Raw genomic sequence first — 144,179 nt, forward strand, 5'->3', positions numbered from 1 at the left:
AAACCAACTCCCATAACTGGAGAAGAAGGGAAACCGCCCTCTTAAGAAGCTTCTAGAATTTTATCATCTAACCGAAATTTGTGGACTAGAGAACTATGACTTCAAGAGAATAAGTGAGGATTGAGCTGTTAATTGGTGAGTTTTGTTGACTTGAAAACATACGGCTGGCCTTGCTGACTTCTATCAACTCCTTTGCTCAATAACTCTTTTGTCTTATATGGATTCAGTTTCCGAAAATTTTACCCAATTCTAACTCCTTTATGGAGGTTCGGGGAGAAAAGAGAAGTGTGTCATTATGGAAAAGTTCTTTCCCACCTCAAAGTGAAGGCAGCCAGGAAATGGTGTTCCTGTTCCTTCCCAGGGTTGGTGCCATCAACAACCATACCACAGACCCAAGGGCACAGGCTTCTGTTCACAATTCCTTATTCATCCTCCTGGGTACCAACCGCCTCCAAGCTACTTGAGAGCCAGGCAAGGGAAAGAAGGGGAGAGTCTACACTGGCCTTGCCTCAGAATGAAGGCTGTAGTTCACTGTGCATGCATGTGTGTGTGCATGTGTGTGTACACGTGTGTGTGAAGATAGGGAGTTAATTTTTTTAAAACACAAGACATTCTAAAATTTGAAGAGCAGAATTTCATACAAATATTTTCTCTGTACTAAAAAACTCCTACTAAGCAATCCCCTTCTCTTTCTTTCACTGGAATAACTTTCTAGATAGAAACCCAGGGGTTTTGTTTACTCTTTAACCCGTAAAGAAATGCGATTCTCCCAGAAACTAGAGCAGGGTTGCGGCGTTCTAGCCCTCTTCCTACCACAGAGAATTCAAGACTCTTCTAGTCTCTTTGGAGGAGACGTTTAAGGGCTGACACACCACTCCAATAAAGGAGCAAGTTATGCTGTGCATGGCGTGAATAACTGACTGCATTTGAGTTTGGGGTTTTAGGGCACTGTTGACTTAAGCAAAGTAAGCCTGCAGTCCAGCCGCAGCTTGAGTTTTCTTGCTATACTCTATCCAATACTGTCTGTCTCATCTAACAGTGGCCCTTTTCAGACCTTTCCAGGTACAAAACCTTGACCAAATCTTCAAGCTCCGTTCGGCACACACGACTTGAACACATTTGGCTGATCTGGGCTTCTCCTTCAGTGAAGATCTTCCACTGGCCTAAAAGGCAAACACAAAGTGGCCCAGAGACGTGAGAGGAGGGCAGAGCCAATGAGGTGTAGAACCGATATACCCCACCCTTCCCCACGCACTCACGGACCTGCCAGGGGAGCTGGAAGATGAGCATCACGTGATTTCAGCAAAACAGCCCCTGAAACACTTTTCTGGTGACAGATACGGCAAATGGGCCAGGGAGTCTTCATTTCAACACACAGCGTTTGTAAGAATCCCAAGAATAATACAGAACTGCCTCCTCAGGAGTAAAACCTGAGTATTGGGTTGGCCAAAAAGTTTGTTCGGGTTTTCATAAGATGTTACGGAAAAACCCAAACAAACTTTTTCGATGACCCAGTATGGTTCTTGGGATTTTTACAGTTTACTTAGCATTTGCGAATTGCTCCGCTATCACGTCGTTAGCTATTAGGTGGCTCACTTGGCAGCAGGTCAGATAAGGCACTTTGGAGACCAGTACTTGGTGCATTACTGGGGCTTTGCTTACTCTTTGAGGCCCGAATACTAGTTTGGGTTGCTTGATTATTTACTGCTCTTTTCTCCATTCCTGCCGCCCTCTGTTAAAAACTGCTCCCCTCTGCTTTGTCTTATGCCCACACGCTGGCCTCACACCACCTTCAGCAGCCCTTCCAGCCTCCTATGGCTCCGCAGAGAGTTCCAGCCTCACATCCGCCACGTGATCCCTCCCTGCTCTGGGTGAACACGGCCGCATCCTTTCCGTTCCTTGCCATCCCTGCTCCTGTCCCCCTCCACTCCCTGTTGTCTCTTCCCCCACCCCCTGGAACTGTCCATACTTCCAGCGTGTCCTCACCAACTTCTCTATTCCCCCTCCTGCCATGCTAACTGAGCAAGCGCTTTTGACTGCACACCCGTGCTGAGCACTGGAAACCACCCGATGTCTCTGGACCATCCCTTTCTAACTTTCCTGGTCCCTCAGTGGTAAGATCTTCCTTCCCCTGCTATCATCTTGCTCTGTCGAATAGCGTTCCTAACAAAATGTCTACCCCGGATGCCCTCTTCAGCCTTTTCAATCCTGTGCTCATGGTGTTGCAACCTGGAGAATTCCACGAGTCCAAGGTCGGCAAGCACCTCTTAATCCAGAACCGTTGTTGAAACTCTTTTCTTTCTCTCGCCACAGGAGACCATGCCCCACTTCCTTACGGCCTCCATTTCTCTGCTCCTTTCTCCCTGGGATTCTTCACTTTTCCCTATTCTCTCGGATTCGATGGGAAAGGAGAGATGGGTCAGGCAAGGAAGCAGCTTCTACCAAAGCCCTACGGTGTGCCAGGATCTGACAGGCACACTATATACAGGAGTCAGGCTTGCTCTGCTCTGTCCCCAGGTGACCCTGCGGGATCATCTCATTACCTACATCCTTCAGAGGCACACATCATCTACCTCCATTATGCACCCTAAATCCTAACTGTGACGGGAAGACTTTGTTTAAATCATCTTTCAAGTGCCCCAATGCCTAGCACAGTGCCTGGCCCACAGTATGAACAAAAATATGTTCTTTGAAATTAATTGGTAATTTCAAAAGTCATATTATTGATCCTATAGACTCTGCCTCTTTATTCCTTACAAGAACTCCCAGCTCCTCCATTTGAATTCTCCTACTGTCCAGTTGTCTACCTGTCTCCTGCAGAATGAACAATTGACCTCATCGACCCTATGTCCAGCTGCCTATTGGATAATGCTGCTCATATGGACTTCAAGCATCTTAATCTAAACGTGCTTCAAGTAAAACTCATTTTTGTCACCAATGCCTGCTCATTCTCCAGAGTTTCCCACTGGTGAATGGTGTAACTATTCACCCAGTCCATAAAGTTGTTAATATTGGAGTCATTCTAAACTCATTTCTCTCTTTGATCCTGATCTTGATGGTTTAACCTCAGCCCCTCACAGGGACCCCTCCTCCCCTGTCTAACCGACTTAATACAGTCTAACAGCTTCCTACAGACTACCACCAGCTCTCTCACTAAAAGCCCACCTGCCACTCCATTCAGCAAGTACCACTTTCTAAAAAACAGATCTGAATGCATCGTTCGCTTGCTTAAAACCCCCCACTGGGGCTCTCTGGTCTGGAGACCGAGTTCAACTTCTCAGCATGGCATACTGGGCTCTTTAGAGTATGGCTTCTCAAAGTAGGTACTTAATAAATGCATCTGACAGCCGAGAGACATCTTTCCAAAGCCCCATTTTGACACCACTACACTGTGTGTAAGTTTGCAGCAAGCACCCACGCTCCTTCCAGGCTCTCTAACTACTTCCTACCTCCAGCTCTTCTCAGCTTTCTGTGCACCCTATGTGGCCTTTGTAATTCTTCCTCGCCCACACCCACCCACCCACCTCCACATTTCTTGTTTGCTCCTGTCAGAGTCTTCTCTTAGGTTGCACCTTCTCCCTAGACTGATTTCCTGACCTGTTGCCCAGTCACACCCTTCTCTTTCAAAACCCACCTCCTCCCTGAAGCCTTCCCGACTAAGCCCACCTGGCTCTCATCTCATTGTTCTTTGCAGATTCCCCTGAGCACTTAGGTATTTAACTCTTTAGAAGTATACTAATTCATAATGAAGGCATTTTCATGTTCTGTCTCGCCCATTAGAATTCCCTGTGGATAGAAATTCTGTGGCTTTTATTCCTTCAGAAGTGCTCCCCCCCAGCCCCTCCCCACGCAGTGCCTAGCAGGATCTAGTCCCAGGCTCCATCTAGCGTAGAAAGTGGGAGAGCTGCAAGTATGCTTGAGTGTCTGAGTGCTTTGAAAGAAACACGACCAACCGGGGCAGTTCCAAACAGTCAAACAGAGCTTTGATACAACACAAGAATCGATATGCAGGCATCTTCTCTCTTTCTCTCTCGTCCCCACCACTGAGGACATAGCCTTCCAGATGTGAAGTCTCCACAGATAGACCAGACCTCCCACCCTCCTGAGACTCTGGGTTTAGTCACCCACAGGAGAGGGAGACAATATCCTCTGATGCTGACATGGACCATGGCTCCTGTTCAGTGAGAGCACTGAAAACTAGATGTGTTTTCCAGGGAGGAGTAAAGAGAGTCACAACTTACTCAGGGTTGTCCTGGTCACCAGCTTGAAGTGATGGAGCTCCTCAAACATCCTCTTGGAGATCTTCTCAATATGGAAGTGCTGGAGGATGCCTGGGGCCAAGCACAAAGTGGGGCAGGTGGTCAGGCGCTCTCTATCTGGAACCACCAACCCCTTTTTCTGCTTGGGCTGAGCATATCATCTCACTACTGGGGCTTAGGAGTCTCGAGCGGGGCTGTGTGGTCTGCTTAACCAGGAACTTGCACGGCTCGAGGGTTATAATTGACTCCATTGGTTTCATTGGCTCACTGACCCTTCCCCTGGTTCTCCAGAGGACAGAGATAAGGGAGACAGAGCTGCTGACCGTGGGACCCACTCCTGGGGAAAGCCACAGAGAATCAAGCATGGATGGTGGATGGAGTTTCTGCAGCCAAAGGCAGTATTAGACATTCTGCCCTTGCCCCTGGTCTGGGTAGACTATGTCCCTGCCAAGCCACCGGGCTACCCTCCTGGCTTGGCAGCAAGAACCAGCAGTGGGTCTTGCAGACAGGTTGTTTGTGTAAATGCAGAAGGCATCCTTATTCCTGAACTCACTAGAAAGCATATATTCCTTTGGGGAACAGTCACAGCTCCTTTCACTTTCCCTTATAAAAACGGGCAGAGCGAGAATAAGGGGGCTCCCACAGTCTCAACCTTGCCTGAATAGCTTTTATCAGAATAACACGTGAACAACTGAAAACTGCCTTGCAGTTAAGGAGCAATGTTACCAGCCCACTTAAATAATCCTCAAGAGGTCTACAGGGAGCAACGGACATGGAGCCTGGGTTTTCCTCTGTCCACTATGCACAGATCTTGATTACCCAGTGCTGAGAACAAGAGCTTATTTAGATGCGACACCAGCAAGTTGAAAAGCATCCATGCATTTCTGTGAGGCGAGAGATGTGGGGCGATGGATGCATAGTGAGGTCATCGCTAGGGAAGCCAACAGAACAGTGCTTAGTCCTGGTGACCAGTTACAGAGGAGTTAGGGAGTTAAGAGATGGCAAATCAACATTCCTGGGTCTAGAGCAAAAATAAACAGGGATGGGCTTCCCTGGTGGCGCAGTGGTTGAGAGTCTGCCTGCTGATGCAGGGGACATGGGTTCGTGCCCCAGTCCAGGAAGATCCCACATGCCACAGAGCGGCTAGGTCCGGGAAGATCCCACATGCCGCGGAGCGGCTAGGCCCGTGAGCCATGGCCACTGCGCCTGTGCGTCCAGAGCCTGTGCTCCGCAACGGGAGAGGCCACAACAGTGAGAGGCTCGCGTACCTCAAAAATAAATAAATAAATAAATAAATAAATAAATAAATAAATAAACAGGGATGAGCCTTATATGTGTGTTGTAGCATATTTTTAAAGGAGTAGAGAGAAACTTGTTCTTTTGAAAAAGAAAGAAGGGAGAGAAAAAAGGCCCACAAAAACTAGAGCAGTTGTTTCTCAAAGGATGGGTCCAAGTGCCACTTGTATCAGCATCACCTGGCTATTTGTCCCTACTGGGGGCTGACTGAATTCGCACTTCTTGGACGGGGCCAGGTAACTGTTTTTTTTTTTTAAATAAATTTATTTATTTATCTTGGTTGTGTTGGATCTTCACTGCTGTGCACGGGCTTTCTCTAGTTGCGGTGAGCGGGGGCTACTCTTTGTTGCAGTGTGCGGGCTTCTCATTGTGGTGGCTTCTCTTGTTGCGGAGCATGGGCTCCAGGCATGTGGGCTTCAGTAGTTGTGGCACAGCGGGCTCTAGAGCACAGGTTCAGTAGTTGTGGCGCATGGGCTTAGTTGCTCCATGGCATGTGGGTTCCTCCCAGACCAGGGATCAAACCCACGTCCCCTGCACTGGCAGGCGGATTCTTAACCACTGTGCCACCAGGGAAGTCCCGGTAACTGTGTTTTAAACCAGCTCCTTGTGTGATGCTGAAACTTATTCAAGTTCGAGCACTCTGGAGCCTTATGCGGGAGCCAACTGAAAAAGGATGTGCGTTATTTCCCAATTGAAATCTCACCTCTACACTCGGATTCCTAGAAAACTTGACCAGACTAGATCATCCCTAGTCTCATAGCTATGGGATGGTTTGAATAGCTGCAGGGATGATGTTTTAAATTTGTCTTACTGCAGAGTCCCCAGCATGGTTCGAGAGACTCAGCTGTGCACTGAATGACTGCATTTTCATGCTTGTTGAGCTTCCTCTGGGAAACAATGGTAGACTACAGTTTGGGAGTTTAAAACCCTGGCTGTACATCAGAATCACCTGCGGAGCTTGCAGAACAAATCCTTAAGCCAACCCTTAACCCTTAACCCCACTTGGCCAATTAGTCAGACTCTCTGCAGGTAGGCTCAGGGATTTGGTATTTAAAAACCTTTGCAGATGATTCTGATGTGCAGCCAGGGTTAAGCAGCACTCCTCCAGCCTTGGTTGTGTGAGAAAGACAACAAAACCCAAGAGTCAATACTTACTTTTTAGCCCAGGTCCTGGTTAAAGCTAAAGGCCACAACAGCAATGGTGGGAGTCATATGTTAGTTTCTAAACAATCGGGAAATCTTCTGACCCAGAGGAACAGGTTGAAGCAAAATGAAGGTGAGTCTTCCATTCCTTCCCTGTGTCCCCTTTACAAAAATAGTGCCAAGAAATTAATGTCGTCTGGCTCACCCTTTCGAATGGTCCAAACGTGGACCTCTACCTGAGGCGGTCTCTCTGTCTCCAGTGCAATTTTTCTGGTGGTCTCCCCATCTTCCATGAACACAGACTCATACACGGGCATGGTTTCTTCTCCACAAAAGTAGCCTTTGCTGTCAAAGCTTTGGCCAGGAAGTTCTTCTGGAATCAGGAGGCAAGTAGAGATTTGTCATGGTTTTCCAAAACTAGGAGCAAACCTCTGTATTTATGCATCTCTTTGTTCATAGCACCACACAAGCATCAAAAGTGGACAATCTACAAGAACATTCCTACAGAGATAGAAATCCCACCCATATTTCACTGGCTCAGCTGTGGCTGCCCCTGTAACAGCCACGAAATCACAAAGAAGCACGTGACTTTCAAGTCCACGTGATGACAGAACACTGGCCCCAAAGCTACACTGGATCCACCACCACCGCATGAGAAGTGGATCTTCGCAAAGAGGAAGAATGTGACGAGGTACAAACCTGCTGGGCACTTAAGGGAACACAGGATTTTCAATGCTGGGTCAGGATCATGGTTGGGCTAGCTCAGTGTTGCCAACAGAGACCCAAGGAAGGGCTGACAGAAGGCCTCGGTTAGCTTCCCTGACATCAATTAGGTATACTTAGAAAACATTTATGACACTCATTTATGTGCATATACTTGCCCAAAGGATCTATCCAAATTGGCTTGACATTTCTGGACGCTCTTTTGATTTGTTTGTAAGCGGAATGCTAATACCGGATCAACACCAGTGCCAAAACCTAGATGTCAGATTAGTCATATGTATGCTATGCCAAATAAACGGTTGGAAGACACAAAAAAAATTGGTCAAATCCCTCAACTATGGATCATTTAAAGTATAAACTAACTTGTTGGATTTCAGCTTCCAGGCATAAAGGTAGCAGCCCCCTCTTACTCCCCACTCTGCTCCACCCTCCTCTTTCCTCAGCCCGCTACTGAAAGAAGTTTCCCTTGGTTGGTTATCCGTGACTTAACTTGCTTTGCTGGCCTTGTAATCAGCACCCTCTTCAGCTGTGTACTTAAAGTGTAACGCTCAAATCGGGAACAACGAAGACAAGCTGAGGACACCCTGAAAATTTTTGAATATGTGCAGAAGCCATCTGTAAGCACATCTGATGAAAGCGTTGGGTGTTGAGTGCTTTGGGCCCATGACTCTAATTAGGGGGACTCATTGTTAGCCAATCAGAGGCACTCGGACTAGAGGTTGTAATCAAATTGCTATTGCATGTCTCTTGCTGACCTGATTAGCTCTCCCATCCCCACCATTTTGGCACTGTAAGGACAAAATCCTAGTCTTCTCTGGATGATTCCAGTTTGGATTACTCAATTTGTAGATTATCCTAGAGTCAAGCTCTCTTTCTCCTTTTGGCTTTCTTTTTAGTTATTTAATTACTCGGTGGGCTGGTCTTTGTTGGCGATGCATTAGGTGATGAAGGGACGTGCACTAGCGTTTTCCAGTAGGTGGAGGGGGGAGGAGGTCATGGAGTATACAGGAACCTCTATGTATTTAATTACCACCTTTAGAATGAGAGCCGGGTTCCTGTGTTAAATCTTGCTCACCAGCTTAATACTAGCTATAGCTATCACAGCCATATGAAATCCATGATGGCACTGGAAGTACCTATCATACACTACAAGTTCTCCCAGTGTCCTGAAGGGTTATCCTGCCCCACCATCCCCCCTCCAAGAACTTAATTTACTCACCAGAAGGGATCTATAAACAACAAAATCCATTAGTGACTCAACCCTGGCTGGCACATGAAAATATTAAGAGTAAACAGAGCGTGTCTTTCAAACTACCTACTCGGCAACCTCTTCATTCCACATCGTCCACTTCAAGGTGCTTCCTGATCACTGCACGTGAACCTACTTTCATTTCCTTCTGGGGAAGTATGCCATGCCTGAAGTAATTTCTGGGCATTCCCACTTCCCACGAGAATGCTCCTGTCCTGAGCCCTCCAGAACTAAGAAATTGAGAAACCACTCCGTATGGAAGTGGGGATGACTGATGCAGGAGATGTAATATCCCAGCCCAGGAAACAAACTTGAAGTCTTACCAGGGGCTTTTTATGCTGTAACCCAAAAGGAGTGTGTCATTATGGGAATTCCAGGTATATTGGGGTGGTATGGTGGGGTAGAGAGGTGAGTTGGGGAACCTTCAGGGAGTAGAAGTCCTACACAACCCTGCAGGTGGCCACTGACACATGAAGCAAGGCCAGCCTCTACCAGAGCAAAGACGAGAGAGAGGTGAAACTCACATCCTTTATTTTGGCCTTAGTTTGTTACTGGAGGGGCCTGCAATCATTTGTTCTAATGAAACTTTTGGTTGGATCATCAGTGAATTTTATTTGTCTCTTTTCCCTTCTCAATGTGAATGACTGAATTTACCATTCTTTTTGCTGTCGATCTTCTCCTCTCACTCCTTTATTCCTTTTCCTCTGTGTCCTGTGTCATTTTCTAAGAGGCTGAGGATGTCATGATCTTCCCTTTCTCACCCCTTCACATCACTCAGAACTCTACTCAAACATCGTTCTTCAGAGAAGCCAACCCTGACCAGCCTTTTGAAAGCACTTCACCCTGACTGTGCCGTTCACTATCACCTGATCCTGTCTGTTTTTTTCTTCCCAGTACTCATCACCACTGAACATTACCTTATCAGTTTGTGTTCATTGCCTTTCTTCTCCCACTAGAATGTAAAGAGCATTACTGGCAAGTAGCCTGAGTCTGTCTGCTTTATCTCCCTATTCTCAACACCTACAACAGTGTCTTGCACACAGAAGGCACATAATATGTGTTTCCAGATTGCATGCTGCGTGAACAAGTGCATGCCCCTTGAGGATCTGAAGTTGCTGAGTACCCGGGCCTCTGTGGATAGTGACTCGTGCAGGGCAACGTGACTATTGGGAGACTTTCAATTTGCAGACATCCATGTGTGGCTTGCTGAGGGCAGGTGACAGAATGGGACAGACACTCTCTCCTTCCATGTTGCCCAGTAAGTCCTCTATCTCTACACGTCTGAGCAGCACGGGAAAGTGGGAAAAGCCACTCTTCCAGAGAAACACATTGTCAATGAGGCTCTTCAATATACTGCCAATTGGGTTTCTGAGGGCAGTGTTTTAAATAATAGCCTCTATTACTTTTTCTAATTACAAAAGTCATACACGTTTATTGTTGAAAATTTAGAAAATACAGATAAACAAAAAGAAGAAAATAAGAACTACCCATCATTCAGTCACCCAAAGATGGCCACTGTTACATTTTGCCATATGCCCTTCCAGTCTTTTTTTTTTGGCTAAGCATATTATCAATGCTTTCTCTATTAAAGAGAAGAAAACTGAGGTGTATAAAGTGAAGTGACTTGCCCAGAGTCACAGAAATAGATAATAAAACCAAGGTTTGAAACCCAGATCACTTCCAGCCCATTGTTTTTTTCCAGGCCAGCAGAAAATGTTGACTGATAAAAAAAAAAAGGCAAATCAGTTACTTAAGTGTTGGTTTTGACAACGAGCTTGAGAAAAATACAGTCTGTAGTATTGGGGTGACAGAGTACTGGATTGATGATCAAGCATTCTAGCCCTGGCTCCACCACTGGTTTTCTGTGTGACCTAGATCATAATACATATTGTTTTCTAGCTTGCAGATTTTGTACTTAACAGATATATTGCAAATATGTTTCTGTGCCATTGAATCTTGTTCTATAGTGATTTTTAATGGCTATATAATATGCCACAGTACAGATATACCATAATTTATTTAACCATTTCCATACTGGTGGACTTTCAGTTTGTTTCCAATAATTCGCTATTATAAACAGCACTGCAGCAAAAATCCTTGTTTGTACATCTCTGTACGTCTCTGATCACTTTCTTTGGATTTCTAGGAGTAGAACTGCTTAGCCAAAGAGTATGAACATAAAGGTTTTAATAAATGCCACCACCTGAAAGGCAACGCCTGTCCTGTGTACTGTGCTCACACCTTTTTGATTCCTTCACTCTTATTTGAATCACGTACAGCAATACAATCCTAACCACACAAAGAAATGGGATGTGGTCTGAAGGTGTGAGATTCAAATTGGAATATTATATAGTGGAAGGGTTTATCTTACCTGGGTAGTTTAGGTAACTATTAGTTTGTGTATGAAATTATCTTGTTGTATTACTTTTATGATGATAGGCATTAGACCCTTGACAGGAGAGAAAACTGTGCTGGTAGAACTACTTCCAAGTGACACTAAAAGGCCTGGGGATCCAGTGAGGTGGCAGACTTGGAAGTTACAATAGGTCATCATGGCTGGGTGGCTGCTATGTTCATATCCTCAGAATGTGCTCTCTCCGTGCCCCTAGTGAGTACATTTCCTCAACAATTTTAATGCCCCAATTCTCCACTCCGTATCAGATAGCTCCTGTCCTTCCTACCCACACTCTGCCCCTACTCTGGAAGATGAAGCTTGTGACATTAAGAAAGATTTTGTTTGTGCCATAAATCAGTGCTTCTCAAACTTTAATGTGCATTGCAATCACCTGGGGGACCTTGTTAAAATGCAGATTCTGATGCAGCAGGTCTGGGGTGGGACCTGAGAGTCTGGTTTTCTCACTAGCTCCCAGGTGCTGCTGGTCCATAAACCACACTTTGATTAGCAAAACCATAAACTACCCTGGGCCTACAGCAGTGGTTCCCAAACTTGTCTGCAAATTAATATTGTGTGGGGATCTTCTAAAATTCCAAACCCCAGGCCACAACTCAAATCAATTAAATCATAATCTCTGGGGATGAGACAGGTATTTTTTGTTTTTTTTAGTTTTAAGAGTTTATTTGAGCAAAAATTGGTTCAAATTGGGTAGCATCTAGTCTAACAGAAAGCAGCTCCAAGGAGCTGTACAAAATGAAAGACTTTTACAGGCAGAAGGGAACAGGAACAAGGAAGTTATATTTGGGAAAAAAAGCGGATTGGTTATTGCCAGGGCACTTTCCTTTAAGGGAAGGCATGGGTCTATCAGGCAGGCGACCTCACTAGTGTTGATCATGTGACTCCTGATTGATTGGTGTAGGATTTCATTTCTGGGAGAGTGAAAATTGATTGTCTCGATTTGGTGACATGGGGCTTAGCAAAATTGACTCCATGTTGGGCCTGTTGTCTTGTTTTTAGCAGAAGAGACCACCTGGTCCTAGCTTCCGTCCTCTGTCCATCCTGGCATCCTTCCACACTGCCCTCTGGTCCTTGGTGGTCCTGCCACACTGACGGCCTACTCATCCCCGGGCCTGTCTAGTCCTCAGTTGTTGGTCCAAGAGACACAGGTATTTTTAGAAGCTCTCTGGGGGATTCCAATGTGCAGAGAAGTTTGGGAACCATTGGCCTACATGAAGATGCTCAAAATACATATATACTGAATACACTGACAAAGTTCATGTCTGTCTGCTACTCATGAGGAATTGCCTAAACTGAATAAATGACTTAGCTCTCTGCCTACACTTAAAAACATTTGCTTTTTAAAAAAATATTTATTTATTTATTTGGCTGTGCCGGGTCTTAGATGTGGCACGTGGGATCTAGTTCCCTGACCAGGGATTGAACCTGGGGCCCCTGCCTTGGGAGCGTGGAGTCTTAACCACTGGACCACCAGGGCAGTCCCTAAAAACATTAGGTTTTTCATCTGTGTTTACAACAGTGCTTTGCAGGTAGATATAAGAAATGATAAACTCATGTGCCTGGAAGTGATTAATTCATTCAGTCCTAGAATGTTAGAGCTGGAAAGACCCTAAGAAATCTACTCTAACCCTCTCGTTTTGCAGAGGAGGAAACTGAGGCTCAGAGAGGTGAAGTGACTTGTTCTAGGTCACACAGGAAACCAGTGGCAGAGCCAGGGCTAGAATGCTTGATCATCAGTCCAGTACTCTGTCACCACAATACTACGGACCGTATTTTTCTCTAGCTCGTGTGTCAAAACCAACATTTAAGTAACTGATTTGCCTTTTTTTTTTTTAATCAGTCAACATTTTCTGCTGGCCTGGAAAAAACAATGGGCTGGAAGTGACCTGGGTTCCAAACCTTGGTTTTATTATCTATTTCTGTGACTCTGGGCAAGTCACTTCACTTTATACACCTCCGTTTTCTTGTCTTTAATAGAGAAATGATAATATCATTATAGCATTTTAGAATTGGAAGGAAGCTTAGATATCAACTATTCCAAACTTTTCATTGTATAGATGAGGATGATGCAGCCTAGAGAAGATCTGGCACATTTCCAAGGTCACCCAGCAAGTTAGTTATTAGGACCAGAACCCACTCTCCTTCCACTATGCCTTTCTCTGAAAGGGAAAATGAAGGTGATTGTGCTTTGATGAGTTAAACGGTGATATAAACAAAGGGTGCTATTGTCCTTCCTAATAACCACGATAACCTAATTTCTCTACTATTTAGAAAAGCAAGGCTTAAGTTCGGCCCTTAGGGCTACGTGGGACCAAAGGTGTGGTAGACACAAGCAAATCCCCAGCCTGTTTCTGAGAAGTCACTTTCTTCCAAGCAACCATCTTATCAGCCCTTCAAGAGAGGAGAGAACGTAGCTTGTTGTCAGTTATTAGTAGAACTATTACCATTACAATTATATGGCAGGTTGTGGTTATGTTTCTGATACTCAAAGAACATTGAGAATGACTATGTGGGGATCTCAGTCAACCAAAGGCAGGGCTTCCAACCAACGCACCTTTTGCCTTTTTACCTGGACACACCTTGCAGCACTTTCCATCTATTTTTTGAGGATACTTGCAGGGGTATCGACTGGGGCAGTGGATTTTCTTGCACTCTTGCTTGGTGATATTACAGGTGCACAGCACACACTCCACAATGCCAAATGCCCGGAGGTTTGGGTGCCAGGACTCGCCGTGGGAATAGGTCTTTCCATTGGAAACACACACTGGAAGAGAACACAGGACTGGAAATTAAAGGCTAGGGAGCTGAAATGGGCCTTGGTGCTCAGAGCCCAAGACCTGAACCCCTTAAGACATCAAGCATCCTTTGTTCTTGTTGTGCCCGTGGAGATGTGTTTACAGAGCAGCCTCTTGTAACCAAAATACAGCTTGTGTCTTGCTCTCCTGTCAGCAACTATTCAGGATCTTCAACAGAGGCCTCTGGATGCCCACAAGGGCCTGACACATAGTAGGCCTTCAAATAGTATGTTTTAAATGGAGGAATGAATGGATGCATGAAAGCAGAGTTCTAGCTGTCCAGGGTGTCTGATAAGGAACCTCTGCTAGAATGTAGTGTTCAGACCTGTAGTTCCATAGAGGATTGGGATGGCCCAAGTGGATGTGCTTCTAGGCATGAAAATCTCCCAGGAAGGTTTGCTGTCCAGGGAGACTAGATGCAAAAACTACTGGTCTTCTCAAAGGGCCAAGTCTTTCCAGACCCTGAAGCAAATCCATTCAGAATGTCAAATGCTATGAGAATCTGATCTACTAACACAGATGGGTACGGAGCTCAGTGGTGCTGACTTACTCTCTGGAGTGGGAAGGAAGGTGCTGAGACAAGACTGAGAAGGAAAGGACCCACCCCTCCCGGGTAAGTGGTGAAAGGTAGCCTTTTACGCCTCTAATCTTCTGGCAATGTCCTGTATCCTCATAGTAGCTGCAGAGATTTGGCTACAGCGAATCACTGACTTCTCTAGAGATACCCTTTGGTGGTCTCACATTTGCTGAGTGGAAGAGAAGTCACCAGCTCCATGTTTTCGGTGGGGGGGACGGTTTGCAAGAGCAAGCATCTGGGCTGCAGGCTGAGGGGCCTATGAAGGGAAGGAGTCACAGGAACATCCTTCAGTGCAAACCAACCAAAACATATCCGGCTTTGACTGTAAGGCACGGAGCTAAGCTCCAATATAAGACCTGCACAGAGCCGCAAATAGGGAGGTCTGAGAATGAGTTCTCTCTTTTTTGAAAGTGCTGAGACATTCTGGAGATTTCCAGCCATGACGGGGACTGGGTGTGTTTCTCATTATTCCCATCACCTCATCATGCCCAGGGAGACCTGTCGGTATCCCAATCAACAACATCTCTAGGGTGGGTTGTATCACTTAAGGTGGGGCGAGGGTGGGAAAAGTAGCTCCACTTGGGGCGTTTCTTAGGAACTGACTGATTTGGCTGCAAGACAATGGCCTCAGAAGGATGAATCATTGGGCTATTTCTCTCATCAAATCCACTGGGTCACATTAGGAAATATGGACGATGTCGGCTGCCTTTTCCTGCCCTCTGCAAGAGCTGCTAGAGTACTAGGCGCTCTAACAGGTCAATCCATGTAAAGATTTCCAAGAACCTAAGCCAGAGAAACTCCTAATCGTACAGTGAGATAGAATAGGGGCTTGAAATCTAAACTGTTGATGGAATCACAGGACAAGATGGACCAGATGTGTTGTTCTCTCTCCCGCCAACCCCTCTTCTCTCTCCTCCCCAGACAGTGACACACCCTTCTAGACAACGAGATCATGTGGGTGCAGACTCCGCTTTGAGAAAGTTTAGGCTGGACTCTAGTTAAGAATGGTGGGGTCCTACTGCTTCTCCTCTTGAACTCTAGCAAGGGACAAAATAGATGTGTCTCAGAGGAACACATTGTTAGCAGGAGGGCTAAGGAGCGGGGCAGGCAGGACCCCCAAGGTTATATAGCCAGGTCCCCTCTCCCCTGAACATCTGGACTAAGGGAGTAATCCAGACTGGGTAAGAGCCTACACATCAACTCTCTGGGGGGAAACACAGCCTTCTCCCCACGAACAAATTCTCAAGATGATTTCAATCATCCAGCTGGGGCGCTGGGAGTCGGAGATAGGGACAAGTGACTCTCCAATGAACTATAATAGAGAAAGGTCAGGAGAGAACAGCTGCATCCAAATCAATGGGGTCAATGAATAAATGTAAACCAGCTGGGGCCTTTGTAGGACATGGAGAAATCAAGGGATGAGCCTCTGCCCTGAAAATGAAGAGGCCTGTGGAAATTATGGGATTTAGGATTTTCAGACCATTTCCCCACACGTTTTTTAAGGCTTTAAAATACTTTCAGAGCAAATGGAATCTATTGAAGGCAATTTAGGATTGAAAATCAAACTGCATCTTTACCTAACTCCTCCTCCTCATTTCATAAATTCATATCAGAATGCCTTGGAATTTAAAAATAATAAATTTCAAATCAAACCCAGATCAATAGTAAATATTTCCAATTCTTCTAATACCTCACCATTTTTTATTAAGAGTTTTATTTTGAATGTTCTTTTTTTAAGCCTGTTAGTTTCAAAAGCAATTTAATTTTTTTATCTGTAATCTGAAATTTACATCTAACTAGTAACAGATGTGATCAACTGGCTTTGGCCTGACCAGCTTTGTTGAGATTTATAGTAGGAGTTCTTTGTAACGGATTGTTTTTCACCCATGTTATTCAATCATTTGGCTTAATAATTTATTACTTTTAACCCATTCAGAGAGCTGCCTTTGATTTGTTTTTCCTTTAAAGGAAACAAAACATGTTTGTGGTTTCATAAAAAGGAACCAGCTGAGCTTTTGCTCTGAAGAGCTGGTTGACAGGATGCCTAAAGGAGTAAGAAGCAGTCAATTGTTTGATCGAATTTCTCCTCCCCCACCCCCAGACCCCCGCTACTGGCCGGGAGGCGGCGGGGGTGGGGTGCACGCAGTGGCTGGAGAACTCTGTGCAGGAAGGAACGGTCCGTGGATGTGTGTGCTTGGCCGAGTGGGTGCTCAGCCAGGAGGTTTCTGGATTTCTCACTGGGTTACTCACTTCTAAGCATAATCTCCTCCTATGAATTAGAATCTCTGAGTGGGGAGCCAGGAATAAGTGTCTTTAACAAGAGCGCCAGGAGAAGCTGGGGCAATGAGGGGTGAGAATTGCTATCTCTATGGTTCAGATGAGAGCTTTAGAGGCGTTTAGAGCCGACTACCTCTGAATATTGGGTGTCCTGCTGGAAAACAAACCGCCTTTCATTCTGTTAAAGCCCCAGCAAACTTTCCCAAATGACCTTCAACCCACAGAGGCAACGGAGAAAATGCTGGAGGGTGCATCAGGTTCACTGCTTTCTCACCTTTGGTCCTTAATAAGGACAGATACTCCTGAAATATAAACTATGGTATTTGGACTGTATTTAGGAAAGTCCTAACAGTCCTCTGGAGTCACTTGTCCACACTCGCTTGGTAGACCGGATGGTGAGTGATCCACATGAGAATGTCTGATATGTATAGGAGAAAGGGTCCTTTCCCAGCTCTGCAAAGACCAGGGCTGCTGAAGCCCCGACAGGGTGCAGTACCAAAGAAGCACGTCCCTTACCCTGGCCATGCTTGTGTTTGTTATTGATGACGATCTGCACGATGGTTCCTGACGCTTGCTGCGAATCCATGAGTGCTCCCCGGTGACTTCTGGCCACGGGAAAGCGGGGCAGACCTCCAGCCTGTCGGCTTGGTGGGGGATCATAGTGCGAGCGGTGGTAAGAATGTCTCTGTGAAATGACAAAGGACAAATTCAGCCCCCCGAATCTACCAATGAGAAGACTGAGATGGACTTAGCTACCTTAGAAGCTGTTTGATCGTTTTTAGTGATGAGCTCTGATCTTAACTGCATGTCCACCGAAACCAACAGAGAAATTGGGATGTGGCGGAAGAACAGCGCTGGCAGCATGCTGAGATTTCTCTCTCTTCTGGCAGGAGACTGGACTAGATTCACAGACAAGCTCCTGAGGGAGAAAAATAGCCCAAAAGGGTAAAGTATCTTTCCTGCTCCCAAGAATCTCACCTTCAGGTTTAGGAATTTACATAGTCACCTGCAAGGCAAGGCAGAGTGTGACAGAGGCCACAGAAGAAGGATAAAATGCTGTGCAAATTAGGACGAGACAGAGAGCTTCTAGTTGCGGAGGGTTTGTGACCTGGGCCATGAAGCATGAGTAGACTTTTTACAGGCAGACTTGGTGAGGAATACTCCAGGCAGAGATTTCCAAGTTGAGAAGGTGTAGCAGAGAACATAGAGTCCATAAAAGGGAACAGCCGAAGGATAACATTCCAAAAGTGGGTTAGAGCCAGATCATGGAGGACTTGCAATGACAGGCTAAGGGGCGAGGACTTTATTTGGTAGGCAATAGAGGTGAGGGTGTAGAAGCCTTTCAGGGATTTATTTTTTTTAAGTACATAAAAAAATCAGAACTGTGTTTCAAAAGCATTGAGCCCTGACAATGTGTACGGTGAACTGGATAGGAGGAAGAGGTGGGAGGCGAGTCTGGTCTGGATAACAGATACAGAGACTCCAAACGCAGGCAGCGGCATGAGGGCACAGATCAGGGCACAGATACCCCAGACGTTTTATAGACAGAAGAATGGACTGTGCAGGATGGCACTAGAATGTCAGCTCCACAGAGGTGAGGGCTTTTGTTGTGTTCACTGCTGTATCTGCAGTGCCTAGAACAGTGTCCAGCATCTAGAAGGTGCTCATCAAAGCCTTGTTGAATGGACGAAGGAAAGCTGCGGTCCCTCATGAAAGTTTAGAGTCTTGTAGTACAGACAACCCCATCATTGCTCTTTCAGCAAGGGTTCAAGACACAGGATGAGCCAACTATTCTGCTACCCACCCCTCGCCCAGGAGATGAAGTAGAATGGGGTTATAGGAGGATGGAATGGATGACGAATAGAACCTTAAGGCTTGAAGCCCAATAACACTGGGTTTTAGGGGTAATTGTCAGGGGTAAGGGAAGGGGGTGGGTCCCACGAAAGAAGCTTTTTCAGGCAATTACAAAGGAATATCCTTATATTCAGTGATAGAAATAGCAAGGAACATTGAGAAGGTAGTTATGGGACCCCCTGACCCCACCATCCCCCAAAACATTTATTTTAGTTATGTTCCATAGACACACATGTTGCAAACTTAGCTTTCGGAATTATTATTGCTCTTCTGGTTAGGGGGTGGGGGGGCATGGGTGAAAGAAGGCGAGAGCAAACAGGAGCTGGAGTAAGAGAAAGAGAACATTATCCTATATCTAAGAAGAGCCCATGCTGGTGCGTTGCTATAAAAACTCACACAAATAAGAGTTTGCACCAATTTATTATCATGCGCACAGACAGGATTCTCAGTGCGAATATTTTTCATTCCCACAATGGCTCATATGTCTCTTTCTGCCACAATCACTCACATTCCACAAAGGCCATTACAGATTGTTCTGTCCTTTCTGGAGTTTGGCAAAGTTTTCCCAAAGGAACACAGAGAGGACAGTTTGGCTGGTGGGTGTCCTACTGATGCTGAAAGGAGGGGGTTCGACGGGGCTAGAATTTGAAAGGGAAGGTCGCTGACCCAGGATAAGCTGCGAGTACAAGGAGTTCTCTGATTCATGAGGGTGAACACGAATTGAAAAGCTATTCTTCGGTACCGGGGACTCTGATCCTGGACATATGATAAGGGGAGAAAAATGATTCAAGACACACAAAAAAGGAACACAGGGCTTTTGATCAGAGGCCAACCCAGCCCTCCCCAAACCTCATCTAAGTCTTTTATTTTACAGACAGAGAAACTGAGGCCAAGAAGAGGGGTTTTATTTGGGGTTAGAGTGATAGTTGAGCTTTTGGAGATGGCAAGAGAGTGGGAGAGCGGGAAAGGAGAAAGGAAGAAGAAGAGGAGGAGGATGTGGGAGAGATCACATCTGCTTAAGCTCAGGGATCCCCAAACATTTGCTTAAAAGCTGCTCCAAAGAAAATTCTCTCCCATATAGAAGTCTGCTACAGTGTTCACAATCACACATGCCACTGGTCGCCATCTCGGCTGCACACAGAATCACCTGGGGAGTCGTAAAAACACTAATCCCACCCACAGGGATTCCGATGGAATTGGTCTGGGGTAAGGCCTGGGCATCAGGATTTTTATATACTCCTCAGGGGACCCTAATTTGAAGCCAAGGTTGAGAATAACTGACATAAAGGATCTTCTGTTTCGGCCCCGGGGTTGGGGTGGTGATGTGTGATTTTGATTTAGGAGTAATGGCTCTTTCAGAGTCGCTCCCCTGAACAAATGAAAGAGGCTTACCAGGGGCCGCTCTGACCTTGGAACTTATAGCAAAGGAGAAAAAGGCATTAACGCCTTGGAGTTGTAGTGAAATTGGAGGTTATCTTTAAAACCAGCTGTGAATAAGCTGTTTGAGAGAGCAGGTCAAAACTAGTTAGGTAGAAGCGATCACACGTCTAGGCTTTGTTTTCTTCTGCTCAATATTTTGGTATTATTTGATTTACTGACTTGAAGGACTGACAAATATCTTGGGCTTCTGAGATGGCTGTTACACAGTTCTTTCCTGGTGTTAGAAAATCTCCGCCATTGAAGAAGTTACCCAGGAGTTTCTTCTTTACTTGTTCTAAGGTCTAAGATACAAGGGTTTTATCGGCAGAAACAGGAAAACATGAAAGTTTAGAAATGGCCTCAGAAGTGCCTTCCTAGTTCTGATCCTGTGCTACAGTTTTGCAAGATGTTACCATTGGGGGAAACTGGGTAAAGGGTACACGCCATCTCTCTGTGTTCTCTCTTACAATTGCAAGTGAATCTACATTTACTCACAAAATTAAAAGTTTAATTTAAAAAATGTCCTCAGAATTCATTATAATCCACACAGCCATGAGCACATTACACCTGAGTCATGAGTAACCTAGGACTATCCCTGTCTGGGAGACACTTAGGCCAGTTTCCTATCCAGAGCATTGTTCTGAAAATGTGAATTAGACATGGATTTTTATGTGTTTCATATTGTTTCTATGCCAAATTCTTTCACTTTTCTAATGGTAAATCTCTGAGTAATCTACTGGGGGCAAAATCGGAGTTTGGCCGTTGTCCAAAACAAAATTATGCTTGCTTTCATGTTTTGGCTTTCCACCCTGTGCCTATTTCTCTCTCCTCACATTCCTCCCTCCCCGCCCCCCCCCACACACACTTCCCCCGATGGTACAGGGACCAGTTCATACGAAGTTATGATCTGGAGATCAAACAGAAACCATTTCAGGTTTTTACAAAGTAGTCATCATTAAACCACTGGTTCTCCTTTTTGTGCACTTCGTAAAACTTGGTTAAAATGATGGTTTTGAGCCCACTTGGCAAAATAAACCAATCAGCTTTGTTTCTGTTGACCCGAGGTTGTGATGGTTCCCTAGGAATAGGAACAGTCTACTAAAAGGGACACTCTACTGAATCAGAAATGTGTTTTTTTCTCCCATGTGGAAAGTTGGGCCTGCAAATGCTATTCAGAAGGGATTCTCCTACCTTCTAATAAGTTTGAAGAATTTCTCTCTGGTTTGGGACAAAGTCCTATGCATTAACATTAAGGAAAAGCCCCCCCGCCCCCTGCCTTTGCAACACACACACATACACATACATTTCTCTCTACCTTCCACGCCCATTCATTCACCACATATTTATTGGGTGCCAACTATGTGCCAGGTACATACTTTTCTGTTACTACAGATGCTATTTATTATTTAAATCATATCCCGCAATATCTATCCCTTGTAGAACAAAGGAAAATATTTATTTATAATAAAGTGGAACCATCTGGACATTTTGGCCTACCAGGCGCAAATGTTCATTTCTAAAGATAAGTCTTGAACTCCTTTGAAAATCTATAACTCTTTCAAGGCCCTGCCTTCTATATCTGACCTCTTTTGCTATGGGAAGTATCAGATTAAGTCCAGCCCTATGACCAGCAGTTTAGGAAGAACAATGAGGCTGAAAGACAATGATGGAGGTGGGGGCAGCATGAGACAAAGTCAAGAAGACTAATTAATGGCATTACCAGCAAGACCACTGAGGGGGCCATAGTGCTTAGTGTTGGGGGCTAAGGCGCCCAGCTTAAGGTGACTGAGACCTAACTTTGGCTTAGAATGGCATCTGGTTGACAGCTACTAATTTAGCCACTCTCGACTTCCTACCATGATTAAAAAAAAAATGGGGGCTGAGGAAAAGAGGAAATTCACAACACAGAACAGGGAGACTGACATCATCTCCCATCAGGATCTGGAAGGAATCTCACTTAGTATAAGGCAGATACACTGCTGGATGGAGAAAGTCTTTCCTTGGGGTCTATGTTAACCCACAAACTGGGAAGCCCACGCTCTCTTGCAGGAGTGCTGCTTTTTTGAGATATCCAGAGTATTATTCTCCACTCCATTCACAAATCCTTCTCCATTCATTTGGAAACAAGAATGTCTAGAAAAGAATATGACTAGACAATAAAACAAATACAGATCCTTTCATCTCCTTGCTGAGGGTGTTGGCGATCTGGGGGCATGCAGGTCAGAAGTGGCACATGTGATGGCCTTAGCCACACTGTGATGTAGGTACTGATCATTTTATTAGGTCCTGGATCAACACCTTCTTCCATACCCTCATGATTCTTGGGCCTGACCTATAATTCCATAGACTCTTGCCCTAATATCCAATGTTTGTTGAGAACTAATTTCCAAGGTTTTAAAAATCATTTAAATTTGATTTATTACAAAACTAATACATGCTCATTGAAAAATATCAAATAATACATAAGATACAAAATAAAAAAATCAAACGTTACCTTTCCTCCTGCCCACTTGCACCCCTCTGAGAGTATCACAATTAATATATTGGTATGTGACCTTCTAGATCTTTTCATATGCATTTACTCACATGCATACACAATTTTTACATAAGGAAATGATAGTATAAATTGTATCCTGCACCTTGTTTTGTTTACATACTATATCTTGGCGATTCCTCCACTTTACTACATTTTGACGTACCACATTCTTTTTAACAAATGTATGGTGTCCTATAGATTGGGTGTGTTTAACCAAACCCCTATAGATAGCATTTAGGTTGTCTCCATTTGTCTTGCTTTTATGAAAATAATTCTACGTTGAATGCTCTGTATACTTCTTTTGTATGAGGGTATGATGAATACCCATTTATTTGCAACGAATGCCTTGGTACATTTTGTACTTTTTGTACACTTTTTTTATTGGATGAAAGATTCTTTAAATTCTATAGTGTTTTACCATGATTTCATACAATCCCATATGGACTCATATAAAGTCCTTTAATGTGATAGATCCTTTGAACCGGAACATCTTTTCTGATTTTTAGAGGTTTGAAGTGTTGCTCTACTTAGACATATATTTCTTGGAGGGATTCTCTTTTGTTAATTATTTCAAAATAAAAAGGAATAAGAGACGCTACTACTATGCACAAAGAGATGCCCACTCCTAAGGCTTATTCTGAGATTAGCACCAAGAATAGAAATGAGAAGATGTTGCAGGTTGAGAAGGGGAATCTGGCTGCTACCCTTCCTTTCTTCCAGCTGTATGACTGAGAGCCTAAGGCCTAGGGGAGGTTTCTATGGACATGTCCAAGGTACCTGTGCCCAAAGGATGGGCTGACCTACCTTACGATCCCACAGAAGGTCCTCACTGTTGAGGCTGGGGGTGGTGACTTGCCTTCCTTACAGAAGACAAAGATTTGGCAAGTCATCCCGAAAGGGTACCAACTTCTAATCTAGATGAAGGGTGCCTAAGGGCTGGGCTATGATTTCTTCATGTTCATGTCCTGGCCCCAGTTACCAATTATACAATGCACTTAAATGGTTCCAGGTTGGTGATGATGGCATTCACACTTCTGAGGAAAGGGAAGAAAAACGGTGTTAGAGATGGGCCCTTTTATGGCATTGCTGGGACAGTACCCATGGAGGGAGGGAAGTCTGGCCTGATGCTGTGAAGTATTGAATTATTTGAGCTATTCACACTTACTGCTTCTCTGTTGGCAGGCTGCCTGAAGATATCACCATCAGAATGTTCCCACGACAATTCTCCATCCCCTGTTTATTAAAAAGAAATAAAGAATTATACATACATAGAAGGGGAAAATATTAACCTGTGACCCAGTAATATTTTCGGTTCTATGATCCCGAGGTTCTTTACACATTTTAGCTGTTGTGGCTGTCCTTCAAACAGCAATGTTGAAAGATTTCTCCCTGGGTGTGCCTCATTTTTCAAGACAACTCCGAAGAAAGTTGCCACTTTCTAAAACAGACCATCCAGCAATCTTACACAGAATTTGGAAAATAAAAGGGAAAATAATCACTTTCCACTGTAATATAGCCATCATTGTCACATTTGCTTATTTTATTCTGAAGATAGTTAAGTCTTTTACAGGTCATATTCAACTTGTGTTTAAACTACCCTTCAAAAGTGAGAGTTTTGAGGATTTGGTCTGTCATAGTTTGTTAAATTCACCATTATGCCTCTGAGGAGTTATGACTTGATCTGAAAGTTAAGGTAAAACTTGCTGTGGTTAGAGTGTTTACATAACCCATATCTTCTATCTTTGCCTGAGACACCTTTCTCTGGGTCTCCACAACCCACTTTTTGAACAGCAAATCCTTATCATTGCTGTCTTCCAGACTAACTGCTTTTAGGGGGAAGATTTTACTTTCAGCCTTGAGAAAAGCAAACTCACAACAGATATGGATATTCCTCAGCTGATTAAAGATAAAAAAATAAGAGGATAATCTCCAAAAATACTGCCTTGTATTATCTATGACCAAACAAGCAGATGGGAAGAGCTCGGTCTTAGAGATATTTGTACCACTCTAAATGAGTACTATTTGTGTGTGTGTGTGTGTGTGTGTGTGTGTGTGTGTACCTGGTTGAGGATAATCCAATATCTATTCAACCATATATTTCATGGGATAACACGGAATACAAAAAATGTATAAACATTAAGAATTTTCTATTCTAATTCATCTCCCAAGCTTTCAAAACCTAACTCTAACTAGTAATGTGTTACTGGTTCAAGTACTGTTACTGGTTTAGGGCTGGAAAAAGACCTCAAGATTAATTTGATACCAATATTATCATCGGGTAGCGACATAAAACATAGCATGGCTTAAACCTCCATGATTCAAAGATCATCTTATGGAAAAAATTATGAATTTTGAAGATTTAACTATGATTGCTACATTCATCTTCCTAAAACATCACTTTGATTATATAATCATATCATTTCCTGATCAAAAAAACCCTCAGTGGGTCCCCATCTAAGACTCTCTATTATCAGCCCCCACCTCATCTTTACTGAGCACCTACCTCTGACCCAACTATCTTAGCTACTCTACAATGGGAACCCTTTGACCTCTTTACTCTTCACTGAAACTGTGGCCCCCATTCTTGGTTCCATGTTTTTGCTCATATTATTTTTCTTCTGAAATTACTTTCCCGGCTCCCACACTCCGTAGCTCCTGTATGACTATAAAAACCATGAAGGTTTTCCTCCTCGACAAAGTCTTCCTCAAGTTCTCTCACATATTTCTGATTGCCTAAAGGACTTAGCATTCTGTAGCCTTAGAGATGTACAGGACTTCAGGCCTAATTTTGTCCAACTGTTCCATGTAACAGGTGGAGAAACCAAGGCTCAGAGAGAGCAAGGAGCCATTTACTCACATAGCAAGTTGATGAGAGCTTACAACCCAAATCTCAGATTTCCTGGCTCCCAAATAAGTATGTCTATTCTATAAGAGCAGGGTTTATTAATTTGTGTTATTAATGGCTGTATCACCATGATCTATAACGGTGCCTGAAACATAATAGTCACTCAATAAATACTCATCAAGTGATAGAATTGGGAGGCCTTCTCTTATCACCTATCTAAAATTTCAAATCCCCTCTGATACTTCTTATCCCCCCTCTTTGCTTTTTGATCTTAGGACTCAACAGTATCTTACAGTTTATATATTTTATTTGGTGTCTGCTTTCTCCCACTAGAATTCTCCTATGAGATGCTGATGAGACAAGGATCCTGTCTTGTCTCCCTAAAGAGACTGTAAATCCCTTGAAACCAAAGACCATGTCTTAGACCTCCCTCTGTGTCACCTACATCACTGGTTCTCAAAGTGCGGTCTCCGGACCAGCAACATCAGCATAAATTGGGGACTTGTTAGAAATTCAAAATTTTGGACCCCACCCCATACCTAGTAAGTCAGAAACTCTGGGGTGGGGGGTCAGTGATCTGGGTACACATCAGGTGCTCAGTATATGTACTGAGTTGAACTTCAGTAAAAAAATACAGAATTAAGTACTTAGCCAATAGCATACTTGCCTCTTCCTGGTTATTCCATGTCTGAGTAAAGATGGTAGACAAAGATTACACTCAGACTATCTGGAAACCCTGACTAACTTTGTAAGAGTGAAGATGCTTTCACCTTTGTTTATGTCAAAAAATAATGCCCAAGTCATAATGGCCATCATTAAAAAGTCCACAAATCCTAAATGTTGGAGACGGTGTGGAGAAAAGGGAACCCTTTTACACTGTTGATGGGGAATGTAAATTGGTGTAGCCACTATGGAGAACAGTATGGAGGTTCCTCAAAAAGCTAAAAATAGAGTTGCCATATGATCCAGCAATCCCACTTCTGGGTATATACCCAGACATCACTATAATTCAAAAAGACACATGCACCCCAATGTTCACAGCAGGACTATTTACAATAGCCAAGATATGGAAACAAACTAAATGTCCATCAACAGATGAATGGATAAAGAAGATGTGGTACATATATACAATGGAATATTACTCAGCCATAAAAAAGAAGGAAATTTGCAGCAACATGGATGGACCTAGAGATTATCATACTAAGTGAAGTAAGTCAGAAAGAGAAGTCTAGACAAATACCATATGATATCACTTATATGTGGAACCTAAAATACAACACGAAATAGAAACAGACTCACAGACATAGAGAACAGACTTGTGGTTGCCAAGAGGGAGGTGAGGTGGGGGAGGGAAAGATTGGGAGTTTGGGATTAGCAGATGCAAAACAGTATACACAGGATGGATAAACAACAAGGTCCTACTGTATAGCACAGGGAACCATATTCAATATCCTGTGATAAACCATAATGGAAAGGAGTATGAAAAAGAATATATATATATATATATATATATATATATATATATATATATATATAACTGAATTGCTTTGCTGCACAGCAGAAATTAACACAACATTGTAAATCAACTATACTTCAATAAAATTTTTTAAAAAGAAAATAATAACACCCAAACGTCAGTTAACATACATTGAACACTTCTTGGGTGGAAAACCTGATACTAAGGCAGAAGGAGAAGAGAAATCAGGGCTGGACCCTTGCCCTCAAGACATTTACAACCTGTCTGGAGGTGACAGGAAATCAATATAGAAAAGAGCCTAAAAACACACAGAGTAGCAACTGGAAACACAAATGGAATATACATGCTTAGGAGATATTGAATGTGTGGAGTGAGCAGTCAGATGTAATCGTGGAAAGCATCCCCAAAGAATTGTTAAGTCATGTTTTTAGAAGTAGATACTGCAGGGTATAAACAGTCCTATGGGCAGAAGGTATCACCAACTGGAGGGAACGGCATTTGCAAAGGACCAGAGCTTTGGAAATAGCAAGTCACATAGTGGACACAGCAAGCAAGGTGTGGCTTGAGTGGAAACTTCAGAAGTGAAACAAGAGAAAGGGGGCTGGTGGAGAGATAGAAAGGAAAGGAAGGAGGGTGGGAGGGAGGAAGGGAGGGGGATGGGTTGTTGAGATAACAGGGTGGTAAATAATTCCTGTATGGACTTCAAAAAGAGACTGAAGAATTCATATTTGATTCCGTTACCAATTTTTAGCTAGAGGTGCCTATGGTATAAATGATATTTGTGGAAGCTTATCCCGGGAAGGGAGTGCTGACTGGTTGGGGAGTAATTGGAATCAGGGAGGCCAATCAGGAAGCTATTGTAGTAACATGTGATAGGCCATGAGAATCTAGATGGAGAAGAAGGGGTGAATCACACTACTGCAGATAACAAGAAAATGATAAGACCCTGATGGAATATTTGATAAAGGAGGAGGAAGGCAAAGGAGAAAGTATAAAATGACTCTAGGTTTGCAATCTGGAGAGCTGGGGAATGGCGCTGCCCTCGACAGTGACTGAGTGGGTATGGACTTGGATTTACTTGCTCCATTTTAGCTGGCAGTGGTGGGTCTAAGCTATGTCCTGAGCCAAATGAAAATATGGGACCAGAGAGAAGATTTGAAACCAGAAAAGATTTGCCAGCAAAATGGCAAAACAAAATGTAAACGCTATAGTGTGTGGTTTCAAGCCTAATCGAAGTAGCCGAAAGAGAACGAATAACAAAAGAAAAATGAGAGAATAGCTCTCCTCATCAAATGCCCTTTTTAAATGTAGATTTAATGATTGGTATTGACATGAAATGTTTATTCAGCATGACCTTCTAAGAAGCTCAATTTATTGCATTTAGACCCTAGAGTCTTAAAAGGGCTTTTAAAGAGTATCTTTAAATACTTAATAGTCCAGACAGAATCTTAAAGCAATATAGAATCATACAGTCCCTGTTAAATAAGCAGAGAGGCAAGATAGCAAAGCAACGAGGCAAGTCAGTTACCACACAGACTATTAAATACCCTGTAATACAAGTTCAGATGAATGTGTCATAACCACCTAAGCATTTGCAGACAGTTATGTGTACCTAAATTTGAACTATTTCACTTCATCAAAAACTACTGGAGCCATTACTTCCGTGTGTGTGTGTGTGTGTGTGTGTATTCTCAAGTAGCATTGCCTTTGAGCTTTCGAAGTCTTCAAAATGGCATTCTCTAAGCTTGCACGTTCTATAAGTAGCCACTAAAGGTTTCAACATTTTAGTTATTTTATACATGAACCATAGTTAAACTTGAATTATCTTCTTAGATGTTCACATTAGTGGTTCTTTAGACTGGGGCGGCGTCTATCTGGAGAGCTGAAAATAGGTTTGTCCATTTACAATCTTATACCTTATACCTTAGATATTATAACTTAGATATACATACATAAAGTACATAAAAGAAAAAAGTAGGCACCAAAGCCCTAGAAAAAAACCTGTTTCTGTGCTTTTTTTCCTGATTCACTGGACAAATTATCTTGAGTGAGAGGAAGCCTCTTTTTTCAGCCAAGTCATTAAAAGAAAAAAAAAGAAAAACAATGATTCTAATGGAGACAGATGGATTCTAGCGAATTCCGAGAAGCAACAAGATGTAATTTTAACCAATTTTTAAAACCAAAATGAAAAACAACTCTAGTGTACTGTATGTCAAACAATATTCATTTAACCTTAAAAGCCACATGTGTTGTTTATTCAAACCTCAATTATACTCTGAGTGGTACCCTATGGAGATGGAATGGCTTGGCTTTCTGGTAATGGGAGAAATGGAGAACAAGTATTTGAAAAATGGTCAAGAGCTAGGCTAAAATTCAGACTGTTTATAACTCCCATTGCTCCCATTAATCTCTGGTTGGCCGGAGCAGGTCACAGAAGTAAACCCTGTACTCTCAAAAGGACTAAGTGTACAGAGATTATGAGATACCATGAAGATAAACCTCAGACAGCAAAACTACGCCAGCATGTGGCCACTTCTGAACCATACACAACATCATAAATAGGGTGTCCATAGGTCCTGATTTATCTGGGACAGCCCAGTTTTATGCCTGTTTCTCTGACAGGCATAATTATTAAGATTGCCTCTCTCACTTTCAAAAGTGTCTCGGTTTGGATGATAAATTATATGGTTACTCTAATCATAAGGCAGATAGAAATTTTAAATGAATCCCCAAGACAGGGGGAAGTGATCTCCATGACAAGGGAAACTGATCTCTGTATTTTCAGAGGAACAAGTTGATATCAGCAGAATCAAGGCAAATGGTTAAGGTTTTTTTTGAGGAAAAGTGGGAGAGTGCAGAGAGGAAGAAACTGATGGTGAAGTCTCCACCTACTACGTGCCAGGTTCCTTGGTGGGCCACTTTACAGCTAGTACTCAATACCCAAGCTGGAGGCGAAAGAGGGAATGGAAGCAGATGGCTCTGCGGAGGCTTCCATCAAATATCTACTTCTACAAATTCTGTGGAGAGGGAGCAAGCATGCTGAAATTTGAGGGAAGCTTTAAAGAACACTGGTATAAGGATTCGCCATTGGTAGATATGTGAGCTCCCAATAATGATATATAGTATTGAAGATGCCCTCCAGTGTCTCATAAAGTGGACAGTCATTTTTTTTTAGAAAAAATCCTTGTTGTCAAATAAAGCACTTTATTGCCTGGGCTGCCAATACAAGCTCTTAGCATTTTAAACAAAATATCTGCTTGAGAAATACTAAGACACAGACAAGGGAGGTGGGGGGACTCCTGCCCACAGTGGCAAGCCAAATCCAAAGAAGAGTACTAAAGTATCTAGAAAAATCAGAAATGTGTTTCTGTAAAAGTGCATTGTGAGAGTGCATATGTTTGAAGGAAGGCATCATGGGAGAGGGAATAAAGAAACTTAGACAGTGCCCATGACCTACATTCTGCTCTTTCAATGGAGATGTGGTTAAACAGATCCAAGTTCATGGTTAGAAATGGGGTCTTTGTGTCCCAGAGTGGTCCCAATGAATCTGCTGGAAGTGTTAGCATATCTGGCCCCTGCGAGCACAGTCATCACAAAGTCTGCTCCTCCCGGTAGCCTCAGCGTTAAGAGTGCCGGAGGTTGCTTCACATCCCCAAGCTGAGAGGCATCATAGTAATAACGGCAAAGAAAACAGCCTGGAGCCAGACTGCGTGGGTCCAAATCCTGGCTCTGCCCCTTCTCACCTGTGTGACTCTGGGCAAGTGAATGAACCTCTCTGTGCCTCAGTTGATAAAATGGAGACAATAATACCTATCCCATAGGGTTGTGAAGATAAAGTGAATTAGTATATGCAAAGAGCTTAGAACAGCTCCTGGCACACTGTTATGTCAGTGTTAGATATTATTCCCCCTCCCTCTTCTTCCCATCCTTTCCCTCCACTTCTTCATTCTTCTCAAGAGTAGCTTACATAGGGGAAAACCCAACTTAAGGGACCCTCACAAGGGTACTATGCATTTAACAAAGGAAAGCGTCTGTATTAAACAAACAAGTGAAGCCTAGCAGAAAGAGAAAATTTATGCCCACACCTAGAAAAGGAATAATATCATTTCTAAAGTCAGGGTCCTGGAGATACCCCCAAAATTAAAATGGCTGCAGAGATTCCTTCAGCTCATTCCTTCTAATGATTAGACTTCTCATCATTATGCTAGTCCTCTCCTCCTTTTTATCTTTATTTAGAAAAGGAGTTTGCGTTTTAATTAAACCTCTTTTTCTCTCTTGGCTTAAAGTAATGCTTGAGAGGACAGATATCTGCTTCTTTGGGAGGCAGTGCAATTTACATACTCATAAAGTGGAGTGGTAAAACTCCAAGTACCCAAATAAAGTACAGTCCTGTGCTACCACATTCATAAATGGAAAATAGCAAGCAGGATGGAAAAGGGAAACTCAGTGATCCACCAATGTTTACTGTCTTGTCAACCTGGAAATGAAAAGCAGTCAGTTTAAGGTCCTTCTTCTTTCCATTTTGGCTTCCTGGCCCCATCCAAAGAGGACTGGACTACTTGGTGGGAGAAGGAGACGTGGGTCTGGTTTTAATAGCCAAAGCTAAGGGAAAAGTGGATGTAGCTATTCCAGCAATTTGCTTAAACCAACTGGATAGTTATATCAATTTTCCACTTTGCCTGCACCATGGAGACCTGGACTTTGTAAGTTCTTACAGTTATAATGTAGATAATATTCAAATATGATTCCTCTGCCTGACATCACTCTTCTTTCTCATGTTTCTTTTTCCTCTGTTTATACTGTCAGTCAAGAAATCAGATTAATTTCCATAAATGTTGAAGTCTAATTTCATGAAAACTATTCTAATAAGAGTAATGGGCATACCCAGCGGTGTGTTTCTGGGCAGTCATGGCATCCCTTGAAGTAGTTAGAAGGACAAGGCTGAAAGAAGAGTGGCTTTAACCACCCGTGAAGAAATAATTGCTCTGAAATGCTTCACTGGGAATTTCTTATTTTTATTGTAGAGCCAGACTCATATACACATGAAAAACCCTCCAACCCAGCAACAGGATGGGGCATTATTGACCTTGACAGGATATCCCAGATGGCCAGTTAAGAATCATCACTCTTAATTTGTTAAACTCAGTATGAAAGTCAATGCTGTCCCATCCACCGTCTGAGGGGTTTTCTGTCCAAGAAGAAACATTCTAGACATAAAAGACATGCCAAGAAGGAACATGATGACCTCAGAGGGGTGGGAGTCCTGTGATAGTCAGCAAGCACGTGGAGGTGAATTCTGAGTACACAGGATGGAAAGAGAACAAAAACCACCTGAAAGTTTCTATAGAAGGAGAAAGCTTCCAGTTGGGGTTTAGAAGAAGAGGAGAGGTAGACAAGGATAGAAAATCCCTAAGATGGTCCCTAAGATGAACATGAATGATTCACTTTTGAAAAGGAATTACTAGTGGTAGTCAGACTCTTCTATAGCTATAAAAAGATTGGAGTGTTTCAATACATTTTGAAGTTTAGGTGACACATACAAAGTAGTGTTTCTCATTAGCAATGTTTCCTTCCTATCATTATGACCAGGAGATGGTAGTGTTTCTGTAGAAAATGTGGGCAAAAACAAAAAGAGCTCTAGACTGATATGTGAGGATCTATATTTGGAGTGTTATTTTCTCTAGTTTCCTGTGATTTTGAAAACTTTGAAAAATTTGGTAGATTTTTGTGATGTTAAAAAAATAAAATATCTCACATACCACTTCCCTCGAGATCTCTGGGTTCCAGCCAAGATGGCGTCTGAGGTGTAATTTTGCTGCTTTTTGGAAAGAGAAATCAAGAGTCTTACGTAAAATGGCAGTTGTCTTGAACACTGACAAATTGCTTTTAAACAATTGCTTCCAGTTTCAGTCACCTTGAAGGAGTTAGCAAAAATATCTCAATTTCATAAAAAGAGATTCAATTTTCATGCTGGGCTCACTGGAGATGTTTTGGATAAATGGGCTTGGGATGAGTAAATTGTGCGGTCAGTTATTTCTCCTGTCTCCATCCCTAGCCAGGACTGCACTTGGAGTGCTTGTCAAAAGCTTTTCATAACTGTGGCTCTCTTTCCTTTTAACAAATCCATCACAAACTATATACTTAATGCTATGCTAGGGGAAACAGAGGAAGAAGATGGTCCTTTCCTTATAGAGTTTCCCAGTTGAGGAGCCAAGATCCATAAAACAGTGAACAGTACAAGAAATATTTTTAAATGCTGTATTCTACAATCAGACCAAGCCCTGAAAGTGGTCAAACAAGGAGACCAATGAGGACTAGAGTGATCAGGTAAGGCTATTTAGAAGAGGTGCAATGTCAGCTGGGGTCTTGAAAGATGGGTAGGATCCTAATTGGTAGAAGAGAGGTGGGAAACTATTCCAAGCTTGTTGGGAGTAAGAGTCAAGAGAGGCACATAACAGGACGTAGGATCAAGATGGCAGCATAAGAAGATCCTGAACTCACCTCCCATGGGCATACCAAAATTACAGCTACTTACAGAGCAACCATCTCTGAGAGTGACCTGAAGACTAGCAGAAAAGATTTTCCACAACTAAAGATATAAAGAAGGAACCACAACGAGACAGGTAAGGGGGTGGAGATGCTGTCCAGTTGGGACCCACGCTCCTGGCAAGGTGACCCATAAGTGGGAGGGATATAAACACAAATGTCCTACCCAAGGAGTGAGGGCTCCACATTGGACTCCCCAGCCCAGGGTTCCCACACCAGGAAGACAAGCACTCAAAACATCTGGTTTTGAAAACCAGTGGGGCTTACATTTAGGAGAGCTGGAGGGCTGAAGGAAACTGAGACTCTGCTCTTAAAGGGTGTGTGCAAAAATTCATTCACTCCAAGTACCAGAACAGAGGCAGCAATTTGAAAGGCACCTGGGTCAGACCAACTTGCTGATCTTGGAGAGCCTCCCAGAGAAGCAAGAGGCAACTGGGACTCCCCTGGAGACAGAGATGCTGGTGGCAGCCCTTACTGTAAGCTCATTCTACTGTGCTGATACTGGCACTGGCAGATACCATTTTGGAATCCTCTCTTTAGCCTCTTAGTGCTGGGGACCACCCAACCCACCAGTGCACCCATAGCAGTCGTGAGCCGCCAGGTTGCACAACCAGCCATGCCTGAGGCCTGCCCTACCCACCAGTGTACCTTCAGCATTAAACACCAGATTGCACAGCCAGCCAGGCCAGGGGCCAACCATGCCTACCAGCGCACCAGTAGCAGTTAGCCTTGCCACAACTGCATGTAGCCCATACAGGGGACACCCGTGGATCATCTGGCTCTGGAGACCAGAGAGAACCATGTTGTTGGGTCTCATAAGACATCTTTTACATAAGGCCATTTCTCCAAGATCAGGAGACATAAAGTCCCTACCTAATACATAGAAATAAACACAGATAATTAGGCAAAATAAGGAGACAAAGGAATATGCTTCAAACAAAAGAACAAGACAAAAACTCAGAAAAAGAGTTAAATAAAATAGAGATAAACAATCTACCTGATAAAGATTTCAAGGTAATAATCATAAAGATGTGCACTGAACTCGGGAAAAGAATGGAAGAACACAGTGAGAACTTCAACAAAGAGTTATAAAATATTAAAAAAAAAAAACAATCAGAGCTCAAAAATACAATAACTGAAATGAAAAATATGCTAGAGGAAATCAAGGGTAAATTAGATGATACAAAAGGATCAGTGACCTGGAAGAAAGAGCAGTGGTAATCAACCTAGCAAAACAGAAAAAGAAAAAACAATTTTTAAAAATGAGGATAGTTTAAGGGACCTTTGTTACAGCTTTAAGTGTACTAAAATTCACATTAGAGGGGTCCCAGAAGGAGAAGAGAGTGAGAAAGGGGCAGAAAACTTATTTGAAGACATAATGGCTGAAAACTTCCCTAACATGGGGAAGGAAACAGATATCCCGGTCCAGGAATCACGGAGAATCCCAAAAAAGATGAATCCAAAGAGATCTACACCAAGACATATCATAATTAAAATGGAAAAAGTTAAAGAGAAAATTTTAAAGGTAGCAAAAGAAAAACAACTAGTCACATACAAGGGAAAGTTATCAGCTGAATTTTTAGCAAAATTGGCAACCCAGAAGTGGGTGGCAAGATATATTTAAAGTGCTGAAAGGAAAAACTTTACCACCAAGAATACTCTTCCTGGCAAGGTTATCATTCAGAATTGAGAGATAAAGCATTTCCCAGACAAGCAAAAACTAAGAGTTCATCATCACTAAACTGGATTTACAAGAAATGTTAATGAGTCTTCTTTAAGTGGAAAAGAAAAGGCCACAACTAGAAATAAGAAAATACATAAAAGAAAAAAAATCTCACTGGTAAAAGCAAATATATAGTAAAGACAGTGGATCAGCCACTTAGAAAGCTAGTATGAAGGTTAAAAGACAAAAGTCAACTATAACTAAAAAAAGTAGTTAATGGATACACAAAGTAAAAAGATGTAAAATATGACATCAAGAACATAAAACATGGGGTGGGGGGATAGTAAAAATGTATTGCTTTTAGAATGCATTGAAACTTAAGTGCCTATCAGCTTAAAACAATCTGCTATATATCTAGATCAACATATAAACCTCATAGTAATGACAAACCAAAAACCTACAAGAGATACACAAAAAATAAAGAAAAAGGAACCCAAACACCACACTAAAGAAAATCATCAAAGCAAAAGGGAAGAGATTAAAAGAAGAAAGGAACAGAGATAACTACAAAAACAACCAAAAAACAATTAACAAAATGGCAATTAAGTACATACCTATCGATAATTCTTTTAAATGTAAATGGTTTAAATGCTCCAATCAAAATACATAGGGTGGCTGAATGGATGAGAAAATAGAACTCATCTATATGCTTCGTATAAGAGACTCACTTCAAACCTAAAAACACATAGGCTGAAAATGAAAGAATGGAAAAAAGATATTCCATCCAAATGGAAACAAAAAGAAAGCTGGGGTAGCAATACTCATGTAAGATAAAATACCCTTTAAAATCAAGACTGTAAGAAAAGACAGAAAAGGCATTACATATTGATAAAGGGGTCAATCCAACAAAAGGATATAACAACCCACCAATATTTATGCTCCCAACACAGGAGCATCTGAAAAGGTAAAACAAATATTAACAGACAAAAAAAGGAGAAATTGACAGTAATACAATAATAGTAGAGGACTTTAACACCCAACTTACATCAATGGATAGATCATCCAGACGGAAAATCAATAATGAAACACTAGTCTTAAATAACACTTTAGTCCAGATGCACCTAATAGATATATACAGAACATTTTATCCCACACCAGCAGAATACACGTTATTTTCAAATGCACATGGAACATTCTCCAAGAGTGATCACATGCTAGGTCACAAAACAAGTCTCAATAAATTTAAGAAGACTGAAATCATACCAAGCATCTTTTCTGACTAAGTGGTATGAAACTAGAAATCAATTAGACAAAGAAAAGTGGAAAAAAACACGAACATGTCGAGTCTAGACAACATGCTACTAAACAAAGAAAATCAAAGAGGAAATTTAAAAATACCTTGAGACAAATGAAATTGACAACACAACTTTCCAAAATCTATGGGACACTTCAAAAGAAATTCTAATAGGGAACTTTATAGTGATACAGGCCTACCTCAAGAAACAAGAAAAAATGTCGAATAAACAATCTAACCTTACACCTAAAGGAACCAGAAAAAGAGGAACAAAGCCCAAAATTAGTAGAAGGAATGAATAAAGATCAGAGTGGAAATAAATGAAATAGAGACTCAAAAAATAATAGAAAAGACCAATGAAACTAAGAGCTGGGTCCTTGAAAAGATAAACAAAATTAATAAATCTTCAGCCAGACTCATCAAGGAAAAAAAAGAGAGGGCCCAAATAAACAAAATAAGAAAGAAAGAGGCAAAGTTACAATTGACACCACAGAAATACAAAAGATCGTAAGAGATTACTACGATCCAATTTGTCCAGCAAATTGGACAACCTGGAAAAAATGGATAAATTCCTAGAGACACAAATCTCCCAAGACTGAATCCGGAAGAAACGGAAAATCTGAACAGACCAATCACTAGCAGTGAAACTGAATCAGTAATCAAAAAACTCCCAACAAACAAAAGTCCAGGACCAGACAGTTTCACAGATGAATTCTACCAAACATGTAAAGAAGACTTAATACCTATCTTCCTCAAACTATTCCAAAAAACAGAAGAGGAAGGAACACTCCTAAATTCATTCTATGAGGCTAGCATTAACCTGACACCAAAACCAGACAAAGACACCACAAAAAAAGAAAATTACAGGTCAATATCCCTGAAGAGCATAGATACAAAAATCCTCAACAACATACAAAATGCCCACTCTTGCCACTTTTATTCAACATAGTAATGGAAGTCCTAACCACAGCAATAAGACAAGGAAGGGAGACTAAAAACATCCAAATTGGAAGGGAAGAAGTAAAACCATCACTATTTCCAGATGACATGATACTATAAATAGAAAACCTTAAAGACTCCACCCAGAAACTCTTAGCACTATGGCATTTTTCACCGAACTAGAAAAAATAATCCTAAAACTTGTATGGAACCACGAAAGACCCAGTATAACCAAAGCAATCTTGAGAAAGAACAAAGCTGGAGGCACCACACTCCCAGACTTGAGACTATACTACAAAGCTATAAGTAATCAAAATAGTATGGTACTGGCACAAAAACAGACACATAGATCAATGGAAAAAATAAAGAGTGCAGAAATAAACCCACACTTATTTGGGCAATTAGTTTATGACAAAGGAGCCAAGAATATACAGTGGGGAAAGACAGTCTCTTCAATAAATGATGTTGGGAAAACTGGACAGCTACATGCATGAGAATGAAACTGGACCACTTTCTTACACCATATACAAAAGTAAACTCAAAATATATTAAAGACTTAAATGTAAGACCTGATACCATAAAACTCTTAGAAGAAAACATAGGCAGTATGCTCTTTGACATCAGTCTTAGCAATACTTTTTGGATCAGTCTCATCAGGCAAGGGCAACAAAAGCAAAAATAAACAAATGGGACTACACCAAACTAAAAAGCTTTTGCATAGAGAAGGGAACCATAAACAAAAAGAAAAGGCAGCCTACTGAATGGGAGAAGATATTTGCAAATGATATATCTGATATGGGTTTAATATCCAAAATATATAAAGAACTCACATATCTCAATATCAAAAAAATAATCTGATTAAGAAATGAGCAAGGGACCTGAACAGGCATTTTTCCAAGGAAGACATACAGAAGGCCAACAGACACAGGAAAAGATGCTCAATATCACTAATCATCAGGGAGATGCAAATCAAACCACAATGAGATATTACCTGACACCTGTCAGAATGACTATTATCAAGAAGACAAGAAACAGTATGTGTCGGTGAGGATGTGGAGAAAAGGAAACCCTTGTGCACTGTTGGTGGGAACGTAAATTGGTGCAGCCACTATGGAAAACATACAGAGGTTCCTCAAAAAATTAAAAATAGTACTACCATACAATCCTGCAATTCCACTTGTGGATATTTATCAGAAGAAAACGAAAACACTAATTAGAAAAGATGCATGCCCCCTTATGTTCATTGCAGCATTATTTACAATAGCTAAGATATGGAAACAACTCAAATGTCCATCGACAGGTGAAGAGATAATGAAAACATGATACACACACACACACACACTGGAATATTATTCAGCCATAAAAAGAATGAAATCTTGCCATTTGTGACAACACAGATGGACCTTGAGGGCATTATGCCAAGTGAAACAAGCCAGACAGAGAAAGACAAATGCCGTATGATCTCTTCTATGTGGAATCTAAAACACAAAACAAACAAAACAAAACAAAACAGAAGCTGACCCATAGATACAGAGAACAAAATAGTGGTCACCAGAGTGGAGGGGGGGTGGGGTATGGGTGAAATGGATGAAAGGGGTGAAGGGGTACAAACTTCCAGTTATAAAATAAATAAGTCACGGAGATATAATATACAACATAGGGGATATAATCAATAATATTGTAATAACTTTGTATGGTGATAGATGGTTACTGAACTTATTGTGGTGATCATAAGGTACATAAATGTTGAATCACTATGTTGTACACTTGAAACGTATAATACTGCATGTGAAAAAAAAGAGAGGCACATAACAGGGCTGAAGGTGGGGAGGAACATGGCATATTATAAAAAGAGAAGTGTCAGCCTAGTGGAGAAGGTGTGTGTGTTGGTGTCAGAGAAATGAGGATGGGTAGTGGGTTAAGGAAGGGTCCAATTGTTTGACAGAGGGCCTTTAAAAACAAGCTGCAGAACTGAGATTGGATAATATGGTAAGAAATGGTAGACACTGGCCAACATGATCAAGTAGTTCCTTAAGAAGCGAAGTATGAACTTGAGTATATGCAGCGGGTACAGTGCAGGAAGGACAGTATAGATACTCCTACAACATAGAGTAGCTGGTTTCATGGTGGGATCAGAAGTCAAGGATCCTGGGAGGATAGGACTGCCACCAGTTATCCCCCCAACTTTTGAGTCAATCCTCCCACACCCTGCGATGCAGAGAGCAAAGAGGAATATGGTGTGAGTTGAGGCCGGAGAGATGGTCTTTAGAGTCTTCCTTCACCTCTCTGAGTAGATCGACCCCTGTCCATTACTGGGTTTTGTAACACCTTTCCTTTGCAGCATGTGGCACAGTTGCGATTTTATATTTACTTGTCTCGACATTTGATAAATGTCTGTCTTTCCCACTAAACTCTGCAAGGACTGGTTCCAGTCCCAGTCTGTTTTGTTTACCACTGTATCTCCAGTACCAGCACAGTGCCAGGTACTCAATGGTTGCTCGACAAATATTTGCTGAATGAAAGAAGGTAGACATTTATACTCGGGCCTCTCTGAGCCTAGAAAGAGAGAGTGTTCCCCTGTGGTTGGGAATAGGGAGGTTGACGCCTTGATGGGGAAAGATGGGCAGTGCGGTTACGCTCTTGGGATAATCTGCCTATACCAGTGTGCCACGCATGTCCTCTCTTTCCCTTTACCCCCCTGCGGGAGGAGGGGCTCTTGTCACACTCCTCTGGATGGTTCCCACCAAACAGCATAAGAACCTGGGACTCCAGAGCCAGGCCAACAATGTTAAAATTCTAGCTCTGCCACTTATTACCATGTATCCTTGGGCAAATCAATTAACTTCTCTGCCTCAGTTTCCTCACCTGTAAAATGAGGAAAATAATAGTCCCTACTTTGTTGTGAGGAGCAAATGAGCTGTTACACACATGAGCGCTTAGACCACTGCTTGGCACAGAGTAAGTGCCACATATGTACACTGTCTACCAAATACAGGCTTGGCTCTCAATACAGCAGATAGCTTACCCAAAATATGTCTCCCCTGCCTAGAGTCCAAGAACACAGCCTTCCCCTTTGCTTTGGCAAGACAGGAAGAAGACAAGAAGCAGAAATGATCAACGGCGGAGGGAAGCTGGGTGTGAGGCCTGCCTGCCCAGAATGTGGCCGTGGTACAGTCTCTGAAGAGATTTTCTTCTTCTGATAAAGTTTCCCTTAAGGTTCCAGTGGCTGTTTGCACTATGCTTCCAGTCCAGATGAGGTTTGCTGAAATGCCAGCAATGACACACACCCTGCCAACACTCTCCTGACTGTCCTAGCCTCAAAGACATGTCTAAACAACTGAGTCTAGGGTTTAGATTCAATCCATGGCTAAGACTGCTGCCTGACCCAGGAAGAAAGGCACACATTAGTGTTTGGTGACAGTGCAGAGAGCCCGCTTCAATGGGGCCCTTTATATGAAGGTTTGCAAGTTCAGCACTCAAAAAAGTTATTTCTTCTGCAGTATTTTGCCTGCAATTAGGGCAGCCCGCATAGGGGAGAAGTGTGTCTGGGTTGCCTGCTGTATGAGTAATATGCTTACACAAGGTATACCTTTGTTAAAAACATCATTTCAACAGAAAAAAAAATAACTAGGTGCTTCAGAAATAAGGACTTCAAAGGAGATTCAATCACATTATATACAACTGAAATATATAAAGAAATTAAAGACAGAGAAAAAAGCATCAGTTTTATGAAAGTGTAGGATTTAGTCTTTAGAGGGAAAGATGAAAGAGAATGGTTTATTTAGGCTGGAGAAGAAAAGGCAAAGAGAGAACTTAATGAATTGTCAAGTATGTGAAGGGGCAATACATGATCAATAATAACTAGCTTTTACCCTTTGCTTCTGAGGACATAACAAAAATAAAAGAAATTTAAATTATGACAAGAGAACCATTGAGAAGATGGTTAGTCCCAGGATGTGTTGCCATGAGAAGGACTAGAAATATAGCTCTGTATATGGAGATTAAGTAAATAAAAAGGCAAGACTATCAGAGATAGAGAAGGTACAATTCTACTTAACCCCAGGGTAATAAATAGTCATTATTATATTTTATATGATCACTTGTTAAGCAATAACTCTGTATTGGGCTTTCTCTTAGCTTCTATGTCATCTCAGTTAATTTTTACCACCTTTCCATAGGTTGTAGATATCATCTTCACACTTGAGAGAACCGAGGTCCTGAATGGTTCAGTGTCTTGCCCAAGGTCACATCACTAGTGGACAGTAGCTCTGCCAGGTCAAATCTATGTCCTTCTGGCTTCAGAGCCTACCTCCTTTGCATTATATTGCCGATTGGATGCAATAATATGTCTTTTTGCAGTTTCCTTTCTTTTATGAATTGTTCTTCAGTTTAGATTTCACATTATTTTTCCCCAAGCAAAATCACCTTAGCTCAACAAATGGATTGTAGTGATTAGCTGGTTATATTAGTAACTACGTGTACACCTCTGCTAAGAATGAACTCTCCTGGGTGTGGAGAAAAGGGAACCCTCGTGTACTGTGGATGGGAATGTAAATTGGTGCAGCCACTATGGAGAACAGTATGGAGGTTCCTTAAAAATCTAAAATTAGAGCTACCATATGATTTAGCAATCCCACTCCTTGGTATATATCTGGAAAAGACAAAAACTCTAATTCGAAAAGATACGTGCACTCCAACAGCCAAGACATGGAAGCAACCCAAGTGCCCATCAACAGAGGATTAGTTTAAGAATATGTGGCATATATATATATACACACTCACATATATACAATTCCATTATGTATATATAATGGAATATTACCCAGCCATAAAAAAGAATGAAATATTGCCATTTGCAGCAACATGGATGGACCTAGAGATTATCATAATAAGTGAAGTAAGTCAGACAGAGAAAGACAAATATTATATGGTATCACTTACCTGCAGAATCTAAAAAAATAATACAAATGAATCTATACACAAAACAGAAACAGACTCACAGACATAGAAAACAAACTTACAGTTACCAGAGGGGAAAGGGGGTGGGGAGGAATAAATTAGGAGTTTGGGATTTGCAGATATAAACTACTAACATAAAATAGATAAGCAACAAGGATTTACTATACAGTACAGGAAACTATATTCAATATCTTTAATAATAACCTATAAGGGAAAATCATCTGAAAAGTATATATATATATATATATATATATATATATAATATATAACTGAATCACTTTGCTGTACACCCGAAACTAACACAATATTGTAAATCAACTATACTTCAATTTAAAAAATGGACTCTCTTCCTTTTGGAGCAGACTCAAATTAAGTTGGGGCAAAGATGAGAAAGGAGGCGAGGAACAAAATACTCAGCTTTACTGGCAGAAATGTCACAGCTGTACTGAGAGACAGTACACACACTCTGAGAAACAGGTATGGAAAGATCCAGGGCCTTAGTGAAGCATAAATCAAATCAGGCTGCAACTAATTCCATAGTGACTTGTGAGGGCTGGTACAAACAGCACAGTAAAAAGGATGAGCATGTACGAGTACTACGAATAAGGTAATTTCTTTCTAAAAGAAATATTAATTAGAGTGTGCTAAAGTGAGGTAGGGAAGAAAAAACAATGTGGAGGATCGGGAATGACAACAGGTAATTTCCTACTGACCATGAACCAATGTATAGCCAGTACCATCTACCATAGTCAATCAGTAATTCAGAGGAAGAAAAAACACAAATAATATCCTATTTGAGTAGCATCTAATTCAAACCATGACTAACTTTCTGGCAATATTTCCAAGCTAGTGTGCATTCATTCAAATAACACCTACTCTGTGCCCGGTGCAGTGGGGGGAAAAAGATGAGCCCAAAATAGTTTCTGCCTTACGGAGCTTACACATTAGTAGCGATGATAAGACATGGGCACACATAATAAAAGACAAAATGTGCCGGGGTGATAAACTCTACTGGAGAAGCACAGGTGAGGCCCTGAAGAGTCCGAGAGATGAGGGAGTTGACTCCTAAATGATAGGATTTTTTAAAAAAAAAGCTTCCTGGAGGAGGTGGCATTCGAACTGGCCTCTGAAGGAGAAGCAGGATTTAGGGGTGGAGAAACTGGAATGAAGGTGGGAATGCAGAGAAGAGACAAAGGCCTTCCTGCTAGTATTTATTCAAATGTAACCCGAGGTCTACCTGTGTTAGAATCCGAGGAGGCTGCATTTGAGCTAGGTCTTCAAGAACTGGCAGGATTTCCACAGGCAGAGATGGAGGAAAAAGATTTTCCAGAGAAAGGCAACATTCCCTCCTCTCAGGGTTACTACTGTACATGTTAGATATAACCTAGGAAGCCATTTTGTCTCCTTTTCCTCCCAGCCTTATCATGAAATGGCTGCTGTTCATTCACCCCAAACTGGCTTGCCATATGGTTGGAATTAGCTGCTCTGACCAATCAGAGATTGACATTGGTTACTCTTCTATTGGCTTACTCAGGTTTCAGACTTTTAACAGGCTCAATTTAAGTGTACTAAATTCAGATGTAAAGCCATCATTTCAGGCCACTCCCAGTCATCTATGTGGTCTTAGGAATCGTTTCTCAAAGTGAAAACCTATTGACCACCTGCATCAGAATGGACAATGGGCCCTGTTTAAATGCACATCCCAGGGCCCCTTCCCAAGGCCACCAAAACAACCTCTGCAGTTGTGCTCCAGGGATCTGAATTTCAACAAGTTCTCCAGGTGATTCTGAAGCACACTAAAGTTTGAGAGATATTGAGGGTCAGAGGAGAGAGTAAAGGCACAAAGGTAAGAGAACACAAGAACAATGTGGGTAGAACCTGAGGTGCAAGAATGGAAGAATGTGGGCCTATAAAGGTAACTTGAGGCTAGAGCATGAAAGGCCTTCACTGTCAGAGTCGGGGGTCGACAAGTATGCTGCTGGCAACAGGGAACCATTCATTTTAGTGGCAGAGTGGAGTGGTTAAGAGCTTGGAGTCCGGAGCCAGACTTCCAGGGTTCAAATCTTAGCTCTTTGCCTCACCAGCTATATGACCTTGAACAAGGATCTTAACCTCTTTCTGCTTCAGTTTCATCATCTATAAAAAATGCGGATAACAATCATACTCCCCACACAGGGTTGTCACAGGATTAAATGAGTTCATATCTGTAAAGTGCACAGAATTGTGACTGGCATAGAGTAAGCACAATATGTGTCAGCATAAAGCCTTCTGAGTAGGGGTGTAGCATGTTTAAGGCTATCTCTTTGAAAGATTAAGCTGGCAGCAATGTATAGGAGTCAATTACCTATTTGCTACCAGCAAATCCTATCATCTTTTCCCTCTAACTCAGTGGCTGTCAACCTTGGCTGCACATTGGAATCACCTCCCTCACCACCACCCCCATGCCCAGTCTGGACATAAATTTACCAAAATAATTCCAATATTCACCCATAGCCGAGAGCCAATGCTCTAAATATACAGTCGTCTCTCAGTATCTGCAAGGAGTTGATTCCAGGACCTTCATGGATACCAAAATTTGAGGATGTTCAGTCTCTTATATAAAGTTGCATAGTATTTTCATATAGCTTACATGCATCCTCCCACATACTTAAATCATCTCTAGATTACTTATAATACCTAATAGAATGTTAATGCTACATGCATAGGTGGGAATACAATATAAACACCATGTAAATAGTTGCCAGCACATGGCAAATTCAAGTTCTGCTTTTTGGAACTCTCTGGATTTATTTTTTTCTCTGATATGTTGGAACCATGGTTGGTTGAATCTGCGGACGCGGCACCTGCAGATATGGAGGGCCTACTGTATTTCAAATTTCTCCAATTTTCTTTATTAGTTCTCACTATATGCGAGACAGTGTCCTAGGTCCTTTTCCTGCATTATCTCATTTAAACCTCCCAACCACTTGGAGGTAGGTGCTAACATTATTGTCACTGTAAAGATTGTTAGAAAGGTGAGTACATCCTGGCTCATGATCACCCAGCTAGAAAGTAGCAGGGCTGGGATTAGAATCAAGGCAGCCTGGTTCCAGAGGCCCCCAGTCTGAACCACTACTCTACACTGTGTCCCCAGACCAGAATCCCACTCTCTCATACCAGAGAGACTGCTAAACCCATCCTCCTGGTCTCTCCACTTGTCTTATTTCCTCCCTCCAATCTAGTCTGGACACAAAAACAAGTGAGATCTTTTAACACATCAACTAGATCATGTCATGCCCTGTGCACAACCTTCCAGTGGGTTCCCAATGCACTTAAAAATGGAAATCCAAACTCCTTCCCATGGCCTTGAAGGTCCTGCATGGTCTGACTCCTTCCTGTTCACCCCTCCAGTCTCATCACATGCCAGTTATGACCACAATCACTATACTCCTACCACACTGGTCCCTAGGCTCCTTGAATGCTATAAGCTCTTCCCTACCTGGTCCTTTGAACTTTCTTTTCTTTCTGCCTGGAATGCTCTCCTCCCAGGACCTTTGCATGGATGACTCCTTTTCATCTTTCAAGTCTGAGCTTAAATGTCATCTCAGAGAGGCCTTTCCCACAATTCAACCTAAACGCCTTCACCTCTTATTTTCTATCTTGGTGCTTTGTTTATTTCCTTCACAGTACTCACACTGTTTATATTTAGGTATTTGTTTGCTTGTTTGTTTATTATTTGTCTTCTCAGGTAAAATGTGAGTTCCATAAGAGCAAAGAACATATCCTGGCTGCTATGTATGCCACATACGGTTGTACAGGTTGTGTCCTGCACAAGGGTGCCTCAGCTAAGGAGGTACATTCACAAGGATTTTCTGGCAAATGGCAGTCAAGTATCTTAAGTAAGGGCATCCTTTTTTGTAATTCACATAAAGATGCCATATAGTCTAGCAGTGCCCTGTATGTCTACTATATTTACCATTATGTATCCAGCTTCTAGCACAGGGCCAAGCGTATAGTAGACATTCAATAAGCACATTGGATGGAAGGAAAGAAGACAAAATTAGGAGGAAAAGCGGGAAAAGGGGGGGATATAGAGGACCGCTGATAGATTTGGTAATTTGAGAAGAGGCAATAAAAGAGAAATTAAAGGTGATTATGTTTGATTTTGGAAACCTAAAGAAAAAAAAATTGGTACTGTCATCAAAGAAATGAAACCCAAAGAAGAAAAAACTGGCTTGAGAAGATGGTGATTCCATTTTGGATATAATTTGAGAAGACGATGCCTTCCATTTTGCTTTTATTAAGTTTGTCACCACTTTACCGTGGGATTTAAAAAATACACCTACATCTGCCCTGCCTAATCTTCAAAATGGTCACATCAGTGCTTTGGGAGGCCCATTCTTCCTTCTAAGGCTGTGTATGGAAATGCCATGTGTTTTACAATACAATAATGTAGGGGCCAAACTAGAAGGGATTAAGGAAGGAGAGACAAAGACACTCACTTTCACATTAGATGACTCTCACCCCTCTCCCCTGGCTGCACTCCAGCCCAGTGCAGTTTCTTTCAGGGAGTGACCCTTAAAAGCAGTGCTTTTATTTTTTCCTTTTGTGATTAAAAGCACCCTTAGAATCTAAGGCTACCATAGAAAATTCCCTTTCCCTAGGACACTGGACAGGTATTTTCCTCTTCCAAATCTCGCTACTCAGGATGGCGGCACCTGGGGTCTTGGGAAACAGGATACCTACCTCTGCACACCCGGCAGCAGGAATCAGGAACAGAGACTGGGAATGCACAGGTTAACTTGGGGCAAGTCTTGAGACCACAGTACACATTGCCCTCCTGCCAAAGAGAAACAGAATTAAGGTCAGAAGGAGATGGAGTACATGTAAAGGCTTTAGCCCAGTACCTGGGATGAGTAGGGGCTCAAACGTCCTTCTCCCATGCTCTTCCATAGTCAGTTATATGCACTTCCTAACTTTTATGATGCGTTATATTTTTTCTATTTACTATTTCTCCATGCCAGAGACTAAGTCACAGAAGAGATGGAGATTCTCATCAAGCATGCTGGTCTAAGATGAAACAAAGTAGTCAGTGTGAGGGCTGCCGTGAGACTCCAAACCACCAAATACAGTCTTGCCTCTCTCTCCTCTGTCCATTCTGGTCCATATCGTGCTTCAGCTGGATGTTGGGGCTTTGGCGGAATGCAGATTTGCACAATAGCTGCCTTCTGTAACACTCACTAGAGTCTCCCTTCCAAAACAAGTAGACAAGCTCTTTGGGGTGATACAAAACTATAAAAGATCATCTGAATGGACAGCTCAGTCCAGCACAAGGCAAGGGAGAGGATCAAATGCACTTGCTGGTTACGTTTGTCCTTGCATAATGTTCATTCTCTAAAATTCTATGTTCCAAACATCATTCCTTGAACCTTGATCTTAGTTCTTAGAAGCATACGGTTCTGGAGCTAGGAGGGTTCCTGAAAGGTCATTAGGGAAGCATGGCTACGACCAAATTCTCTCGAACTACTGAGATGCTATATTTTTACTAAAAATCCCTAAGCAAAGAGATTCTTTAGCTTCCCTTGTCAATCCAGTGTTTCATACCCTTTATAGGCAGAAAGGTTGTTTCTACATCTAACTTCATCCCCTCATACTTCAGCTTAAACACCCATTTTACTCCATTTTTCTGGTTCTATTTATTACATTCTCTGGGCTGCACAAGTAGATGATGATGTAATCAGTATACCTTATTCATGAAGTATACAATTCTTTTGACAAATAATGTCACAGGAATCATCATGATCAAGCATTTGTCGAGAGACTTTTCTCATTGCAGGGCACCAGGAACTGACTGGTTAGTGGAATATTTCAGAGATGGGAACCAAGAGACACCCCCATTTTCTTGTGAATTGGACTGAGTGGTCCCAGATGGTGCCAGTGGCTTTTCCACCCATGGCATTTCCAAGGCTTATCAAATAACTGAGTTCTTCAGATGAAGGCTCTGGTGGTGTAATTATTGTGAAAAGAAGTACAGATCAAGATTATCAGCTCATTTTTGTCCTTTTAAGTAGTCCTAAAGTTTTAAGACCGGGATATGACTGGGTCTGACCTCTTCAACAGAGTGGATCAGGGTTGATTAAGGTCAGGAAGGCTCATGATTTACATACAATTCATCTTCCAATCAAGCACCCTACAGTGTAGGCCTAAACTAAAAGTACAAGTATGGAAGCGCTCTTATTTGGGTAGGGGATAGCAGGGACATTAAGATACAGGGTCTTACCGAACAGCTGCACTGTGTGCATTGGTTGGGTTGCCGGTTCTGAAAGAGCCCTTCAGCCATGAACAGCTCACCGTGTTGGTAAGTGGTCCCGTTGTACTCACACGACTTGCTGGTCACCTTATTGTTCACTGGGGGTAAGGAGTCTTCTGGGACAGGGTGGAGAAAAACCACACCAAGTATTGGCATCATTGCAAAGAATTTCACAAATCCCAACAGCAGATGGGGCTGTACCACACAGAGGGAGTTAAAAATAGTCCCTAATTCAGTGGCTGATGACTTAGATAATATTAAAGCAGCCAGACAGGAATAACAAATGACATGTGACTATCCATCCATTCCTTCAATTTTGGGGCATTTATTGAGCACCTACTACGTACCAGGCACTGTGACAGGCACGAGAGAGAGATCAGTGAAGAAGGACAAGGCCCCTGCCTTGATGGAGCTAACAGTGTTAGATGAATAAGGTATTAACTTGCCTGGAAGGAGGGAGTCTTTTCTGATGAGGAACCACCTATTATAACTACCCTGGTAACTTTACCCCCTCCCATGTTTTATAACACTTGGTATATGCTTGTATGCTTGTTCTAGCCTCTGGAGTCTTTGATTGTTTTTAGTCTCTTCACCAACATTGCCCCCTCCTTGCCACTCTTTTCCATCTATTGAAGTCCTGTCTGATTCTGAAGGCTCAGCAAAAGTCCACTTTCCTCCATGAAGCAGTCCCTAACAGCTCCAGCCCACGATCTGCACCTCTCAAAGCATCTGATGTCTGAAACACACCATTTGGCACTTGAATATTACTGTAACTCATATTTGTGAATTATAGTCTCTTAGCCAACAATTTACAAAGAGCTTTCACACACGTTATTACAATGGAGCCTCATAAGAACACTGTGAAGCAAGTAAGGCAGATTCTTATCTTCATTTTTCATTTGAGGGTGACAAGTCTCTGATGTTGAATGACTTATCTGAAGTCACAAAGGTAGTGAGTGATGAAAAAGGGAATTGATATCTGGTCCTCTGTCTCTAAATTCCATTTTTTTCCTACCAACCCATATATACACTTGTATATATTGCTTTTTGAAGACTTGGGACTCCACCTTACACGTGTCTTTCTCCATGGAGTCTGGCACAGGTTTGCCATATAGCAAAAAGGTCAATGCACTTGGTGAGCTGACTCTAAGTGAATGGTTTTGAGAAGTCTTTTCATTGGGCTTCCTTAAAGTACATGCTGTGCACACACATACACACACATACACACACACTAAATATCAATGAACAAGTGCCCAGGTTAAACTAACCATCAGTGTACAAATTAACAATAGATACAAGCAGAGCTTCGAAAGTACATGCTGTGGGATAGTGGAAGAACAGAAATTAGCGGAGTTGTGTGTTTCATTAGAGTGAGGCTTAAAAAGTTAGACCATCCTGGTAACTCTTCTACATTGTTGGTGGGAATGTAAATTGGTGCAGCCACTAGGGAAAAGAGTATGGAGGTTCCTTAAAAAATTAAAAATAGAGTTACCATATGATCCTGCAATCCCACTCCTGGGCAGATATCCGGAGAAAACTCTAATTTGAAAAGACACACGCACCCCAATGTTCATAGCAGCACTATTTACAATAGCCAAGACATGGAAACAACCCAAGTGCCCATCAACAGACAATTGGTTCAAGAAGATGTAGTATAGGGACTTCCCTGGTGGCACAGTGGTTAAGAATCCGCCTGATGGGTTCGAGCCCTAGCCTGGGAAGATCCCACATGCCGCAGAGCTACTAAGCCCATGCGCCACAACTACTGAGCCTGGACTCTAGAGCCCACGAGCCACAACTACTGAGCCCACGTGCCACAACTACTGAAGCCCATGCACCTAGTGCCCGTGCTCCACAACAAGAGAAGCCACTGCAATGAGAAGTCCGCTCACCACAATGAAGAGTAGCCCCCGCTCGCCACACTTAGAGAAAGCCGGTGTGCAGCAATGAAGACCCAACGCAGCCAAAAATTAATTAATTAATAATTAATTAATTAAAAAATATGTGGTATATATTTACAATGGAATATTACTCAGCCATAAAAAGAATGAAATATTGCCATTTGCAGCAAGATGGATGGACCTAGAGATTATCATACTAAGTGAAATAAGTCAGGCAGAGAAAGACAAATATTATATGGTATTACTTATATGTGGAATCTAAAAAAAAATTACTGTACAAATGAATCTATATACAAAACAGGAACAGACTAACAGACATAGAAAACAAATTTATGGTTATCAAAGGGGAAAGGTGGGGGGCAGGGATAAATTAGGAATATGGGATTAACAGATACAAACTATTATACATAAAGTAGATAAGCAACAAGGATTTATGGTATAACACAAGGAACTATGTTCAATATCTTGTAATAACCTATAATGGAAAATAACCTGAAAATAAACATATATATATATATATATACACACACACACACATATAACTGAATCAATTTGCTGTATATCTGAAAATGACACAATATTGTAAATCAACTACACGTCAATAAAAATTTTTTTTAAAAAGAGACCATTCTTTCTTTCCCATCACTCAAAACTAATGAGTCCATATATGGTGGGTAAATTATACCTCAATACAACTGTTTGAAATAAAACAATGAAATTGTTCTCAGGATCTCATTGGAGTGCATTATTGTACTCAACAAGAGATGGAGAGAAAGTAAAAAAGAAGAAGACAAAACAGAATCAAAGAAAAGGAAACCAATTATGGTTATGCTTAATGCTAATTTTACACAAGAAATTTATCTTAACTTCTTCCTATTTATTATTATTGCATTCTTCTAAGATCCCTAATGGGGTGAGGGGAGAATTATGAAAATGAGGCTACTGATACCTCAAAAGGTTTGGTCCATGTCACACAGCTATTAATAGAAGAGCCAACTAAGAAATATAGTTTTCCTGCCTTGAAGTTTCCTGTTCTTTTCACACAGTGGGTGTCAAAACTGGAGGGCAGAAAGGAAATGAAATCGGTCCCTGGAAGAGATATCTGCATTCTCATGTTTATTGTATCCTATGTTTATTGCAGCATTATTCACAGTAGCCAAGACATGGAGACAACTTAAGTGTCCATCCCATACCCCATATTCGTGGACGAATGGATTAAAAAATTGTGAGATAGATGTATATATATATACACACATATATATACATATATATATATGTATATATATATATATATAATTCAGCCCTTAAAAGGAGATCCTGCCATTTGCAACAACATGGTTGAACCTGAAGGACATTATGCTAAGTGAAGTAAGCCAGTTACAGAAAGAAAAAAAAAACTGCATAATCTCACTTAAATGTGAAATCTAAAAAATTTGAATATACAGAAGCAGAGATTAGAATGGTGGTTACCAGGGGCAGGGAGGTGTGAGAAATGGGGAGATATTGGTTAAAGGGTACAAGGTTGCAGTTACGTAGGATGAGTAAGTCTAGAGATCTAAAGTATAGCATGATGGCTATAGTTAATAATACTGCATTGTATACTGGAAATTTGCTAAGACAGTAGATTTCAGGTGCTCTCATCACAAAAATAGATGGTAACCAGGCGAGAAGGAGATGATGTTAATTAGCTTAACTGTAGTAATCATTTCAATCTGTGTATGTATATCAAATCAGCATGTTGTATACCTTAAATATATACAATTTTTACTAAAGAAAAGAAAGTTTTTAAAAACTGAGGGGGGCAGGATCACTGAGTCATAATTCCAGCTTGGGTACCCACCTCCCATAACCTTGAACAAGTCACTTTACCTCTTTGGGCTTTGACTTTTCTATCTAAGAATAGGATATGGAACTCAAATCTCCCCTTGCATCTTTGGAGGGCTAACACAGCATGCAAGGAACTCCAGAGGCAAGAAAAGCCACCTCGGACTCTACACACTCCCTTCCCAGATTTTCCAAGGTGGCTGGGCTTCTAACCAACAATCCTTGGAACACATTCTGTGTTCCTGGCCGAAAACTGGCAGAAATTCAGTCTGAAGCAAGGCTGGCTTCAGGAGCCCTCAGGAGAATGCTACAACAGAAGTGACCAGGTTGCATGGCTTCTAGCCTCTGCCATTTCCCGTTTCGCATCAAATCCCACACAGCACTCTGAGGAGGAGTGGAGGAAGGACGCTGTCGGGTAAGCAGACCAGCACTCAGCCATCTGACTACAATTGTGTTGCCAAGAGGAACTGTTCCTTCTCCCCCATGAGGGATGATCTTATATGTAAGCAGAACTATAATTTCTGGGGTGCTCAGAAAACACTCCCTTATCCTAAATGTCTCTTACCACCTTTTCTCTCATGGATGCCTAAAATGCCGTTAGAAGTTCATTCTTTTGGATTAGGGATTGCCTTTTGGCAATCAGATTTTATAATCCCCAAACTTCTCTGAGAGGATACACATGATCAGTAACATCTCAGTGTGAATAACCTTGTGACAGGCTTTTTCTCGCCCTTCAGAGCAACTGGCAAGCTTTACCAAAAAGTCTGTGGTCCTTTCCCACTTCCTTTGATACACCATTCTCTCCCTCCTAGTACTACCCCTCCTCCCACCCTCTGGAATCCAACATCCTCATGCTGGTGGCTCTCTTCTCCACTCTCCCTACCCTCAAATTTCTAATTCCTTAGTGGGCCAGTTCTTGGCTAGTCAGAAAGGCCACTTGTAAGTCAGCTTCCAGTGTTTATGAGATAAATGCAAACCTGTCCAGAGCTCCCAAGTAGGGTTGCTAATCTCCTTGACTCCGAGCCCTCCCTTCTTTTGCCATTGCTATTGGTACTCAGGTTCCTATTTTATTCTTGATGGCTGAGCCTGATGCCAGTGTTTCCAGTCTGGTTCTCTCCCATTCTAGTGGTGTAGTCCCAGCACAGCCACAGTCCATTCTGGAGGTGGTGGTGGAGAGGGTAATATGGAAATGAAGGTAAAGGGCTTGGAAGAAGAGGTTATGTTCCCTTTAATTCCCTTGAGACAGACAGACAGAGAGACACACACACACACACATACACACACACACACACACACACATGAATACTATTCAGCCATAAAAAAAAGAATGAAATCTTGCCATTTGCGACTACATGGATGGACCTTGAGGGCATTATGCTAAGTGAAATAAGTCAGACAGAGACAGACAAATACTATATGATCTCATTTATACACGGAATCTTAAAAAAAAAACAAGCTTGTAGATATAGAGAACAAATTGGTTGTTGCCAGATGCAGGGGGGTTGGGAGGGTGTTGGGAATGGAATGTACATCATGGTGAGTATACTTAATAATATTGTACTGCATATTTTAAAGTTGCTAAGAGAATAAATCTTAAAAGTCCTCATCACAAGAAAAAAATTGTGACTATATATGGGGACAGATGTTAACTAGACTTATTGAGTTGATCATTTTGCAATATAAACAGATATTGAACCATTATGTTGTACACCTGAAACGAATATATCAATTATACCTCAATTAAAAAAAAACTACACCAAGATAACCATTTTTCTTATCAGATTTGCAAAAGTCCAAAAGTTTGATTAATAAACTCTCTCAGCAAGGCTGTGGAGAACTGATACAAACACTACGGAGGCAATTTAGCAATATCATTCAATTTTAAAATATATGTATTTTCTGAATGTACATGTATATAACAAAAATTAAAAGGAGGTCCAAGGAAGAGTGTGAGGGATACACTTGTCTTTTAAATAAATGTTTCCAAAGCTTATCATTTCATCTAAAGTGGAAGTAAAATAGTTACTCTTTTGACATGGATTCTGTCATAAACATGGCTTTAATATTCTCTCTGCTCGTTATATGTAGATATATTTTATTTCTCCAAACCATTTATAAACTATTTGAGGTTGTAGTTTATGGGCTCTGTTCCTTTGTTCATACCATAGTACCCAGCACAAAGCTAGGTGGAAAGAAGATATTTAACATGAACCTTAAGAAGAACTAAGGTTTTGAAAACTACTCTACTTTTCATGCTTATACCTGAATTCTATGGGAGAAAATAAAGTTGTTGATGTGGCAAATAAAAAATATATATATGTGTATTTTTGACCCAGCAATCCTACTTTTAAGAATTCACGCTACAGATATACTTGCGTGTGTGTGAAAAATCTAAAAGTTATTCACTGCACCATTGTTCGTGATGGCAAAAGATTGGAAACAACTTCTGTGTCCATCAATAGACATCTGGTTAAATATGTGGTGGCTCATTAATACAATGAAATAGTGTGTAGTCGTATAAAAGAATGTGTAAGCTCTCTAGGCACTAATACAGAAAAATAGATTATTAAATGAAAAAAAATCACAAAGTGCAAAATGATTTGGATAATATACTGCCTTTTATGTAAAGAGAATATAATTTTTTAAGAGTATGTATTCATATTTGCTTATATTTTCATAAAGAAAATCTGGAAGGATACATAGGAAAATACTAAAAGTTATAAGGGGGGACCACGTTTTGAGGAGAAAGGTAAGAATTGAATGGATGTGGGACAGGGGTGAATTAGACATCTTACTGCATACTTTTACATACATCTTTATGAACATAAACATATATAATCATATACACATACACGCATATGCATTCATATTCTTGAATGATACAAATGTATTTCCCACTGAAAAATTAAATTTGAAGAGTGTATGTTTTAAAAAAACTCTAACTCAAGGCGAGGGGCTAAATTTGATGACCATTTTGGGTCCTTTCCAACCATGGAAAATCAATCCTACAGAGCTGGTCATAGTAGCCAGCTCTATTCCTACTAGTGGGACAGACCCTAGCTAGGACTCTTGTGTTCCCAGTGTGACTACAATGAGATGGTTCTCTCCTACAGACACTATTTAGCCCCTTTGGGGAGAGTGGGGGGCTATTACACTGCTCTCTGAAACAAACTGTTTTAAATAAAGTCTGTAAATTTGAGCTGACATCTGGGCCTTGGCCCAGCTAGGAAGAAAGCAGGCAAAGAAGGGTGCTAATGGGAAACCTCCTGTGCTCCTCCAAGGAGGGAAGAACAGCTGGGCACTGCATCCTGGTCAAGATAGGTCAGAGCATACAGCAAGGGTGTGACACATCTTGCAGAATCAATGCATCCCAAACAGTGTGTATCTATAGTTTCCCTCCAAGAACCTTGCTCACCCTCTGAGGTCATGTGGGTCCAGGTGAGTTCTTCTTTGGGATGCTCACTGAAATCAAAGGTATTGCTTCAAATGGGTCCATGAGCTAAAGCAATGATGCCTACCATTTCGATTTCTCCCTGTCAGCGCTCCAAGCACTATCACTTCTTTTTGCCCTGGGTTGCTCAGAATGATGACTTATCTAGACCTGCTGTCCTTAGGCAGAGACCTATGATTTTCATATCTTCCCCAAACTCTCCTCCTCCATAAAACCTTAACTCTTCTGTGTCCCATCACATTGAGGCCTTGCTAGGGGGGCTTAGCACTCATCTTATTGACTAATTCATATCACAGTGAGAATGGAAGACAATGTTTGAAAATAGGTTATATTTCTAGATAGTTAAATTGTAACTTAGGCCTTTGATGCTTTATCTATAATGAGATTGTAGAGCACAGGGCAAGGAGTGTGAAACATTCCAGAACTTAAGGCTCAATGCAGGGGCGTTGACTAAAAATACAGCCTCTGAGAGCTGTCCTAGTGGGAGGAAAGGCCTTATTTCAGGGTGTCCAAATTGTGTTCAAATTCCACCTCCACTATTAATTAGATCCCACTTATTAGCTGAGCAAGTCATTCAACATTCTTGAGCCTCGGTTCACACATCGATAAAATGGGGCTGATAATAGTACCTACCTCACAGGTTGTTGTGAGGATCAAATGAGGTGAGACCCATAAAGTGCTCAGCCTAGTACCAGACGCATATTAGTGCTCAGTGAATGCTGTCATTGTTACATTACTATTAGCTGTAAATGATAGGGTTTCTGGAAGGCAGAAAGCAGGCTGGGGCTGCCTAGTCCCTACAGTACCTGTTATAGGCTGAATGTTTGTGTCCCCTTCACCAAATTCATATGTTGAAACCCTAATCCCCAATGTGATTGTACTTTGAGGTGGGGGTCTTTGGGAGTTGGGGCTGTCATGAATGGGATTAATGCCCTTATAAGAAGAGACAACGGGGAGATGATCTCTGCTCTCAGCCATATGAGGACACAGGATGAAGATGACTATCCACAAGCCAGGAAGTGGTCTCTCACCAGACACCAGATCTGCTGGCACCTTGATCTTTGACTTTCCAGCCCCTAGGACTGTGAGAAATAAATGTTTGTTGTTTAAGCCATTAGTCTATGATATTTTTGTTATAGCAGCCCAAACTGACTAAGACAACTGTCTTTCACTATCCTGTAGAACTTCTCAAATATTGCCAGATTCTGAGTGGTGACTAGAGAGTCACTCACTTCTGAGCCCATCACGTTCACTAAGAATCCTTATATGGCTCAACTTCCAGCTGACTCCATTTGCCCTATCCCCCTGTCTCAGGGGGGAGCCCACCAGGAGTGATTTCTCTAGCCAAGCAGCTGAGTTCTGGCCAGAGCCATCTATCAAACCTATAGCCTCTGCTTTGGATTTCCTGAGGGTCCCAGAGAGGTGAATTTATGAGTCAGAAGGGTCACGAGTGCATTTGTGATTGAGTGGTCTTGAGGGGCAAAGAAACCAACTTTCCCACTGCATTTTGGCCATCATTTCCAGCCTCCTCTCCTGCTGCATGCTTTCTAGAGCTGCTAAACAAAAGTCACTGTTGATTGGTTTGAGTTTCATCTCTGTTTGGGTTCAGTATCTGAGCTGTTCTTTGGAAAGCAGTTCATAGTTTTCAGTTTAGAATGCCTCTCCCTTTCTCCCCTTCATCCATTTTCCTTCTGTCCACCCTTCACGGCCCAGCTGCAGTCTCACCTCTTCAGGGAAGGCTTGTCTAACTACTTCTGCACTCAAAGGTCACTTTGGGGGAAGGGAAAATGACTGGTAGAGCAGACTGCTCGTGCCATGCTAGAGCTTCCAAAGGTGACAAGTTCACTCTGTCCCTAACTCTCTTCTTCTCTGCTCTGCCAGAGTGCCTGACGTGGCCCCAACTTCAAGCATTAGGGCCCTGCCTTTCCAAGAGGCTTAATAAGTTCATAGTAATGAATACTGAAGGTTGGAGCAGTTCCCCAATAAAGAGCAAAATCTTGGGGGCAGGGAGGAGAACAAAAATCACAGTGAGACACCACTTTGCACCCACTAGGACAGTTACAATAAAAAAGAAAATAATAATAAGTGTTGGCAAGGATGTGGAGAAAATGGAACCTTTGTACACTGCTGGTAGGAATGTAAAAATGTCAAATGGTACAGCTGCTGTGCAAAAAAGCTTGGCAGTTCCTCTGAAGTTAAACCTAGAGTTACCATATGAAGCAGTAATCCCACTTCTAGTATATACTTAAGAGATCTGAAAGCAGAGACTCAAACAGATCCTTGTACACGAATCTTCAGAGCAGCATTATTCACAATAGTCAAAAGGCAGAAAGCGCCCAGTGTCCATTAGTGGAAGAATTGATAAACAAAATGTGGTGTAACAAACAATGCAATATAATTCAGTTAGAATGGATGAAACTTGAAAACATTATGCTTAGTGAAATAAGCCAGGTCACAAAAGGTCACATACTGTATGATTCCATATTTATGAAATATAGGCAATAGGCAAATCCCATAGAGACAGAAAGTAACTCAGCACATGCCAGGAGCTGAGAGGAGGGGAAAATGGGGAGTTGACTCCTAGCAGGTATGGGATTTCTTTTTGGGATAATGAAAATATTCTGGAATTAGATAGTGGTGGTAATGGCAATATCTTGCAAATGCACTAAAACCAATTTAACCGTACTATTTAAAAGGATAAATAGGATGCGAATTATATCTCAAATAAAGCTGTTGCTGAAAATCCTGAACGACTAAACATCCTACCATGCAGGCACAAAGGCTGAGTATCAGTGTGGGGCATGCCTGGACAAACTGAAGGTGCTGCGTACCCTGGTGACAGGGAGGCAGGTGACGAATAGAAAGGTAAATGACAAAGAACCACAGAGGGGTGGAGGGGGTCGATCCCAATTCATCATCTTGTCCATGGGGTACCCACCCTGGGAGATGGGGTAGGTCTGCCAGACAGCTGAGCTAAAGGAGGGGCGATGAGGGGAGGACCTTCCCGTTTTGAATCTTCAAGGAGACTCTTCAGCATGACTAGTGGCCTCCCTACTCCGACCCCTGGCCCAACCCCTGGTGGGGTCCCGGGCCAGGAACTTCCTGCAGCAGATTCAGCAGATCACTCTGCAGCTCAACAGACAGACACAACACTCTTCCCCAACCAAGAAGGTGCCGAGTGAGAGGAAACAGTCATCTGCCGGTCCAGCTGGACAGAAGAGAGGGGAAGAGGGCACTGAAAGCTCACACCCCCGGTGTGATCCCAGCTCGTCCCCTCCTCATCTGGAACCCCTCTGCAGGCTGTTTTTCATCCCACTTCCTTTCACGTTTCAGCTGCTGTCAGTCAGTTAGCTGACCCTGCCTGAAAATGCCACCTTGTCAGGCAGATGAGGAGAAGGATGGCTTGAGGAGAGGTTTTGTGCAAGAGGTGAGCATCCCTCCGTGAGGCAAGGGGTGACAGCAGGCCGGGCACTCGATCTGGGGGAGAAAGGGAGCACGTGTATTCTTGGCTGGGTTGGGCCACTGACTTGCTGTGTGATGGGACCGCTGTCCCTTTGCATCTCTGGGCCTCGGTTCCTAAGGAACTTTCTGCATTCGTGAGTATGGTGAGTGCGTGTGTGTACGTAGGGGGTAATCGTTTCACTTGCTTCTACTTTACAGGGACGTGGAAGGAACAAACCAGATTCTATTTTTTGGAAAGGCCTGGGGAGAAAAGAAGCTACGTGCAACGTGGACAATTGATTCTGATTATCTCCAGCTTACCAAGTGCAGTCCGTCTGAAGGCAAAGAGAGATGTATAACTGAGTCTGCTCCAGCGGTCCGGCATCCAGAGCCTAAACATCCCATGAGGGTTCTGCCAACTCGGAAAAGACCCCTCAGCCTTTCAGGTAGGAGTTCTAGCCTGGCTGTGTCAGTCACCTGCCTGTGGGCAAGCACCCGGAGCTGAAGCTCTGGGTACGAAGTAGCATCACAGCACGGCCCAGCCAGGGTGATGAAGCACATCTCAGAGACGCATCCCCTTGGCTAAAGAACACTCTACTTCAGACCAGCCGGTCCCCATCCCCACTGTGTCCTTTGCCAGCTGTGCCCTGACTCATGCTAGACCCAACCACGCCCACAGACTACCCTCTGCTTATTCACATCCTACCCAGCCCTCACTATCCGTCAAACACACTCTGACTCCTTGCAGCAACTCCAATGGTCTGCCTGTCTGTACCCTACAGCCTAGCACCTGCTAACAGGTAGACTGCTTGCCGAGTGATCACCAACTACATAGCAGGTGGGGCTTCTGTCTTGACCTATCTCCTCCTGGCTCTAGCACTGGAACAAAGGGACAAACACCCAAATAGTGACATGTACTCGAATACTGAGGGTCTAATATTAATTTTGTTAAGCGATAAGTGTGCACCTCCAGGAGTGAGGCCCTTTTTCATTTAAGTCCTAGAGAGCTGGAGAGAAATAAATAGGATTCTCGAAAGTGATTCCGAAGTGTATTTTGAGTGTATGAGGGTACATGCATTCTTCTGGGAGGAGGGTCCGTGGGTTCCATTAGATTCTCAAAGCATTCATGACTCAGAAGAGGTGCCCCCACTACTTTAATACAAAGCGAGGAGCCTGTGGGTTTCACCTCAGCAGTGCCGGATATCTGCAGGCAACTCAGTCCAGTTTCTAGGGCTCTAGGGCTAGGCACGCTTATTTTCAGCTTTCTGTGGGCTCAGAGCTGTTACTGGGGAAAGCTTCCCATAATCCAATCTTCATAGGGAACCTCTACGTTCTTTCCTGTCATAATGTCTTCTTCCACTTTACTGAACAGCTTTATCATCAGCTCCACTATTCAGCTCATGGACCATTCCAATCTCATTACATAAGCCATCTAGGGTTTCCCATGTATATCTCCAAGAGGAAACTGGAAATGGCCTTCTCTCTTGAGAGATGGAAATGAGGCCTAGAGCTTCCAAAGGGACACCGTTATTTAGTGCCAAAGCCAGGATTCAAACTTAGGTTTCCTAATTTTACACAGAGCCACAAAACCTGAGGGCAAGAGAAGCCTGCTAAAATCAAGTCCAACAATTGAGGAAGAAGATAAAACACAAATGCCTTTGTTTTCAGGGGCTAATTCCCAAATCTCATATGTTCATCTGAACTTGGGTGTGTAGCCAAACAAAAAAAACCCCTTCTGCAGTGGATCTGATTGGTTTCTCTTATTCTTTTGCTACTACCTGATTTTTTTTAATTTGTAATTATCCATCGGTGTAATAAATGGACTTGCAGTTGACATGAAAATGCTAAATCAATTCTTCTGTATGATGCCTAATTGTTAATGACAGGTTTTGTGGTAGCATGTGTGTCACTCACTGCCTTCCTCTTCTCCCTAAATAAAGAATGAGTTCTACTATTACTTGGTTAGTTCTAATCCTTTGGGAACCAGGCTTCTTTTTTTTTTTTTTGAAGGTCAATGACCCTTTGAAATGGACAAATTAGTCACTACCCTCAAGCAGCATTTACAGAAACAATGTGAGGCATCTGGCCGAGACAGTGGGGAGTGCGGTCAAGCATTCCTTTGTATTGCCTACACCAGCATTTCCCAAGTCCGCTCTGCAGAAAACAAAATTCTGTGCTTCAGATAAAGCTGGGAAAAGATCCATAGTCTCGGTTCACAATATACCTTTAGGCATGTTAAAGGATCTCAGAAATCCCACAGTAAAGAAACCCATTTAACTACAACCCAGCATTTTCTCCAACTGACTTTCCTGAGCCACCAGACCTCTTTTTTCTCATCTGTTTAACAGCTATGAACATCCCAGAAACACCCTTTGGGAAGCACTGTCCTATACCACCTCCAATAACTAGATATTTTGAGAATCTGGATATTTGCTATCTCGTGGACACTATAAAGTACTGAATTCAGGACCCCTCTCCCACTTCCGGTCACTCAACCTTCAGCTGAGACCCAGCTGAATGTTTCTCCTACCGGGCTGCATAGCACCTCCTGCATCTTTTGTTTTCTTTCTTTCTTTCATGTGCGAGCACTGCAAACCAAGAGAAAACGCCCCGTGTGAAATACTGTAGAGTGCTATTAACTTGAAACATACAGTCTGGCCCTAGGAGTTTGGATTGTTCCTGTATACGACGAGAAGCCAGAAGCCGGTGAAGTGATCTGAGCAGTGCAGTTATTCGATGAGATTTACATTTCTGTAAGACTGTTCTGGGATGACTGGAGGAGAGGTCGTGAGCTTGGAGGCAGGTCCTGTCAGGAGGCTAGTGAAAGAGCCTATTGCCATCACATTACAGACTAAAGGAAGAAAAGAGGCATTCAGTACTTGAGGATTAATTGAGAAAACTTATCCCCAAACACGCTTTTCGTTGTGTTTGGAAAAGTATTAGCATCAGGCTTCAGAAAGTGGTCCCTGGAGGCCATTGGCAGAGGCTGCAGGGAAGGCGGTGGCAGATGAAGCCTCAGGGCTGCTGGAACATCTGCCATGTCACCGAACTACTAGAGGAAAACAGAAAAGAGCATGTTTCTCCTCCCAGGAAATCTTTTAAGAGCCAAAGCCAAAGTCCCTGCTGGGCAAAGAGGAACTTAGGTAAGCGTACACAATACAGAGAACAGAAAGGACATGTTAGGGAATCTAGATTCAAAAGGACTCCACTGCTGATTGCCATAAGGTGGTGACTGTCCCTCAGGAAACGGAGGCATGAATAGTAAAGCAATGTCAAAGATTCATGCAAATTTCCAATTTGAAATTGGGATTCTTCTTTTGGCAGCCAGGTGCTCATACGATGGCCCCTCTCCTCACTGTAAAGTTATTAGTGGGGAAGGTGATCGTAGGGGTCAGGGATTAAAAAGTAAATAAGGTTTGTTACCATCTTTGCATTTACCAAGGCTAGAGAAGCAGTATGAGGCTGAATCATTGCTTTGGATCAATAATTCTCAAAAAGGGACCTCAATTCTCAAGCAGACCACGGTCTCTGGTGGGAGTAATTTCAAGCTCCACCCATCGGCCCAGCCTAGATTGGGAATCACTGAACAGAGTGAGAAATGTCATTGATGGGAGTGAGGCATATGTGGACAATTTAGAGGCAGAAAAGAATTGACAGCCACAGTTCCAATAGCTGCAGTAATAGCACCAATAACATTAGCAACTGATCATTAACAACTCGTGCTTAACACTGCATGTTCACGTGCATTAGCTCTTTTCTCTCTACGGCCACCCTATGAGGTAGGGATTGTTATTATCTCCCTTTACAGATGAGGAAACTGTTAGGAAGTGGTCAAACCAGAAGTGGAGCCAAGGTCTTGGGCCCAAGACCTGGAGCTACATGGCATTGCTCTCAAAATCTAGGTTGCACTGTCTGAAACTACAGCTGGGATAAAATGGCCCCCCACACAAAATCTTTTTTGTCACTCTAATTGCTTTTCCTAAGTTCTTCTCACCATTGCCTCTGAAAAGGAAACCACTCTCTCTCGATCACACATTCAGGCACATAGAAGGGCTAAAACAAATAGAAGGTGGCTGATCAAAAGGAAGTACGCAGCCACCTCACCTCATGTTAGCCTCAAACGGGTGGTCCCTTTTTGAGAATTATTGATCCAAAGCAATGATTCAGCCTCATACTGCTTCTCTAGCCTTGGTAAATGCAAAGATGGTAACAAACCTTATTTACTTTTTAATCCCTGACCCCTACGATCACCTTCCCCACTAATAACTTTACAGTGAGGAGAGGGGCCATCGTATGAGCACCTGGCTGCCAAAAGAAGAATCCCAATTTCAAATTGGAAATTTGCATGAATCCTTGACATTGCTTTACTATTCATGCCTCCGTTTCCTGAGGGACAGTCACCACCTTATGGCAATCAGCAGTGGAGTCCTTTTGAATCTAGATTCCCTAACATGTCCTTTCTGTTCTCTGTATTGTGTACGCTTACCTAAGTTCCTCTTTGCCCAGCAGGGACTTTGGCTTTGGCGGGTGGGTGGGTGGCACTGTAACCTTGGGTCGCGTCTTCTTGAGAATGGTAGAGAAAGGGGATGTTTAAAAACTGCAGGTGAGGGGGCTTCCCTGGTGGCGCAGTGGTTGAGAGTCTGCCTGCCAGTGCAGGGGACACGGGTTCGAGCCCTGGTCTGGGAGGATCCCGCATGCCGCGGAGCAGCTGGGCCCGTGAGCCACAACTGCTGAGCCTGTGCGTCTGGAGCCTGTGTTCCACAACGGGAGAGGCCGCGACGGTGAGAGGCCCGCGCACCGCAATGAGGAGTGGCCCCCGCTTGCCACAACTAGAGAGAGCCCTCGCACAGAAACAAAGACCCAACACAGCCAAAAATAAATAAATAAATATTAACGGCAAAGAAGAAAGGGGAAATTGTAGATAGAGTAAGGATCTAGTTAAAAAAGAAAACTGCAGGTGACCTTATTAGTTACTGGGCCAATGAAATCATCTTGGAACAGAACAATTCCCTCTACAGAACCTGAAAATGGCATTGGATGGCCAGCTCCTCTTCTCACAGACCACCAACCCTCTACTGAGATGAGGTATGGGGACCAGCAGCATTAGTGTCACCTGAGAGCTAGTTAGAAATGCAGAATCTCAGACACCACCACCACCCCCCGCTCAGACCGCCTTAATCAGCATCTTCAAATTCCCAGGGATCATGTGTACATTAGAGTTTGAGAGGCACTGCTTTAGGGCTTCTGGTCCTAGAGCTCGTTTTCTTCAGAACCTTCAATAACGCCCTAGAAATGAGTTGCCTTCTCAAAGGTTAATGAGTATTGAGAAGGCTTTTCACTCCCACTTCTGAATGTTTGCGGACGGTGCTTGTTCCACGCTGCCTCAATCTATGGCCCATGGGGGTACAAATGCAAGCGATCTTAGAACTGTGTTCCCTGCCAACCATAACCTTTGTCTCCAAAACCCATGTCTACAAGAAATGGCAAAATACATATAATTAAAGACCAGGATCCTAAGGAAGTGAAGGTATCTATGCAAAATCACAAATACTTTGGGACTACAGCAGTGGTTCTCAACTGAGGGTGATTTTCCCCCAGGGGACATTTTTCACTGTCATGAGTTGGGGAGGTGCTACTGCATGGAGCAGAGCCCCCCTCCCCACAGCAACCGTCGCATTGTGTTTAGCCACTAAGATGTGGGGATTGTTAGGGCAATTAGCTTATCCTAATTCTTTTGTCTTTACTCCCTCCTCTAAAATCAGGAGCCGTAAGTTTCATGTTAGCCCATAATGTTGCATTAATATCACCTACTATCACTACGTACAATTCACTTTCCACCTCCCTCTTCCATCTTGACAACCGCTCTCCATAGCACGAAGGGCAGGAACTGCCCAGAATCAATATGCCGAGAACTTCCTCTCAGATTCAAATCCCCATTAAGAGCAAACCAAAGTAAAATCACACCCAGAGGCCTGAGAGGCCCAACTGTTTTCAGACCCGCTGCCCAAGGGCAATCAATCCTTGGATCCAAAGGCCTGAAGAACCTGTCCTGACTTTATGCTCATGGCTGGTCTCCACAGCCTTTTAAGGAATGATTACTGTCCCAATGCTTTAGTTCCTAAGCTATCTCCCCATGTGTCAGTGCCAATGACCAGCAGGATGGAGGGAAGCCAGGCAGGGTTGGGCAAAAGAGACCTTAGGCCAGATCACCTAAGGGCTAGGCAAGGAAGGATATGAAGAAGAAACCTGGGAAGGAGTTCCTGGAGTGTGTGGTAGACATTAGGGCTAGTCATCAATATTCCAGCTCTCCTCCTGCCAGGCACACGGCAGCACTGTACTTCCCTGTGCCCTAGAAGTCAAAGCGTGGCCACGTGGCTTGCTCCAGCCAATGATCCATGAGCAGAAGTGATCTGTGTCACTTTTGAGCAGAAGCCCTTAAGATCCAGGGCACAACTTGCTCTGTTCCCTCCCCATGCCACTGGAATTAATCTCCAGATGGCAAGGCTCTGTCAGCCAGGGTCTTCGGATGAGAATGACATGTGCTAAGCTGAGACAGACATGCAGTGTGAGTAGGAATAAACCTTTGTTGGTTCAAGCCACTGAGATCTGTAGGTTGTGACTGCATCGGAATTCAGCCTATTCTGATTGTTATAGGGTATCCAACATTTGATCAAGAATGGACTTTCATATTCAAACTGGGAAAGATGAAAAATACTCTGATTTTTATATCTCTTCCCCCAAAGAATTGAGGACAAAACAGAAGTCACTTCCCCAAAGTGATACTCATAGGCCCTCAAGCAGCTAAAACCAGGTCTCCCCTACTAACTGGACTTAGAGTAGGTCTCTCCCCTACTAATTGGACTTAGCCCATTGTGTCTAGAACAGGGATCATGGGCCAAATCTGACCTGCAATTTGTCTTGTAAATAAAGTTTTAGTGGACCATACCCATTCATTTATATATTGTTCGTGGCTGCTTTCGCACTACAGTGGAAGAGTTGCTGTAACAGAGACTGCATGGTCTGCAAAGCCTAAAATATTTATTATCTGGCCCTTTGCAGAAAAAAAAATTCCCGACCCCTGGTCTAGAAGAAGTCAAATGAAAACGGATCCATGGAGTGTCTGGAAAAGAAATCCAACATGCATTGCCACTCGGAGTAAAGAGTACATACTCTTGGTAGCTATGTAGCCATGAGCATACACAGATCAAGAGTTGGTACTGGCAGGATTTTAATTAGTGCTTCAGGCCTTTTTGGAGATAGAGAAGCAAAGGGAGCCCTGATACAAATGACTTCCAATAAGCACATCTTTATAGTTCTGTTGTTTAGTAACCCCTCTCCCCTAGCATTGGGGTGGGGACAGGATCAGAACAAAGGATATACACAGTATATGTCAGGATTAGTGAACCTGACAGTCCTCAGGATGACTCAGTGGAAAGTTGCTTAAGTGCTGGCTCAAAATGATTCACTGCCTAGAGATTCCATGGCAAGTGAGATGCTTAGGCTAAACTGGGCGGTACGGTTTGTCCACCTCCCTGAACTCAGCACAGGGCAAGCAGGCCGGCCCTAAGTGAGGGAGCAGGCTCTTGGAGGGGTTGATGAGGGTCTCAGCCCACTGGACGCAGCGTCTGCTGTGGCCACTGGCTGCCCTCTGGGGGTGGGGGTGTATATGGTGTGGCTGGAATGCTAGGAATTCTGGGCTGGCTTAGCAGGCACTCCAACTGGCTTGGTGTTCTACATGCTCCAAAGACTTTCTCCAGTGTCCTTGGCATCCAATGACTATACTTGGGCTTAAGATTTTTAGGGCTGGGCGGGTCCCTGGAAGCCTTCTGTCTCAGCACTGGATCACTCCTTCTTTAGGTGGTACCAGCAAACGAGCTGGCCATTCCACTGCAGATGGGACACAGGCCATTTGCTCCCTTCCTTGGCCTGGCTCTGGGCAGGGCTGCCTGGAGGAGCCAGCTGCTTAGCTGAAACTCAGCTTTAGGTGGCTGTGAACAGGTTTTGCTTCAGTTCAGCTATTGCTGAGTTACTGTTGGTGGCTCTGGGTTGGGGGTAAAGGCCCGGGCTGGGAAACAGGGAGAGAAGAAGGGAGATGAGCAGATACTTTGCTTGGACCTATGAGTTAAATTGTCTTCCTTTTCAGCAGTTGATTCTGAAGTTAGCTTGGAGGGGTGTTTTCTCGCCATTTCTAAGGTGACCAGTAAGATATGGGGCCCAAGTCCTACTTGTGGTACCTTTAGTTCTTAGGTGATTGTGTTTGGCCAGAGGAAAAGTGGAGAAGGGACGGAGTCATGCCTGATGTTCCTGGTTACCATGAAGTCTACAGAATTCAGAATGCAGATGGGGCCTGGAGTGCAAGAGCTACATCATTTTCATCAGCCTGCTAGGCAGCTTTGCAAGGTTCTCTGGTCTATACCCGAACACCTGCATAAGCCATGGCCACATCCGCAGAGCAGAGGCCCCGCCTCCCTCGGCTGAGATAACGTGAGCTCTGGCTAACTCAAACACACTGACTGAGACAACAGATTTTCTTGGAAAATATAACATAAAAGATAATACATAACAGGAAAGGCTTAGAGAATTAATTCATTCCCCAAACATTTGTCCAGAGCCTACAGTGTGCCTTGGCACATGAGGAGATAAAGATACTTGGGTTCCAGATTCTTTTCAGTTATCAGGGGATTCATCTCAGTTACAAGCAGTGAAGAGAGTGGAAAGGAGGAGGTTATTTGTTCTTTTGAAACTTCTCTGCAAGGGAGATGGTGCAGAAGCACAGTCCAGGAGGCAAGGAGACCTGGGTTCCAGTCTCCCCTAATTATAATGAGCACTGTGGCTTCAGGTAAGTTATAGAGTCTTTCTCAGTCTCCCCATTTGTCCAATGTGAGGGGAGGGGGCTGGACGAAAATACCCTTCAAGACATAATTTTCTGTGGTCATAGAATATAAGTCCTGCCCTCAAGAGGTTTAGTTGCAAGACACTGAACAGACACATGGAAGGTACATCCTTAAATTTAATGCAGCAGAAAAGTATGCAATAAATGGTCTAGAGTCATGCCATCTACTGAAGAAGCCACTGGTCACATGTGTCTACTTACATTTAAACTCACTAACGTTAAATAAAATTTAAAATGCAGTTCCTGAGTCATACCAGTCACATTTCAAGTGTCCAACAACCAAATGTGCCAGTGGCTGCCATATTGGACAGTGCAGATGTAGAATATTTCCATCATTGCAGAAAGTTTTACTGAACAGCACTGGTATAGACAACATGCCCCAAAGATGTCCAGAGAACACAGAACTTCCCCCCCATGACTCCTAGGCCTGGGCTCATTGCGTCTGTTTAGCTATGAGAAACGCTGACCATCCCAGACACTGGGACTCTGCTCTGGCCACCATGATTGCCCCAGTCAGGGTGCTCAGCCACTCCACACTTCCTCCACTGACTGCTCCTTTGATCTTTCTCCAGGGCCTTTGGGAAAGCCAGAGCCTCCCAGTCCTCTCATGAAAACTTCCCTATTAAACAGACCTATGAAGAATCTAGATAATCCAGCAATTCATGCATCTTTTAGAGCTCCCTGGGCTATTTGCCCAAGAGGTATGGTATGCAGAGTCTGACAGAGCCAGTGTGATTGATCAGTGAAAGTCAGTATTGTATTTATTAGTTGGAAGACGCGAGCAAGGCCAGCACTGAGGAGAAAGTCCTTACATGCTCCCTCCACAGCACTAATACCATGAAAAAAATTATCCAGCTTAATCCCAAAGACTGATTTCAAATCAAAACAAAGCAAATAAAGCAAAGCAAAACAAAAGGAACAGTGAGAGAGGCACAAGGACTCCCCAGGGTTCCTCTAGCTTGTGCGATGGGTGTGGGTGTGAGGGAGTGAGTGTGGTGCAGTGTGTACATGAGGGTCACGGCGGTGTGAGGGGGGGATGGTGGGGAGGGTAGGCAGGCTTGGAGGCTTTGGGGGTGAGGGCTAGGCGAATGTGCTCTGACTCAGAGGAGGACTCTCCCTCCGCTTGCTTCTCTCAGCGGGGAGAGGAGAATTTCACTTGTGTCAAACAACCTCATGCCCAATTCCTCTGAAGGGGGGCAGGGAGGACAGTGTCTAACACAGAGAGTGTTAATGGCTGCTATTCTAACAATCTAAACTCACTGCCCCAGGGTGCCAGGAGAAACTAAACAGTCTTAACTGCAAAGGGTGCAATTTTAAAAAATCAAATAAATAGCTGAAGGCACACTCACACTGAACTTGTGCCCAACTCGGTGTCAATCAACAAGTTTCCACTGAATGCTGGACAAGCCACCCCCTCTTCCAAAAAGAACACAGAAAACATTGCAAGTTCAGTTTGGGGGCAGCTGGATGATCTTATGTATCCTGTCCTTCCCAGTTTTTTTCCCCCCTTTTGCTCATTCCTTCTTCAGCTAAGACTTTTGTTCCCTCATCCAGCCCCTCCCAAGCTGATTTCTTTCTAATGCATCTCCCTGGCTCTGGCCCTCAGTGCTATGCTGCTTCTATTTTGTGTTCCCACACATGAGGACAGACCTGCTGACCTGGGCCTCCGGGCAGGGCTGCCCCGTCTGCACAACAACAGCTTCCCACCTGCCATGTGCCCCAAGTGGAGACTGAGAAAACAAACCCAAATGGACACCAAATTATGGCTCCATTTGCCAAAATTTACATTTTGATAAGCCACATGCTGAAAAAATCTATTGTTCTAGGCTTAGGATGTGGTCTAGGCAGGCACCTATTTGAAACTAGCCAAACACGGCCACTAAGTCTTAGCATAAAAGCCTCATCTCCATCCTGGCCAGTGTGTTCCTACTTCCCCAGACTGAACCCTGGCCCTGTATTCTAAGATAATGATGAGAGCTTGCATTTATGGAGGGCTTACTATGGGCTGGGCCCCGTGCTAAGCGCCTTACACGTACTAATTCATCTAATCCTCACAACAGTCCCTTGAGGCAGGAACTACTTACCTACCCGCTCGCGCGCGCGCGCACACACACACACACGATCTCACCCACTCAGACACGCACCTCACACATGCGCACACTGGTACTGAGTGCGTGTCCACTGAAGGAAGCCTCTCTGCCGTCTCCTCAGTGCTCGGTTCTTAAAAGTCCCCTCCCCAAAGTCTCTCCACTGACATCTAGAATTCTATCGGTTGTGATTTCTTTTAGTTAAGCATTCACCTTATCTGTTGATAAAGAGCGAAGCCCCCCCGGAAGGGGTAACCCAGCCTCCTTCCCACCAGGTGACAGTGACAATGGGAGAGCTGAGTGGATGGGAGAGAGGGGAGCATGTGGAGGACTGAGAGAGAGGAAAGGGGGTGCAAAACGATATCTGGGAGTACGAAACACAAATGTCTCCTCCTCCCAATGTCTGCAGTGAGCTGGGTGTACAGAGTAATGTCAAACTCTAGGACAGGGCTTCCCTGGTGGCGCAGTGGTTGAGAATCTGCCTGCTAATGCAGGGGACACGGGTTCGAGCCCTGGTCTGGGAGGATCCCACATGCCGCGGAGCAACTAGGCCCGTGAGCCACAACTACTGAGCCTGCGTGTCTGGAGCCTATGCTCCGCAACAAGAGAGACCGCGATAGTGAGAGGCCCGCGCACCGCGATGAAGAGTGGCCCCCGCTCGCCGCAACTAGAGAAAGCCCTCGCACAGAAACGAAGACCCAACATAGCAAAAATAAATTAATTAATTAATAAACTCCTACCCCCAACATCTTCTAAAAAAAAAAAACTCTAGGACATATGAGGTCCTTTGAGACTAGGCCTCCATCAACCTGACCTTTCCAGCCTCTTCCCTTCCTGCAAAGTCCATACTCACTCCAGTCATGCCCCCACCAACATGCCTTTGTGCATGCCCTCCCCTTCCCCCTTCTCCAACTGGCAAAGTCCCATTCATCTCTCAGAACCCAGCTTGGATGTCAAATGTGGACTCCTCTCTTAGGAGCCTGGCTCCCGGCTCTTGTACAGGGTCTCTCTCTCCTGTCTCTGTCTGATGGGCCTTCATCCATACCTCTACTGGGGTACTCATCATGTTATGTTGTAATGATTTCGTTATGCCTGTCTCCTCCACTAGATTGTGAGGTCCTTGAGGCAGGGACTCTGAAACCTCAGCACCATACGTGGGACCCAGCCCCAAGCTTGTACTCAGTGAAATGAATGAATGAATGAGTGAATGAATGAATGAGTAGATGTGCACCATCAACTCTGGTTGGGAGGAGACTCCCTTTCCTGGGCTTCTCTGGGTGAGGCTGCTATCCAGTGTTTCTCAATAGGGTCACCACTGGAATTTCGTTGTTCCTACTCACTTCTTCACTGCATTGTGTTCCTACTCACTGTGAAACATTTAGCATCCCTGGTTCCTGCCCACGAAATGCTAAGGATATTCCGCAACCACTGTGATGACCAAAACAGTTCCTCAATATTTCCAAAGCCACGAGGGTGGTAGGGTGATCCTGCCTGGTTGGGAAGCAGCACTACAGCAATGGTTTCTACCCCTGATCCCGGTGGTCTAAGAGGCCCCCTGCAGTACGGTCATGCTGTGCTCCTGCACAAGGTGCTGGATGATGGACTCCAGCCAGGATGTGAATTAGTAAGAAAGTGGGGAGTGAAGCAGCCCTGGCCTGCTAACAGGAATTATGGCAGCCTAATCAGCACACAGCAGTACAAAGAATCCTGCTCAATGTTTTTACGACTGGGGGCAGCGGGAGGGGTCAGACCTAGCCAAAAACATTAAAAACCCGTAAAGCTTTCAAGGCAGCCCAGAGATTGTTACCTTGTCTCTGAGTGCATTCTCAGCATTGCCCCCATGTTTCTGGCAAGGCTCACTCTACTTTGAAAACATCAGCATTACTGGGCATCACCCTCACTCAGGGCACCTCTGAAAATCTAATTAGAAAGAAATAGAAAAGAAAGGCAGAGGTGATGCCATTTATTTTATCCTTCTGCCTGACACTCATTAAACCTGTCACCTCTTTCCTTTAGACACCCCACAGTTTTCTTTTTTTTGCTTATTTTTTTTTAGTTTTATTTTATAACCATTTTAAAAAATTGAAGTATAGTTAATTCACAATGTTGTGCTAGTTTCAGGTGTACAGCAAAGTGATTCAGTTTATATATATATATATTCTTTTTCAGATTCTTTTCCCTGAGGCTGGAGACATATGGTCAGTGCCTGGGCACGTGGCTGCTGTCATTGGGCTCTACGGGAACAAGTACCGAGTTTCAGGCTTTGCCCGCATTCTCTCTTAGAGATGCAATCTGGGGACTGAGGATTTAAGTTCTTTCTCTCCCCTGCTGTACACTGCCTTGCATATATATATATATATATATATATATATATATATATATATATATATACCTCTTTATACTTTTCAAAGCAATTTCACACATCCACTTGGTTTTCACTGTCAATAAAAACCTTCAGAGAAGGTAGGAATTTTCACTCTTATTTTGCAAGTTGAGAAAACAGGCACAAAGACGCTAGCCGGCTCTGTGAAAGTCCCACACTGAATTAGGGGGAGAGCAGGGTTAGACCCCATCTCTTCACTGGCTGTGTGCCTTCCTGCCTCCCCCACCTTGATAGCACAGTACAGCCTCACCTGGGGGGAGGGAATGTCATACCCATACAACCGGAGCTCTCTCTCCATCCCAAATGTGGTCCTGATTCTGGAAGCCAAATGGGCCCTCTAGTCAGTGATATAGACCTAAAGCCAGATGGCTTCATCCAGATGCCAACACACTGGTGCACTCTGCAGCTTGGAAGTCAAAGCCCCAAATGCCCCCAAATGCCTTCTTCCTAGTTCCAAGGGCATACCTGAAGGACAGAGAGCACACCCTTCTCCAGACTTTGGTATTGCTCTGCTTTGTGCAAAAACAAGCAGACAAAACCCAGACCAAACCAAACCACACAACAAGAAGACCAAAATAATATAGACAAGTAAACACAAATAGTAGTCCCCAAACAGCCATATGCACATACACAATCTTCTGCTCAATTGTAACATTTAAAGGTCTTCTGGTCACCTTTTGCCTCCAATCATAATCACCAAAACAAATGAAAATGTAGTGCCATTTAAAAATATGTTATGCTGGGAAATACAACTGACAGACCTAAAACATAAATGTACAGTTGAATTGAGGATTATAAAGCCAACACCCTTGTAACTACCACACAGGTCAAGAAGGCTCCATCGCTCCCCACTGGAGGTAACCACAATCCTGACTTCTGGGACAACCACTTCCTTGCTTTTCATTATAGTTTTATTACATTTATGCACCTCCCTCAACAATATAGTTTAGTTTTGCCTGTTTTGAACCTCATGTTAATTGAATCTCATTACATGCATTTGTGCATGTCGGTGCATCTTGCTCTTACTCAGCATTAAGCTTGAGATATAATCTACTGACTTTCAAAAGACTTCTGCTCCCCTTATTTAAGCCTGGAAATCCTTCCTTGTACCTAACTTTTTATGCTGAAGCTCATTTTTGCCCACTCTCCCCGTTTGGAGATGGAAGGAGAAAGCTAATCAGCATCCTCTAAGACCCATTTATCTTTCTGAAGTTTGTTGAAGTCCCTTTAGTCTTTCTTTCACCAGGCTCAGTAATCACACTTTTCCTTCAACATTGCCTCATAGGTTTGATACTCTAATCCTTTAATAATCTTTCTAATAAAACCATACTGAATAGCTCCAGACGTGACTGCCCTCAGAAAGCAATCTCAGAGGAGGTCCTTTCGGAGATGTACTTCTCCAGGTAAAGGGAAACATGGATACAGTTCTACCCCTATGGATTTCTCCAAAAGATAACAAAACCTGCCAGTAATCAGCTCCTAATACATGATGCTCTCTGAAGTTCCCTGGGAAACATTAATAATGAGTATGTCTGTCTTTCAAAACCCAGCATTTCACAGTCATTACTGGCAGTTACTGCTTGTCAGACCTGTCATTGTCAAAGACAATGCGGTCTCTGCAGTCTTCCTCATCCTATGAAAACTATGCTCAGAAAACCAACATTTGCTAGATTCTTCTAAGACCCCTTGGTTATCTCCTGACTTTGCTTTCTCATCTCTACCACCAGCCTCTTCTCAAATTTCTTTTCCATTCTTGTCCCCATTTAAAAAAGAGACATGCTACAACATGGATGAACCTGGAAGACATTCTGCTAAGTGAAATGAGCCAGGCATAAAAGGAAATATACTGTATGATTCCATTTATATGAGGTTCCTAGAGGAGTCAGATTCACAGAGACACAAAGTAGAATGGTGGTGGCCAGGAGCTGGGGGAGGGGGAAATGGGGAGTGGCTTATAAGAACGGAGTTTCAGTTTGGGAAGATGAAAAAATTCCTGAGATGGATGGTGGTGATGGCTGTCCAACAATGTATGTGTATTTAATGCCACAGAACTGTACAGTTGAAAGTGATTAAAATGGGAAATTTTGTTATACATACTTTGTTACCATAAAATTTTTTAAAAATAAAAAAGAGATTTTTTAAAAAGAAGGAAGGAAGAGAGGGAGGGAAGAGGGAGGAAGGGAAATAGAGAAAGAAAGCGAGGAAAAAAGCAAGCCCCATTTCCCTGCCCGTCTTGTTCCCTAACCCTAACCCCCATTTCCCTCCTATTGAAATACTAAAGGAATACCGCCTATAAAAGGTAGGGTGGTGAGCGTGGACTCTGGTTTGGCCTTAGATCCCTGAAGGCAGGATCTTGTGAATGTGAAGAATTCAAAGCTGCATGAATTTGCTAAAGGAAAGAAAACGGAGCTTGCAGGGACACTCACCTTATCTCTCTGTTTTAAAAGTAACCTCTACTCCCAAGTTTGAGGTCTTTCCTTTTCTCCCCAATTAAAAAAAAATCCAACCAACCTTCTTCCTCCCCCTCCTGCAGACAACTTTGATTTATCCCTTTCTTTAAAGATACAGTACATATACTTCATAGACTCTCTCCAATTCAGGGAGTACAGCCCTAAAAAAAAAACAGAAAAAAAAAACCCTGTCTCAGCAGTCACATATCTATTGCTGGACCACTTCCCACTCTCTGGGTCTTAACGTGTATGTGGCAAAGACGAAAGACAACACATCAAGATATCTCTAAAACAGACTAATTTATGGCCAAAGAAATGGAGTCCTGTGAGGAGGTAGGTTTTGGAACAGATTTTAATAACTGTCACCCCCAATCTGCCAGTTTCTAAAATCACTTTTAGGGAATAGTTGACAGTGTAAAAAATCTAGATAAAAAAATCAGAGGAAAATCAGTCTAATAAAGACTGCTATTTATCTTAGTGGCTGCAAATAATCTGGTAAATCTTCTGGGCTATAGTTATTTTGCATCCAAAACCCTGAAGTGAAACCCTTTGGCTCTAGACAACAGATAGCAAGGATATTTGGTTACTTCTGAAACATATTGGTTTTAAGTTAAGAACCCCAAAGTGAAAAACTTGAGAGAGTTAGCAACTCATCCTAGAAACCACTGTGTCTTCTGCCACGAATACAGAACTTATCCTTGATATTACAGAGAGGCTCCTCCTTCACCCCTACCCCCCACCCCGCCCCTGCCCCTGCATAACTCTTCCAGGTACCCAGGTTAGTGGCCTCAGGATCTTCCCCCACTCACCACCCATTCACTACCATCAGATTCTGCTTTCTAGATCCTGTGTGCTAGTTACATTAAAAATGATTAATAAGAGTTATCACCTCCGAAGATAGATGAATTCATCAAGAATCAAAGTCTGAATTCAAAAGATGAAGCTGTAAGATTTTAATAGCATTTCAGGTATCAGGCAACCTGGCAGGGAAGTAGGGTGGGGTGGGAGAAGGGGAGCCTGACACTATGCTGGCTGGACAGGTCACGGGAAACTAAGGTAATCATCTCCTGCTCTGCTTACTCAGAAAGCAGGCCCTGGTTTCTGGATCACCCCTACAACCAGGAAGAAAGCTCACTAAAGGACATTTTACTAATCCTTTCCTTAAAATACCCTAGATGTGACTCTTATTTCAAACTAAGTTGAAAACAGACTAAGCTGAAAACACTGATTTTATTTCAAACTATGTTGATTGCTTTTCCCTTTGAGAGTTTCATTTGTTTATCAACAGAAATTCCTGGGCTAATTCCGAGAAATGCCATTCATTTCTCGCCAACAACAAGTCACGGACAGTGGGTGGGGTAGAGGGGTGAGCTCCCCACGGAGGGTCCTTCTTTCTGGACCTGACAGCCAGGGGCTCTGAATGTGGACGATGGCAGACAAGAAAGGCTCTGGGTGGGAGCTCTGGGAAAGCAGGGAGACCAGCCAGAGGGAACAGTGAGTACATGTTACCGCGGGGTTGGTCCTGGAGGAGTGTCACATAGGCAAAGTATGTTTCTGGGGGTGCCTGTGCTCCCCATTATCAGAGAAACAATGTTGTCAAGTTGCCCCCAGCTCTCTGCAGATGCACAGGGCCTTGCCCAGGATCTTGCCCAGGACTGCTCTATGCAGGCAATGCTCTCACCTCAAGATCTCCCCTGGGCCCTGTTACCATAGTGACCCGTCCCCCATCCAAGTGCAACAGAATTACTTGAGGCACTTGTTTAAAATGCAGAATACCCACTACAGCCCAACTGAATCAGAATTTTTAGTGTAGGGCCCGGGAGTCTGCATTTTATTAAATCCCTCTAAGCACACTAAAGTTTAAGCAATATTAATTTAGGGTCTTGTTCTAAAACGGCTTGCTACTCTAATGAACTTCTCCAAACTAAGATACTGTATTTACCAATAGCTTATTGCTGTAATATAAACAACTTTTAGAAATTGAATGGCATAATCCAAGACTTCCTAAAACATATACTAAAGAACACTAATCCTGCTAATAAGTACTCTACAAAAACCAGGTCCCATGGCTGAATAAGTTTGGAAAATACTTCATCCCATACACTCACTTATATATTCAGAGTGCATATTAACATACTAAAGGCTTTGAGAAGTCCTGCATTAAAATAAACCTGTCTAACTTTCTCTAATCCAGAAACCCTCGTTTATTTGACCATATAAATGTTTTCTCTAGTTAACCCTATTAATTGTCCCATAAAATTGTGTTCCTTGCAGCAAACTTTGGGAAATAATGTCTTAACCCAGAAGAATGATTGTAGTGGTGGAGGTTTCTTAAATATAGCAAGCACGTGGGAGATTTATTTGGGACAAATGGGGCTTTTCAGTATCCCTCAGTGATGTGCCACCTTCTTCACCTTTACATGGGGCCAGCTTTGATTAATGTCCATTGAAAGAAATAGAAGAGTTCTGCTCTACCATGACAGAAAGCCATAGTTTTCCTAAATGTCTTGTTCTTGTATGGCATAAGGGCTTCTAGAATGCTAACAGGAAATCACATTCTTTTTCAAAAAGGAACTAAATCCCCAGGGTGTACCAGAGATAAAAATCACCTCACCTGGCAGAAGGCAAGTGGGATGCCACTTTCCTGGAGAAGTTTTAACCCTTTATACTCTGCAGCGTTCAAAGACCAAGTGTATGAGGAAAACAATGGAAATAAACCATGGAAGACAGTGAAAGAGGTCTAAGAGGTAAGACGGCAGTCAGTATAGACATGGAGGATCTACCCATCAACAGTGAACATCTGTGTGGCCACCTCTCAGTAATCAGTACAAGAATGCTAACGGTGATAATAATAATAATAAAGTAAAACCTCTGCTATCCAGAGACCAACATTCCAGAATCCTCAGGCTTTTGGATAGCTCTAGACCCAGAAAGAGTTTTTATAAATATACCAATCTTTTGGGAATTCCCTGGCAGTCCAGTGGTTAGGACTCTGCGCTCTCACTGCCAAGGGCCTGGGTTCAATCCCTGGTCAGGGAACTAAGATCACTCAAACCATGTGGCACAGCCAAAAAAAAATAAATAAATACCAATCTTTTGCAGGCAAAGAAATGACCCTTGATCAATCATCTTGTATACTACGGCTTTTGTAGTTCCCTTACAAAAAAGGGAAAATAATATGCTAATTAGCTGTTATTATGTAAAAGGAATTGATCTTTTTCAATCAAACCCAGGAGGCAAGTGAATACAGAATTCAGAAAAGAGCAAAAGGAACGAGCAGAGCACAATGGCGATTAGACATGGATGATGGCAACAGCAGCAATCAGCAGCAACCATGAGGATGGCAGCAGATACTCAAAGAGATGAATCAAAAGAAGATGGGATAGCTTTAAAATTTGGGAGAGGTTCCTCAGTAAGTTAAACATAGAATTTCCATATGACTCAGAAGTTCCACTCCTAGGTATATACTCAAAATAATCTAAAACATATGTCCCACAAAAACTTGTACATGAATGTTCATAGCACTATTCACAGTAGCCAGAAGGTGGAAACAACTCAAATGCCCATCAACTGATGGATAAACAAAATGTGGTATACCCATACAATGAAATATTATTCAATCATAAAAAGGAATAAATTACTAATACGTGCTACAACATGGATAAATCTTAAAAACATTATGCTAAGTGAAAGAAGCCAGATGCAAAAGACTACATATTTTATGGTTTCATTTATATGAAATGTCCAGAATAGTAAAATCCATAGAAACAGAAAGCAAATTAGTGGTCACCAGGGGGCTGGAGCAGGACAGGTAATGGGGAATGACTATTTAACAGGCACAGGGTTTCGTTTTGGGGTAGTAAAAAAATTTCAGGAATTAGGCTAGTGGTGATGATTGCAGTAATATTGTGAATGTTCTTTTTTTTTTTTTTTTTTTGTGGTACGCGGGCCTCTCACTGCCGTGGCCTCTCCCGTTGCAGAGCACAGGCTCCAGACACGCAGGCTCAGTGGCCATGGTTCACGGGCCCAGCCACTCCGTGGCATGTGGGATCTTCCCGGACCGGGGCACGAACCCATGTCCCCTGCATCGGCAGGCGGACTCTCAACCACTGCGCCACCAGGGAAGCCCATGAATGTTCTTAATGCCACTGAATTGTACACTTTAAAATCATAAATTTTATGTTATGTGTACTTTACCACAACTAAAAATAGATAAATCTCCCCCTTTAACTTTGCCCTTAAAAAAACAAACAACTGGAGGGAGCAAAAAAGGCCTGTCTACCTGATTCCTAAAACACTGGAAGTCACAGACATGGAGACAGACATAGTCCTAAAACTAGACTCCCTTTTTATATAAATGTACTGGAACACAATGTGCAGACAGGCCAGCGATTACAGACCAAAAAGCAGATTCAGAGTGTCTGAGTGCCATGCAGCCCTCACTCTAAACTGTCCAAGGCCAAATGCCATATAGCTACCTCCTATCTTATGTAGTCTGTTTCTGCTATAGTATAGATTTGTGTAATCCAAATTTGTTCATATGTGAGTGGTAGATAAGAGAAAGATGTTGGTATAAAACAGAAATTGCATTGGTTCATACATAATTTTCCTTAACAAATTCATATTTTGTACCATCAAGTGACAGCAACTGAATGCGAAGTACACTAACACAGCTGAAATCAGCGAACCATGAAGGAACACAGTACTCTATCCTATTCCTGTTCACCTCACATTCTCCCTCTTGGCTCAGTTTGGCCGTATGCTCGGTCTTCTAAATGCTTATCACGTGATTCTTTCTGATCTTGTGCATTTTTCTCTTGTCTCTATAACTCAGCGGCCTCAACCTTTCCTTATACCCCTTTCCTTCAAGCTAAAGTCACCATTTTAAAGGATGAAGTTTCTACTGACTGTAACATTCTTTATTAGAAATCTAAGGTGACTTTTTAAACCACGCTAGTATTTTATTAGTACAGTTGTTTTATTAGTACTCTAGTTACAAAGTTGTATAAGTTTAGAGTTGTTTGCTCCAATCCTGTTTTTTTCCTTAAGCTTGTTATTTTTCAGTGTACAGTTTTGCAGAATGGGAGGATTTTCAGAAAAGCACATATCGCATTATAGCAGAAATGACTGTATTCACTAGCTAGCTCACTACCCAACTCCTGTTGAGAGAGAAATGGCATAGAGCTTCCAGCATCTCCTTACGGGAGCACACAGACTGTAGTGCATCTGTGGAAAGGTTATTTCCTTACCCTGCCTGGAATGTGAAAGACTGGGGTGAGGAGTGCCTCTCTTGGCAAAACCACACTGTCACTCTCTCTATTAAAACCATATCATAGAACTAAACCTCTTCATACCTAGCTGAAAAGGAAACACTGGATTAGGTCTCTGGTAAGAGATCAAATCAGATATTTTGGCAAATTTATAACAGCTCTTTAATGACCTGGGAATGTTGGAATACCTCTAATGGAATCCAAGTTTATTCATTCTGAATAGCAAATTCTTAATGGAATGGCCATTTCAGAAAACTGTTAGTGGGGCTTCCCTGGTGGCACAGTGGATAAGAATCTGCCTGCCGATGCAGGGTACACAGGTTCAATTCCTGGTCCAGGGAGATCCCACGTACCACGGAGCAACTAAGCCCGTGTGCCACAACTACTGAGCCTGTGCTCTAAAGCCCACGTGCCACAACTACTGAGCCCGCGAGGCACAACTACTGAAGCCCACGGCCTACAGCCCATGCTCCGCAACAAGAGAAGCCACCGCAATGAACAGCCCGCACACTGCAACGAAGAGTAGCCCCCTGCTCACCGCAGCTAGAGAAAGCCCGCGTGCAGCAACAAAGACCCAACACAGCCAAAAATAAATAAAATAAGAAAATAAATTTTTAAAAAAGAAAGAAAACTGTTAGATAATGTCGTGATTTAGGCTCCTGGTCACTATAAAAGTCGTCTTTTGGTGATAAAAATTATACATAAAGAACAGAAGGAAGCAAGTCATATTCTTTCTCTCCCCCTTCCCCCTTTACCACTCAACTCCCCCAAAAGAGAAGATATGGAATTCCATGCCTACAAATCTTTCATCAGGGACAACAGAGACTCCTGCTTAGAGACTGGGATGAATTTAATGACCTTTATCACTCCTGTGCAGTCTTGACCTTTTCATTATGAATGTTCTACCTTCCACGTAGCACCAGCCTCTGGACCCAGTAGAGCCCTGTGGTATGTGACCAAGACTTGATCTCTGCCATGGAGGCCTGGGGAAGTGCTGGAGAAAAAGTTTTCACTTGCTCTTCATGGGAATCGGTATCGATTTCTCTCGTAATTCTGGAAAAGCAGTCTGCATACTCTGATTTCCACGGGTCAGCAGGAGCTACAGGAGACAACCTCAAATGCAGGTGAGAACCTTGGAAATTTCAGGGGGTAAGAAGTTTAGAAAGCAAGAGCCCTGGGACACACAGAAACAGATAGGGGGTGAAGTCTCCTCTGTTCCCGCCAATGGAAGATGGGCTCTAGGCATGGCAGGTAGACCCTTCCCACAAAGTCCATCACTACCCAGTAAACACTCCCTGAAGCTGCTACTGCTGTAGGATAGTATGTAAAACCTTGCATATATGCCTTCCTTGTTTGTTTTCCCTTTTTGATATAGAACTTGTTCATCATCTTGGCTTTAAATATTCTATTTTTCAGTGAAGACGTTTTCATCACAGTGCCTTCCATTGGCTTAAGACAGAAAACTAGAGCCCCTTCCTTTGACCAAACATTCCTGTGGCCCTGAAGGCATGAGTTTCCTCACGTCTAATAATCATTGGGGTGGAAGGAATACAGAGGACTCATCACATCCATTGCCCTGTCTCAAAGCAAAACTGTGCCAACTCTCTCAAATGCGTGGGTAGCTTTTTATTTCCAGAAATATGCAGTAAAGAGACTAAAGTTCTCCTTAGTCATTTATTCTAGGATTTAACAACCACTGTGTCCCAAAGTTCTTTCTTTTATCAAACTCCATTCTTCTCTGCTATGGTTTAAACCTGTTTATTCTTGTTTTATCTTCAACAGAAAAAAAAATAGCTGGTTTGCATTCCAGTTCCATATGGCATAGAGAGCACATGAGAAAACGCCCTGCTATTTTCTGAACAAAGAAGAGTGAGAGACAAAATATAAAAGTAAACATAAATAAATAAATAAATAAATAAATAAATAAAACTGCAAAACTGCAAAATCATCCTCAGAAACAAAAGTAAACTCTCTATGAAATAAAACACAGGCAAAAGTACAGCAATAAATGGGGGCCAAAGTGATATGGTCCACTGGCAGCTGGGACCAGATATAGACAGTTATATTCAGACAGCTGAGTAAGAACTATGGCCTATAAATGGCTTCCTATGTAAAGCTGGGGACTAGAGTCACACTCCTCACATGTAAACAGGGGCTGACATAGCTCTGCCCACCCAAGATGGCTCCCTCACATGGACAGATTGTCCAAGATGGGCAGCTGCAGCTGAGGTCCCAATCCAAGATCATTATCAGGGACTAGCCCTGCATAAGAAAACAGAGATAGAAATAGACCATCTAGATATGAGGAAGCCCAAGTTGGGACACCAACTTATGACCTGGTTTAGTGCTAAGTGAACTATAAGGCCTGAAACTGCTACCACAAGAAAGGAAGGACTTATGCAAGAGAAAAACCCCACGGATGATGAGTTTTTAAACAAAAATTTTAGAAAACAAGGGGAAATCTGGAACTAAGAAAAGCTATCAAGAAACCCAATGAAAGTGAGAATTCACAGCTGAAAAAAAATGGATATTTGAACAATCAGAAATGGACTTTAAATAAATATTTAAATACCTTAAAGAAATAAATAAGAGAATAAGACCCCAAGAAACAATAACAGGGGTTTTATAAAATGGCAATTTGTAGATTTTTATATATCAATAATTCAAAACACAGTTATTGGGGAAAATCCAGTTATTAAAAATAAAACAACAAATAAAACCCAACAGATAGTCTATATAGTAGACATGAAAAAGCTGGAGAAAGAATTCATGAATTGGAGGACAGAGTTGAAGTAATATATCATTCTAGGGAGTATTCCAATATATCATTAGGGGGAAAAATAAAGGAGACATTAAGAGACTCAGAGTGTAAATTAAATGAGCTGCAATGACATATACCAAAGACAAGATTAAGAATGAACAAAAAGAGAGAAGGAGAGGTAATTTTCACAAAAATAATGACTTAAAATTGAAGAGAAATTTGAGTCCTTTGGCTGAAAAAAAATCATGTGCTGAGCAGGCTAAATAAAAACAAATCATACATCAAAACACCTCATTGTGTGCATCAAAGAAAACAGAATATCTTAAAAGCTAGAAGAAGAAGAAGACAGATTACCTATGAAAGAACTATAATCAAAGAGCAGACTTCTTATCCACAAACAAAGGAAGTCAAGAAACCATTTATTAATATCTTCAAAGTGCTGAGGGAAAATAAACGTGCACCTATAATTTTATACCCAGCCAAATTATCATTCAAAAATGAGGGCAAGGGACTTCCCTGGCGGTCCAGTGGTTAAGACTCTGCACTCCCAATTCAAGGGGCCCAGGTTCAATCCCTGATCGGGGAACTAGATCCCATATGCATGCCATAACTAAGAGTTCACATGCCACAACTAAGAAGTCTGCATGCCACAACTAAAAAAAAAGATCCTGCCTGCTGCAACTAAAGATCCCGTGTGCTGCAACTAAGACCCAGCACAGCCTAAATAAATATTTTAAAAACATGAGGGCAAAATAAAGACATTTTTGCATATAAGGACTAGGGAACTTCAGTATCACTACCCACAGAAAGAACTGTTAAAGGTTACAGTTAACAAGAAAAATGAACTCACAAGGAAGTGACCTGCAAGAACAAGAAGGCAAAGGAAATGAACAGCTGGTTTCTATACTCCATAAAATGGGCTTTTAAAGTCTTAAAGATAATGGTGTTTATTTCTTTCCATTTTATCTTTTCTAGGACGTATGACCTCAATTCTTTTAATACTTTCTTTTTCTCTCAAAAGAACTGCTAGCTTATACTTTCCGTTTTTCTCAGTAATTGCTTCCTGTTACGCAGGTGGGGTAGATGACAGCCATCTTCCACTCTGTGCACTTCCACCCTATGCTCTGTGTCTGGGCCCTGCCCCAACCTCCTTCCCAGGAAAGAACAATTTCTGCACAGCCATTTAGATCAATTCCTATGACATTAGACCACTTTTAGAGACTTCTGGGATAAGCAGCTTTTATAAGGCTATTTGACAGGCGACCTGCCAGATGAAAAAAAAGAAAGAATCCTCCCATACCACACCCTTGTAATCCAGTTTAAATAGAAGAAGCAAATAAACACACACAAGAATGGTAAACTTCATTGAGGGATTTATTTTATTTCAAAGAACAACTTGTAGGTTGATGATATGCCAAGTCAGTCTCTCATATCTTGAAGCAGATACTATGGTCGCCAATACTCAGAATGATAAACCTGTGACATGGCATGATCTTTTGCCATCTGGGAAAGAATCCCAAAGAATTAGAGTGTATTTACCAATGAGAAAGTATAAGTTATAAAGGTGGTGACAAAAAGGGCTTGGGGGTTTCTTCTCTATTCAACAAAATCTCCATTCCTGTAACATTTCAGTTAACCGAGTTGTCACTGAACCTCATTCCTAGCCTCATTTCTAGCATTTTTGCCCTGACACTTTTGGTTTCTTTCTTGTAAGTTCGGGAAGTTCCTCACTACTTTTAAAAAGCACCATTTATGCCAGAGGCTAGTGGTTCTTCGTGTTTCTAGGGTCATGAACACCCCTTTAGGAATACCAATAAAGCTATGGATCTTCTCTAAAGGAATTTACACACATACATTGTTACACCAAAAACTGCAAACAATTTTAAAAGGTTGCTAACCCCCTCAAAGTCCACCCATGGACCCCAACTCTGTCCTCAAGGGAAACAGAATCAACTCACAGGACTACACAGCTTCTAATACCTATATGGCAAGATGATCACTTACCTAGGGCTGCTGTCAGGCCCATGGGCATTCTCTGAATCATTCCGTGCTTGCATGCCTCTGGTGTGGGAGCCAGGCCCCAGACGTGAACAAAGTGTCACTGAGACAGCCCCTGCCTCAAACACCCTAGCCACAAACCGTGAAGGTAGACGTCCTAATAGCCTTGGGAAAAAGTCTCTGCCTGCCTTCCCCTTAGCCTTGCTCTGAACAATGTATACATAATAACTGTACAGTCTGGAGCAGGCAGGCAGCTTTATACTGTCATAAACCCCACTGGTTCAGCTCCTTTGATTTTTTGAATAGCCCCTCATCATTTAGAAGCTATGCTCAAATGCAATTCCAGCACTAATTGTGTAGGACACGTGCCTCCATGCTACACCTCCCCTGGTGTCTGCTGCCCACAGCAGGAAGAGGCTGCTTATGGAAGAAAAATCTCTGGGCCACAATTCCCTTCCCCCAGTTGACATCCACCTTCAAATGATTAAAAGCCTAATGAAAATCTGTTACTGGGTACCCAATAACTTATTACAGCCTTGAATAGCCCACTTGGGCTATAAACAGTATTTAGAGGCCAGTGCACGCGCTGCCTGAAAGTGTCCTATTGTTATTCCTGTCTGGAAGTTTCCCCTTCTGAGGAATTAGAGAAAAGGGGTGGGTTGGTGGAAGAGGGAGAGCCAGGAAAGAAAGAGGCAAACTGGTTTACCTGGGCAGCGAGGGCAGCAAAGATGAGGAATATGCACAGGAGAGAGGCAATGAAGGCTTGGACATCTGACTCGGCTGCAAAGCACATTCCCGTTCTGAAAGAGAGAGGCAACAACAATAACAAAATAAATGTTTTTCAAGGTCACTGGGATCATGCCAGTTTGGGAAACAGTCATGCAGGGACTCACCCAGACAGTGAATAACACATTCCCGAGAAACTGAATGAAATCAGCATTTTCTTTCCTTTTCTCATCACTAGCACCTCCGCTGTGATAGCTGGTTGATAGCTATCTGGTTGGTTGATAGCTTACTGGCATATTTTTCTAAGGATCACTACTGCCCCAGTTTTCAAAGCCTCCCACAATTACTGGGAGGCTTCTTCTGACTTGGCTCTGTGACGTTTCTACCATTCCCCAGTTCTTCACGTCTTTTCCAAGAGCCTAGTGTGATTTCATAATCACCTGCCCAATGTCATGGAAGGAAGGGATTAATGAGCAATGGGTCCCTTGAGCTGCTACCCACCCCTGGGCAAGGAGATAGCCCTAGCACATGGACCCTGGATTCCACATAACTCTGCCTTGGTCCCGAAGACTGAGTACTCCCTCTTCTCATTTCCTTTTCAAGTCAGAATTTTGCTGAGAACAAGCTAGAGTTTGGAATTGAACTGATTAGCTAGTATGACTGGGGGAGGGGGTGACTGGGTCCCTGCCTGATTTACAGTGACAAGATCCCTAGCTCTGACAGCTTTCAGAACAAAGGAAGACTTTGGAAATCAATTTTGCATTAACATTTTCCATCTATAATTCATTTGAAGTACGGGTTACTTGTATCCATCAGGCTCTTGTGGGGGAAGAGGGTAATGAAGAGGATGTAGACAGAAGATGCCTAGCACTTGGGCCATTGGCATTGGGATCACAGTAACATTTTCACTGCCCTGAAGATAGCAAAGCCTCAGCCCCCAAGGGTTAGCTGTCCATTTCCAATGCGTTGGGTCAAGAATCTGACACAACCATGCCATACCAGGCAGTTAAGCAGTCTCCAGATGCTCTATTTAATAACTGCTCTAGCTATTTAAAGAGGCAGGCTTCTTTTACCCAAATTTGAATCACCTTACCACAAATCTTTTTCTTTTCTTTTCTCTCATTTTCTAGAATAAATTTTTGGAGCATTGCGTTTGGAAACACCACGGAGCCTCCTTACATGTCACACTCCTCAGAGCCAGGTGGTATCCTCTTGAAGCGAGATCACCAAAGCATATCAGAAATCACTGCACCTGGCTGAGGTCTCAACTGATTCCGCCTTAATGCCTTATACTGATTTCTGTTCTAGAGTTAATAGATTAATAAAAATAATAACCATAATGATAGTGATGTTATGCAGTTAGCATTTCTTGAATATTGACTGTGACCAAGCACTGTTTTAGGTGACTGAGATGGATTAGTGAATTTAATCCATACCATAACCCTATGAAATAGGTAATACCATTATACTATTTTAAAGGAGATGAAGTTGAAGGAATCTCAGAGAGGTTAGATAACTTGCTGAACATAACACAGCTCAGAAGTGGCAGAGCCAGGCTTGGAAGCTTGGTCTCTCTTGATTCTAGAGCCCTGTGGCCTGTTAAGACCACCTAATGTTGCCTGAAGGTTAGGTTCCCACATGCTCAAAATTCTGAAAGCCCAAGTTTCTATTCAAATGGCAAAAGAATCAGGCTTGCAAGTGAGTGCTCCTGTTCTACCTGGGCGCTAGCGAGGAGGTGCACTTCATCCATGAGGTCTCAAGTGAGAGGCTAGTCTTGAAAATTCTTTCTATATGTTCAGAATTCTCAATCCTCAAGGCCTACTACAAGGCCTCCTTTCCCAATTGGCCGAATGCATTGGTTCTCTACCAGGGGCCATTTTGCTCCACAAGTAACTTTGGCTGTGTCTGGAGACATTTTTGGTTGTCACAACTGGGGTTGATGCTACTGGCTTATAGTGGATAGAGGCCAGGGGTGCTGCTAAATATCCTACAATGCACAGGACAGCTCCCTACAACAAGAAATTATCTGTCCCCAAGAGTCAACAGGGCTGAAGCTGAGAAACCCTGGCCTAGTATATGATGGTAGAGGCTTGTTTGGAAAGATGCACCATAGCTGTGGTCCTGGGTCAGGGCCATGGAAAGATGGGACTACCTGCTTTGGCTATTGCAAACATAGCATTTAAGCTGTCCAAATGCCTCTTTGAGTGACTGGACTGGAGCCAAGGCCAAGCCAAGAGAACTCTAATCCTCACAAGGTTCAGGCCAGGGTTTAACAACCTCAATCCTAATTACAGTCATTGGCTGAAATAACATAAAATACACTCTCCATATGAACCAGTTTATAATCTGTCCTAATCTCTTCTCTAAAGGCCAGGCTTGAAAGTGGTATTCAAAAATGATACTGTCTCACAATCCAGGCATTATATTGAGCTTTCTCCTCCACTCCACTTTTTCCATGTCCTATATCATTTGGCTAAGAGACCATTAAGTATCCATCTATAGCAAATAACTCATTGAGATCCCATGAAAATCAAGCCAAAAGGCAACAGAAGAAAAAGATAGGAGATGTGTATTTTTCCTTACAATCTGCTTCCTAACTTCTTTTACGTTTTTATCACTCATGCTCCCTGGCCATCTAGGCACTTGAAAGCATCTCTGCATGCTGAGGAGCAAAGTAGGAAATCAAATTCCATTGGAGATTGTACCTCAGAGCAGATGCAGTTCACGCAGTAAACCAACCCATAAGGTTCCAGGTAAGGATGCCATCTCTCACCCACTCTGTACTTCTTGTCTTGAAACACACAATATGTCTCTGAATCTGTGAGGGAAGAGATAGAATATGCCGGTTAGAAAACATGGACCAATCCCAAAATCCAAAGGCAATCACAGGTTCCATCCATTTTAGTGTACATCAAGAGAAGAGGCATAGGGAATATTTATAGAACCCCTATGATGGCTCAGTATTTTACATGCTTTCCTTATTTGATTCTACAATGACCCAGTAAGGTAGGCACTATTAGTCTCTTTTTTTTTGTGTGTGTGTGGTACGCGGGCCTCTCACCGTTGTGGCCTCTCCCATTGCGGAGCACAGGCTCTGGATGCGCAGGCGCAGTGGCTATGGCTCACGGGCCTAGCCGCTCCGTGGCATGTGGGATCTTCCCGGACCAGGGCACGAACCCGTGTCCCCTGCATCGGCCGGTGGACTCTCAACCACTTGCGCCACCAGCAAAGCCCTATTAGTCTCATTTTATAGGCGAAGGAAGTCAAGAGTCATATAACTAGTTAGTAACTGACATGAGACTCAAACTCAGGTTTGCCTGACAGTGAAGCCAAAATCTTGACTACTGCTATTATAACAGTAAGATAAGGGAGCATGCCCTGTGTCTTTTTGGAGAAAGTTGTGCTCCCTTGCTTTGGAAATGGAAGCTAATGTCTGAAATGCTGATCTATCAGAACGTTCTCAGAGCTGCCTGGTGGTGGTGTAGAGTGATGAATTAAACACATTGTGTTAGGTCCCTATAAAAGGCTTTGCTCACACATGCTAACATCATTCCATCATTAAGCAAATATTTGGGCACTTGATCTTTGTTAGGCACTATGCTAAGTGCTGGGGATAAAATGCTGAGCAGAAACACACACAGTCCTTGTTCTCATTCAACGTATAGACTTCTTGCTTCAACAATTCTCAATTAACTAAAAGTAATGTTTCCTTCCCCTTTGCTGGAATATAATTTTTCATAGCCACAGCTTATCTTGTACCATAGTTACTTGAGCACATACTGTGTTACTTGTCTTATTTTACATCTCTCATTTCTCCATTAAGGTAAAAGGTCCTCAAATGTAAAAAACATTTATTCTTCACTCTCCATCTATCACATGGCCCAGCACACTGTGGCCAATAACTGTAAGTAACTAACAAATGACTAGTAAATGAATTTCCAAATCATGTGGTTTGTCTTCCAATCCCATCCTCTTCTGTCTCCTGCTTCCCATCCTCCTTCCCATCATACAAGGTCAAAATAAACTGAGACACCTCTTGTTGCAAGCACATTAATTTCCCCACACACTCCCCAGTAGATACTGCCTTGATGATCAAAACTGAAAGAATAAAGACAGATAAGCAAGAAGATATTTCCAACAAATAAATTATTAATATAAATACAGTGTTAGCATCTGGAATATTTTCCAATTATTCAAATCAATAAGTAAAGGACCAACCAATCCAATAGAAAAATGATCTAAGCACATGAAGAGCAATTTAGAGAAGAAATGAGAGCAGGCAATAAACAGGAAAATATGTTCAACCTCATTAGTAATCAGAGATTCAAATTAAAACTACACTGAGATAAATGCCTCAAGTGTCACTTATTGCTTCAAAGACCCTCTGTGATTCTTTCCAGCTTCCCACAAGATAAATTCAAATTTACTTTTCAAATCTTTATTTCCAACTTCTTCAGGACGATGAACTGGGAGTCAGAAAATCTGGGTCTGAATCCTAACTAGCTCTAGTTCTGTGGCATCGAGCAAGTCATTTAACTCTGTCAATCTCAATTTTCAGCATCTATGAAATATGGATTATATGTTTCTCAAGCAAATGTTGGAGAATTAGATAAAGCTCTTTGTAAATTATAAAGTGCTACAAAACGTAGAGTGTTATTTTATAATTGATTATTTTCTAATTAGAAAGGTAATGCCTGCTCAGTGTAGAAAATTGGAAAACACAGAAAAAGAAAAAATAAAAATGTAAAAGTATATAGAAAAAAAAAGAAACATTCCGTTCACACAGTTCCAGCACAAGAAGAAACCACGTTTAATATGTTGGTAATTCATAAATTGCCTGTGGATTGAAGGAAAAAATCAAAAGGGAAATTAGAACGTATCTAATAATTTAATAATAATTATAATAATTTAAAGTATCTAGTAATTTAAAAGAAAATAAAACCACAGTATATCAAAATTAGTGGGATTCAACTAAAGAAGTACTTAGAGGGAAATTTATATCACTAAGTACCTATATTAGAAAAGGGGAACAATCTCAAATCAATGCCTTAAGAAACTAGAAAAACGCAGAACAAAATAAACCAAAAGTAAATAGAAGGAATGAATAATAAAAAAACAGAACTCAATGAAATTGAAAACAAAATCAATAGAAAAAAATGAATGAAACCAGAACCTGGTTCTCTAAGACAATCAATAAAATTGATAAACTTCTAGCAAGACTAACAAAGATAAAAAGAGAGAAGATGCAAATTACTAATACAGGGACAAAAGAGAGGTTTTATTATAGATGCTATAGATATTAAAAGGGCGATATTATGAATGATTTTACACCAGTTAACATCTTAGATGAAATGGATGAATTATTTGAAAGACACAATTACCAAAGCTTACTCAAGGAAAGACAGATAATCTGAATAGTCCTACATCTTCTAAAGAAAGGCAAAGAAGCAGCATAGCCAAAACAATTTTGAAAAAGAAAGATGTTGAAAGACACACACTATGTGATTTCAAGGCAATATAAAACTAAAGTTTTCAAGATAGTGTGGTGTTGGAAAAAGGTTAGACAAATATGCCAATGGAATAGGATGGAGAGTCAAAAAACAGACAAGGACCCACACTTATGGGTCTATTGATTTTCAACAGAGGCTTACCAAAAAACTGAGTAGAAAGTACACAAAGTTCCCACATATCCCCACTTCACCTCACCCCCACTTTTTCCTGGCATTAAGCTCTTGCATTAGTGTGGTACATTTGTTACAATTAATGAACCGATACTGATATATCAATATTAAATAAAGTACATACTTTACATGAGAACTCACTCTTTGCATAGTTCTATGTGTTACGACAAATGTATAATGACATATATCCACCATTATAGTATCATACAGAATAGTTTCACTGCCCTAAATATCCCCTACTCTGCCTATTCATCTTTCCCCCACTCCACTCCCACAACTCCCGAAAACCACTGACTTTTTACTGTCTCTATAGTTTTGTCTTTTCCAAGATGTTATATAGTTGGAATCATAGGGTATGCAGTCTTTTTAGACTGGCTTCTTTCACTTAGCAATGTGCATTTAAGATTCCTCTATGTCTTTTCATGGCTTGACAGCTCATTTATCATTGAATAATATTCCGTTGTATGGATGTACAGCTTGTTTCTCAATTCACCTGTTGAAGGACATCTCGGTTGCTTCCAATTTTTGGAAATTGTGAATAAAGCTGCTAAAAACACTTGTGTGCAGGTTTCTGTGTGGCATAACTTTTCAACTCATTTGCATAATACCTGGGAGTGTGGTTGCTGGATTTTAGAGTAAGGCTACATCTAGCTTTTTAAGAAACTGCCAAACTGTCTTCCAAAGTGACTGTACCATCTTGCACTCCCACAAGCAATGAATGAGAGTTCCTGCTATCTCCACATTCTAATAGGCATGCAGTGGTATCTCATTTGTTGTTTGAATTTTCAATTCCCTAATGACATTTGAAATTGAGCATCTTTTCATATACTTGCTTGCCATGTATGTATCTTCTTTGGTGAGGTATCTGTTTAGCTCTTTTGCCCATTTATTAATTGCATTGTTCATTTTCTTATTGTTGAGTTTTAAGAGTTACTTGTATATTTTCAGTACAAGTCCTCTATCAGATATGCATTTTGCAAGTATTTTCCCTCAGTCTGTGGCTTGTCTTTTCACTCTCTTAACAGTGTCTTTGGCACAGCAGAATTTTTCACTTGTAATAAAGTCCAGTTTATCAACTTTTTCTTTCATGGAGCATACTTTTGTTGTATCTGAAAACTCATTAACAAACCCAAGGTCACCTAGATTTTCTCCTATGTTACTTTCTGCAAGTTTTATAGTTTTGCATTTTAGTTCTTTGATCCACTTTGTAAGTTATTTTTATGGTCATTTTTTGCATGCAGATGTCTAGTTGTTCCAGTACCATTTGTTGAAAAGAGTATCCTTTTTCCAATGAATTGTCCTTGATCTTTTGTTGAAGATCAGTTGACTATATTTGTGTGGGTCTATTTCTGGGCTATGCTCCACTGATCCATTTGTCTATTCTTTCTATGGCATCACATTGTCTTAATTACTAAAGCTTCATAGCAAGTCTTGAAGTTGGGTAGTTTCAGTTCTCTAACTTTGTTGATGTTCTTCAATATTATGTTGGCAATTTGGGGTCTTTTGCCTTTCCATATAAACTTCAGAGTTACTTTGTTGATTTCCACAAAGTAAATTTCTAGGATTTTGATTGGTATTGTATTGAATCTATAGATCAAGTCATGAAGTACTGGTATCTTAACAATACTGAGTCTTTCTACCCATGAACATGGAATCTCTTTCCAGTTATTTGATTTCTTTTTTTTTTTTTTTTTTTTTTATTTTTTATTTTTTTTTATTTTTTTATTTTTTGCTTTATCACAAATTTAATCAGTTATATGTATACATATGTTCCCATATCCCCTCCCTTTTGCGTCTCCCTCCCACCCTCCCTATCCCACCCCTCCAGGCGGTCACAAAGCACCGAGCTGATCTCCCTGTGCTATGCGGCTTCTTCCCACTAGCTATCTACCTTACGTTTGGTAGTGTATATATGTCCATGCCGCTCTTTCACTTTGTCACAGCTTACCCTTCCCCCTCCCCATATCCTCAAGTCCATTCTCTAGTAGGTCTGTGTCTTTATTCCTGTCTTACCCCTATGTTCTTCATGACCTTTTTTTTTCTTAAATTCCATATATATGTGTCAGCATACAGTATTTGTCTTTCTCTTTCTGACTTACTTCACTCTGTATGACAGACTCTAGGTCCATCCACCTCATTACAAATAGTTCAATTTCATTTCTTTTTATGGCTGAGTAATATTCCATTGTATGTATGTGCCACATCTTCTTTACCCATTCATCCGATGATGGACACTTAGGTTGTTTCCATCTCCGGGCTATTGTAAATAGGGCTGCTATGAACATTTTGGTACATGTCTCTTTTTGAATTATGGTTTTCTCAGGGTATATGCCCAGTAGTGGGATTGCAGGGTCATATGGTAGTTCTATTTGTAGTTTTTTAAGGAACCTCCATACCGTTCTCCATAGTGGCTGTACCAATTCACATTCCCACCAGCAGTGCAAGAGTGTTCCCTTTTTTCCACACCCTCTCCAGCATTTATTGTTTCTAGATTTTTTGATGATGGCCATTCTGACTGGTGTGAGATGATATCTCATTGTAGTTTTGATTTGCATTTCTCTAATTAGTAAAGATGTTGAGCATCCTTTCATGTGTTTGTTGGCAGTCTGTATATCTTCTGTGGAGAAATGTCTATTTAGGTCTTCTGCCCATTTTTGGATTGGGTTGTTTGTTTTTTTGTTATTGAGCTGCATGAGCTGCTTATAAATTTTGGAGATTAATCCTTTGTCAGTTGCTTCATTTGCAAATATTTTCTCCCATTCTGAGGGTTGTCTTTTGGTCTTGTTTATGGTTTCCTTTGCTGTGCAAAAGCTTTGAAGTTTCATTAGGTCCCATGTGTTTATTTTTGTCTTTATTTCCATTTCTCTAGGAGGTGGGTCAAAAAGGATCTTGCTGTGATTTATGTCATAGAGTGTTCTGCCTATGTTGTCCTCTAAGAGTTTGATAGTGTCTGGCCTTACATTTAGGTCTTTAATCCATTTTGAGCTTATTTTTGTGTATGGTGTTAGGGAGTGATCGAATCTCATACTTTTACATGTCCCTCTCCAGTTTTCCCAACACCACTTATTGAAGAGACTGTCCTTTCTCCACTGTACATTCCTGCCTCCTTTATCAAAGATAAGGTGACCATATGTCCGTGGGTTTATCTCTGGGCTTTCTATCCTGTTCCATTGATCTATCTTTCTGTTTCTGTGCCAGTACCATACTGTCTTGATTACTGCAGCTTTGTAGTATAGTCTGAAGTCAGGGAGCCTGATTCCTCCAGCTCCATTTTTCGTTCTCAAGATTGCTTTGGCTATTCGGGGTCTTTTGTGTTTCCATACAAATTGTGAAATTTTTTGTTCTAGTTCTGTGAAAAATGCCAGTGGTATTTTGATAGGGATTGCATTGAATCTGTAGATTGCTTTGGGTAGTAGAGTCATTTTCACAATGTTGATTCTTCCAATCCAAGAACATGGTACATCTCTCCATCTATTTGTATCATCTTTAATTTCTTTCATCAGTGTCTTATAATTTTCTGCATACAGGTCTTTTGTCTCCTTAGGTAGGTTTATTCCTAGATATTTTATTCTTTTTGTTGCAATGGTAAATGGGAGTGTTTCCTTGATTTCACTTTCAGATTTTTCATCATTAGTATATAGGAATGCCAGAGATTTCTGTGCATTAATTTTGTATCCTGCAACTTTACCAAATTCATTGATTAGCTCTAGTAGTTTTCTGGTAGCATCTTTAGGATTCTCTATGTATAGTATCATGTCATCTGCAAACAGTGACAGCTTTACTTCTTCTTTTCCAATTTGGATTCCTTTTATTTGCTTTTCTTCTCTGATTGCTGTGGCTAAAACTTCCAAAACTATGTTGAATAAGAGTGGTGAGAGTGGGCAACCTTGTCTTGTTCCTGATCTTAGTGGAAATGGTTTCAGTTTTTCACCATTGAGGACGATGCTGGCTGTGGGTTTGTCATATATGGCCTTTATTATGTTGAGGAAAGTTCCCTCTATGCCTACTTTCTGCAGGGTTTTTATCATGAATGGGTGTTGAATTTTGTCGAAAGCTTTCTCTGCATCTATTGAGATGATCATATGGTTTTTCTCCTTCAATTTGTTAATATGGTGTATCACGTTGATTGATTTGCGTATATTGAAGAATCCTTGCATTCCTGGGATAAACCCCACTTGATCATGGTGTATGATCCTTTTAATGTGCTGTTGGATTCTGTTTGCTAGTATTTTGCTGAGGATTTTTGCATCTATGTTCATCAGTGATATTGGCCTGTAGTTTTCTTTCTTTGTGACATCCTTGTCTGGTTTTGGTATCAAGGTGATGGTGGCCTCGTAGAATGAGTTTGGGAGTGTTCCTCCCTCTGCTATATTTTGGAAGAGTTTGAGAAGGATAGGCGTTAGCTCTTCTCTAAATGCTTGATAGAATTCGCCTGTGAAGCCATCTGGTCCTGGGCTTTTGTTTGTTGGAAGATTTTTTATCACAGTTTCAATTTCAGTGCTTGTGATTGGTCTGTTCATATGTTCTATTTCTTCCTGATTCAGTCTTGGCAGGTTGTGCATTTCTAAGAATTTGTCCATTTCTTCCAGGTTGTCCATTTTATTGGCATAGAGTTGCTTATAGTAATCTCTCACGATCTTTTGTATTTCTGCAGTGTCAGTTGTTACTTCTCCTTTTTCATTTCTAATTCTATTGATTTGAGTCTTCTCCCTTTTTTTCTTGATGAGTCTGGCTAATGGTTTATCAATTTTGTTTATCTTCTCAAAGAACCAGCTTTTAGTTTTATTGATCTTTGCTATTGTTTCCTTCATTTCTTTTTCATTTATTTCTGATCTGATTTTTATGACTTCTTTCCTTCTGCTACCTTTGGGGTGTTTTTGTTCTTCTTTCTCTAATTGCTTTAGGTGCAAGGTTAGGTTGTTTAGTCGAGATATTTCCTGTTTCTTAAGGTGGGATTGTATTGCTATAAACTTCCCTCTTAGAACTGCTTTTGCTGCATCCCATAGGTTTTGGGTTGTCGTGTCTCCATTGTCATTTGTTTCTAGGTATTTTTTTATTTCCTCTTTGATTTCTTCAGTGATCACTTCGTTATTAAGTAATGTATTGTTTAGCCTCCATGTGTTTGTATTTTTTATAGCTCTTTTCCTGTAATTGATATCTAGTCTCATAGCATTGTGGTCGGAAAAGATACTTGATACAATTTCAATTTTCTTAAATTTACCAAGGCTTGATTTGTGACCCAAGATATGATCTATCCTGGAGAATGTTCCATGAGCACTTGAGAAAAATGTGTATTCTGTTGTTTTTGGATGGAATGTCCTATAAATATCAATTAAGTCCATCTTGTTTAATGTATCATTTAAAGCTTGTGTTTCCTTATTTATTTTCATTTTGGATGATCTGTCCATTGGTGAAAGTGGGGTGTTAAAGTCCCCTACTATGATTGTGTTACTGTCGATTTCTCCTTTTATGGCTGTTAGTGTTTGCCTTATGTATTGAGGTGCTCCTATGTTGGGTGCATAAATATTTACAATTGTTATATCTTCTTCTTGGATCGATCCCTTGATCATTATGTAGTGTCCTTCTTTGTCTCTTCTAGTAGTCTTTATTTTAAAGTCTATTTTGTCTGATATGAGAATTGCTACTCCAGCTTTCTTTTGGTTTCCATTTGCATGGAATATCTTTTTCCATCCCCTTACTTTCAGTCTGTATGTGTCTCTAGGTCTGAAGTGGGTCTCTTGTAGACAGCATATATATGGGTCTTGTTTTTGTATCCATTCAGCCAATCTGTGTCTTTTGGTGGGAGCGTTTAGTCCATTTACATTTAAGGTAATGATCGATATGTATGTTCCTATTCCCATTTTCTTAATTGTTTTGGGTTCGTTATTGTAGGTCTTTTCCTTCTGTTGTGTTTCTTGCCTAGAGAAGTTCCTTTAGCATTTGTTGTAAAGCTGGTTTGGTGGTGCTGAACTCTCTCAGCTTTTGCTTGTCTGTAAACGTTTTAATTTCTCCATCAAATCTGAATGAGATCCTTGCTGGGTAGAGTAATCTTGGTTGCAGGTTTCTCTCCTTCATCACTTTAATTATGTCCTGCCACTCCCTTCTGGCTTGTAGAGTTTCTGCTGAGAGATCAGCTGTTATCCTGATGGGGATTCCCTTGTGTGTTATTTGTTGTTTTTGCCTTGCTGCTTTTAATATGATTTCTTTGTGTTTAATTTTTGACAGTTTGATTAATATGTGTCTTGGCGTATTTCTCCTTGGATTTATTCTGTATGGGACTCTCTGTGCTTCTTGGACTTGATTAACTATTTCCTTTCCCATATTAGGGAAGTTTTCAACTATAATCTCTTCAAATATTTTCTCAGTCCCTTTCTTTTTCTCTTCTTCTTCTGGAACCCCTATAATTCGAATGTTGGTGCGTTTAATGTTGTCCCAGAGGTCTCTGATATTGTCCTCTGTTCTTTTCATTCTTTTCTCTTTATTTTGCTCTGCATTAGTTATTTCCACTATTTTATCTTCCACCTCACTTATCCGTTCTTCTGCCTCAGTTATTCTGCTATTGATCCCATCTAGAGTATTTTTCATTTCATTTATTGTGTTTTTAATCGATGCTTGATTCATCTTTAGTTCTACTAGGTCCTTGTTAACTGTTTCTTGCATTTTGTCTATTCTATTTCCAAGATTTTGGATCATCTTTACTATCATTATTCTGAATTCTTTTTCAGATAGACTGCCTATTACCTCTTCATTTGTTAGGTCTGGTGGGTTTTTATCTTGCTCCTTCTCCTGCTGTGTGTTTTTCTGTCTTCTCATTTTGCTTATGTTACTGTGTTTGGGGTCTCCTTTTTGCCGGCTGCAGGTTCGTAGTTCCTGTTGTTTTTGGTGTCTGTCCCCAGTGGCTAAGGTTGGTTTAGTGGGTTGTGTAGGTTTCCTGGTCGAGGGGACTAGTGCCTGTGTTCTGGTGGATGAGGCTGGATCTTGTCTTTCTGGTGGGCAGGTCCACGTCTGGTGGTGTGTTTTGGGGTGTCTGCAGACTTTTTATGATTTTAGGCCACCTCTCTGCTAATGGGTGGCGTTGTGTTCCTGTCTTGCTAGTTGTTTGGCATAGGGTGTCCAGCACTGTAGCTTGCTGGTCGTTGAGTGAAGCTGGGTGCTGGTGTTGAGATGGAGATCTCTGGAAGATTTTCGCCGTTTGATATTATGTGGAGCTGGGAGGTCTCTTGTGGACCAGTGTCCTGAAGTTGGCTCTCCCACCTCAGAGGCACAGTACTGACTCCTGGCTCCTCAATTTGGGATGATTTGTTGTCTATTCATGTATTCCACAGATGCAGGGTACATCAAGTTGATTGTGGAGCTTTAATCCGCTGCTTCTGAGGCTGCTGGGAGAGGTTTCCCTTTCTCTTCTTTGTTCTCACAGCTCCCGGGTCTCAGCTTTGGATTTGGCCCCGCCTCTGCGTGTAGGTCGCCGGAGGGCGTCTGTTCTTCGCTCAGACAGGAAAGGGTTAAAGGAGCAGCCTCTTCGGGAACTCTGGCTCACTCAGGCCGGGCGGGAGGGAGGGGCACGGAGTGCGGGGCGAGCCTGCAGCGGCAGAGGTCGGCGTGACGTTGCACCAGCCCGAGGCGCGCCGTGCGTTCTCCCAGGGAAGCCGCCCCTGGATCCCGGGACCCCGGCAGTGGCGGGCTGCTCAGGCTCCCGGAAGGGCGGTGTGGACAGTGACCTGCGCTCGCACACGGGCTTCTTGGCGGCGGCAGCAGCAGCCCCAGCGTCCCACGCCCGTCACTGGGCTCCGCGCTTTCAGTCGCGACTCGCGCCCGTCTGTGGAGCCCCTTTAAGCAGCGCTCTTAATCCCCTCTCCTCGCGCAGCAGGAAACCAAGAGGGAAGAACAAGTCTCTTGCCTCTTCGGCAGCTCCAGAGTTTTCCCGGACTCCCTCCCGGCTAGCTGTGGCACATTAGCCCCCTTCAGGCTGAGTTCTCGCCGCCAGCCCCAGTCCTCTCCCTGCGCTCTGACCGAAGCCCGAGCCTCAGCTTCCAGCGCCGCCTGCCCCGGCGGGCGAGCAGACAAGCCTCTCGGGCTGGTGAGTGCCGCTCGGCACCGATCCTCTGTGCGGGAATCTCTCCGCTTTGCCCTACCCAGGTATGTGGGGAGTTTCTTGCCTTTTGGGAGGTCTGGGGTCTTCTGCCAGCGTTCAGTAGGTGTTCTGTAGGAGTTGTTCCACGTGTAGCTGTATTTCTGGTGTATCCGTGAGGAGGAAGGTGATCTCCGCGTCTTACTCTTCCGCCATCTTCCAGTTATTTGATTTCTTTCCTGAGAGTTTTGTAGTTTTCCTCATATAGATCTTATACACATTTTGCTAAATTTATATCTAAGTACTTCATTTTTTGGTGCTAATGTAAATGGTATTGTTTTTAATTACAAATTCCAATTGTTCATTGATAGTATATAGGAAAACAATTGACTTTCATATATTAACCTCATATCCTTAAACCTTCCTATAATTGCTTGTTAATTTTAGGAGGGTGTTTTGGCTGATTCTTTGGGATTTTTAAAATAATCATGTCATCTGCTAGCAAAGGTAGTTTTATTTCTTCCTTCCAAATATGTATACACTTTATTTCCATTTCCCACCTTATTGCATTAGTTAGGACTTCCAGTACAACAATGAATAGGAATGGTGAGAGAGGACACCATTGCCTTGTTCTTGATCTTAGGGGCAAAACATACAGCTTCACTCCATTAAGTGTGGTATTAGCTGTAGATTTTTTTATAGATGGTCTTTATGAAGTTGAAGAAGTCCCCCTCTATTTCTCGTTTGCTGTATAGTGTTGGCTTTTGTCAAATGGCTTTTCTGCATCTACTGATATCATCCTGTAGTTTTTCTTTTTTAGCCTATTGATGTGATGGATTACATTAATTGATTTTTGAATGATGAAACAGCCTTGCATACCTGGAATAAATCCCACTTGACTGGATTTGTCCTACATTGTTTGATTCAATTTGCTAAAATTTTGTTGAGGATTTGGGCATGGGAGATATTACTCTGCAGTTTTCCTTTCTTATCATGTCTTTGTCTGGTTTTGGTATTAGGGTAATACTGGTCTCATAGAATGAGTCAGAGAATGTTCTCTCTGCTTCTATCTTCTGAAACTGATAGTAGAGTAGTACTGGTATTATTTCTTCCTTAAATGTTTGGTAAAATTCACCAGTACATCATGGCGTGGTGCTTTCTGTTTTGGAAGACTGTTAATTTCTTTAACAGATATAAGCCTATTCAGATTGTCTATTTCTTCTTGTGTGAGTTTTGGTTGGTTGTATCTTCCCAGGTATTGGTAAGTTTCTTCCTAAGTTATCACTATGATGGCTTGGAGTTGTTCATAATATTTTTTATTATGCTTTTGGTAGTAGTGATGGCCTTTCTTTCATTTCTGATATTAGTAATTTGTGTTTTCTCCCTCTTTTTCTTAGTTAACCTGACTAGAGGTTTATCTATTTTATTGATCTTTTCAAAGAACCAGTTTTTGGTTTCATTGATTTTTCTCTATTGTTTTCCTGGTTCACTTCCGTTGATTTCTGCTTTAATTTTTTTAAATTTCTTTTCTTCTGCTTACTTTGGGTTTGATTTGCTCTTCTTTTTCTAGTTTTCTAAGGTGGAAGCTTAGATTATTGACATTAGGTCCTTTTTTTTCCCCCTAATATATTAATTCTATGCTATAAATTTCCCTCTAAGCACTGCTTTCACTATATCTCATGAATTTGTATGAATTATATTTTTATTTTCATATAATACAAAATATTTTGAAACTTCACTTGAGACTTCTTTGACCTATGTGCTATTTAGAAGTATATTGTTTAATCTCTAAATATTTTGATATTTTACAGGTATCTTCATGTTACTGATTTTTAGTTTAATTCCAGTGTGTTCTGAGAGCATACTTTGTATAACTTATATTCTTATAAATTTGTTAAGGTGTGTTTTATGACCAATGAATGTGGTCTATTTTGGTGAATGTTTCATGTGAGCTTGAGAAGAATGTGTATTCTACTGTTGTTGGATGAAATACTCTGTAGATGACAATTAGATCCAGTTGATTGATGGTGTGGCTCAGTTTAACTATACTATTGCTGATTTTCTGCCTGCTGGATCCTGTTAATTACTAATAGAGGGGTGTAAAACTCTCTAATTATAATAGTGGATTTGTCTGTATCTTCTTGCAGTTCTGTCAGTTTTTGCTTCACATATTTTAATGCTCTGTTAGGTATACACATAATTTTCCTTGCTCTGAAGTCTACTTTGTCTGAAAGTAATATAGTTACTCCCACTTTCTTTTGATTAGTATGTGTTAGCATGCTATATTTTTTCCATCCCTTTACTTTTAATCTATATATATCTTTACATTTAAAGTGTGTTTCTTGTAGACAACATATAGTTGGGTCTTGTTTTTTTATAAGCCACTTTGATAGTCTGTCTTTTAATCGGTGTATATAGACCATTCACATTTAAAGTGATTATTGATACAGTTGGATTAAAACTGACCATATTTGTAATTATTTTCTATTCATTCCCTTGATTCTTTTTCTTTGTGTGTGTGTGTGTGTGTGTATTCCACTCTTTTTCTGCTTTCTCTGGCTTTATTTGAGCATTTTCTATTATTCTATTTTCTCTCTTCTCTTAGCATATCAATAATACTTATTTTTAAATTTAGTAGTAGTCCTAGAGTTTACAGTACACATTTACACTAATCTAAATCCACTTTCAAATAACACTATACTGCTTCACCGTTACTGCAGGTACTTTATAGTAGAGTATTCCCAATTCCTCTCTCCCATCCTTTATAAAATCTTTGTCATTCATTTCACTTTTCCATCAACTATAATCACTCAGTACACTGTTGCTATTATTATTTTGAACAGACTTTATTGTTAGATCAATTAAGAATAAGAAAAATAAAAGATTTTTTTCTTACCTTCATTTATTCCTTCTCTAACACTCTTCCTTTCTTTATATAGATCTGAGTTTCTAACGTATATTATTTTCTTTTTTCCTGAAGAATTTCTTTTAACATTTCTTGCAAGGCAAGTTGATTGGTGAAAATTTCCTTCAATTTCTAGGTTGGTGGATTTTTTCTTTCAACAATTTTTATTTATTAATTTATCTATCTATTTATTTATTTATTTATGGCTGCGTTGGGTCTATAGTTTTCTACAGTTTTAGAAGTTTTAGCCACAGCAATCAGGGAAGAAAAAGAAATAAAAGGAATCCAAATCGGAAAAGAAGAAGTAAAGCTGTCACTGTTTGCAAATGACATGATACTATATGTAGAGAATCCTAAAGATGCTACCAGAAAACTACTAGAGCTAATCAATGAATTTGGTAAAGTAGCAGGATACAAAATTAATGTACAGAAATCTCTTCCATTCCTATACACTAATGAAGAAACATCTGAAAGAGAAATTAAGGAAACACTCCCATTTACCACTGCAACAAAAAGAATAAAATACCTAGAAACAAACCTACCTAAGGAGACAAAAGACCTGTATGCGGAAAACTGTAAGACACTGATGAAAGAAATTAAAGATGATACAAACAGATGGAGAGATATACCATGTTCTTGGATTGGAAGAATCAACACTGTGAAAATGACTATACTACCCAAAGCAACCTACAGATTCAACGCAATCCCTATCAAACTACCAATGGCATTTTTCACAGAACTAGAACAAAAAATTTCACAATTTGTATGGAAATACAAAAGACCCCGAATAGCCAAAGCGATCTTGAGAAAGAAAAATGGAGCTGGAGGAATCAGCCTCCCAGACTTCAGACTATACTACAAAGCTACAGTCATCAAGACAGTATGGTACTGGCACAAAAACAGATATATAGACCAATGGAACAGGATAGAAAGCCCAGAGATAAACCCATGCACATATGGTCCCCTTACTTTTGATAAAGGAGGCAAGAATATACAATGGAGAAAAGGCAGCCTCTTCAATAAGTGGTGCTGGGAAAACTGGACAACTACATGTAAAAGAATGAAATTAGAACACTCCCTAACACCATACACAAAAATAAACTCAAAATGGATTAAAGATGTAAATGTAAGGCCAGACACTATAAAACTCTTAGAGGGAAACAAAGGCAGAACACTCTATGACATAAATTCTCTGGCATCTTTCAAGATGTTCTCTTTGTCTTTGATTTTCTGTAGTTTAAATATGATATGCTTAGGTGTAGGTTTTCTCATATTTATCTTGCTTTATATTCTCTGAGCTCCCTGGATCTGTGCTTTGCTGTTTGTCATTGCTTTTGGAAAATTCTCAGCCATTATTACTTCAAATATTTCTTTTGTTCCTTTCTCCTCTCCTTCTGGTATTCCTGTTACATACACGTTACACCTTTTGTAATTTTCCCACAGTTCTTGAATATTCTGTTGAAAATCTTAAATTATTTTTCAGCTTGGGAAGTTTCTCTTGGCATATCTTTAGCTCACTGATTCTTTCTTCAATCATGCCCAGTGTACTGATGAACTCATCAAAAGTATTCTTCATTTCTGTTACAGTGTTTTTGATTTCTCACATTTCTTTTTGATTGTTTCTTAGAGTTTTCATCTCTCTCTTTACATTGCCCATGTACTCTTACATTTTTGCCTACTTCTTTCATTAGAGTTCTTAGTACCTTAATCTTATTTATTTTAAATTCCAAGTCTGATAATTTCAAAATATCTGCCATATCTGAGCCTGGTTCTGACGTTTGATTTTTCTCTTCAGATTGATTTTTTTTGTCTTTTAGCATGCCTCATAATTTTTTGTTGAAAGTCGGACACGATGTACTGGGGAAAAGTAACTGAGGTAAGTAGAGCATTAGTGGGAGATTCTATGTTAACCTAGCTGGGAGTTAGGCTAATTTTACTGTTTTTTTGTAGCCATGATGTCAGAGGCTAAAATTTGCCTAGTGTCTTTGTTTATCCCCTCCCCACTGTTTTTGGGTTTCCCTAGTTCTCCTTCTTAAACAGTGTCTAAGTATTGCAGTCCTTTCCATCTCCTGTTATTATACAGGACTCCAATTGATGTGGTAGTAAATTGTGGGGGAAGGAGAAGTGTTCTATAATCGTATAATTAGCTCTCAGTCTTTCAGTGATCCATGTCCCTGAGCTGTGACCTTCAAAAGTGCTAATTAACTTTGCTCCTCCCCATCAATGTAGGTGAGACAGGACGGTTAGTGGAGATGGGTATATATTCCTTCTTCCAGGTTGGTTAGGTTCTGATAAAACCCAAATCAGGGACTTCGCTGGTGGCGCAGTGATTAAGAATCCGCCTGCCAATGCAGAGGACACGGGTTCGAGCCCTGGGCTGGGAAGATCCCACATGCCACGGAGCAACTAAGCCTGTGCACCACAACTACTGAGCCTGTGCTCTAGAGCCCGCGAGACACAACTACTGAGCCCACATGCCACAACTACTGAAGCCCGTGTGCCTAGAGCCCGTGCTCTGCAACAAGAGAAGCCACTGCAAGGAGAAGCCCATGCACCGGAACGAAGAGTAGCCCCTGCTTGCCACAACTAGAGAAAGCCCCCGTGCAGCAACAAAGACCCAATGCAGTATAAAAATAAATAAATAAATAAATAAATAAATAAATAAATAAATAAATAAATAAATTTATTAAAGAAAAAAAAATCAGTTAGGCTCTGGTAAAATCACTTCCCTTGAGGCTAGGCCTTAGTTATGGAGAACAAAGTGCTCTCAGCTTATTTCAAAATGGTTACCTTTTCCCTCCTCTCCCTGAAACAGTTAGGAATTTTTCACCAATCCTGAGAACCTGGTGGGGATTCTGGAGGTAAAACTCATGAAGAAAGTGTTTTTCTCTACCAAGCTAGAACATGCTCCTTTGCCAGCAATTAGTCAATTACCTGCTAAGTGCTCCTACCAGGACCCAGCAGTGGTAACAGTATTAGCCTGTCTTTCCAGTTTTTAGAGTAAAAAACACAAGGCAGTTTGCCCTGTGACCTCAATTTTCTGATTCATTTAAGAGGAGTTGTTGATTTTCACTTCCTTAAGCTTTTTGCTTATAGGAGTGACAACTTCGAAGCTCTTTACATGTCAGACCAAAAACTGGAAGTTCTTTCTAGTCTCTAGTCTCTTTTCTGTGCATAAAGGTGTATGAAGTTTTTTATTATAAAATTAACAGCATATACAATATATTGGGTTGGCCAAAAAGTTCATTCCATTTTTGCATTAAAGTTTTCCCATTATGGGAAACCCCGAATGAACTATTTGGCCAACCCAATACATTTTGTAAACTACATTCTAAAATTAACACGTTGTGGACGTTTTTGTGCCATTAAATATTTCCCCCATACCACATGCTTAGTAACATGATTCTCCACTAACACAGCTGAACCATAATTTCTTAACCCATCCCCTATTTGGGGGTATCAAATTGTTTCCTCCTCTTTCTTTTTAAAAAAATTCCATGAAAAATATCCTCGTATATAAGGACTTCCCTGGCAGTCCAGTGGTTAAGGCTCTGCACTTCCAATGCAGGGGGCCTGGGTTCGATCCCTGGTCAGGGAACTAAGACCCCACATGCCATGCGGTGTGGCCAAAATATAAATAAATTTAAAATATATATATTCTTGGATATAAACCAGTGTATGCAATACTGGTTATTTTCTTAATATAAATCCTTAGAAGTAGATTTATTGGGTCAAAGGTTTTCAGTGCTTTTAAACTCCTGATCTACATTGTCAAGCTGCCTTCCAGAGAAACTACACTAATTTACTTTCTGATTGCAGTGTGTGAAAATGTCCAACACAGGATATTTTAATTGCTTAAAACTTTGCAAATTTGGTGAGGGAAGTGGAAACAATATTTCTTTTTTTCTTTATCAGGAAGGTTGAATACATATTCATTTCTAGTAAGTACTTTTATTTCCCCTTTTATGATATTACCATTATTATTATTAATATTGTTACATTAAGCTATATTCCTGGACTAAATGCAAGTGCTCAAAACCATTTATTAATTAAAAGAACTCAGAAAAATCAAAATTACTTTGCAGACATAACTTGTATATTTTTCAGCCAAGTCTTAGGAATACAATTTTCTTGGTACACTCACAAATTAGACTTCTGCTCCATGGTGTTCTAGAATGGAGTAGGAAAAATTTTTAACAATCCCTGCATCTTTAACTGAGGAGAGACAATCAAGAATTTCCCAAAGCAAACATCTAAATGAGGCACCTTTTGCAAACTTCCACATGTTGGTGAGAGGAGAATGACTGTTTCTCTATAATAAATTTATAATCTAAATGACAAACACCTAAGTTATTTGTATTTCATATATACAACTTATCTAGACATTTCAGAAAGAATCTGAGTATATGCTTAGAAGCAAATCCATGAAGGAGCCTACTTAAGTGGCATTATTAGGCTAGCATAAATTGTCTTACTTGTATGGTTCTTCAGCCACTTACCTTGGATGGAGGTAAGCTAGAAATTACTTTGTCGATTTAAATCCGCTTCGCAAAGTAAGATGGAAGCTTGTGTATTATGTATTTGATTCTGGATTATTCTGTCAGAAATAATTAGCTCACTCAGAAGCTGACATCAGATCTACCTACTAAAAATATGAAATTGGATGAGCTTTCATTATCAGCGATGTGATCTACATGGCTGTGTGATTTATTCCTTTCTTGATGAAAAAGAAATGGGATAATAAAAGATAAGGACCCCTGAAAGATTAAGCAAGCACTAAAATAAGACATGCTATCAAAATACGGGTTTCAAGTGTATTCACATACTTTTAATACTCACATCCAAATTGTTAAAGATTCTAACTTGCAGGAAAGTCTGTTTCCAAAGGAACAGTATACAGCAATGCCACAAGGAGGGTATTCTTTATATATACCTTTTAAGCAATTTGTTATCATTTCTCTGAAATATCTTTAAGACAGGTTATTTCATGGACACTATTAAATGAATCCTTTCAGTATACCTGAGCTCACCACTATTCATGAAAACCGCAAATAATTCAAATAACTTGCTTCAGCCAATAGATTCTGTTCGTCCCAAATTCAGCCTCTAAAGAGTATTGATAGACAATGTGTGAAACTGAGTGATCTAAATTTTCCTGCTCCAAATTTGGCTCAAAGGCTAAGGAAGTAGATGATAAATGTAAAAAGGAGCCAAGGAACCAGGTCCTGAAAAACATAGAGCCAGATGAGAATGATGATAATAGTAATAACAAAAACAACAACAAAATTTGTTGAACACTTCCTATGAGCCAGGCTCTGTTCTAAGGGTTTTACACCCATAAATTCACTAAATTCTCCCCACAACCCTACAAGGTAGATCGCATTATTAGCCCCATTTTACAGATGCGGAATCTGAGGCACAGGGACGTTTGGTAACTTGCCTAAGTTGACATGACTAGTCAATGTATGGAGCTGGAATTCAAACCTAAGTAGTCTGGCCTCAGAGCCAAGGACTGGAACCACTATAGCATTTTGCCTGTCCTGCTACATGGTTGTAAGGTGCATGTCACCCACTTTTAGAACTTGAAAAATAATGGGCTTCCACACATTCTTGCCTAACTTTTTCTCAAAATACCCTTCCACCCTACCTTTGAGACACAGCTTTGCTCACGTTTTAAAGAATAAGGTGTTGTCTGTAGTGAAGTCAAGTCATGCTCAAATAGATTATATGAGATGGTACAGCTGGCAGACTTCATTCTGCATTTTTTTGGTATCCATCTCAATGATAAATCATAAAGTATGAAATAGTGCCCATGCTCTCAAAGGCTATGAAATCTAGTTGGGAAGACAAGAGTACCCTAGCTAAAGGTTCTTTTTCATTCTCTTTATACCTATCAGCACTTTCCTCATAATACTGACATGGCATTTATCTCATATTACAATACTAGTGTCTTACAAACTATGCCTCTTGAGGATGAAAATATCTTACTCAAACACTAACTTCAGAGAGAAACCCGACCATAAATGCAAATATAATGGTCTTCATCAAGTACCTTGGTCCTGTTACCTCAGAAACATGGGGTTTTGCCAATTATGCCCCAGACAGAAATCCACTTATTCCTGGAAGGAGCAAATTCAGGAACTGAAGGCAGAGACAAGGAGCTAAACAGTAACGTCACTGGTGCTATTAAACAATGCTTCTGTAATTACTGACACTGATTTTTTTTCTATTACATAGCAAAAGTAAACACTATAATCTTTAAGACATTTTTTACCATGGCTGTCCACGATTGAGCGGTTAGCACAATTATAGCTGATCTCTCCATGAGTACACTGAACAATGATCAATTTTCAGAAACTACGATAAAGTCCATTTCAGCACATGCTTGTAAGTCTGAACTTCTAAAAACTTTTTGCCATCACCCAGGAGTGAATTTCATGAGTTACACAGCATCATTGACCACACCTAAAGTTCCAGTATATCATCTTGGACAAGAAGCACAAGTGAGCTGATTTTACTGAAACAATGATGCCTCGCCAACTTCTAGGAGACATAGGCAAGAAAAGTAAGCTTATCACTTGCCAGTACCTGAGAGATACCAGCTGGAGAATTCATGACTTACCACTAACTCATGGTATCTGTTGAGTAGAACTTGATCCCAAAGGAATTCCAACTAACATTTGAGATGGACCTTCAACCTGCATCATCATAGCTATTTTTCAAATGGTTCAGCTGGCCCTAATTAAAAGTGGCAATCCCTGCTACTTTAGGGGCCCCTGTTAACAGAAACAATGACGACAAAAAGTAAACAACAGAGATGTGCCACTATGCCATCAATGTTTTGCCCAACCATTACTGTCTAGCACCCAGGACTAGGTCAAAAGGTCAATAACTTCATCACCAGTCTAAAGGCGAGAAAATATTCCCACGAGCTGTTTTTGATAAGAGCTATTACCGTAGACACATCATCATGTAAGTATTACAATAATATTTATTTTATTATAATGCATACAGTCAGTAGAAAGGGAGAGATGAATCTTGGCTGTTCATTATATGAGAGAACAAATAAAGTAAACAAATTCCTTAAGAATTTATTTTTTTTTAAAAAGACTACTATAATAGTGAAGGAAAAATTAAAGGCCCAAGTACTTTCCTTCTGTCATTCATCAAACTTGAAGCAGAATGGAGGAAGGGCAGGATGTAGTAGTTACTACAGAAAAAAAGGGTCCTATTTCTCTGGAAATTGGGTTTCTAGAATTGAAGTCTCAGTCAGATTTCCTCAGGGCTTTAAGACTTCATTTCCAGGCTGTGGAAGCCAATGAAAAAGGAACGCCAGGAAAAAGCCAAGTTCTTCACTTTGAGTATACAGCTTATTCCTCTTTATCTGGGGGTTAATTACCTTATTCCTATTTGTTGGATCATTCGTCCAAAATCAATTCAACTTAATATATATTGAGAGGCCTATGCACACCATGGCCTTCCCACTACCTGCCTTTTCTACTAGCTTTTCTATTAGCAGGTGGGCAGACTCAACGAGAAGAAAAGGGTCCATATTTCAAAGAGGTCTGACAGTTGAACAAGGCGACATTATTGGCTAAGTTGAGAAACGGAGATTTTCCATGAAATTTCAATTCATTGTGCCCTTCTATCTCCCATTAACATGGATAACTGGGACTTGATGGTATTCTCATTAGTCTTTACTATGAGGCCATGGGAGATCCTTTTACAGAAAGGCTGTTCAGCTGGTGAAACCTGATCTGAATAATTCTTCTGGCTAAAATCATCTCTTACTTGTCATCTGGCATAGGACTTTGGGCAAAGATCAAAGCTCTTCTTCGAGAAAGACAAATTGTTTTTTCTATCAGCACCTCAGCTGCACAAGTCTCTGCTAAAAGGGGTTTACTTTCTGCTTGGTCAAGAATTCAAGTTGTGCTCTTGAACTTTTCACAACAGGATCAACTTTGCATGTTCTGCAACTGGCATTTAAAATATTCAGCTTTCGCTTTAGACAACATGAGTTATATCTCCACTACAGGTGAATTTTAGAGAATCAGTCGTTAACTGGCATAATAAACCAAATTCACTACAAGATAGTGCTTCATTTTTATAAAATAATATGTATGAACAGCTGAGCGTAGAAAACAAGACCAGAAGCCTATATGCCAATTAACCATGATTAACGTAAATGTTGAGATTACCAATGACTTTTGTTTTCCTAATACTTTTATGTACTTCTGAATGTTAAAAAATGAGCATATGGGCTTTCCCTGGTGGCGCAATGGTTAAGAATCTGCCTGCCAATGCAGGGAACACGGGTTCGAGCCCTGGTCCGGGAAGATCGCACATGCCGCGGAGCAGCTAAGCCCGTGCGCCACAACTACTGAGCCTGAGCTCTAGAGCCCGCGAGCCAAAACTACTGAAGGCCAGGCACCACAGCTACTGAAGCCTGCGCGCCTAGAGCCCGTGCTCCGCAACAAGAGAAGCCACTGCAGTGAGAAGCCCATGCCCCGCAAGGAAGAGTAGCCCCTGCTCGCCACAACCAGAGAAAGCCCACGTGCAGCAACAAAGACCCAACAGCCAAAAATAAATAAATAAAGAGTTGCCACAGGTATATTTTTTTTAAAAAATGAGCATCTGTTTTTAAATAGAAAAAATAATGTTAATATAAACTTTGCTTAGGGCATCTGATAATTGACAATCCAGTCTAGTAGACATATTTAAACAACCATTTGTATAAAATTTACATGTTCTAGCCGTCAATTAACTTATATCATCCAAAGTTAAAATATCTGGGCCACTTTTCCTTAGCACTTACAGAAAGACTTTTACTGAGTTAAAATTTAATACTTGCCCTCTTCCTTTACAGAGGGTTAATAAAGAAATGCCGAACACAATTCTTCTCTCTTCTATGAAATTAAGGTTACAGTTGGTGTCTTTGTACCACCCAGAATGTGCTTCATGCAAACATCCCATCATTAATAGTGTTTGAGTAAGTGGGAGGTGGGAAATAAATCTCTATAGATGAAACTATCATTTTCTCTTGCCCACCAATGGAAAGTTTCTCTTTTTATCTTTTCAGGAATCATAAGCCAATTTAGAATGTGAATAATGTACCAAAGCAGGTGTTAAGAACATCTACCCTTTCTACTTTCCTCAGATTGCCTCCATTTTTTTTTCATCTTTTAAAAAGTCATCTTGCAACTATTCTTTCATATATAACCTGTATCTAATCTTTTTAGAAGTAGGCAGGCTATAAATTTTAAATGAATAAAATACTCTTTGCAACAATCTTGTGTCAATAATAAAAGTCCGGGTGTGCTCCAAGTATCTAAAACCAGAGCCTTGGTTTCCCTTGTCCCACCTCCCCAACCCCTATTCTGGCATCCTTTAGTTTGCTGTCCAGAAAGCAAGAATTCCTCTCAGTTACAGAGTAGAGGATCTTTAGTTCAGAGAGAGCATGAATGACTCAACCAATACCACACAGCAAGCAACAGAACTGACCAGAAACCAGGTCCCCCGACTTAAAGCACAGTCCACTCGCCATTAGACTATGAGGACATTCCAATCCTACTGAGAAGTCAGGGAAATCTAAGAAGCGTGGACATAAAGGCACATATTTTTAACCTTCCTCACAAATTTCCTTTGGCTTAGCTTATTTAGGTTCCAGAATAACTTTAGTCCTAGTCTCTGTCTTTTAACTCTCAAATAGTATACTGCCTCTCTTAGGAATTCTGGTTACAAAGTTCTTTATTCACTTACTCGGATCATCTCATGTGTTAAGTGGCTGCCATGTGCAAAGGACTGGGCTTCTATTCAAGAGAATGCACTGGCTTCCTCAGAGAACTGCTAGACACAAACTGGTGTGGTGAACAGAACACTGAATTTGGAAACCTGGGTTTTCATTCTGGCACTGCCTTGGACTTGCTGTCTGGCCTTGTACAAAGTCACTTGACCTCATTGGGTTTCAAGTTTCTCATCTGAAAATTAAGGGGATAATATCATTTGGCTTGCAAGAGAGTTACTTGAATCGCTACCACTTATTAAAGACTGTGTGCCAGCCACTGTCACAAAGCACTCCACGTAAACAGTCTCATCAGTTCTTCAAATGATCATGTTGATGGTCGATACGCTATTATTTCCCCAACTGTACTGATAAGACCACTAAAGCTGGAAAGATTAAGCAACGTTCCCAAGGTAAGTAAGAAAGTCATGGAGCTGGGGTTTGTATCTACTTGGACTCCAGAGCTTCCATACTCAACCCCACTGGTCCCCACCCCGGTATAAAAAATAATTATGAACATACTTTGAAAAGCATTAAGCTATCTAATTTTAAGGTATTCTTTATTTATTCTACTTCCATCTATTTAAACCCCTAAGATGTCAACAGGTCTACTCTTCTGCTAGCTTCTTTCTCTTGTCAAAAAATCACCTCGAACGTCCAAGTGAGAATCTAGAGGTGGAAAACTCAAGCCTTTCTGGTTGGTTTTCACAATAAAGAGGCTGCGTAGGCTCCATAAGGCCATGATCCCCGTGTCTCAAATATTCTAAGTATCCTCTTCCTTCCCTTCACTCTTCTGGGGACTCGTCCTTCCTGGGAAGTTCAGAGGCCCATTTTCAAGCAAATACAAATGTTGGAAGCTTTTCTCCTGAGGAGAAAAATGAATGAGAATCTAGTCCCTTGGAAGATCCAGCTAACTCACCTTATAAAGCAGGAATGGACGCCATGAAATACAGGAACAATTTCTCTCCCCAGGACGACTGCCAGCCTTGGCACAGGCTGGTCCATTTGAAATACATAATTGAATATTCTTAACAACTCAATTCTTCTACCTCACTTTGATCAATAGTTCATTACCTAAGTCAGAATTGCCAAAAGAGGCAAACCCTTCAGCCTGTTTGTCCTATATTTGCATGAATATTAAGCACTGAATGTTATGCTTCTTTGAACTTCAAAAGAGCTTCCTGGCCTCTTTTGACTACAACTTTAACAACAGAGCATAATGGAGTTACACAAAGACCTTATCCCGGCTAAAGACTTCAAACCTTGCTGCTTCTGGACAGTAACAAACTTTTATATAAGCCATAAATGGCTCATTCATCCACTGTGATGCACAGTCAGTATTTCCTGGGTTCCTGAACCTGTCTTCCCTCCTGTGAGAGCAACGGAATTCTGGCTAATTAGCTACTAGCAAGTGGTAGCACCCATTTCTACTTTTCCTTGTGCAAACAGCTTTCTGCAATTAAAGTATTTTCTCCAGACCTCCTCAGATTCTACACCAATCTTTGACCATAACAGCATCGCCCCTCATTCCACCCTGATGCCTAAAACAGGAGAGCAAACAGGCTACAGAGCATCTGCCTTGACCTAGAAACTTACACTTGAACCAGCCCGTGAAAAATCAAAAACCTTGGCTTCCTTGGGTAAAATGGTATCAGGGAACAAAGAGAGATGGGAAGCTTTATTAACATTACACTTACATGTTTCCTGAAGTTTTTCTAGTTTTTTTTTAATTAAAAAAAAAACCTCTTTCTACTCCTTCCACCCCCATACCTATACCCTTCTCTAGAACTCGACGGTAGAAATATGGGAAACAAGATGTCCTTTTACTTTAAAGGACTTTTACCTGTTGTAAAAGTAGTATTTGCCAATTGTGGAAACTTTGTAATAAAGAGAAGTACAAAAATGAACAAAAGTAACAGTCGTGCACCTACCACCCAGAGATAAAAAATTAGTTCCCTGTTGCACACCATGCATGAATATAAATTTCAGATAGAACAGAGAATTACGGGTAAAACCCCAAATTATGGAAGCAGTAGAAGAAAATACAAGAATATGGAGTAGGAGGGAATTCCCTCACGGTCCAGAGGTTAGGGCTCCTCGCTTCCACCACAGGGGGCACGGGCTCAATCCCTGGTCAGGGAACTAAGATCCCGCATGCCACACAGGGCAGCCATAAAGGAAATGAACGACAGATCTGACTACAAGAAAATTTAAAACTTCTGTATGGGAGAATACAACTTATACAAAGTTTAAATCAAATGGCAGACTGGGAAAATAATATGTGAAATACAAAAGTTAATAAAAACATTTGATGTTATGTTAATAAATAAGCTTTTGCAAATCAATAAGACACGCACCCAAATGAAAGCCAATTCAGTGAAGAAATACAATTGAATTAAAAATAATTGAAAAGATACTCCAGTAATAGGAAAATATCACAACAAAACTGAAATATTATTTCCCCTATTAAACTGGCCCTAAAATACAAAGATTAATAATACTTTCAGTGAAGGAATTAGAAATGGACATGCATACAAAGATGGTGGAAGCATAAATTGATACAACTTTTTTTGAAGGAAGTTTGACAGTTCTTACCAAGATTAAAACTGAACATACACTTTGACCTAACAGTTACTCACAAATACTTGCCTAAGTGCCTTAAGGCATCCATTAATGCCTTACTTATAGTAATAGCAAAAACTGGATACAACCTAAATATCTACAAATAGGGACTGGTTAAACAAACCATGACACACTCATATAATTGGGAACTATGTAGACATTAGAAAGAATATGGTACTGTTACACTGCAATGTTCTGACATGGAAGGATGTCCTGGACACACTGCTGAATAAAAGCAGGTTACAGAAAAATATATATAATATCCAATTTTTATAAAAGAAAAAACCCTACAGACATGTATATATGTTTTTATAACACACAGAGAAAAGAGTTTGGAAGAACACACAGCAAACTATTAGTAACGGTCATCCCTGGGGAGTGGGATGGGTGTTGAGAGATACAGGTTCTTTATGAAGTTCAGATACTTTCATATCATTTTGTACAATGAGTATTATTAATTTTATAATTTAAGAAATTTTAAAATAAGTTAACATAAGCATTTTCCCAAGCTATCAAATTTTCAATAAGCAGTGTTTGAATGGTAGCATAATAGTACATTACATGGATCATTTATGTAACCATTCCCCACTGCTTCTAACTTCTCTTAGAGCTGTAATATAAATCTCTGTGCATGTAGTGTGTGTGTGTGTGTGTGTCTGTGTGTGTGTGTGTGTGTGTGTATCAAGGCAACATACCTAGGGCATATGCTTTGCGAGTTTCCTTTTAGTGGAGGTAACTTTGCACGTGTCTTCGAGACAGTTAGCTTGGGTGTGGCCACAAAGAATGATGCTGAGTGGCTCATTCAGGGAATGACCATGACCTTAGCTTCATTATCTGACTATAAGCCTGAAACACTAGACCAGAACTGGTCCCCTAGGCAATCTGTTACATAATCATTTTGACACCAACTGAATATCAAAGGGGCTTGGGACAGACTCATAAGCAGTAGGAAATGTCAGAGAGTGATAGTTTGGGGGGTCTGTCAATTGTTTTTCAATCATATTTTTCTTTGGTTTGTCAGTTAAGCTCTAAGTTGCATGGACAATATTCCTCAATTCTTCACAAATATGGAAGGCTTCCCAGAAGAGACGGTCTTCTAACAGTTGCAAGCTTCCCCATGCTGCCAGTAAGTCCATAAGGGAAGTTTCTTCCTAAGAGAGGAAGAATTTTTAAGCCCAGCTGCTTGTGAGTTTAGCTGAGAATGGATGGACAACTTTTCTATCATATCCACTTAAATCAAGGAGGACTTCTGGAAGAGGAGGGTTCTGAGGTCGATTACATATTCAAGTAGAAGGAGAAGGAGGTCAGTTGAGGACTGCAAGAGAAGAGGCTGATCCAAGCTTCCTTACTGATACCGTGTCCTGCTAAACTTCCTTCTGTGCCTCGATCATACTAGGTATCACCACGGATTACTCATGTTTAAAAGCCTAATCAAAAGCACTATTTCTCCCAGGAAGGAGACTCACTTTACTATGAAAATCATAGTGGGGCAGAAACACAGGTAACAATGGAGCAGGTTTGGCACTGTTCTCCCTGTCAGCAAGCCTCATGCCTGATATATTTAACTTATGCTGATAAAGGAGATAAATGTTTAAGTGATGGGCTTCAGATGCTGTTTCAGCTCCTACCAAGCATATTTGCACAGTTCCTTCTCATGAATAAGTTCAGTGGAGCAGAGAATGCCCCTCTTGGACCAGTTCCACTTTGTGCTTCTTTTGATGCAGCCAAAAAGGGGAACTAGAGCGATGGCTTTTCCTTCAAATTTAGGGCCAGGGTCCACCTCAGAGGTGGCTGCAAGTGGCCCAAAGAAGGTGAGGCTCACAGTGGGCAAAGGCAAGCAGAAAGCTCCTAACAAGAGCAGAGGTGTCAACGGTTACTCATAAATCTCCCAAATGTGGCTGCGAGGAGGGTTAATTACCCCCCTTTCCTGCCACTCTGCTTTCTCCAATGTGTCAGCCCATCACACGGATCGCTGACTTTCTAGAAATATTCCCTGGCTTTGCGGGGACGTTCCTTTCAATAAATGGCATCCAATTTGCTCACGGTCCCTGGAATCTCAATTTCCTCAAAGGATTTTTCATCTCAACCCAATTCATGTGAAGGTTTTTTCCTTCTTCGTTTTTCAGCAGAAGGGAAGAGGCAGAGCCTGCTTTACTTTTTTCTTTTTTTTTCTTTTTCTTTTCGGCATTTTTCTTTTTCATAAACTGAAAACCTTTGCTGAAGAGTCTGAAATTTGGGAAAAAATCCAGCTCATCTGTCAGATATTTCAAGAATTACGTAAAATGGAATGAGATTTGTACAGTTTAGAACAGGAAAAGGAAAATAGGCTAATGTGTCATGTGTCCTATGAGATGAAAACTATATGATAATCAGAAAAACAGCCCCACATTTAGTTAGCCCGATTCAAAGCTCTCATTCTTTTACCAACTCAGGCATAAACCAGTAACATTCACTTTCTTCTCTTAGAATAATGGCATGGCCACATTTGGGCTAAATCACAATCACTTCAGATTATAATCACATTTTCAAAGAAATTACAAGAAAGTATCTTGTTTTTAAAACTCAAGACACTTACGTTTTACTTGCTCTGTTTTGCTTCCTTCTAGGAAAAGAAAGAACAGCAACAAGGAGAAGATGTATCTCATGCCTCCCATCTTCCACATTTTTCTCATTCTGGCCACTGCAAAAGGCAACTTGAAACTTTCAGGGCCCTGGGTACTCAAGCTGTTGGGAAGAAAGCAGAAAAAAAGACTTAGAACAGATCCTCTGGAACTGATGGAGCTCTCTGATGCTTAGGCTCCTAACTTGCTGGGGGAAAAGTGCTGGAGAATTTACATAAGTGCAAGCATTGTTTTTCTGCTAAGAAAAGAGAACTTGCCTCTCCTGTCTTGCAAAGACTGTGGGGAGAAATTCAAGTGGATGAACCTACATTCCTATGCAACGCTGAGGCTAAATCCTTGCAGGCAAGTCATAGGAAAGTAAAAATAAATTTTGAAATCCTCATTTCTAAGGGAATTAAAGTTGATTTCTCAAGAGATTTTCTTTGGGAGAAAAGGGAAACTGGGGTTTGCAAAATGGCCATTTTGGCCAACAAAAATAATAGGCAGTGACCCAAACAATTTCTGAAATGAAAGTTAGCTGATCTTAGCTTCAAGACTACCGTTATTATTAATCCTTCAGGGATGAGGCACGATTGATCAATGCTTCTCCTGTGTCTCCTATGAGATCTATAAGGAAAAACTCTTCCAATGGGTGATTGGAAAATATTTAAATAATTCGAGAAACACCACATTTCAATCTGGGGTTAACATTGGATGGGAACTGAGCTCAACGATCTTTTCAGAGGGTCCAACCTAAATATTGAGTATAGGGAGCTGGATGGAATGCAAGATGATCATTCTGGAGAGCTGAATTGTCTTTGGGCCATGATGTGGATGCCACAGCTCTTACTTTAAACGCTATGAAGTTGGCCAGGTAATTTAAAATGCATTGTTTCAAATTACGAGTATGTAACCAAAGAAAAACTGTCCATAGAGAATGAGTTATGCTATCAGCCAGGATTTGCAGAACTGATCTGCCTCTCTACGTCCTCCCTGCTCCTTAAACAAGGATAAATTCTCCTGGGACATGTTCCTAGCCTTCCAAAGACCTGGGTTCTCATGTCTTGGTCCCCTCTGTGAGCTTTTGGCCCAGCTTCAATCATTGGAATGTCTACCTCTGTCCTCTGAGAGTTACCAGGTTCCACTGAAGCAAATCATTTCCACGAACGCTTTAACACAGCTACTCATCCCAGTGAGGTTCTTCCTGAGCCTACTTTAATAAGCTTATCCCCCAAGCCTCCAAATGAGAAAGACTTTTTTTTTAACCACTGAAATCCAATTTATCACAATCACATATGGGTCTCAGGGGGGATTTTTGAAACCACGGTTTTCGGGTCTCCCCATGCAAGAACCAACCAGCTTGTTTTTCTTGTACAATGGTTGGGTGATTCGGTGAACAGTAGCATTGCCTCATAATTCAAGCTGGCAAGAAAACGGCTCTTAGAATTTTTTTGCTTTTCTTGGGTCTCAACTAATGGTATGAGTAAAGAGAAAAGTTGGTGACTAGAGAGCAATTAATCTCTTTTGGCGTTCCTGTCATCTGTTTGGCCTCCCCCGCTGGGATGTAGAACATCAGAAAACGAATCTCTTTATAAATAATCACTTTTGATTTACGAGATCCTGAAGTCCTGCCTTTGTATTCTGTGCAGAGCTATAAACCTGGAAGAGTTCCCTCCCCAGGTCTCCGTTCAATTTCTCTTTATCGCTTTAACTTTTTCTTTTGGAGGAGGGGGGCAGTTCAAGACATTTGTTAGGGCTGCAGCAATAAACACCAGCAAGCATTGCTCAGCAAGCATGCCGACTCTTACACTTGCAAAGAGCCAAACTGTCCTTAATTTTTCAAATTACACTTTGACCCAGTTAACTGGAGTTATTTCGGTATTAACTCTCTGTCTGCTTCACACAGGCCATTGTGCCATTGAACTTGCACTGGCTCTTTTACAGGTTACTTAGAAATGTAGCCATTGGCATATTTTGGGGGCATCCAGGCCCCAAGAAGAAAACAACAAAGAAAACAAAATTCTGGGACTAACACTGCAGAGTGGGAGAGGGTGAGTGCGCTTTACTAGAGAACAAGAAACAGGTCAGAACCTAAAGGAATGTATCCATTAAGGTGCCTTCGTGAAACAAGCATTCACAAAGTTCATTTGCATCAAGCAAAGGGACCAAGGGCTCCTTGCCAGGCTGGGACTGCAAGGCAATCTGGGCCATCAAGTGCCAGGGGTCTGTCGGTTCACAGAAGAGGTCTCCTGGGTAGAAGAGAATCAGAGACATTCCCAAAGGAAGGCTAAGGGATGAGCACACGGGCCAGCTCTTCAGGACCCACAGTGTTTCTTTAATCCTGCCGAGAGGCTTCAATGCCCTTGCAATCTCACATTCACTATCATCTGTGGGGCAGCCTCCAGGGTAGCAATTCTCTTTCCAACAAACAATGAGAAGACACTGGATTCTCAGGCCCATGTCCATCAGCTAAAATCCTCTCCCCGGTCTACCACCCAACAAGAAAAGCTCTGTTCACTGGTGGTAGGTTGTCACTGAAAAATGGCAGCTTCAGGCCAGGGTGTCTCTGGTCTGAGTCGAGATGCCTTCATCGCTCCTATGACTGAAGAACAATGCCCCGCCATTTGGCTTGCAAAACTTACCTTGCTATCTATCATTTCATTTTATTCCCCACAACAACTGCACCTTCAAAATGGGCATCCTGGAGCCCAGAGAACTCAATTGCCCATTCTCATAAAGTTAGTGGCAGGGCCAGCAGGGACCAGAAAGCAGGCTTTCCAGGCCCTAAGTTCTGGCAACACTGCGTTGCTCCCCGAGCCTAGCGTCTCCAACCTAGACGCCAGTGGGCCGGGCCGGAAAATGGAGGCAGATATCCAGAGGGAGCATAGAGGAGCCTCTCACCCAGTCTGCCCTGTTTGGTTAACTTAAGCACGTATGAACTACCTACGGGTCCAGGGCACCTCAGCAAGCCAGCAAAAGGCTCGGGACACATGCGATCACTAAGGGGACCGTAGAAACCCGTTAGGTAGCTACCCAAGTGGCCTCCCCGCAGCTCCAGAGCCTGGAACTATGCAGGCCGAGCGAGAGTGGCGAGTGGTGAGTTCGAATCCGAGGCCCTCCGACCTGCCTTGGTCTGGCGCCCTGGGCTCCACCTCCAGCCGGGCCTCGGGCAGCTGCGGCGGAGAGCGGGTTAGGGTGGCCGGTCGGGGAAGTTCTGGGCCCCCTGGGGGAAGACGGCCCACCTGTGCAAAGGCTGGAAAGGAAGGGAGGGGAAACGGGCGCCGGACACCGCTCACTGACCTGGCCACCGGCCTCCTCCGTCTTCCACGCGTGCAAGCGCTCCGAGTTCCCCGGGGCGCTCCTCCGAGGACGGGGACTCGCAGGTTGTGGCGAGAGCTGGAGTGCGCGCGAGGGGGGAGGGGGGACTCAAAAGTGGGTGGGAGGAAAAACATCACCGCCCTCACACCACGAGGGAACAGCGGCTCGCTCGGCTCCCGGGGGCAGAGCCAAGGCGCGGGCGCAGCGGCCCGGGGCCACCTGCCCGCCCGCCGCCCGCTCCCCACTTGGCCCGAGAGGCCGGCCGCTCGGCGCGGGCGGGAATTCCGCGAGCAAGCAGCCGCTGCAAGCCCGCACCCCTTCTCCGCCCCGGCACCGCCGCTCTCTCCCCGCTCCCCCGACCCGAAAGTTAAGAAATCGGGAGAAAGTGTGAGGCTCAGCCGGCGACTTTCCCATCACGCAGCGCCCACACGGCACCCCCCTCCTCTGGCTAAGCGTGCGTTGGGGTCTTAAAGGGACCGCACATCTCCTCCCACCCCTCCACCCCCCCTGCGCTGGATGCACCTAGGAGCTCCCCGCCGCTCGCGCGCGGCCTGAAGACCCCGGCTACCCTCTGACTTCCCCGCTGGAAGCCTGCAACCCCCTCCCCTCCCGCGCGACAGCCTCTCTGCGTGCACCTGGCCTGGTCCTGAGCCGGTGCGCGGGACGCAGGATGAGTTGGCCTCGAAAATTGTGCCCTAGCAGGCTGCTTATCATTTCCGGGCATCTCCCAAATCCACGTCGCGTTTAATGAAGTGACCAAGCGTTGGTGCCCTTAAAGGCAGGATGGAGATGGGTGTGTGTGTGGAGGGACAGGGGACGACTTAGAAATCTGCTTTCGCCCACAGAGGGCTCCTAAGCCCCACAGAAAGGGCCTCCACTAACTGTTAGGTGTCTTGAAGAAAACTTAGAGTGGCTCACCACAGCCATCACTGTTCTAAGAGTCCTTAGGATTTTGAGTTGGGTCAAGAACCCATCCTTGAAATCACAACAGTGCTGCTGATACCTTGGTGAGCCTGGGACAGACTAGTCCAAATTTGTGTTTATTCGATGAAGTATAGTTACAAAGAATTACCAGAATCCTCTAAGGGCCTGAAAGCGTTGCCTTGAGAGACAGTACCCATTTATATTTAAGCCCCTAAATTTAGAGAGAGCTGCAGGGCTTTTTTCGACATGGAACTGCATAATATGGATACTCCTAACATCTACATGCCACGTTATGGCTTACAGAGCGCTTTCATATACATCTTCATTACTTTTTAAACTCTCACAACAAACTGAATGATCTCTATGTGGCCTCAAGTGTTAGAGTTGGTGGGGACCTTCTGGACCATTCAGCTCAACCGCTTCCTGTCACAGAAGAAGAAATTGACGGAGGAGGAGGCCGGAGAGGTGATGTATCCAAGGTCACACAGCTAGTAAATGATAGATTTGAGATTCCAGTTCAGATTTCCTGACTTTCAATCCACTACTCTCTGGCTGTTATCTCCAGTCTATAGATGAGGAAACTGATGCTCAGGGAAACTGTAGCTTGCCAAAAAAATCATACATCAGGAAGAGAGAACAAAGGAAATTTAAAACAAGAATAATCGTCCCTGGAAGTTACTTCCTTTTTCTTCCTTCACAAGTGTTAATATCACCCAACTAGCCCCTGAATTGCTGGAGATGATTATTTCACTGTTAACAAAGAAAGGGGGGCCCTTTCTGAAATGTTGCCTTCAGGGCCCAAAATGTCTAGCTCCATCCTGCTGCTTGGGTAGCCATACATTTACATTGCCACATGCGTTCAATCTGTGCTGTCCTATATTAGTTTGAACGTGCTGATTTGTTGCCTGTTCTCAAGCCATTTAAGGCACTGATGTTTTGTCTCACTGCACTGAGTTCTTCAAGGCCAAGGACTGGTTGTTCAATTTCCTTTGTATCTACATCCCCCAACCCCCATCATCACTCCCAACATGCTGAGAGAGTATTCAGGAAAATGGGTTTCAGGGAACAGCCTGGGACAAACGTGGATCTTAGCATTTAAAATCAGTAGACTCACTGAGATTTAAGAGCTCGTCTATTTGGCTACAACCACTGGCTCCCCTTGCTTGATGTAGTACTCTGATTACTGCATAACAAACCATCCCAAAACCTTAAAAGCTTAAAATGATTTATTATGATCGAATGGTTCTTTTCAACTGGGCAGCTTTTGCTCAGGATCTCTTGTACACTTGGCAACTGTATAAGGGGGGTGCTGGAATTCTCTAAAAGGTTCTTCATTAGTGTAAATGCTGGTGGTCCTTGTATTAGTTCCAGTCTTGATTTCTGAATTGGGAACTCCAACATGGGTCGTAACCTAAACTTCCTACCAGATCTTATTTAAGCTAAACTGATGATTATCTCTATGCCTTATTTTTCTCTACTTATTAAAAGGAGATTAGAGCATAGATCATCTCATATTCAGTCTTAAAAATGTTTTATTTTGAGATAATCATAGATTTATGTGCAACTGTAAGAAATAATTCAGAGGGATCTCAAATACCCTTCACTCCCAGTGGTAACATCATGCATAACTATAGTACAATATTACAAACAGGAAATTGACATCAATACAATCCATCCACCTTATTCCAATTTCACCAGTTTTATATGCACCCATCTGCCTGTGTGTATAGCTCTGTGAAATTTTATCACATGTGTAGGTTGATGTGATCATCACCATAGTCAAGATGCTAAACAGTGCCAACACCACAAGGGGCTCCAGTGTTACTCATCTTCTCTCCTCTTCTTCCTACTCCCTGGCAACCACCAAACTATTCTCCATCTCTATAATTTTGTCATTTAAGAATATTACATGGGGGCTTCCCTGGTGGCGCAGTGGTTGAGAGTCCGCCTGCCGATGCAGGGGACACAGGTTCGTGCCCCGGTCCAGGAAGATCCCACATGCCGCGGAGCAGCTGGGCCCGTGAGCCATGGCCTCTGAGCTTGTGCGTCCGGAGCCTGTGCTCCGCAGTGGGAGAGGCCACAACAGTGAGAGGCCCACGTACAGCAAAAAAAACCAAAACAAAACAAAAAAAAGAATATTACATGGAATCATACATAGGTAACCTTTTGAAATTGGCTTTTTTCACTCAACATAAGTCTCTGGAGATCCATTCAAGATGTTCCAGTATCAAGAGTTTGTTCCTTTTACTGCTGAGTAGTATTCCATGGCATGGCTGTATCACAGCTTATTTAACCATTCATCTATTGCAGGACATCTGGATTGATTCCAGATTTCAACAGTTACAAATAAAGGGGCTATGAACATTTGTCCACTGATTTTGCATGAACCTAAGTTTTCACTTCTCTGGAATAAATGCCCTAGAGTATAGTTCATGGATTGTATGGTAAGTGCACGTTTAGTTTTGTAAGGACTGCCATATGCTTTTCAGAGTGGCTGTACTATTTATATTCCCACCAGGAATGAATGAGATATCCAGTTTCTCTACATACTTGTCTGCATTTCTTTTTGTCATTATTTTTTATTTTAGCCATTCTGATAGGGGTATAGCGATATAGCATTGTGGTTTTAAACTGTATTTCCCTAATGCTTAATGATAGCTACCATCCTTTCATGTGTTTATTTAACATCTGTATATCCTTTTCAGTGAAATGTCTCTTCATGTATTTTGACATCTTCTAATTGCATAGTTTTCTTACAGTTGAATTTTAGGAGGTTTTTTAAATATATTTTAGGTACTAATCCTTTGTTGCATATATGGTTTGCAAATACTTTCCCCCAGATTGCAATTTTTCTTTTCATCCTCTTCCCATAGGCTTTTATAGAACAAAGTTTTCAAGTTTGATGAGGTCTAATTTGTCAGTTTTTCCTCCTATGGATTCTGTTTTGACATTAAGTCTAAGGATGCTTGGCTTAGCCCTAGATCCAAATTTTTTTTCCTATATTTTATAGTGCTATAGTTTTAAGTTTTACATTTAAACCTATGATCCATTTGGAGTTGATTTTTATATAAGGTGTGAGATTTAGATCGAGGTTCACTTTTTTGCCTATGGATGTCCAATTGCTCCAGCATCATTTTTAAAAAAACTATCCTTCCCTCATTGAACTGCTTTTACACCTTGGTCAAACATCAGTTGGGTATTGTATGGGTCTATTTCTGGTTTCTCTCTTTTGTTTCATCGATCTCTATGTCTATCCCTCCATCAACAGCACCCAGTTTTTATCATTATAGACATTAGCAGGATTAATATCAAGTAGAGTGGTTCCCTCCACTTTATTCTTCCTTTTCAAGATTGTTTTAGCTATTCTGGGTCCCATACCTTTCTGTGTAAATATTAGAATAAGCTCATCTATGTGACAAAGCGAAAGAGCGGCATGGATATATATACACTACCAAACGTAAGGTAGATAGCTAGTGGGAAGCAGCCGCAGAGCACAGGGAGATCAGCTCGGTGCTTTGTGACCGCCTGAAGGGGTGGGATAGGGAGGGTGGGAGGGAGACGCAAAAGGGAGGGGATATGGGAACATATGTATATGTATAACTGATTAAATTTGTTATAAAGCAGAAAAAAAATAGAATACGCTCATCTATGTCTACAATACACCCTTCTCAGATTTGGATAGGAACCGCATTAAACCTATAGATCAATTTAGGAAAAATTGACAGCTCTAATCTGTTGAGTCTTCCAGTCCATGAACACAATATGTTTCTCCATTTCTGTAGGTCTTTTTTGATTTCATATAGCAATGCTTTCTAGTTTTTAGCGTATAGATTCTGTATGTGTTTTGTTAGATTCATACCTATGTGTTTCATTTTCTTTGGAGCAATTGCAAATGTTATTGTGTTTTTAATTTTGGTTTCCAGGGTTCACTGCTAGTATATATTAATGCAATTGATTGTTGTGTGTTGATCTTGTATGCAGCGTGTTGCAGAACACAGTTATTTTATTTTTTTCCAGCTTTATTGTGATTTAATTGACATAGAACATTGTGTGAGTTTAAGATGTACAACATGATGATTTGATATATGTATATATTGTGAAATGATTACCACAATAATGTTAGTTAACACGTCTATCACCTCACATAATTACATTTTTTTGGTCTGTGGAGGGAATATTTAAGATCTACTCTCTCAGAAACGTTTAGGTATATAATACAGTTATATTATATATTTAACTATATGCTAACTATAGTTACCATGCTGTGCGTTAGATCCCCAGAGCCTATTTATCTTATAACTGGAAATTTGTACCCTTTGACCGGCATCTCCTCATTTGCCTCATCCCCCAGTTCCTGGCAACCACCATTGTACTCTCTGTTTCAAAGTTTGGCTTTTTTTTTTTAAAGATACCACATATAAGTGAGATCATACAGTATTTGTCTTTCTCTATCTGACTTATTTCACTTAGCATAATGCCCTCAAGGTCCATCCATGTTGTCAAAAGTGGCAGAAATGAATGTGAAAATGGAGGTATTACAGAATGATTAATGCTGAACTATGTTTTGAGAATACATATTTTAGCCTTTTTAAATGCTTCTTATCCTGTTTGAACCTGGAAAACTCTGGTTATTTGATTAACTTTCAAATAAAATAGCAGGACACATAAAGATTAATGAGGAGTATATTATGGTATATGTTTATTTCTTTATACAGAAAATCAGACCAAACTAAGGTTTGTATTAATCAAATATTTGATTTAATATTTAGAAGTTGACCTTTTAGGACCCTTAAGCTGTATTTAATATGAGCCCCTTTATCACTTGTATATATTCATGTTTGTTGCTGAGTTTTTGTCTTTGTTGTATCTTCTTCCTGTTGATCATTTCTAAAAAGTGCTATAACGCAGAAGTGGTTGTCATTAGTGCGGTTCATCTAATATTTCCGTCTTTCTTCCTTTCAGGTTCATGGTAGAACTTTACCCCCCTTCCTGCTATGGGATTGAGCATGACCATGTGATTTGCTTTGGCCATTGAAATCTTAGGAAAAGCAATGCGTTACTTCAGGATGGAAACCAAGAGCTAGTGCATAATAACTTGCCCCATTCCCTGCCCACTACCACAGGAATCATGAATGCATACATTGAAATGAAGCCTGAGTTTCTGAGTGACTAAGATGAGCAAAGCCCCCATCAGAATTATTTTGGGAGTCTAAAGTGAGTGATAAATGGAACTTTGTGTGTTAAGCTTGTGAGATTTGGAGGTTGCTTCTTTTTGCAGCATAATCTGCCCAATCCTGACTGCTGAGACCACCAGTAAAAACAATTCTGTTTCCTCATACTTTATGAAAACCAGAAAAGTAAACAGAGCAGCTTATAGAATCTTGGAAATAGAATTAATAGAAGCCATTATTTTTTGGTTCAATGTGTTCTTTCTTAGTTAAGCTGTCATTTTGCATTTATGCCTTTCAGTTACTGTACCAAACAAAAATAACCCAAGATACTTTTTATTTGTGCTTTGTGTTATGTCGGAATAGTATTTTAAGGAAATGATTTTCCTTTGAACTGATTTTAAGATATTTGTGGGAGCATTTTATGTGATTCTCTTCCCAAAGGAGCACATCTCCAGATTTATCATAAAGGCCAATGATAAAGCAAAATTTGGTTTATAGAAAATTTCGGGAACATATTTATTTTAAAAATTGAGGTAAACTCATCATACTGTGCAGGATTATAGTAAATATCTAAAAGATGAAAGGAAGTGTATTCCTTGATTCAAAATTGTAGCGTGCCCACAATAACCATGAATGAGTCAAATGGGCAGAGAATAAAACACATTCACTTCTGACTGAGGAATTTTCACGTAGTTTTTTGTTTGTTTGTTTGTTTGTTGTTTTTTGCGGTACATGGGCCTCTCACTGTTGTGGCCTCTCCCACTGCGGAGCACAGGCTCCGGACGCACAGGCTCAGCGGCCATGGCTCACAGGCCCAGCCGCTCCGCGGCATGTGGGATCTTCCCGGACCGGGGCACGAACCTGTGTCCCCTGCATCGGCAGGCGAACTCTCAACCCCTGCGCCACCAGGGAAGCCCTTTCACGTAGTTTAACTACATTTTCAAGCAGTCTCACAAAGGTATGTAAACTCTGTTAACTAGGGACGTTGTAAAAGCAAACTGGAGATCTAGTATGTCCAAGTGTTATAGTGTGCATAGAAAATACAATATGGCGGAATAGAAACTGCTTCCCTAGAAGCTCCATTGCTATAGAGCATTTAATCACTTTAAATTGCATCTGCTTAGATAGCTTACTATAGGACCTCAAGGTACCCACAGCTCTTTAGAACTGCCATGAACTTCCCACAGTATTTGCCTTTATTCCAAAGCTAGGAGTCAGAGCATCCACTATTATTCTTCAGCAGAACCAACAGAAGTGCCTATCTCATTGTCTTAACAATGGTTTTAGAATCCAGCGTTCCTGAGTTTGAGTCCCAACAAGTCATATAACTTTTCTGAGTCTGTTTCCTTCTATGTAAAAAGAGGATGATGATAATGCTGCTGTGTATGTTCAGTGGCCTAATATATGTGGAGGGTCTGGTTCAGTGCTTGACATATAGTAGATGCCTGTTAGTCCTTTCCATCCTCACTTTTCCTTCCTGCCCCCATTCCTTAGGCCAAATGTGAGAGCTATTCCACACTCAGTAAAGTCCTTTATTAGCTACTCAAGCTTCAGTTTCCCTGTCTTTAGAAGAGAGTGGAGAGAAAACCAGGAAGAGAAAACCAATAATTAGCCCAATTTTCCGCCCTTTTCTTCTAGGCAGGGAGTAAGTTGGGGAGTAGAGTGCCAACCTGCCTTTAAGTGGAACAGTCAAGAGGCTGATGCCAAAATGGAAGTCACTCTGTTTTCACACACATGTGCATCAGCACCAGGTAAGGTCCTGGTGCCGGGAGAACATCATAAAATATTAGATGCAGATTTGGGCCTAACATCTTCTTCTCCATCTTCATGGCACATGGACTAGAAAACAAGACACAAGCCAGAGTAGAATCGTGAGAAGCCACCTGGATATTCTCACATTCAAATTCCCTGATCTTTCAGTTCTCAAGGAAAGAAAGTTTGTTTCTCATTAGGAAATGATGCTGACAACTCAGCATCAGCGTTATAACCCAGGGAATAAGAGCAGGAAACAGAGGATCTAGAGAGCAAAGATGGCAAACTGCTGACCCAAAGGCTGACAAGAGCCTGCACACATGTTTTGCTTGGACTGAACAGGGATTTTTTTTCAAAATTTGAATTGGTTCCAAAGAATCTTTAATGTTTATTATTAGGAGATTTCACACAAAAACCTTGATTTCCAGTTCCGCTTGAAAAATTAGAATTGCTGGCAACACTGGGCTGACATCTCTGCCTAGTAACATAGGCTGGAACAGAGGAGTGGCTGCTGCTTTTACATAGCATATGTGCCCATCAATTGCCACAGTCCCCACCACTCCTTACTGTGTCCCTTTTGTTACCCTCAGGCCTGCTTTACTCATTCAGATTACCTTTCTAGCTTCTAGGGCCATTTGAATTTGAACCATGGTGTACAGTCATAACTGTCTAACAAGTGGCTCTCTAGAGAGAAAAATAATCCTGATTCATAGCAATTTCCAATTTCTGATATATAAATATCCCCAACATGGCCGATTTCAAACTACCAGTATGTTGTCACTTAATGCAGAGCTGGTAAGAGATGCGTGCAATTGCCTCTCCCAAGCTGGTGAGACCTGGCACCAGAACACCACTCGAATCCACTTTAAAAAGCTTAGCAAAGTAAGTGGGATGGTCAGCGGTGTGAGCCAGGAGATCTTATTCACAGGTTAAGAGTCAGAAATCAATGAGAAAAAGTCAGATTCAACACCTGACATGGAACCCATCATTAAGTCAACACTACTTCCTTGTTCCCTACCTCTTTTTAAAAATCCCACAGGCCAATTATCCAGTTTGGGGGCATGGGTAATGTGCGAGGGAGGTGTGGACTGATGAAGGGTTGGTACTAGCCTGACGAGGTCAGATGACAAACTACAGGCCCCCTGACCATGCTGCTGAGTCCTGCCTGTCAGCTGAATACTACGCTCCTTTTCTCCTTATGAGAAGGGAGGGGACCAGGGAGACCAGTGAGCTGCCTATTTAGAAGCCAAGTTGGGAGTGAAATGCAAATAGGCTGTGAATTACATCCAGAAATCTCTTCTCACACTAGAACTGCAGGGCTGCTGACCTCAAATGCAGATGGCAAAGACCACAAGCAAGGACATCTTCTTCTCACATCCCATACTGGAAAATGACTGAGTGTGCATAGAACAGTATTCTAGAAGGTGAAAACTCTACAGCACCTTTGGGACAACTTAGTCCAAATCTGATTAACTTACACAGGGAGAAACTGAGGCCCGGAGAGGGGGCAGGGGGTGAGTAAGTGGCTCAACCAGGTCTGGAAGCCTGGCTTTCTGACAGCCAGTCTCAGACATTTTTTTCTACCTCATACTGCATCTCAAGGAGTTAAAAAGTGGACGCTTCAGTCCACAAATGGGTTGTGTTGCCAAACCAGCAAGATGAATAATATTTTTTGACTGAATCAACTGTCTGTTTAGGCATCATGTAGACACAGTCAAACACTCATCTCCAGTTTTCCCTGTGTTTGGATGGTTTTAAAACCTAACAGAGAATCTGCACGCCCAGGGAGTTTTGCCAAGAAAATCTGAAAATCTAAACAGCCACTCTCACATTGGCCCTGTAACCAAGTGTCCGAATCTTTTTTTTTCCTTTTTCATATTAGAGAAAATATGTTCTTGCCACAAGAGAAGCAGCATCAGAACCTGGATGGATCCTTGAACTGAGAATTAGGATTCTGGGCTCTGGTCCTGACTTTGCTTTGGATGGGTCACATTCTGACCTCCCTGTGGGCCTCAGTTTCCCCATCTGTTCCTTCAAGCTCTAGCAGTCTTTGATTGTAGAATCATATTCCAGGTGCCCAGTCACTCAGCTTGTTGGCCCCTTCCAACCCGTGTTTCTGTGGCCACAGAGCATTCTAGAGCCCAAGTTCCAGAGACATTGTCGAGCCTCTGAAATCCTGCAAGACTTGCTTGTTGGGCTTATTCTCCACAGCAGCTAATTTACATATGCAGCCCCAATGTCTATACTCATTAGGGACCCCTCGTCTCGCTGCCTTTGAATTTTCCTGGTAACCTCTCAGTCATAAAAGTTGCCTGTAATCGAAAAAAAAATCTCCAAGAATCATATCTTTAAAAATAAAAAGCCTAAACCCAAATGAACCTTTTACTAGATTATGGGCTCCAGTGCTTATTCCTTGGGGGACTCTTGTGAAATCAGAGACAAAAACTTGAGAACAATCAGACAAAGAGAAATGTCAAACGAAGGTTTGGGTTTATTTAATTTTAGTGTTTTCAAATCCACCCTGGGTTGAGGGGAGGGTGGAAGAAGCACAGAGAAACCCCCTCCCAGCTGCAAAGTCCACGTGCTCAGCCATGCTTTTCTGTCACTTAGAGTTCAGCTTTCCCCAATATTAATGGAACTTAAGCCAAACAAGAGTTCCTTTTATGCTTTCTCCCCCCGCTCCGTGCTTGCTAAGTCCTGTGCAAACTTGCCACAGTTCCCAAGCACACAGCTGTGAAATGATCAGGGCTGGACTAATGCCAGTACAAACCAATTCATTGGGGTCCTGAAATTAACTAAAACCTAAAAGCTTGATTACTTGTGGCACAGCACAGCAAGGAGCATTCAGGGGGGAGGCCAGCAGGCCAGAGCACACATGGGGACTCTGTCCTGCCCCTTGATTGACATGACACATAAAGAAGAGTTCCTTCTGTGGACGGGGCTGTGCTGCTCTTACTACTTATTCATCCATAACCAAAACGTCATTGAGTCCAGCAGGGAAAATGGTAGTTAGTGGGTCTTAGCTACCTATGGAATCAGCCAATCCCGTAATGGTAGTGCTTGGGATTCATTTCATTTAATTTAATTATCATCTTCGGGCCGCCCATTTGACAAGCTCGACTTTTTTCAAAACAACAGGGACTAAATATGCCTTCGGAGAGTCATCATTGAGAGCTAGTGCTACTGCCATTTCTTGGAACACCTTACCACATAAGACAAGGAGAAGGAGAGTGAATCTAGGGCAAATCATCAGGGTCAAAAAAGATCTGTCCCCTACAGACCAGTGCTTTTCTTCTCAGTTCCTATGCAAAATGATAGCAGACCAGTGCATTGCAAAAAAAGAGTCCTCCTCTACTGAGGAGGGGGGGATAAATTAGGAGTTTGGGGTGAGCAGATACAAACTACTATATATCAAATACAGAAACAACAAGTATCTTGTAAGAAACTATAATGGAAAAAATCTGAAAAAAAAATATACATACATAACTGAATATATATATTTTATATATATAACTGAATCGCTTTACTGTACAGTAGAAACTAACACAATATTATAAATCAACTTAATTAAAGTTGATTTAAATATAATTAATTAATTATATCAATTAATTAATTCAATTAAAAAATAAAAATAAAAAAAGACTCCACATCTAGAAGTAGTAAGTACAATGTCAAGACTCCTGAGGTGTTTGCCAGTGGAAGCTCTTGAAGGCGGAGGCAGTGGCAGCAAGGAGACTTCTCAACCTCAGGAACAAGGCATTGCTGTAAAGTGCTCACTTGTCAGCAGGTAGGGGGTTTCCCCTTCTGCCCAGATGTCTTAGAGCCCTGGTGTGGGCACAGTTGTCTAACATGTAAGCTTCTAGAGTGCCAGACCCACCTCTGGCTGGTTCTCTTTGTCAGCCCCAGGCCTAAAGCCTGCCCTGAGTACATCCAGGCTGACTGAACAGTACGCTCTGATGCAGTTGGTACCATTGTTAAAGAAAGAGTTCCTTGCCGCTGGGTCAAGTGCTGCTGTCTCAAGCTTCCCCAGGTGTCCCCTGCAGCCTCCACTGCTCCTGCCCTTCCCCTGGGACCCTCGAGCATTCCCCACGATCCATAGCTAAAGAGTTAATGGCTGGCACAGCAGAAGGCCTTCAGTACCCTGTGCCCATGGGCCTCTGGCATCTTTTCTAGTTGGTTATTACCCACGCTGGACCAGAAAGTAACACTTTTGGAAATCACCCTAGGTACATCACAAAATGATACCTTCATTGCTGGTGGTGATGAGGAGAAACTTACTGATAAAAGCACCCCAGGATCTTCATGAGAAACACACCAAGAATCTGTTTCATTCCTCATGGCAGTCCTGAAGCCGTGAGCACTGGCATTGTTGCAGGTTCCCTGGGTAGAGAGCATGGCATCTAGTACAAGGGCAGGCAGGAAGTGGGTGTGCAGGAAGTGTTCAGGGAAGCAGGTAATTCCGGCTGCTGAGGAAGCTGCTCTTGCCACTCTCCTTGGCCATGATCTTCCTTAAGGATAGGCCAGCTCTGGGAGATTGAAATCTCCCCCAGATAGGAACCACCTAGGCTTTTGATTTGGATCAGAATGGGGAAAGGATGGGTGGAAGGACACAAAGGACCAAAGTGACCCTCATCACAATTCTGCCAAATTATGTATGTGGGGTAAAAGGGGTAAAAGGTCTTAGGAACCCACTTCAGGAGACCGGAACTAGTCCTGGTGCTGTCATTAGCTGTCTGACTTCAGACACGTCCCTTCATTTCTCTGGGTCTTGGTTCCTTCATCTGTACCATCAAATGACTGAGTTAAGTTACCTCAGGGGTTCCATCTAGCTTTGCAATTCTATGGAATAATCATTATTATTAATAATCAGAACACTACCTACCATTTATTAGGTACTCACTGTGTGCTGGACATGATGCTAAATACTTTTCCATGTATTCTTTTGAATGTATTCAAAATGTATTTTGAATGATTTACATGGATTCGTTTACATGTATTATAAATGGCCTCAGAACAAAACTATGAGGTAGGTATTATTATTGTCATCCCATCTTTTACAAATCAGAAGGTCACATACATAGTAAGGAGTACAGCCAGGACTCAGATTCACGGCTGCTGAATCTAAGACCCATGCCCTTACCCGCTCACTATCCCACCAATCTGTGGCTCCGTGTGTTCAAGACTGCAGGCCATATGCCTACACAGGTCTTGGTTTGAACTACTGCCTCTATTTTCCTTTTCCCCACACTCTCTGATAGTGAATCCTCTGGCTCGCCTATCCCTAGATTCCTCACTCACCACCTCCCCATCTTCATGGTGTTTCACAGGCAAATAAATAGAATAGGCAGGGAGCCAAAAATTATACACTGACTCCTAAAAAAAATAAATAGACCCACCTTCTCTCTTTAGAGGTTGGATTAGAAGAAGAGGGCTATCTGATTATATTCATGACCCTAGAAACCATTCTCAAGCAGAGACAGCCAAGCCAATAATATTTAGAAAAATAACAAAAATTGACTGTATTTAGCTCTACAGAGGAATCCTGCTGCTTATTCATGGTTAAATATTAATATCTCAGCTGTTTCTGGCCATCTGAGTGACAGGCTGTAGATGTGGATAAATGCCTTCTACAAACTCAATCTGGCTGTCAGCTTCTTAGAAAAAAATAAGAGTTATCTTCGTATTAAAGAGTTAGTGAAACCAGGGGATATTAGCTGTATCTAGTGCATTCAAAGTCCAAAGAAGCCCATATGAAAGTTAAGTTATAGATGGTTGGAGCTAAAAGGAATGTATAGATTGCACCTCTTTCCCTTGTATTGCAGATAAGGAACTGCAGACCCAGAGCAGGAAAGAGACATGTCCAAAGTCACACAGTGAGTTACTGTCAGGGTCTAGCCATCACCCTTATTTTATATGAATGAGACTGAGGCCCAGAGATTTGTCAAAGGCCACAAGGCCAGTTACGGTGAAAAGGCTGGGCTAGTCTATATGTTTTGCCTCTGTATCTCATATTCCCAGATATCCAAAGGGATTGACTAGATAGCTTATACATGCAGGGGTTTCTTATCTCAGGCCATGAGCTCAGTTGTGTAGGAAATGTAATTTTCTTAAATCTTCCATAACGAAACCTCATTTCTACATCAAATCTTCCTTCAGGCAGGTAGTAGACTCTCAATCTTAGTCACTTCTGGTCCTCTAGATCATTTCTGGCCCCTCCTCTTTCTTCTAAGTTGTATGTAAGCTCTGAAGAGTTTCGAATTTGCCCAGAATGGCATTGGAAAGATACTAGGGCTGGGGGTTGGCGGTGGAGATGCTGGCATCTACTTGCACCTGCAGCATCCTCTGTGGTCCTTGGCTGTAGATTCAAGCAGGCCACTGTTGCACTGGCCTTTCTTCTCCACCACAGGGCTTCCCCAGTTCCAGCTCTCCCTCAACCACTTCCATGCCCCTCGGGCCCATGGGACACAGGACATCTCCCCGTCTCTTTGGAGTTGCAAGAAATTCAATGGGGCTGCCTCAGACCCATCTGTAGACACTTTTTTCCAATTCCACATAATCTGGACTATGGCGAGCTACTCCTGTGCCCTTCCCAGGCCCACAGGACCAGAATCCTCTCGGGTTCCCTAAACTAGCTCGGAAGTTCATGGTTCCTCCTGCCCCCAGGATCCCTCCCAGTGAAGCGTCAGACAGGGAACCCTCACTCGGGGCTCGCTATGCTGACTCATTCCCACTTTCCTTGCTGCCTCTCTGACTACCCCATTTGGAAGATCTTTACATTGATGTAGGAGTGCAGAAGAATCTTTGCCCCACATCCTCTGTTTAATGCCCAGAGACTCAGGCTAAGGGATAAGGAAACTCAAAACCTGTCGCTCTCAAATGATTATCTCTGCTATAAGTTTGTTGCTGTTTAATATTTTTTAATGAGTCCTCAGGTTCACAGAAATGGATTCATCATCATCCTTGCTTTAAGAGGATGTGTTCCACACATGACCCTCTTTGACTTAACTAGTTATTTAGTTTTTGTTTTGTTTTGTTTTTTTGTTTGTTTTTTTAGGGCAGTGAAACTATTCTTTTTTTTTTTTTTACATCTTTATTGGAGTATAATTGCTTTACAATGGTGTGTTAGTTTCTTCTTTATAACAAAGTGAATCAGTTATACATATACATATGTTCCCATATCTCTTCCTTCTTGCGTCTCCCTCCCTCCCACCCTCCCTATCCCACCCCTCTAGGTGGTCACAAAGCACCGAGCTGATCTCCCTGTGCTATGCGGCTGCTTCCCACTAGCTATCTATTTTACGTTTGGTAGTTATTTAGTTTTAATAATTGTAATAGACACCCCAAACAACCCCACTCAAAACAAAAGCTAGAAATTTAGAACCTTAATAATAACCTACATCTAACCGTGTGTTCCTTCCCCCACCACACCCCTGCATCCCCCTGCCAACCCTACCTGATGTAACCATGATCCTGAATCCCATGCTCATTGTGCTTTTGCTTTCATGTTGATTTAACTTTAATACATTTACATGTCTTACAGAAAGTACTTCTTAATTTTTAAAACCATGGTTGTTTTTAATTCTATGAAAAGGGTATAATGTCTTATGAAAATCGTCTTGGACTTCGTTTTTTTCACCTAATGTCATATTGCTAACTTCATCAACATTGTCGTGCATGACTCCAGATCATTTATTTTGATGGCTGTACAACGTTCCACCACATGAAGATATCACAGCTTACTCATCCAGACTCACATGGACAGGCATTTGGTTTGTTTCTATGTGAACTTTAAAAGCCAACAATTGACTCTTTCCTTTCTCCCATTTTTTTATGCTGTGATGGCTCTACTCTGAAGCAATGGATGCTCATTCTGAGCGAATCAGCCTGAATAGGAGACAGGTAATGGAATAACAGGAAACGCCTAGAAGGAAAACGTAACTTTGGTTAATATATCAAAAATTATGTAGATGCAAACTCGAAGGCTTTTTATCTAATTAGACCCTAAGCATGGCATTCGTTGGTCAAAAGGAGCAGTCCAAGGGGGAGAGCAGAGTGGGGATGGCTCCTTGCAGCTGAGCCCAGGTACTGAAAGAGCATCTCAAAGAACTTGTTTTGTAGGAACAGAGTCTTTATAGTAAAAATACATATATCACTTAGCCTATTTTCTCCTCCTCTTTCTCCCTGATAGTTTTGCTCAGAAGTCAGGATAGGTGGGGTGGAGAAAATTTAAGAAAGAATGTGGTTCCTGGCTCAGCATTACCATGAGTATCCTTTAGTCATGTTTTAGATTATCTCCCCATTTACTAAAGAACATTGACTCTGCTGAAGTTACACCACCATTAGTGCCAAAGCAACCCAATCTAGATTTCTTCACATATTTCCCTTTCTCTGTCACAATTAAGTACCTCATGATACTGACAAGTGCCACTTAGAGGCAAAATGCTGAAAACGAAGAATTTTACTGGAGATTCAGGGTGTGAAGTGTGTTCATAAGAAGAAGGAAGGTGGTTTATAAGTTTACAAAATTATTTAAAGGTGGGATTTGCTTTGAGGATCTTCTTTCCTTTTAGTCTATGGCTTATGAACTGATTTAGGGAAAAGATCAGGCAGCTTCTTGGTAGGGAGGGGTGCATGATACTCACTGTTTATCTTCTTTAGCCAGTGGGTAGCCAGCTGCTGATTTCTACTCCTTTAATTTAACTTCTAATGTCAATACAAAGCTTATTCTTCAGACCGACACCATGTGCTTACAGCTCCAAGAAGCATTTGCTGGCAACTATGATCGATATTTCAAAGGAGAAAGAAAGGTTGAAAACTATTTGGGGATACTGTTTTTTATTCACCCCCCCACCAACATGGGAGTTACCAAAAAAGTAAAGGAAAAAGTAGAAATATGCTACTGATAATGATTAAAAAATCCAAAAAAAAAAGATTAAAAAATACATATGGTTCTGGGTGAGATATACTACAGATTAATTTCAAAGTTACTGTATCTTTAAAAGCACAGTCTTTTAAACACTTTTTATTATTTTAAGTATATATATATATATATATATATATATATATATATATATATATATATATATATATATATTTACTACCCCATTTCTCCAGGACTCACTTCTCCCATTAGGGAGAAGTTTTCACAAGAAAACAGATAATATATATTTCATGCCCTCCATGGACATCACTTATCTTTTTTTTTTTTTTTACTTTAGCACAACTCTCTTTATTAGCTGTATTTTTGTATATTTCTTCCCATTGATATTTTAAGTATATTTTAATACACTTTTTTTTTTTTTTTGCGTTATGTGGGCCTCTCACTGTTGTGGCCTCTCCCGTTGCGGAGCACAGGCTCCGGACGCACAGGCCCAGCGGCCATGGCTCATGGGCCCAGCCGCTCCACGGCATGTAGGATCTTCCCAGGCCGGGGCACGAACCCGTGTCCCCTGCATCGGCAGGCGGACTCTCAACCACTGCGCCACCAGGGAAGCCCTAATACACTTTTTATTTTGGAATAATTTTATATTTACAGAAGAGTTGCAAAGACAATGCAGAGAGTTCCCATATACGTTTCACTCAGTTTCCCCTAATGTCAACATCTTACACAACTATAGCACATTTTCCAAAATTAAGAGATTAATGTTATTGATATATGACTCTTAACTAAACTCCAGCCTTTATTTGGATTTCACCAGTTTTTCCACTAATAGCCTTTTTGGGTTCCAGGCTTCCATCAAGGATACAACATCACAATTCAGACACTGTATTTTAAATGGGAAGAACCAACCAATTAGAGAGACAGTTGAGAGAAAGGCCTTCATGCCTAAAGCAATTACTTATTAGATTTTGCAGTTGCATGAGTTTCTGAGGGAATGACAGTAGGGAAGGGCAGGTGGTGGGAGGCTGGGAAGAAGAATTAATTAATTAAAGGAGGCTTTTTTCATATTTTATTTGTTATTATTAGAGAGCTCTAAGCCTCATGCAAATGTAGAAGTTCAAAAGGAGCCACAACGGCTATCAAGAATACAAAAGAACACAAAGACCCCAAAATGAACCCAAACTGCACCTGACTCTCAGAGCACCCGTCTCTCATTTCTGCCTACCCTGACTCTACTCCCAAACCGGTTAACAATATTTTCTTAACAGCAAAAAGATTTCTTTTATTGGGCTATCTCCATCTTATCTTAGCAGGTAAATAAATATCAGGAAATCTCCATCTCAGTAGCCATGCGAGAGAGAAAAAAAATCTCCATGAACTCAAGAATAAGAAACCAAAATATATGTATCTTTCAGTCTGTAACACCCAGATTAGACCCGAATACAAAGTTTCTTTTTTTCTCCCTCCCTCCCTCTCTTACCCACCTTCCCTTTCCCCTTCTTCTGTTCTTTTTCTCTTTTTTCCTTTCATCTGTCGCTCATTTTCTTGCTCTTCCCTTCTATCTTTGTGTCTTTAAAGGAGGCTTTTTAAAAGAATATTTATTTTTTAAATAAATGTGTCGGGTCTCAGTTGCGGCATGCAGGCGGGATCCAGTTCCCCGACCAGGGATCAAACCCAGGCCCCCTGCATTGGGAGCGTGGAGTCTTAGCCACTGGACCACCAGGGAAGTCCCCTAAAGGAGGCTTTTATAAGGGTTAAATAATTTTGTACAGTTTTGTCAGAAAGACTTTTTCTTTCCCTGAGGCTCGCCATGATGGCCAGGTTCAGGAAAATGTGTAAAGTAGTCATGGTGTAAGGAGGCACTGTGGTTTAGAGAAAATTTCCTAATTTTAGCAGTTAGGAAATTTGGGTTCTAGTCTAAACACTATCACTAGACACTTCTGTGACCTTCTGGAATTCACTAACTGGCTCTCTGCCTCCGTTTCCTCATCTATAAAATGGGAGGAGAGTTTTACTTAACTCATCTCAAGGAGGTGTTTTGAGAAGCGAATGAGATAATGCGTGTGAAGATTCCTTTGGGGCAAAGGGGACAAAAAGCGCTATTCATATGCAAGGTGTACTTACTAATAAGAATAAGAATGTGATTATGTGCAAATCAGAGTGAGCTGATTCTCCATCAAGAACGATTCTGAAAGCTGAAGGTTGGCATTCTTGGTTTCATTCAAAATGTCTCCAGCTTTCTGGGTTCTTTGTGCTTTGATGACAAATTGATTGTGATCTATTGAGACTCAGATGTTTCCATTTCCAAAAGTAAGGGATCAGATTTTTTTTAAAATGAAAAGAAAAGGAAAGCAAAACTGGGCTTCGTCTTCCCCGTCACCCAAGGAGCTGGCTGAGAAGTGAAAAATTAAATCAAATACATGTTTTGACTATGTGTAGCCAAGCAAAGAGCTCCAAGTGACTTTGTCATTGTATTGACTAGATCTTCTGGTTGTTTGGACGTCATAAGGGCAGTCTCAGAAGCAATTTTATATCAATTTTCCTATTTGTGTACCAGTTGGGTTTTGACACATCAAGGACACTGTGCTCCCAAGAATTCTCACTGAAAGTGGACTCCCCATTCCCCTCTTCCATTGCCAAAATATATTTGATGTCAGATAGATTTCAACTGAATTGAAAATACTCTAATTACAGTAAAGCATTTGGTCTTTACTCTGTACTTCCTTGGTCTTATCTCTTTTCCAGAAATGTTAACAATTTGATCCATTTTTCAGCTGCTTCAGAAACATAAATAAAAATGCTGACTATATTATTCTCACCATTTTCCTGCCCTCCAATGCTTCTGAAAAGTACGTTTGGTGTCTGTGTTACAGCTCATATGTGCCAAAGAAAAAAAAATTCTGCTGATGGGCTCTAGATATGTGTTAATAAGCAGCTCAACCTGGCTCAAATTGGAATTCCTTCGTACATTAAAAAATATTTATGCAGCATCTAATATTTATTAGGCAGTAGAGTTCCTTAAACCTCAAATAAATGCATATGTACTTGAATGATGGTTATTGAATAATCATAATTATAATAGTAATATGTGCCAACATTGAGCTAAGTATGCTTTATTTCGTTTACTCTCACAAGTCAAAGAAGTTGGCTTCTGATACCTCGTTCCAGTTAGGTCAGATGTTCATTCAACCTGGACATCTAAATTAGGACCTCTTATCCTAATGGTTTTGAGCTACCTTGACTATTTTGTTTCTTCACATTTGCAAAGCACACTTTTTCTTCTTTGTTGGGAAGTTTAAATTAAGGAATCAATTTATTTTACAGTTATGGGGCTATTCAGTATTTGGGGTTTTTTGTTGAGTCTTGCTTTTAGTTTTTATTTTATTGTGATAAGAACACTTAGATGAGATCTACCTTCTTAACACATTTTTAAGTGCACAATACAATATTGTTAACTATAGACACAAAGTTGTACAGCAAATCTCTAGAATGTGCTCATCTTGCATTACTGAGTTTACACCCATAGATTAGGAAGTCCTAGGAACTCCCCATTTCTTCCTCCCCACCACTCCTATCAATCACTGTTCTGCTCTCTGCTTCTATGAGTTTGACTATTCTAGATACTTCATATAAGTTAAATCATACAAAGCTTACTTTGACCTATTTTGCAGATAGTCTTATCACTTTAGCGAATTATCTCACTTGAGGCTCATGAGTCCCATTAGGAAACTGAGGCTCAGGAAAGTTAAGTAGCTTGCCCAAAGTCATGCAGCTTGTAAATGGAGCCTGTTGTACTCCAGCGCCCATGCCTTTAACCACTTTGATAACTGCCTTGATCCAAAAATAGAAGGAGATCCTAGGTTTGAGCTAGTTCATTCAGTAAAGATCAAATGTCACCAATAAAAAACTTACCCTCCACTTTCTTTCATTCATTCATCCTTTCAACAAGTACTTATTGGGCACCAGCTATGTGCCAAGCATTGTTATAGGCTGTGGAGAACATCAGTTAACAAAACAGAAAAGAATGGACAAAAATCTCTTCCTTCATGAGGCACACATTTTAGTGGCAGGAGGGGAGATAAATAATAGACAGGATAAATAAGCAAATATGTACCATGTTGGATGGTAATATATACTGTATTAGATCAAGCAGAGAGGGAGATAGGGAATGCATATGAGGAGGGTGGGGTGAGGTTTGCAATTCTAGGATAACCTTATTGAGAAGGTGACAGTTGAAGAGGCCAAGAAAGTGAGCCATGCAGATATCTAGGAGAAGAGTGTTCCAAGTAAAAGGAGCAGCAAGTTCAAAGGCCCTAACATGGGGCAGTACCTTGTGTGGTCAAGGAACAGCAAGGAGACTGGTGTGGCTGGAGAGGATAGAGTGAGGGAGAGAGCAGTAGGGAGATGAGGTCAAAGAGGGAACAGGGCCAAATCATGAAGGGCTTTGAAGGTCATAACCAGGATGTTGGTTTTAACTATGAGGGAGATGGTGAACTGTTGGAGGATTTTAAGCAGAGGAGTGTTATCTGATTTGTGTTTTCATAGGGTCACTATGGTTCCTATGTTAAGAATATACTTATGGTGGGTCAGGACAGAAGCAAGAACATCAGTTAGAATCCCACTGTAATAATTCATGAAAGATATGATGATGACTTGGGCCAATGTGGCAGAGTGGTAAGAAGTGGTCAGATTCTCAATCAGCTTCGAAGGTAGAGTTGACATAATTTTCTGATAGATCGGATGTTAGGGGTAACCCCCAAGGTTTTGGATCTTAGCAGAAGGAATAAAGAGTTGCCATTTACTGAGATGTGAAAGACTACAGTTAGAGCAGCTTTGGGGGAGGAAGATCAGGAACTGAGTTTGGATGTGTTAAGTTTAAAATACCTAACTGACATCTAAGTGTGGAAGTCAAATAGGTAGTTGGAGTCACCGCTGTTTTGATGGTATATAAAATTAACGCCCTGGATGAGATCATCTAAGGAACAAGTGTAGATAGAGAAGAGAAGAGGTACTAGGACTGAGCCCTGGGCACTCCAACATTTATAGGACAGGAAGATGAGGAGAAATCAACATAGGAGACTGAGAAGAAGTGGCCATAGCGGTAAAAAGATAAAGAAGTGAGTTTAGCATCCTCGAACCCAAGTGAGAAAAGTATTTTAAGGAAGAGTGAGTGACCAGCTGTGAAAAAGTGTGCTGAGGGGTCGAGTAAGATGAGAACTGACAATTAATCCTTGGATTTAATAATATAGATGAGTGACATCACCAGTGAGTGATCTTGATCAGAGCAGTTTTGGAGAAGTAGTGGAAGCCAATGCCTTATTAGAACAGGAGGAAGGAAATGGGGGACTGAGAGTATATACAATCCTTTCCAAGGAGTTTTTCTATAAGGGGGAAAAACAGAGCCATAGCTGGAGGGAGAAGTGGAGTCATGAAGAGGTGTTTTGGTTTAAAGATGGGAGAAATAGCATGTCTTATGCTGTTAGGAAAGATCCAGTAGAGAGAAATTTCTTAGCGTCCTCATCTATCAGGCGTTACTAGTTTACGACATTTGTATCAAGCCATGTGCAGTGGTTCTCAAGCTTTGTTGTGTGTTAGAATTACCTGGGAGCTTTTGTTTTAAACATCCCAATGCCCAGACCAATTAAATCAGAACCTCTGGAGTTGGGGCTTAGCAATTAGTGTGTGTGTGTTTGGGGAGCTAGGTCCACTGTTAGGTGATACAAGGCACTGTAGAAAAGCCATTTGCCCCCATCTAGCTTCTTTCCCATCCACTAGATCTTCAGGGTTAAGTCAATGTCCTGTACAGCTGCAAAGGAGATAAAATAATGCAGCATTATCAATTTTAACAGCTTAGAGGAAACTGTTCCAGACCCTTGCCAGTGTGACAGCTAGTGTAATACAGGATCTGGCAGGGATGAGACAGCACAGATAATTTTTGCTTGGGGCTACAAAGAATAATTCCTCATTTCTCATTCTTTTGATTGTACATTATGATTGTAGTTGTTCTTTTTGAGTCAGAAATGCCCTTTGCTTTTGCAAGCAGAACATTGCATAGGTGGTAGAGCAGCAGGCAATGCCCACCCAAACTATAGTGCCTTCTCAGGGTTCAGGATAGGAAGCTGAGGCTTGAGGTCTCTGCCCTTTCCCCCTTGCTGCTGGGAATATGGACATACTAATAGATACACAGTCCTATAGCATCCTCTAAGGAAGCCACATTCAAAGCCCAATACACTGTGTCACCTGAGAGATCTAAACCAGGTGCTATGGAAGCAAGGAGAAAGGAGCCATTAATTCTAACAGGAATACTTCATTCACATATTAATTCAAGAAACCTTTACTAAGCACCTATTAGGTGTCAGGTACTATTCTAGACATTAAGAATAATCAGTGAAGGGCTTCCATGGTGGCGCAGTGGTTGAGAGTCTGCCTGCCAATGCAGGGGACACGGGTTCGTGCCCCGGTCCGGGAAGATCCCACATGCTGCAGAGCGGCTGGGCCCGTGAGCCATGGATGCTGAGCCTACGCATCCAGAGCCTGTGCTCCGCAACGGGAGAGGCCGAACCAGTGAGAGGCCCACATACCGCAAAAAAAAAAAAAAAAAAAAAAAAGAATAATCAGTGAACAAAACATGCCTTTGTGAAACTTATATTCCAATTGAGGAAGACAGAAAATAAAAAATAAGCACAATTCATGAGGTCAATTTAATTACTGTCTTCAAATTTTCACGCTCCTTCTATC

The 144,179-nt window shown here is 41.7% G+C and overlaps 1 protein-coding gene across 8 annotated transcripts; it reads right to left on the reverse strand.

The window, feature by feature from the left end:
* Nucleotides 1-1,032: 1,032 nt before the first annotated feature.
* On the reverse strand, nt 1,033-120,847 carry CHRDL1 (chordin like 1; the record flags this gene model as incomplete). Of its 8 annotated transcripts, XM_079726980.1 has the most annotated exons (12): nt 1,033-1,163; nt 4,242-4,331; nt 6,904-7,071; nt 13,638-13,847; nt 17,249-17,417; nt 23,707-23,774; nt 46,990-47,083; nt 48,524-48,669; nt 85,719-85,812; nt 88,444-88,556; nt 117,371-117,519; nt 120,696-120,847. In XM_079726980.1, 12 exons carry the CDS (start codon nt 120,845-120,847, stop codon nt 1,033-1,035), a joined length of 1,584 nt encoding a protein of 527 aa, XP_079583106.1. The 8 variants fall into 8 exon arrangements, with proteins under 8 accessions (XP_079583106.1, XP_079583110.1, XP_079583108.1 ...); XM_079726984.1 differs by lacking the exon at nt 120,696-120,847 and having other exon boundaries at nt 13,653-13,847; nt 48,524-48,666; nt 117,371-117,467; XM_079726982.1 differs by lacking the exon at nt 120,696-120,847 and having other exon boundaries at nt 6,904-7,068; nt 48,524-48,666; nt 117,371-117,467.
* Between the last annotated feature and the right edge of the window lie 23,332 nt (nt 120,848-144,179).

The sequence above is a fragment of the Hyperoodon ampullatus genome (assembly GCF_949752795.1).
Source record: "Hyperoodon ampullatus genome assembly, chromosome: X".
Classification (NCBI taxonomy): domain Eukaryota; kingdom Metazoa; phylum Chordata; class Mammalia; order Artiodactyla; family Ziphiidae; genus Hyperoodon; species Hyperoodon ampullatus.